This window comes from Leptosomus discolor, chromosome 7, assembly GCF_034619465.1.
Source record: "Leptosomus discolor isolate bLepDis1 chromosome 7, bLepDis1.hap2, whole genome shotgun sequence".
Lineage (NCBI taxonomy): Eukaryota > Metazoa > Chordata > Aves > Leptosomiformes > Leptosomidae > Leptosomus > Leptosomus discolor.
This window is the reverse complement of record NC_141397.1, coordinates 13978937-14123115: the sequence shown is the minus strand read 5'-3', so window position 1 is coordinate 14123115 and position 144179 is coordinate 13978937. Positions and strand designations below refer to the sequence as shown.

Below are 144179 nucleotides of genomic sequence, written 5' to 3'. Positions count from 1 at the left end.
GTGAAATCCATAGTTGTGGTTTCTGCAACAAAACTACAGCAAGATGTGTCATAAAAAACCCCTACATATCCGATGTTCAATACATACTGTATGCTGTTTCAGTACACACATTCAAATAACAATGAAATAAAATTACTGAAGAGTTTTATGTCCACTTTTAACCCTGTTCACATGTGCGTTTGCTGTGCAAAGCTAGGTGACACACCTTTTATGAAAACTTGAGGTAAATTGACTATACGCTATTCTACTTATATACTCACCACACAAACACTCAGATGTGGACATACAATCACTCCCACCTACATCAGTGACCAAAGCTGAAAATAAAATCAGTTTTCATGATATCTGTGCCTATATCACAGTGATGTTGCAAAGCTGGGACTTGAAAACACCTTCCCAGTTTGCAGATGTCATATATAAAGATTCCTGAGCTCAGCATGGGATTTCTACTTTTCAACGTTTTGTTCCAACAAAAACACGAAAACAAACCAACCATGCATGACTCAAAATTATTTGACCTAACTTTTACTTCTTTTATACCTTTACTCTTTTCCTATTTGAAGACTTCTTGTCATATTTTCCTAGTTCTTTTCCTGCTATCTTCTTTACCGAGCTCCTCACATCTGTCCTCTCCCAAATGTTTCCCATGTTTTTAATCAGATCATCCATGCAGAGACATAGATGTGATCACATACTGCATTCCTCATCAGAGGATCTTGAAGACATCAACATCACCCACACAACAGCATCTCCCTTTCCCAGAACATCTCTCAGATCACTCCAGATGGTCGCAGTCTCAGGCTTCCTTCGAAGACCTCTCTCCTTGCACACTACTCATCCTTGTTTTCAAAAAAATGCTCTCTTCCCTCTGTGGATAGGGGATGCATTCCTATTCACGGTAATCCATGTATATTTGGTGGCTAAAATTCACAAATACCATTCAAGTATCCAGGCTTGAAACAGCTAATCTCAAGAAAGTTGATTTAGATCAGAGCAGCCTCTCTGCTGGAAAGATGTCATACCATCACTTCATTTCCTCCAATGGTTTCCTGCTGAAGACAAGGTCATATCCAAGACTTTAGCCTATGTTTTCAAATCCGCATCTATGACTAGTCTGAATTATGTGTGGGATTGCTTTGTCCTCATGACACTTTGCATCAGCTACTCTCCAGATGTGAACAAAATGTCTCTCAGTGCAGAAACATGTTAGTGCAGGAGACAGAACTTGTCCAGCAGCTGGTGTGCATAGCTAGAAAGGAATTCACGTCCGGTATGCAGTAGGACCACAGACTCATCCCCTCAAACACAACATATATCCCACCACATATCCCACAACATACATCCCACTACATATCCCTAAAGCAACACTCCACAACCAGCGAGCCAGAAGACAGATGGACAAATAGGTATCTTTGCAAGTGTAAGGGGCAGACTAAAAACATGAGTTGCTTTATTCACAAAGGATAAAGTTTTAGCAAAGATAGCCAATTGTTAGATTGCTTAAACCCCTGGCCCAATATATTTGTCATGTGTACACTTTGTCATGCAGACAGTGTCCACGCTGCCCACACATGGGCACATACCTATAGGCCAACCACAGGTCAAACACATCAGTGTCACACTGAATGAATCCCCATCCCACTGTGTTCATTGAAAGTGCTTATTTATACATTGACTACTTCTGTGACTGAAAGCAGGTGTGATCTGGACATACATTTGCACAGTTTGCACAGTTTGCTTAAAACATCTTATGCAGGTTTTAACTTGTGTCTTAATTCCTCGTTTCATATTCATTTTTCACTAGCTTGAACATAAGAGCAAAAAAATTATGAGTCAGTCAGTAAGAGTATGTTCCTTCGTAACTAGGAGCTCAGATTTCAGACACAGGATCTGTTTTGGCTTTTGTATAGCTTGAACAAATTTACATTAAGTGACAAGTGATGTCATACAGCTGAAGGACATAAATGTCAATATGTGATGCATGGTTTATGTAGTCACAGACTCAAAAAAGAACTGCAGTAGGAAAACCGGAGTGATTATTTTTTCTATACCCTGGAGAATCTCCAGCCTCCGTTTATCTTGGCAGGTGCTGCATGTGCTCTGCACTTTTCAGAATCGGGCCCCCATAGCTCTATTGCTGTAAGGACAGAAACACAACCTGAGTGGTGTTCTTCTTCGGATATGGGAGGATTTATTTGAAATGTTTGTGAAAAAACTGTCTCATATATTTTCTGCCTTCAAGAATTGTACAAAGCAATCTGTAAGGATGTGTAAGTGACTCACTTCTTATCAGCTGTGGGACTCTCTAGCATCCTTCATGCATTTAGAGGCTGGAAGCTGTGTTACCAATTAAGCCCACCACAACCAAATCTGTATGAGGTCAGAAAGCATCAGGAAAATGGAGGTTTGCTGTTCATGGTGGTCTGCGTTACCTTTATGGTATGATTTCCACCAATGTATGTGAGGTGAGGTCTCCGTCAGCTCTTTGTAGCCTTTTCCACTCCAGCCCCCAGTTCCAGCCTCACAGAGAGTAGTTTGTGAGGCCCACAAAAGAAGAAAACAGTGTGATGATCATGAGTCCCTCCACCTCCACAGGAAGGGGTGAACCTAAGTGGAAAGTCTGTCTTTGCTGTCAATATGGTGTGTACAGTTTGTTCTTGCGATAAGACTTTAAATTATGACTGAGGGCTCCCACTCGCACAAGTGCCTCCAGCTGCAGCCTTCCACCCTCACAGTTGCCCAGCAGGCTATTGCCCTTTGAGATCACCTCAGACAAAATATACCAATGCAAAACTGGTTTCTGCCCTGAACCACGTTACCACTATTTCTCCAAACAATGATTTTGCCAAAATCAATCTAAAAAATAAATGATCTTTTAAGTGCACCCAGTACCTTCCTTAATGTTACACCCAAAGCAGGGATGTGTTACAAAGTGGGTTTTGAAGACCGTTTTCTGACTTTTAAGTTAAATTAGCACTTTCAATACAACCAAAGTAGCAACGTGGCAGTGGAAATCCTGTATTTGTGCAGGGAAGGTAAGACTTCTAAGAGAAAGTCCAAAAAATCCCCTAAATATCACCAGTATGCAAAATGGTATGAAACTATAATAAAAATAGAGCTATTTAAGGGAATAGGACATTAGTATGACTGGATGCATAAAAAAAACCCTGACACACATGCATATCAGTATGATGTTTAACCTCTTGGAAATCAGTTAAATCAACAGAGTGGCTGAAACCATTAGCCTAAAACAAAGTGTTACTACTTCAAATGCACAAATAGTCAGACTCTGATAATGGAGCTGCTTCTCTGGTCCACAGCTTCTTGCCATACTTACTCTATACTTCAGGGTTGCTTGAGCAAAGTGAACTGATACAGTGGGAATAGGAATGCTTAATCTCAAAGGCAGCTGTATTTTTAAATATATTTTTTTAGCACTTCGTGATGTATTTGCCTGTGTCAGGAGACTTAAATATTTAAACAGGGTGACAAAGTTCATTTCAACCTCAATGACAGTCAAACCCCCTGACATCCCCCTTTTGTAATGTGAGCAGAATTTTCTTCATAGCAATAGCCTACCTCAAAGGAGCAAGGGGGAAAAAAAAATCCATTCCAACTTTTAAAGCCCTGAAAGTCTTTGCAATGTCTCTCACCTTTACCTACTTGGTCACCCCGCCCGCTTCCCACCGACAGCCATTTATTTTTCAAACCGGGCTGCCAGCACACTCCCCGCGGAAAACCAGGTGCCCGCTTCAGCGCCCGAGGCACGGCCGAGGGGAGGCCCGCGGCCCCGCTGACCGCCCGGCACCAGGCGCCGCTCGCTCCGATCCCAGGCCTCCATCTTCCCAGGGCAGCTCGGGCCGCCTGTTTCTTTCCCGAGCCCAGCCTTCAGGCCTGCCGGAGGGGTGTGCCTGTCCTCCGGCAGACCCGGCGGTGAGCAAGCGCCTTTAAAATGTGACAGAACAAGAAACACGGATTCGTTTCCTCACCCGGCGCGGCCCCCGGGCCTTCCGCGGGCGCCGGGTCGCCCCTCACGGAGCCATCTCGTGGTCCGCCACCGGAACGGCAAGCGGCGGGGCCCGGCGGGCGCCGCGGGCCCCGGCGCGCTCCCGCAGCCCCTGCTCTCCGCCTGCCCCCCCCCCCGCCCCGCGCCTCGCCGTCCCGAGGAGACGTGATAATCCACCCACGGTTTGGCTTTCCTGCGCCCACACGTACCCGCGTACCCGCTCGGTGCTCCCCCGGCCATCCCCCCGGCGCACGCCGCCCTCAGATGTGAACCGTGATTTTGGCAAGAGCCAGAGGCGACAGCAGTGTTGGTGCAAGTTGGCGTGAGCTTTTCTAGCTGAAACACCGAAGGGAAGGCAGAGCGGTGCAGCAGCAAAAGCTTTTACTTGGGTGGGAAAAGATAATAGTTGTCCTCAGGTAAAGTGCTTGGCTCCTGTTAGGGCACTGTCACTCCCAGCCGGAGAGGACAGAGCTCTCGCTAGCCCCATCCTTGCACCATCCCTTCCTCTGAGCTGCCCACGGCAGGCCCCCCGCTGCAGGGCTGAGCATCTGTGGCCGTCCCAGCTGCGGGCTGCGGGAGCAAGGGCAACACTCCCCTTTGCCTTTGTGTTGGGGGGCAAGGGAAGGGTTGGCCTTGGCTTAGAAAAGACAATTCAGAGGAAAGGAAAAGGTATTTGTTAAGTGAAATATGCTTCATGCTGAATAATACAAGGGTATGAAAAAGGTAGTGTATTTTGCATGGAAAGTTAGTAGCAATTATGCTGACAAATATTAACTGTAAGGGGAAATAACACCTCAAGAAGGGCTCAGTCAAAAAGAGTTTAATCTGCCGAAAGGGCTTGACTTTGGGGTTTTTTGTTGTTGGGTTTTTTTTGGTTTTTTGTTTTGTTTTTACCAGTAACAAGTAGTGAGTGCATGGAGGGGCTGAGAGGAACGTCGCAGGAAGAGAAGCACTTGGAGCCTCCCCCCTTGCTGTTTGTCTCTGCTTGCAGTGGGGGCCAGCGTGCAAACCCCAGAGCAGCGTGTGAAAGGAAACAGAAACCAACCCGCTCCCAAGTGCACCTGAGTGCTTGCAGCCACGTTCTTCACGTAGTGAATCGAAAAGCATAAGGAAAATGGGAAAATCATGAGCCGTGCTTTTCCAGAGCATTGCAGTCCGGTACCCCGCCAGACCTGTTTTTCCAGCATCAGGGTGTAAAAGATGGCTCCCTACACACTGCACAGCTAACACAGGAGTCCCCCAGACCCCATGTCTTCAAACAGGACCATGACTGAAGCAGCAGATTACCCACTATTTTGACATTTATGTCCACCTTGGCCTCTTCTTCCTCCTTCCTCCTTAGATCCTTCCTTCCATAATCAGCCAAAATGGACATGGTCTTCCACACAGTGGACAAGATTTTAATTATGTCTAGTGGGAAATGAAACAGTCCCTGCCTCCCTGGTGTACATCCATGCCACTAGACATGGGAGCAAGGGGGGAGCAGAAGCTGCCTGCCAGGAACTTTGGTTTCCCATGCAAGCAGGGAGAAGGCAAAGAAATTAAGTTTTGCCTTCACCCTCCACTTCCAACTTGCCCTATGCAACAGCCATTGTGGCTACGCAAGAACAAGAGGATCTTGTTATTCCAACATAAAAGCAAGTCTAACATGTTCCTACCTCCTCCATGCTGCAGATGGTTTAAAGACCCTATCAGTCTCTGCCCTTCCATTGTGCTTGTGCAAGTGTTTGTGGAGCTGCTTAGTAAAGCAGCAACTGAAGCAGCCCAGCCCAGCCTGAAGAAATGCTTTGAAAGCAAAAAGAAGTGATTGTCCACAAAACATTTGTATCCATCGCATTGCCTCATGGAGCTCTTGGAATAAGCAGAAATACAGCAGTCTTCAGCCAGCTTTCCAGAGACAAAATGTCTACTAGTCTCCACCATTGTTAACTGTCAGAGTCACAGTAAATAGGAAAAGTATTGCTGTCATTCCTGTGTGTGATGCAGAGACGTGGGCTTCAAGTCCTTGCTTGGTGACTCTCAGGGAAACCTGCAAGCCCTGCAGAGCCTCAGCCTACCACCTGCAAAAAGCAGCTTCCTTGCCTGAGAGAGCAAGTAACCAAAAGACTGTGACACAAGAATGTGACACATTCTGACATAGTTAAAATGGAGGCCATAAAAGCACTGGAGCTAGGAATTCTCCTGCCACCCTCAGGCAAGAGGTTCTGGGGAGGATTTCTGGCTCTGAGGGATGACGACCACCCAGGCCGGCACAGCAAGCTGGCACAGGGCAGCTACGTCAGCATGGCACTGTGCCCAGCTCATCAGCTCTTCCAAGTGAGTTTCCTCACTGCCCTGGGTCACGTCTTTCTCACGAAGATTTTAGAGGGATGTCATAACTATACATCCTCCCATATGCACAGTTAAGAATTAGAGCTTTCCTAACCCTGCATAATTATTAACATGAGAGCAATTAGATAGAAAGATCAAATAGCTTGTTATTAAAAGACCAATGAAGAACATAAAAAGCTACCAATTGGCATAAGAAATCTTGATTCCAGAATACTAAACCCCATAACCTATGGAGTGTTTACTTTATATCATGTGATTTATACGCTGTGGGATGTATTTTTCAAACTCCACCTGTCCTGTGCTATGTGGGAACAGTATATTTCATCGTGTAGGTTTCCAGGTAAAGGAGAAGTGACACCCAGTGTGGCTGGCTTTTGCCTAATCTCACACTTTTATGATCAGACCTTACAATATTATTTTGAATTCAGCTAAAACATTAATTGGAGATTCTGATTTATAGCTGATTTTTTTTTTCATCGTTGAACTGATAAAGTAAGCTATAATGAGAACTTTCTGGATGATAGATGTCATTCTACTGAGTGGTGCTATTAGCACTTGTCCAGTTTCAGGAATACATACTAAAGAAAAAAAAGACACACATATGGCTTGGTTTAATTATGTAGCCCTTTTAGAGTAAAAGAACTATTTAAGAGAATGAAGTTTCATAAAGCTATGTTTATCTCCTTTTAATTTCTATTACTTTTTCCAAGTCTGACAGCTTTACATATAATTTTACATTTTGTCAAATGAAGCTGGTAACACTAATTTCACAGAAATAAAGGCCAACATTCACAAACTACAGTAACAAGACAACACATGCCTGCGTCTGTGAATGGGAAGGGGGATAAGAAAAAGGCCTTGTTTTGGTAGGCAAACAAATTTCGGTTTGCATTTCACAAGGGATTATCATTAGTCTTGAGCAAACTCCATGTCTGTGGATGTCTTACGTTACTCGTATGGTCCACAGGTTTTGCAGAGCTAGCTTGACTTTGCAGACATTTATTTGATGTAATTTTTTTTTTTTTTTCCGAGTAAGAATTAGGACTTTACTGTAACTTAGCAGGTAGGAAAATACACACAGCTACCTAACATGCCAGATATTTTTTTTGAACCATGGGTTGAAGGTATTACTAGTATTCCTTTCAGATCCTCTGTCTGTATTATCTAATCCATTCTCCACACTGTGTTCATATTTGTTTTCCCATGCTGCTTTCTTTCCCTTATTTTATCATTAAATATTATTCTATGTGATCATCTTCTGAAAAGAACAAGAAGCTAATATTTCATGATTAGAAATGGTCTTTGAATGGGCTTGTAACGAGGTAAAATGCGTTCACCTATTTCTAGTTGTTTCGTATACAATATTCTCCTGATAGTGAGAAATACCTTAACAGAATCCCCTTAATTAAAACATTCAACAAACTGGGAGCCTGTCGTAGCTGGCTTTATGGATTTACACAGTACTGTACCTTAAACAGTGGTTGGGTTGAATTCTGGGGTAAGTTGGTGTGATTTATTCTTTCTTTAGCCCAAAAGTATTTTACACTGGTTCTTGGTGTTCTTTTAGTGTACTTAAACACCTTCAGACTCACTTAATTACACAGAACAATTTTGATTCACAATCATTGACTAATATGTGAGTTAGTTACATCCTTGTCCCTTTACATGACTCCTCCACCCTTAGTCTATTTTACTATAAGAAGCTTTGGCAGCATTGTGGTGTGATTCATGGGATGTGCTGTTGTTACACTAGAACTCCTAATGAGTAGTACAAATATTGAAGAATTGTTATGCTATTGTAGGAATCAATTACAGTTTCTTTCCTTTGCAAGCAGTGATGGGGTTTTCAGCTCTTTCCATAACACTTTTTTTTAAAAGTGAAGGCATACAAAAAACTACTGACAGAAAGTTATTTTCCTATTGAAATTTACTACAACTTGTCTGTGAGCAGAGAGATTGTCATTTAATAAAAAAAGTCCAAAAGAAAAAGAGCTGTTGTAAATAAACAAGCCCAAACTACTACTATTCCATTGTAATATCCATACCCCTTAACCATAGGTGATCTAAAATCAAGACAGAAGCACTGCCTGCCAAAGCATATACCCACCACTGTTTGTAAAAGTGAAAAGAAAATTAGCACATTAAGAAAGGGAAAACACATCTTTGGTGTCAACCTTTCTGTGGACTTCTCTGTAGCTGCAACAGTTACTCTCCCCATTTTCCAGAGAGGTGTGATGGACAACAAGGAACAGGAGAGTGACTGGAATAAGTGGTGCATCTGTTTGAAGCTGCAGGCAGCAGCTGGGCTGGGTTCAAATGAGTTCATTGACGGTAATTCTTGAAATGACTTATTCTTGGTGATGTACTTTGAGTATGTCTTTGAAAAAAGTTACATTTAGATTTTATGAGACAGGAACTGACAGTCATTCTGCAATAGCGTGGAAGTTCATAGCTTACTCAGAAAAGCTTGCATGCTGGTGTATTTTAGAAATGTTGGTCACCTCAGTACTTGAGAATCCATTCGAGCTGGATTCTCTTAGTTCTCTGGAACAGAAATTTACTGCATAGTTTCAGAGTTTGAATTTCACTTATTATTTGTTGTATTCGTAGAGCCATGATCTGAGCAAGGTCTCCACTGTGCAGTTAAGAACAGTTACGAACTTGCAATAGGCTGTCCCTGACCCAGTAAACTCACCTTGTTTACTGAGCGCTACCGATGTGAACCACACACTGATAAATTCAAAGGATCATCTTGAGGAACTGGCCCTACTGATCAAAAGCCTTCTGATGCCAAAGGAAGACCCTTACTGACCTCAGTAAACTGTGGATCAAACTGTAGTTTTAGACATATCAGAATAAAAGAGGCCAATGAAAAACAGGAATGGTCGTTAGTACTGTAACCTTAATATAGCAAATTAAACTTTTATAGATACATGCTGTAAAATCCTTAAAACCACATTTCTATACATATGTGTTCAGGATAAAATTTCAGTTATAGTTGCTGAAGAACTAGAACCACTAGAAAAGACACATGGTATAATCTTAGTCTGCAAGGAATCAAAATGCTGCGTGCGACAGCATGCATCAGAGGAGAGCTTGTTAATTTTATGAGGAAGAGAAGTGATGCACTCTCGGGAACAGCTCAGTCACAGTCTGGTCGTACCTTCACCAGGCTGAATCTACGGCCTCATCTCTACCTCTCTCCTGTAGTACTTGGGCTGGTGTTGGTGGTGTTAAGCTCACATTACCAAAGGCCTTTGCTATGCATTGAGGAACTAAGGTTCATTGCATTTCTTTTCCACTGTCTTTTGGGAATGTAGGAAGTGAATATTCTTTCCATGATATGCCACATGCCCACATCCCTGTGCTGTCAGTTGGCAGTGAATGCAGATCATTTAGTGCGATGTACTTCACTTGCCACAGAACATGAATCCGGTTGAGCCACTTATATTACACTATGCTGGAAATATCAGACAGTGTATCTGTATGTATCATATGCGTATACTATAGCAATAGCAACCAGAACAGATCTAGCTGGTTTTGTTGCTGTTGTGATAATGCTGCTAGCTTGTGAAAGTTATTATGGGAAAACTCTCTTTGAATAATTTTCGTGGTGAATCACAACCATTAGGTTTGGAAGATGATTAGGTGATGTAGACCAGCATTTCTCAGCATTGCAGTGGCCAGTAATACCGTTGCAACATTTAATGATCAACATTCATTTCCACTTACATAAGGAAGGAATCAAACAAAATGGAGGTAATACAAACAGTAAAGAAATATAGTTGAGCCTAATTGTTGTTTGGTTTAAAATGAAAAGTGTGGTAGTGGTACAACACAAGGAAGTCCTTGGTTTTTCCAAAAAATATATGTTAGGCTCTCTGTTGATTTAAAGAAGCTGAAAAACTATAGACTCAGAAATACTTGCTGAAAGCTAAGTAAATGTCTGAATGCTTGCATATTTGTGAGGAGCTATTTAGTTGTCAACATTAACATAGTCTGTCTTTTAAAAGTAATGAACTATGCATATTTGCACGTTCTTTTCACAGAGAAGCACAGACAGCATCATCTTCCTGTGAATCCTTATTTGCTGCAAGAATTTTCAAGTGTCATCAGCAATTGATAAAGTTTCTCCAGTGTTTTGCAGCTTAATTTACAGCCATCCTACAGGATCTTTAAACTTGCCAACAAGTTTATTATTTCTTCTACAAGGAATAAATTTTGTGCTCTTCCTTTCTGAAAATTCCTTTCTGTCCCGTGCTTCCCATAAACAGTAAAAGTACTTCAGGTACCTAAAGTCATGTCATTTAAAAGACAACCTGCCAGGAAAAACAAGCAGTGTAACAGCCAGCTGTTTGTGCCATTGTGCAAAAAACAGGATCCATAAGCAGATATTTTCTACTGTTGGACAGGTGGCTTGTTCTGTGATGCTCATCACTGTTGCCGTACATGTTGTTGGTTAAGCCATTCTTACGAGTTTTACTGTAAAATTTCTCCTCCAAATGTCTGTGAAGGGCAAATAGTGATTAAATCAGTACCTTTGAGAGGTGGAAACCCTGAGGCCACATCAAAATTAGTCTTGGTGACCAATACCTGACAACTCAGATTAAACTATGCTTTTGCGAGAACCACATTGCAAAGCAACAGAAAAGCGAAGGCTTTTCTTTCCTTCTCATTCTTATGGCTAAAAGTTATAGAGAAAAATTGAGTTACAGCGTGATGAACTGGCTACTTGTGATTCATTCCCAGTAACCAGAGAAAAACTTTATCTGACCTTGGGGATGTGTGGGGAGAGCTGTGAAAAGCACGTATCACTTGTGGTAGAGATAGCATCCTGACTGCAAAAAGGTTAAAGAAAGTAGAGCCCAGTCTGTAATATGCCCTCCCTGGTTAATCCAACTGGTCACTTTATGAAAAGGGACCCTTGGTTTAGAATAGAAGGAGTTTGGTGTAAAAATATTAAGGAGGGGTGCAAGTTGACATTAAAAGATACGAGGAGTTGACAGTGAAGAAACTTTCTATTTCCTCCTTCCCACTCCGCACTTCACAGTTTGCCTCCCCCTGGTCGTGCCGACACAACTAGATGTTGGGCTGTGAAATAAACCAAAGCCCTGAAATAATCTAAGCAAAAATAACCTTTCTGACTGTCATACGACTGAAGTATTACTCTTGCAGAGCTCTTGGAGACCAATTTTAACTCTTATTTTATTTAAAATAAATAAGGCAAAAATGATTAATTGTCTTATCAGAAAAACAATCCCGTTAAGCATTATGAAGTGGTGCCTCATGCCTTTTTCAATTCATAGATTTTTTTTTACAGCCAGAAGGGTCTAAACATTATGAAGATGATTTCAAGTTCATGGAGAATAAATGAATTTAATTTTGAGTGAGAAGTAAAAATTGACACCCTTAAACTTACAACTGTGTCAGCAGGATACCTAAAAATGCAAGACTGCTTATCTGAAAAAAGAGAGAGTGAGAGTTAACTTTAATAGCAAGAAAACATGCAAGACCAAGTGTAAGTTTTTGAAAGATGAATTTATCCCACTTATATATTATTGCTGCTTCTCTACCCAGTTTAAGTAGATTCTTGAAAAAAACTGCTTGGTAATAGTAATGAAAAAGTGTGCATTTCATACAAGTGAAGCAGGGAACAAGAGAATAATCAGATTACCTAATAATCAATGTCTGTCTAAATGCTTTGCAGGGATAACTTTAAAAGCCAGTGCTCAATGACATGCAAAAGAGAAGAGATGGAAGGTCATGGGATGGCTCCTTCAGTAAAAAGGCGGTGGCATTTTTGTTTCTAAATTATTTGTATAACGTGTGCTGTATTGTAATTCTGCTACTTTTACAAAATGCGTATTAGGCTGTTTATGCTAAAAACACTTTCTTGAAGAGTTGTCTGTGAAAGACAAGGCACTCAGATGTTGGCAGAAAAAATCATTAAGAGTTTGCCTTTATCAGTGCCCTGATAGAAAGTGTAGTCTCAGAGGGGGTTTTGGCCCTTAACCCAAATATTGCAACTTTCTGCTTTCAGTCTAGCGTAGTTTCCTGCATTAGAGAGCACAGTTAGAAAACACTTATTCAAGGAAATTTCATTTTGATTCCTGCAGCTGAGGAAGCTTCAGCATCATTTTCTCATCTGCTTCTCCATTTCACTTACTTACTTGGACAACTTTCTCTCCTGTGCTTGCGTTGAAGCAGCCTTTCACCGGCACAGTTCCAACCATCTTTCTTTCGGCTTCATCACTATCAGATGGCATGGTGTTGTACTAGCCTGTTTACATTTAGAGCCTCTCCTCCCACACGGTAGGTAGCTGGGCTTCTTTGGCTACAGAAAATTAGTGGTGGGAGCAGCTCCACAATTTTCTAGAGAGATTTTAGAAGAAGAGTAAAAAGATGATCTATATCTTTCAAGATAGAAAATAAACCCAAATTTACAGAATGCTTCTAGATTGCAGGAAATTTTATAAGTCTACCAGAGCTTAAAGCAAAAGAGGAGCAGAGAAGAGCTTATCTACAATGCAATGTAGTAACTAAGATGCTTCAGTGTTTATGACTGTTCATCCTTGTCTGGAACAGAAATAAAACTCTTGAAAATGTCTGTGCCATTTGAAAATCGTTTATTGCTGAGCTTTAATACTAACTTTTTCTTTGGAGCATAATTTTACTCTTCACATATTCATTAAGGTCTTGTTCTCAGCCTTAACTTCTAAGACCTAATCTAGCACGAACAAAATAATATTTAAACCAAATAAAATTTTGAACTGAGATTAGAGCACTTGTATCTTCTGCAAACTCTTTGCCTTGGTGCCAGATAGTATATTTCTCCTTCTGACATGAATACGCACGTGCTTTCACTAAGCTCCATGTGGCAGATACCTTGGCAGTATTTCTTTCCCACATTCATATCAAAAATCTTTACAAAACGCTGATATAATCTGAAATGTTGAGAAGAAAACATGAAATAAAAGGACAGTTTACATGGGCTCAATTTTCATTTCAGTTTACTGTTGGACTTAATTTTTTTTTAACTGTTGAATTTTAACACCTGTTATTTTAATCGGGGTTGCAGACCTCTTGTGGTTGTTATTAGAGTTTGGAGAAGGACAAGAGGACAGTGAAAGACTGGATGAAAAAGAAGATTTACAACACCTTTTCCCTCGTTAGTTACATCCATATAATTATAGCAAAGCACTGAGTGGGTACCACTTTGCAATGCACCTGAAACATTTTTTTGCTTGACAGTGTACTGATAGTTTGGTAACACAGCCCCTACTGTGACTGACAGTTGGTTTTGGAATAAATCACATAAAATTGAACAGGGGACAGTGGCTATTGGCTAGTTCAGCCAAAGTCTATTTGGCAGAGCATATTAACCTCCATGAAGATCTGCGTTATTGCAATGCTGCTGTCTGCAGCACAGTTTTGCCCTTAGCTTGGCTGCTAAGATTCACCAAAGGCAATGCTATAGAAAAGCAGAGAATCACCAAAAAAGTTTTCTTTAGCTGCAACAGGGATTACATGTGTGTCTCTCCTGGTTTGGCTGGGACAGAACCCCAGCCCAGCCATGCCAGGCAGGCCATTAGCGGTTTTGAGTCCGCCAGGGCAGCTGACCTGAGTGAGCTACAGGGGTAGCCCACACCATCATGTCATGGTCATTGTAAAGGGGGAAGGTTTGCTGAGGAAGGTGAGTTCTGGCTGGGGTTGCTGGCTGGGGGTTCTGCTTGAGTTTCTCCTGCTCCTGAGGACTGTGAGGGCCAGATGTTCTAGACTGGGTATAACTTTGTGTACTTTATTTGTTTCTCTGTTTCATTAAATGTGTCCTTGCTTCAACTTTTGGATTGCCTCTCCTTTTCCTGATTCCCCTTCTCAACTGGGGAGGGGTCATCAGGTGATAAAATATTTGCTACAGTTTAGCCCTTGGTACAGGATAAATGGAGGCAGTGCCAAACACATCAGTGTGGCAGATGACCTGACAGAACTTGTAGTTAAAACAATTCAGCCTTCTTAGGAAAGTTGTTCCTGGGGTAAAAGCTCAAACCTCAGCTTACTCAAAAGAAAATTATTCTAGAGCATTGTTTCTATATTTAACAGCTCGGAAAGGCAAAATGAGTAAATTAATACTGTTATTTCAATACCTTTTATCTGCTTTATTTAGTATTTTCCAAAAGCCAGTTCAATGCCATCTGAATCTGCAAATTATTGAAATGGAAAGCATTTAAGTCTGTTGATTGGAAAAGAAGCAAAAATTGTATTTCTATTGAAGGAGCCAAATCTGAAGGTGATCCAAGAAATTGTGTTAATGTAAGCTTCGGCCCAGAATCACAGATGAGGCTAGTCATCAATCACCAGGGAGAGATGATAAAATAAAACAGGAAAGTGAGAAGAGATTAGATGGAAACATGGTATAAGTCCTGCCATCTGACCTCTGCCAGCAGAGCCCAGCGTTGATGTAAGCTCCTGCAGGAGCTTTCCAAACCAAAGTTGTGCTCTTCCCAAGGGTGCCAGGACTGCAAGGTTAGGGCTCCCAGCTGATCTGCTCAGATCCTGGGGAGAGAGGAGATTGTCATGCCACCTGTATAGGCATGCTTTACTCCAGGCATCTAGACCAGTTGCAATTCAAGGTAATGAAAAATTGGAGGCCAGGATTCAATTATTTTGTTCAGAATTAAGCATCAGGTGTTTGGAATAATTTAGGGTAGCCAAGATATCAGCCCAAGGCTGACAGCTATAACACAGGCACTATAGCAGATCTGTGCCTTTCTGCTGCAGAAGCTGCAGGCCAGGCAGGTGAAACTAGGGTATCTCAAAGGGTACTAGACTCCTACATTCGGGCAACTGATCTGAGAGCCTGATTTCTCTGTATAGCCCACAGGAAGTCGTAGGCACCTGTATCGATTAGTTCAGGGTGTTGAAGTTAGACAACAGGATTTCAGCCCTCGAAGTATTTATAGAGGCAGGTGGCCTGGCCCATTCACCTCTGCAAATACACATCATCCCCTCAGTGTCAATGACCTGTCACCCCTGCCATCAAAACTAAGATGGGATTGAGTCTACTGTTGGGGAATGGTGTGGTACTTTTCCCTCTGCTATCACCTGTCCTTCCCTAGAAGGGAACTTTATTAAAGTGAGGCAATGACAAAACTTTGCCTAATGCTGAAGCCTGCAGCTTCAGGCTTCTTAATCCAGGCTGGTATCTCTCGCCTCTTCTGCTTGGCCCCTCTCTGATTGCCTAAACAATTCACACAGGGTGGAGGAAAGATTTGTGCAGAGAGGTGGGGAAAATCCCACCATTGAAAAACTGCTAGGAAAAGGGGACATCTGTCGTACATGGCCTCTAGCGGGTTCAAATGTCTGATTTGAATGAAGCAAAATCAAGGCTTGCAGCATGAGTCTTCCATGTGAGTGTCCTAATAACCTCTAGGTTACTGGCTTCTCTAGAGTCGCCTTAGAACACTTGTTTCATCCTGATACAAAGAGGGAAATTTCTGAATTTTTGGCAGGATAGTAAAACCACCCAGCTACAGGCTCAAGGCATGCACCTTCTCTCCATGGGAGGTGAGCAATCATGCTCCATGTTGTTCCCTCAGGTACTGGCCCTGCTCCACAGGCTGATAAGGAGGGATAATAGGTCTATGGCCCCACCTCCTTCCTTTGCCTTTTTGACATCCTGCTCCCCAAATCTGAGTGACAACAAAGGCTAGTGCCGTAGTTCTCGGGATGCCTGGGACACCCACAAGGCAGCCTGTCAGGTCCTGCATGGATGCCAGGGCTCGGCTGGGAGCAGATCCTCCACAACACTAGTAGCTTTGGAGACTCAAAAGCACTTACTTTCCAGCCACTGGCAGCATCACCGTGGGTTACCTGAATTATCCTGGGGTCCAAAGTTTCCTTCCTACCCTGCCATCCCTTTCCTGTGTGACATATCCCCTGCGGGTACCGGCCAAACCTCACCTGTTGGAGGGGTAGGAAGGAGAGGAAAATTAAACAGACGTTGAGAAGGCTTACGCAAAGCGGAAAGATAATGACTGCTCCAGCCAGTCCTGGCAGTCACTGCACAAACTTCCCCGCACAGCACTGCCAATGTAGCTTGCTCCTGACTGCGACACACCTGCTTGCTGAGAGCTGTGCTTCTCCGTGCCAGGGCTGCCCACCGCACCGACTGCCTGTGACTGCACTCTGGAACAATACGTGTAGCAGAGGGGAATCAAACAACACCATTCACTCCAGTTTTACATGCAAAGAGCCAAATTTAGACCTATAGCTCGCAGCCCTGCTGTAGTAACCCATCCTTTCGCATCCTTACTGTGTGTATATGCGCTATATACAAAACCAGGAAGTCACACTCTTCTGTCTGTAGAATCCTCTGCGTGATTTGCAGAACATCACTGAGCTCATTTTAGAAGAATTCATTGCTGGTAAATGATTTTCAGCAAATGTTTTATTAATCAACACATGCCAAATCATATCGGCAGGAAAAAGAATAAAAATACTAAAAGAAACCCAAACAAAAATAATAGAACAATTATTGCTTGGAGATTCTGATTGCCTATAAATTATAACTCTATTCAGCTCCGTGACAATTTATGTTTTCATTTATGAAACCATTCTTGTTATTAACTTTCAGTCTTGTTTACTGGAGGAAGTAGGAATACACCAAGCAGACAAATCATTTTAAACCACGTCTTGAAAACCTAGGGTTATGGCACACGGGACACGTTTATTACCACTGTTTTAGAACACATGATAAGTTTAAAATGGGGCCCTATTTCAAAAGGCAGGGGTTGGTTAGGACAAGGCAACTTACCATGACCGCAGTTTCTAATGTAAAAGTGTCAGCGTGCTTGGTATATTCATACTGTGTTTATTCTCATTACAGTTTTCAATTTGTCAGTGTTTTACTGGCATGCAACCACAGAGCATAGACTGCTATTGCTGGTTAACCTTGTTATTGCAGACAAGTTACAAGTCCTGACAAGAGTTTGATAACTGTGCCTACTTATTTTAAGCCATACATGAGGAAAGGGTAGGAGGTTCAAAGTAAGTTATGCTTTCCTGTGTGAGTCCCCATATGATCACTCAAAGTTACTGTAAATATAAAAGCAGAAGCGCCTGATTGCCATTTTGTCACTATGACACTAGACAAGAAGGTAATCAAAAAACAGAATCAAACATGATGCTGAAGTTACAAACGTGTAAAACCCTGGACCCTCAATCCTCTAAAGCAAATGTGTGGATTTAGTCACCTGTACAGGTATTTGCAGGATGGAGGACTCATTCACTCGCAAATAATCTTTCCTGGAATCTTTATCCCAGAAGAAACAGTGACCAAACAGGTAATGAGTGGAAATTATTATTTCTTATGGAAAAAATATGCTTTCCTCCTCCTCGTCCTCCTCCTCCTCCTCCTCTTCCTTTTGACATGTTTACTGCCTATTCATCTGCCTCAGCCCCTTGTTGTATCCTGTTGTAGACTTCGATTATAAACTTGCTGGGTCAGAATAATCTTTTTGCTGTTAATTTAACAAAAATTAAACAGAATTAAAACCCAAAACAAACAAACAAAACAAAAGCACAAATAAAAAACATCATCCAGCCCTGATCCTTGACGGAGGCCACATATCACTGCTGGAATGTAAACACAATCTTACTATTTGACCAAATGCTCCACAGCAGTTAAATAATAAATATACAGTAGTGGAGAAAGAAAGAAATTAAAAGTTTAGGCAGTTCCTGGGTACAATTCCACAGATCATGATAAATCAGATAACGCTCTTGCAGCTTCCCAAAAAGAGACACCTAAAGAAGATTGTTTAGATATTTGGAGACGTTGGCCATGTGCTGTTCTTTAAAAGTAAGGATCGTGGACGTGTAGCCCTACAATTAAAAGATTCATTTCCTATGTACATTTTGTCATCTAAATTTGAAAGCCACCAAAGACTGACAAAAAAAAAAATATAAAGGAATAAAAAACATGAAAAAAGGTAAAAAAAAAAAAAAAAAAAAGGAAAAGTCATCAATCTTTAACAAGCATCTGCCAGTGACCATTTGCACATCAATTCTGATTATTGTCCTGCTGTGGAGAGAAGTGGTGCTGCCCTGTGTATACCTTTGGTTTGAGCAGAACTTCCCTATCATTAAGGTCCATTAGTGTTCATTAGTGTCCTACAACATGAGCAGCCGACATATGGGAGGCAGAGCAGAGAGAGACAGGATTTTGTTTCCAAATAGTGTCTGATGCAGATTGGAAATCCTGCTTCTTTGGTCTAGGAGCACACTGCCTCCGAAAAAGCAGTATCTTACACATTGCTTTATATCAATGGAGGTCCACTTCACCAGAAATTTAAAAAAAAAAAAAAAAAAAAAAAGGAGCTACACTCAGAGAGCCGTGGAGCTGCTGTTGAAATTATGAAAATCCTTTTCTCATTCATCTTTTAATGCTCCCTCAAATTAGATGGAGAGGAAAGATAGTTACTGGCTTTACCCTCACCCTTCTCCACCCTATCATTTAATCACAGAAGAGACTGATTTATAACAACGGTAACTTCTGTACTATCAGACATCTACAAGTTTTTCAGTCTGCAATTTTACCTCACATGAATAGATCCTGCAGACTTAACACGCTTCAAAAAGTTAGAACCATTCTGATGAACTACTTCTAATGTGACTACACTTCTGAGAATGTGCAGGTCTTTCAAGTGTGTTTCCAAGTGAAATACTGTTTATGAGATTTATTGTAACACACATATTTTTTCCTGAAAAGACAGTAGAATTATTCTTTAATTATTTCTAAGTATTTGAAAGCTGGTTATTTTCTTTGAAATCTCTTTGACTCAAGTTTAGTTTAAAAAAAAAAAAAAATAAATGCAAAACTGTCCATTTCTGCATTTGTTGTTTGCAGTCTTATGGATGTTCTGCATTAGGATTCTCCACCTCAGAGTAGAAATTTCCTACATCATTTCACAAAACTTCGAGATGGAACACCTATTCTGATAAAATGTTTACTCAGAAAAAACTCCACTTTTAAGTACAAGGTCCCTGGTGCCAGTTTTGCCACCTTGGTAAATATTGAGAGATGAGTCACAAGCCTCTGAACAAAAGTTTTGGACTGGGAGCCTGACTGAAGCACCGATAGTAATATGCATATTCATGTTTCACTTGCTGACCTTGTATCTGCTACTTTTATGGGAAAATCAAAAGCTTTTCATTATTACATTCCATTTCTGGCCTATATTTCAAGCCGTGTCTAAACTCTACTTCTTGGGGCTCATGCTGATGTGTAAACAGAACGTTTCTTTATGAATCATACAGAGATGTCAGCACCATAGGTCTTGGGTAAAGTTCACACACTTGATAAACCTAAACCTTAAGGGACTTTTTGTTTGGTCTGTGAGAGCAAAATGACACATTTAAATCGATTCTGTTTATATCCAGTGCACAGAAGAAACTTATTTTTATACTCTGATACACCTTGGTATCAGGAGGTGAAACATCAAGGGGGTCATGGACATTCCACCAAAACAAATATACTTTATTGTACACGAGATGCCATGCCAGGGTTAATCCCATTTTTAGCACTGTGGCTGACAGTCCATGATGACTGTGGTGTCTCCACAGAACTATATTACATAGGCAGCCTGTGTAACTGTCATTGGGCCAGTAGATTTACATGGCCACACACTGTTTTGGAAAAACATTGGAATTTAATTAAGGTTGTTTTTTGTGGGTTTTTTTTTTAATGAAGTGACAAGGAGAACTTAAGAAATGACATGAACAGCATGAGGCCAATCACCATGGGATTCCTGCCCACCTATTTCACTCCAGTCTTTTCCCACTTTAAAAATGAAGGCAGACTTCTCTTAACCTGTCTCATCTCAGATCAAAACAGGATACACCAACAAGGTTCTCTGAAAGAAAAAAACCAAACAACTGATGTCATCTCAGTCTCATATACTGCTCTTCAGGAGGCCAAGATCATTCCATATACACCAACCCAAATCCCCTCAATGCAACTGGAGAGCCAGAGATGTCAGGCTGATTGCTTTGCACATCTCTGCGAATGAATGTTGGGGACATGAACTCCAACAGAAGTTGTATTCACAAAATGAGCCCCCTACAGAAATGCAGGGAATATGCTGGCAGGAAAAGACCTTTCCCTCAGTCATGCAAGGTAAAACTACAGCAGGTCTGGGCACTACCCAGACTTTTCAGGTGTCAAAATTTTATACTTCCCTTACCTATATCAGAACAAAAAGAAACAATATTTAAAGCCAAGAAAAGAATTTATTTTTTTCCCCCCCCAGGTTTTAGATTTGGGAAGATATGGCAGAGAAACCCTAAAGTTAAGGGAAGACAAGGCAAGGGAAATCATGGCTAAATAATTAACATTCTTACTATTACAGTCACAACAGCTGATGGACTGAGGGCAGGCTCCTCACAATAAGGCGAGGTATATAGGACACGACAGAGAGGGGTTGGAGTGGACAGTAATACAAGTGTTACAGAGTAAAAAAGGTGAGTTATATTCCCATGAGCGTGCAACCTGCTGACATGGTTTTAAACAGCACTAGTCTTACTTAAAATGTGTTAAACCACGTAATTAGCCTGAATAGTACCATAGCTCATTTTCCTAGTGTTAACGATCAGGATTGCAGTGAGAAAAACTATGAAAAACACAAACTAAGTGCAAGGCAATATAGGAATACCTCCATGGTTTGTGGACAGACTGCCCCATTTATGCAAAGGCATAAACTCTGACATCCTCTCATGGTGTTTGAAAGGGTAACAAGATTATCCTTAGCAACATGGCAGTTAAGAAAGTGTGCAAGAACAGGCTGATTATCAGAATCAGCACAAATATTTTATTTTCCTGACTGAAAATAGTTGAAAGCAACAGGAACAAGCATCTGGTGCCAAAAAAATAGGAATAATATCACTCCAGCATGGGATTCATCAGCCAGCTCTCAAATTTGAGCCCAAACATTACTGACAATTCTTAAAAAAAAAATCAGTAACATGTTTTTAAAAAATTCAAATGTTTCTGCAATTACTGTTTGCATCCAGATCACAAAGAAGAAGTATCAGAACATGAAGGGAAAGGTCTGGCAGTCCTGCTGAGCAAGTTGAAAACACAAGAGCTAGAAGACTCATGAAAACAAACAACCCCTCCCAACCCTGTTTTTTGGTGTGGTTTTTTTTTTCCCCATATTTCCTCAGACAAGAAATTAGGAAGAGTGTTCATATATTGAGGAAATTATCCCTACAGGATTTGAGAGACTCTTCTCAATACTGGTTCTTAGAATATTATTTTTTCCTACTCGCTGTGGGTGTCCTCTCAAACTCACTGAAATCAAAGGCACATTAAGGCAAAATTCCCCCCTCGCGCCCTGTTTTCTGGGGCAGCTGTGGAGAGCTGTAAGAGCCTGTGGTGGCAGGAGACAAGCCAGTCCCCGGTGGTGCCTACACCCGCTGTGTGGCTGCAGGGGTGAGCAAGGGTCCCAGGAGGCTGCACAGACATCTCTGTTGTCCTGGTACAGGGACCATGGAGATCCACATCCTGACTGTGCATGTTGCTGAGCCCTGGACTAGCTGGGGTGGACAGAGAGTGTCTCGTCACCGTTGTCCGCAAAGAGGAGAGATGGAGGAAGGTGCCTGAGTGGTTCCCAGCACAAGACCTGAGAAGGAGCAGGGGCTGGGGCTCTGGAGGCAGACAGAGGCACAGGTGTCCCCAGCCGGAGCGCCAGAGGGAGGGTCACCTCGCCAGCGTGAGCCCAGATGGCACTGCACATGGCTCTCCCCTTGCCGGAGCCGTGTCCACTGAGGCAGCACCTAAGGTCACGGCAAGGCTTGGCAGAGACCTTACAGAGCTCCCTCTCCCCCCGCAGTTGCTCGGATTTGGAAGGCTGGTGGGTTTGCAAACAACAAGCTGCTCTGCTGTGATCTGAGGAGGGCTACTTGGTGACCTTCCAGAAGACACTGCCCAACAGCCTTTGCTCTGGGATGGGTGACCTGCCTGCTCCAAGCAAAAAAAGCAAAAGCAAAACAAAACATAGTGGTGCTCCTCCATCGATCCCAAAATTACAGGCACAGTGTCAGTCATTCCTTGCCTGGGAAGTCGCTGCAGCATCGTTTGGCTTGTGATACATACCCCGAGCAGCTGAGAAACATTGGATCTGGGCTTGGAGGTGGCAGCTCTCACCAGCCAGCCGCTGCACATCAGGCGTGGAGTTAACAGCGGTGCTTGTCAAGGGGCCTTGTCTGGTAGGTACAGTGCCTGGTCAGTCTGTTTTGATGCTCCCAACAGAACTAGCAGTTTCTACCTCATTCTTGAACATTTTGTTCCTCCTCCCTGCCTTCTCCAGCCACGCGAGTGGCTGCATACTGCAACACGTATGCATATTGGTGAGACCCACACGTGGGACCAAGCATTAGAAGGGCTTTGCCAGGGATACCACAGTGACTGTGGGAGTGGGAACAATTCCAACGCCATGTCACACAGTATGCCCCAGGGATGAGGTTGGGACACTCCAGGGATACCGTAAGGCTACCGCTCTCACAAGGATATGACAGACAGGAGTCAGAGGAGATGATCCTGTCAGGGTTGACCATAGTTGAGGAAGCCTTGAGAGTGACATAAAGTGCCAAGATAGTCAAACTCCTGCCCAGGACCACAAACTCCAGGAGCCTTGCGACTTACACATTGTTTTTGTGGGATTTTTTTACAACTTCCAAGAGCATGAAAATATGACTTAAATATAATGAATACAGTTACAGCTATACATCACTCAGCCTGAAGCAAGAGAGAGGGTGGACTGCACGATGCATCTCAGCGAAGTATTAATATAATAGCAGGTGTACCAGCTCAGCTAATAAAATATTCCTCATTCTTACCCTTGAGTTTAATTTGTTGATGAGGCACGTGCCAAAGGTTGAGTATTTCAGCTCATTTAAGGAGTTATGACCCAGCAGTGTACCAGGGCTACTGTATTCCAAAAGACAGAATATGGCTATTAATCACAGCTTCCCAGCAGATCCAGAGAGGGAATACCAAAAAATTGTTTAGTAAACAGTGTATCTGCATTGAATAAAGACAAAAGCTCAATTTGAAATATTTGAAAGTAACATTTAAATTAGAAGAAAAAGCATGAATTCTTGTTACACGTTTCCAAAAAAGCCTTTTCTGCTGCTAATACAGTGTACTTTCCTGGGATAAATGTGTGGTTTACAGCATCTACATTACAATGTATAACTTTTAGCACTCACACTTTATGCTGTAACACATGCACAGACACTTTTTTTTTTCTTCTTCATCTTCTTTTGGATATGTTTCTTAAGGCTTGTCTACATGGGGGAAGTTAAGCAGCATAGCAATTCTGGGATAACTACTCTGTGATAGCTCCCTGTGGACACTTCATTGCAATAAAAAAAAAGACTTTATTTGGTAATAATTACTCTGCATTGTGAGTGGAATAATTATTCTAGAATAAAAATCATCCTAATTCCAAGATAAAGTGTATACACCCATGCAGGAGTTTTTGTCTGTTTGTTTGGGGTTTGGGATTTTTACCCCAGAAAATGAATACTGTATGAGAATAGCTGGAACATTTCTTGTCACCTGGATTCTTGTTAGTTTGAAGTGCAGTTTTTCTCAGTCCAAAATATTTTGATGGCAGCCAGTAACAGGCTGATGGGCCTTTCCTTGACATGGCTTTTCTGTTCCTTGGTAACAGGAGACTTGTCCTTCTCAGCATATTCTTCAGATGGGAAATCTGTAGCTGGAAGCCAAGGTGCTATGGATTTTACTTTGTGTGATCGTGCTGGAAAGTATCTCCTTTTCTATACATCTCTAGCAAAAGAGAGCAGTTGTCTCTGCCCCATAAATACAGAAGAGTCAAATCGTGACTGGCAAATTCTTATCTAATAGTATTTTGTCTCTCTTTTCTCCCTAAATGCAAGTGGCTATTTATTTTAAGCAGTTAGGTAATAGACAAAGATCAGAGAAGGCCATGATGGTTTGCCTGTTAAGAAAAGCTGAAATAGCTCTCCACCTGGCCAAGACGCAGGCCAACCACAGGCATCATTCCTGGTCTTTTATCACTGATCTTTCTCCAAGTTCATTCAAGCATCCCTTACCTCCTGTATTTATGACCTCTCCTGCCTTTGTATTTTAAGTGGCTCTTCTCTCAGGCTGTGGGTGGAGTGAAATGTGTAAAACCACCTGCCCATGATGCTGTTTCCATTCAGCTTCAGGAAAAAAGGTTTATTCAGTAATTAAAAACTCTTTTTTGCCTTTAGATGTATCTAAGCGTTTCTAGCAGAAACATCACGCAAACAAATCCATTCCTCATTCATCTTGCTGACCCGCCTTCCCCTTTTAAAGACATGTAATTCTGTTTGAAGGTGATCTTCAGGGTCCTTAGTCCTTTCATAATATGGTCTTTCATTTCCCTCCTTGCCCTTTAGCATTTTTAAGGAGATCTGGCAGCAGAGCCTGTTTCAGATACAGAATGTTTTCGTGATACTAATAGTGTTTAATGCATAGTCCAGTGGAGATATTTAAAGCACCACATGAACCATAAGGAGTTAAATTCAACTGGCTTCAATATGAATCAGCTTTATGTGCAGATAAATTGCCAGGCAAAGAGCAAACTGCAAATGTTGCTCCTGATTCTGTGTACACCAGCATTTTTGGTAATTTTTAAACATTCTATATTATCTTTTAAACAACAGATGGTGTTAATAAAATTATAAACCACACCCCATAAAATGCCAAACAGCAATAGCATTTTCCACAGAAATAATACAAGGTGTAATATTTCCGCATTTATGAAAAGCTGAGCATGAAAAACATTCACATTGCAAAAGATAAGACCCAAAATACTCCTTTTCATTTCTTGTTAATGCAACTTCAGCATTTTAATTAGTATCAATTACTGCGAATAGACTTCTGGATGTGTTTTAACTTGTTCAAAAGTTTCCAAAAAGAAAGCTTTTATTTGTTTTGTATTAGTCTCTCTTACTGCAAGTTCGGATGTGCAATGTGAAAAAAAAAAGGAACTACTTTTAGAAATGGAGTTTGCTTTAAATCAGTTAAAATGAAAGAGATGGATGACATGTTAAGTTTTCTGTGAGCTCTGAGTATTAAATTACTTAATAAAGAAAAGTTAAATTTGGCAATGATGCGTAAGTAATCAGTTAATAATGAAAACACTCTTAAATAGGTGACAAGTCAAAGCTCTATCAAGGGCCAATTCTTATTCCAAGAAAATTCACATTATCTTCGATCAAAGTGAAAGAGATTTAGGTACTTCCACAGATGGAAAAGAATACAGACTAGTTAAGATAGAGATCTTTATTCTACTGATATTTTTCAAAAGTTTATAAACTAGATGGAAACAGGCTGGTGGCTTTCCCCTTCAGACTAAACCCACGATCTGAATATCACTCCAGGAGAACACTACAATAGTTTCTCAGCTACAGTATGGAGACATATGGACAAAACAAGTGTCTTCTATACATGCAGGAGAATGCCACCGAACCTGTCATCACTTGGGTCATTCAGCACTTCCTCTGCCTATTTTGAGCCCAGCCAGCTGCCTTATCGCATTATGCCATAGGGAGAATCTGTTTCTTCTCTCTTTCATCTATCTTTTTGATATTCACAAGGCAGTCCTCTTCCCCCCAAGAAGCCCAACATTCATGGCAGCTCAGCTACTTATCTTAAAGAAATTAAAGCAAAGTGTGTTTGTTAGAGAGCTGGGCAAGAGGCCTGGTATTGAGGATCTGAGCATAGCTAGACTACAGCACAATGAAGTGTGAACCCAGTCAGACTCTGCACTTAATTATGGAAAGTAGTGATTATGCAGGATGAAAGTCCTGTCTCAGCCAACTGCTGCCAGGTCTACCTGTCTTAAGGTATTCCACTAAGGTGTGGCTAATCCTTCATAGCTCCACCCTCCTTTCGCAGTCTCCTGTGGCATGTGTGCATCTTCATTTTATAGTCTTCAGGGCTAGTCCTCTGAGTGCAGTTCATATGAGTCAAGAGACTCACGCTGGTGTTACCGAGATCAGAATCTAGCCATTTGTATGTCTGAGCACATATTCTCCTTGAAACAAGTTTGTGGTGGTATATTCAGGAATGTTTCGCACTCGGGTTCAGATCTGGTTCCAGCTGGAGTTCCCTTGTAATGTTCCAAATCTCATTAAGTTAATGAGAGGTTTTTTTCCAGCAATTTCAATGGGATTCCCTGTTTCTGTGCCCACATCCTCAGCTCAGCCTTGCACACAGGGAGCCAGGGCAAGTGTTGGGAACAAGAGGTCATGCTCCATCCCAGCTGCTCCCTTTGCAGCAGGACACTGAGTGCGGGTGTCAGGGCAGACTCTTCCTCCCTCATGCCTCACCTTTCCCTGTTGCCCAGTTTTCTCTCTTTACTGGTATGGTCAGAGATTTGAATTTAGGAATTGGAGCTAGTAAAGTTGCACAAGTAAAGAAAGGAATGTGACACTAGAATTGTGTGTGTTACCAAGCTTGGGGAGTGCACGCTGACATTATAGTGGTGGGCAATGGTGTGACACCTACCTACAGGTCAAGTTCAACCACTTAACATGTGCTCTTTTCCTTTCCAAGTATAGTACCAATTGACCTGTCACATCTGGCTGCCTTGCTGACCATCCCAAAAAAAAAGAGATTCCAGACAGAAGAGATTGCCCTCAGATGAACTGAGGGATGGCTGGAAACCTTGCACAGCTGGTGACAAAGCTGACTTATTTTCATGGAAAGAAGACTGCAGCAATCAGGACAGTCAAACCAGTACCTTTAATGAGAACCAGATTCACCCACACAAACAAGTTGTATGGACTCAGAGATATGTATCTTCTCATATCCAAATCATATACTTCCTATTAGCACTACAATTATTATACAGACTCACTAAGAGAAGACAATCTTCCTAAATATTTATTTAGGGTTGATAGAATTGCTTACAAAACCTCTCTCGCATTCTGAGAATCTCTTACAAGACTCCCTTGTTCCCAAGTTCATTATAGCTACTTATATTATTACTGTAAATCTTTCTAATGCCTCAAATGTTTGGCTCTGAAGAACATTTTTATAATGAGGGTGGGGCAATGCAAAACTTTTCCTCTCCTAATTCATTGCTAAATTGTATTTGCAAGTTCGAATGCCAGAGTGATGAAATCACAATATTATTCGCTGGATTTTGTTTGATTATTTGCTAGTGTTGTAGGGAACATATCTATAAAACAACATGAAAAGCAAAGCAACAGAGCTTTAGGGGTTTTCCGGAACTTCTCTTCCGCACACATCAATTTGACTGTATGACTGTCCTGAAAGATTTATGCCTTGTGTTTTGAGGGCCAGGTTTTAAATGGCTTCACAGAATAAAAATATTAAAATTTAAATGCAACTTTAAAAATGTGTGTTGGACCTTTGGGCCTTCTGAAGAGGTCAAGTTCAAGACACTTATAAAAAGACCATTCCCAGAGAGACTGCATGGGAAAGCCTATTAACATTACTGCTTTCCCTTTATTTCCCCTTTGATCATAAAATAAGGTTATGGGTGGCAAAAGCTGTAATGGTGGGAAGATCCCAAATAGGATAGTATGATTTAATCTACTGAATATAAAAAAAAACCCAAATCACCAACAACAATCTGGTGGGGTACCAAGCAAGAGTATGACTACAAAGTGCCTCACTAAGGAGAAACAAAAACAAAAACAAAAACAAACACACATTAAGAAAAGCCCTGTAGAAGAACACAATAAGAATGAAGTTTTTAAAAGAAGGTAGAAGAAAGAGCATTTTCATTCTACTTCTCCTTCTTTAATTAAATCTAATTTTGTCCATATGATAAAAAAACATAACTATTATTTAAAGAGTTCCTGAATCCTGAGTAAAAATAAACAAGCTCTGCATCTGGCTTGAGAAATAACAATTATCTGTTTATGCTAGGGACATGACTCAAAATCTCCATATTCCATACAGAGAATATCGAAGCCCTCCCTTTCCTACTTCTGCAGGCCTAATAGTGACTGACTTAGGGGAAGAGAGGGAGAACATGTGAGTCTGCATAAGCACTTCTGGGCTCATTTTCATTCAAACAAACTGGCTTTTGACTTGTTATATATATTTTATTCTAAAAGCTGGGGGCTTTTTTCTCAATTTTACTGTATGAGGTAAAATTCAGAAAATATACTGTATGAACTGTCTTACGTTCCTGCTAAGGCCGTTTTTTACTATGTGGTTATCAAAAGGTTCCTAGTGCAAAATAGACTCAAGCTCATTGATTTTAAATAGTCCCATATAAAGAAAAGCAACATTTGGCTCTGAACCTCTAGCAGAAAACTCTGTTATTGTCATGAATATCTTAAGTGTAATCGTTTTTCTTTTAATTAACATTCTAAAGAGAAGAGGAAGTTGGAAATCCAGATAAATCTGTTATGAGTCAATTAAGAAGCCAGGATTAACATATGCAATCAGATGGGTGCAGCAAGATTTCATGGAAGAGTTCATGAGGAAGCAACCAGGATGTATCATTTGCATGGGCAACCTCCTTGGTTTGTGTTCTTCTCAACCTCAGTATTGTTGACTTGACTCACTGCATGAATATTGCCAAGCAGTAGCAAACCACGATTTCGTTTTCCTGCTTGCACAGATACAATTTACTTCAACATGTGGTTTTAAAAAGACCAATAGTATGAACTATGACAAACAGTAGTGGTCCTCTTCTTCTTTCTGCGGATATCCTTTTTCATAAAATCTCTTTCTAAATCCCAGTTGTATAAACATCATCAGTAGATACTGCAGACTGTCTTGCTCTTCCTTGATCAGATAGAGGATATTTAATACCCCTCAGGGACTAATAGGTCACCTGAGCAAGTGAAGCCTTTATCAGGGGGTAACCGATTAGTGGAAGATATAAAAGGAGTTGGTGAACTCACACCAGTTACTAACAGATGACCATTTATATTCTAAAGCCAATGTCAAATTTACAAGAGAATGCAGCTTGTTTGTTTGTTTGTTTTGTAGTAAAACAAAAAAATACATGAGCTTTATGGGTACACAGCTTGAAACCTTTGACATTTTTGAGCTAATTATTCTAGAGTCAGGTCATCATGGAGAATCTTACAAGTCCACTATCCATGGTGTATCTTTTCTATAAATAAACGAAAGGCTTGAGTCTCCTGGAATGAAAAGTTAATGTTTTCCTAACTTCACATTTCACAGAAAGAAGAATTCAAGGCTTTTAAAATAAAAATGTCGATGGAAATCAAAATAATTTAACATATATCTGTGACTCAAATGTCCTGAAGAAAGCTGTCCATGGCGCTGCAGAACAATACAAATTTAGCAGAGCTGCTGAAGGACAGTCACTGCTGAACTCGTTTCCAACATATGGCATGATTTTGCTTAGATGTACAGACTGAGGGAGGTTGATGAAAACTAAACAATTGTTCATAAATCTCAAGCCTCAGTTACCATGGTTCATAGGAAGCCATACAACTAATGCCAGTTAAGAAGACCATTTGTGTTGTAAGGACTAGGACAAGAGTATAGAACATGAAGAAATAAGAAAAACTGAATTTCAGACACCAAATATAAAGCTGTGTTAGGAGAAGCTCACATCTGTTTTTGCTGAATGTCATATTCAGTAATTACAATAGGCTTTGCACACCAGTTTTCCTCATATTGACCAAGATTTATATTTATATTAGTATAATACAGGATACTTGGGTTCAGCAAAGAAAATTATGCTACTTCACAAATGTACTTACCTAATTTGAAGTTTCCTGAAATGAAATACAATACTGGTTTTTGTTGTGGGTTGTTTTTTTTTTTAAAAAAAAAACAAAACGTGTTGCACACTGCAACTATTTCATAGAATCATAGAATAGTTTGGGTTGGAAGGAGCCTTTAAAGCTCATCTAGTCCAACCCCCCTGCAGGGAGCAGGGACATCTTTAGCTGGATCAGGTTGCTCAGAGCCCCGTCCAACCTGGCCTTGAATGTTTCCAGGGATGGGGCTTCTACCATCTCTCTGGGCAGCCCGTTGCAGTGTTTCACCACCCTCATTGTAAAACATTTCTTCCTTATATCTAGTCTAAATCTGCCTTCTTTTAGTTTAAACCCATTACGCCTTGTCCTATAGCGGCAGGCCCTGCTAAAAAGACTGCTCCCATCTTTCCCGTAGGCCCCCTGTAAGTACTGGCAGAAGTCTGGTCTCCCCAGAGCCTTCTCTTCTCCAGGCTGAACAACCCCAACTCTCAGCCTGTCCTCAGAGGAAAGGTGCTCCAGCCCCCTGATCATTTTTGTGACCCTCCTCTACACCTGCTCCAACAGGTCCGTGTCTTTCCTGTGCTGAGGCCTCCAGAGCTGGACACAGAACTGCACGTATTTCAATGAAAGATGGCATGGCCCTGACATTGCAGTAAAGACTGACTACTATAATCATTACAATAATAAGCCCTTATTTTAAGACAGAAACTTCAAAGTATCAAAATAAACACATCTACTGGACCTTTTTTCCCTTACTGAATCTTGCTCCATTATATTTCTCTACATTATAGTCAATCTAGAAGGAAAAATAGAGTAAGGAAACCTACACATCAGAAATGCTCTACGTGGACTACATTTATAGAGGGTGTAAATACATTAGAATATATCAATGTATATGAACAAATTAGGGTAGAAGGGTGTGTTTCAGAGGCTTTTCAATGTGTGCACACTATTAAAATCTGTCTGAGATCTGTTTGGAGAAAGCAACAATTATATTTCTTATTAAAGAATCTGCAATTACAGCCCTCTTTACACTTCCTGCTTCCTTGAACAATGAAGACCTGTCTGCATTGGAGATTATAAAGTCCAGCACTGTTTCACTAGGTCACCAGACTAAACAGGCCAATCCACTTTCATGGCAATTTATTCCAGATTTTCTCTCTTGGACCAACTTCTTTTATAATAAAATTGGTCCTAGCTGGAGATTTACAGCACTGTCACTGCAGGAGAGTTAACCCCTGTAAAATTAAATAGAATACTGTTTAAACTTCAACACCAAAAACTTTTGTGAGGCCCCTAATGTATTATTCTCATGTCTGTTATTGTTAAAATCTTCATCAGACACTGAAAAATATGATCTTCAGAATTCCCAGGTTTCCAAAAATTACCACAGCCATAGCTGGTGTAAATGTTTTATGTACCAAACCATTATTTTAGTTCCTTTTTGTTTATGGTATTTTTCTGTCATCCGAAAAACCAGAAAGTCTACAGTTCAGATTTCTCAGGATCATAAATGGTTTGATTAAACTACAGATGTTAATTAAGACCCAAATCTGTATCTTCATGCATAGCCAGAATAACCAGCTTGTTAGCTAGGGAAAGCCCGTGATACTTAGAATATTCCATATTGTAGGATGCAGATCACAAGTGGAAGGGTTCCAGGGCAGCTTTGTAACCTCCTCTTCAGTTGCATCAAGCAGGTTTGGGGAAGGAAACATGCATGGGACAGACTGTCTGGACTGTGCCCATACATCCTATAAGTGGCAAAAGCAGTCAGTTACACAGTGGCAGGGGAAATCTGTGCACTGGACTGCTGTCACGTTGTTACCTTTTTTTTTGCAGGAATATATTGTCTCCTAATTTTGGAAGCTTGCAGGTAGGTAAAACAAAATTATTTTAAAAGGAAAAATAAGAATCTTTGAATATCATTACACTTTTCCTCAAAAAGGTCAAAATTTTTGTATGTATTTTCATTTTAATTTATTTAAATTCCATAAAAATATAATTCTAACCTTGTATCCCACAGGACGCAAACCAATATGAGTGTCTAGCCATGCTAGCCATTACAGCTTCTAATGGGAAACATTTACAGTGAGAATTTTCTTTATAAATAGTATGCAATCCAACAGTTTCCTGTGCTGTCCTTTGTGATACAAAATAAAAATGGACCAGAAACTCTACTGAGAGAAAAGTTACCAGTAGATACTAAGTATTGGTGTTAATATGAAAACAACTGTTATGAATAAGCAGATACTGATCTATATGGCTTATGGCCTAATTCTATAAAGGATTGTGGCACTCCGAAACCTTTGGTGCTCCAACATCAAATTTTTCGGCCCGTGGTCCCCTACCATGTATCCAGAATCACATTTTAAAAGCATGACTTTCCTGTGGTGTACGTGGAAAGACACCAGGGCAGCCTGGAAAACAGCCAGCACAACGTGCCTTGACCTCAACATAAGCTGACTGGAATTAACCAGGGAAAAAATGAGGTTTGTCCCAAATCTAAAAGCCAGCCTCCCTCTAAAGCCAGGGCTCTACCTGAGGGTTACCTCTAAAGACAGGGCTCTACTCAAGGCTGTCTGAGAGATGCTTCCATCCACTCAATATCTACACCCTGATTCTTTTTATGAAAATAGGTTCCTGTGATCTTTCCTTCAAAACTTATGTTTTATTAAAACATAGCTGGAGGAGAAGCTGGCTTCCCATCTCCCTCTGTATAACAACTCTGTGATTAGAGCACACACACAATCATGGGATTCATCTCTCCTGCCCTGAAAGGCCCCAACTCACAACTCCTCTCACCCCAGGGAGGACTCTGACCATCAGGCTGATGGTTATTTTAGAAAAGGCAGTCTCGACCCTTCTGCTGAAACAGTGCCCTTGAGCACAAACAAATTCAAGATTCCTTAGATCATAATCTAATGTTTAGGTTATTCTCAGGGCTGGGGCACACACTGAGTTTTCTTGGGATTATTTCTGTCTTTGCTATGTTAATTTGTTGTGGAATACACACAACACCCCCCTCAAAAAAAAAAACAAAACCAAAAAAAACCCACCACAAACAAAACAAACACAAACAAAAAAACCCCAGTAAGTACCATCATTACTACTGCAACCCTGCTGCATTTTGTCAAGAAGCCAGCTGTATCAGGGAGTCTGGGGGCATGCTCCAGGAGCGGCCAGGAGGTTGAGCCGACCAGGATACTTGAGTGGAGGAATGTTGGGGTCCTGGGGTCCAGAGGACTTGGGCATGAGCACTCCTGAAAGGCCGCTCAGCAGTCCCAGGTGGAAAAGGAACTAACTCCAAGGCATGAATCATGAGAGGCAAACGTGGTGCTTTGAGGTGGAGGCAACTGCTTAGCAGAGGTTTCCTGAATCACACCTGTTTGTTCACATGCTTCACATAAATTCCACCCAAGTCCCACATTTCACACCATCCAGATGCTCTTATTGACCGAAACGCAAGTATTGACACAGACATCTTTGTGCTCACCAAAATATCTTTTTATTTATGAAAAAAACCATCAGCAGTTGCAGAGGACAGTTAACATTGAAAGCATTGAGTTGTTATCTTCACAGCATAATCCTTGTCATAGCTCAGCTGACAGATTGATTATTCCAAGTATGGTGCACCTATGGCTGGGAATCATATTGCAAGGCTTAGGGCTTTACACTAAAACTGCCGTGTCGATAACCCCCAAAGGAAGAATTGTGCTAAATCCTATTTTCACTTCACAATATTCCTGAGGTGAAAATATAATTTTGCAAAAGTAAAATGTTTATTTTGACGTTGTGACTAATGTCTTCCACTCCACGACAGAAACATTAGCAGAAGGCCTTACTAAGTAGACGCAGTAAACTCCAGAGCAAAGACACATTGCTCTAAAACTTCCTTATTCTGGGCAGGTTTCGTTTAGGACTTTACAAAATCTCTACATTTATAATAACAAGATGTACTTGTGTCTCTAAACAGCTCAGTGGTGAGGTGTTTATATTATCACCTATAGCAGCAAAAGCCTTTTCACCGGACTTACCAGGAATACAAGAAAAAAAAGGTGATTTTTCTCTTATTTCTTCTGTTTTCATAAGCCTATTTACTAAGATCTAGTGGCACACCTTGTAACTCCTACCTAGGTATTCAGGATAGCAATGTGTCTATAAGTTAAATATAATTTGTGAAATATATGCCATATTTGATAAAAAATGCATGTAGTCAGAATCATATGATGATTTAATTTGCATAGATGTAAAACCTGAATTTATTATACACAACCTATATTCGTAAAAGTAGACAGTCACCTGGTTTCCCTTCACCGGTTTAATCTGGCAGTCCCTTACTAGAGGCAACAGAATTTTTAAAACCAGCCAAGACGAACCAGACACCAAGGGGAAGGAGAAAGGAACAGACAATGTGCAGGAAAAGTGGTTCACACAAACATTAATGCAACTCCTCCAATCCTTTCAAAAATTATAGTTTTAGACTGACAGAAGATGGAGAGGGCAGTCAGGCAAAACAGAAGTGAGTTTGATGTCACTCATGCACCTGCAACAAGTTGATCTTCTCTTCTGTAAAGCAGAAGTTTTATGAGGAAATCTACAGGATGCAGTTTACTTTTTTTAGGTAATCAAAAGATCTCCTGTATCAGAAATGTGGAGCAGAAACTAGTTACCATCTTGGAGAGAAGCTGAATGGACTGAGGTACTGTGTAGCATCAGGGCCTGGAAACATGAAGCTTCAGTGAATGACTGGAGGAAAGTTAAGCCAGTCTGGACACGGACAGATTAATTTGTTAGTACTGACATGATACTCACTTCAGTGAACAAATTTTCAGGAGAGACATTCAGGTAGTGAGGTAGCATAGGCCTAAGCTCAGGAGATTGGTGTCTAACCAACAAAGAGTAGAATAATCAAAAGACTGCAGATACACACTGAAAGCAGCAGCCCCATTCAGAAAAAGTCATGAGTGTCTTCCACTGAGCCACCAGTGAGATGAAACATCAGACAAGGTTATGGTACAGCTGATAATGGCCACTTGCACTTAAAATATGCACAGAAGGCCACTCCAGCATGTATTTGTTCACTGCCATTTTCATTTACGACAGGTAACGCTAATACTGGTTGGAACATAGTTACTTAAACCAAGTCTTAATGTTTCCTCAAGCTGCTGGGACAGCTATGTGTAGACCATGCTAGTAAGCAGCTTTTTTTCCTATGTTTCACAAGTACTAACATATAAATAGATGACAAAACTTAGGCTGCTGTTTTTGTATGTTAACAGGGAAAAAAAGACTCAAATGTTATTTTCGGTTTCCGATATGCTTAGCTTAAAGCAAACCATCAAGAAAGCAAGCACTCACAACAAGTACTAGGTGGCAGGTAGTGTCTTTCACTGCTATAGCATTAGCCATATACTAGAAGCTGGAAATAAACCATATTTGATAAGGTACATACCACTTGGGAATGACGTGAGTATCTGAGCATTACTGAGAGTTCTGTTCATCATCTGTAATTTCAGGCACAAGATGGCCTTCTCTATCAACCATAGATCAACATAACGCTCATGTATGCACACATTCATGCAGGGTTTCTTCTTAATAATGAACATTTCATTTCAAGCCCCAGCTAACAGCAGATACAGGAAAAAAAAAAAAACAACAAAAACCAAACAAACAAGAAAACACACATATTTATTTGGTTCCTGGATCTATGTGGATGCTTTTAACTCCACTCCACTCCTCACTCCACTTCCCACCCCTCTCTACTCATGTCTAAACATAAAGATATTTACATGTCTGCAAGGAACTGGAAAGCATCTGGGATATTTCCCAAAGGATCCGATAGCTCTTCTCACACAAAAGCGTATTTCCACATCATTATGTCACAGTAGCTCTTCAATAAAGGGGCACCTCAGGAAGCGCCTCTGACATACTTTAAATTAGCAGATTCACCACTTGCACTACCTCACTTGAAAGATATGAACAAAAATATTTTCAGTTAATATTGTCCATCACTTGCATTGTTTATGTCTGTAGTCCTTATAAGATGGGTCATCAATAAGATGGTCTTTGGATAAATGTACTTTTACACATTGCTCAAAGTCCCTAAAACTCATAGGACTTTGAAATCATGTGGACTTCTGGTGTTCCTTGGCAGGCTCTAAATCCACAAATTCATGACTGGCTTATTGTGATTCATATGCCACTTTCATTTTTGGCAGGTAATGCTAATGGTATTGGAGAATGATTATTTGAATGAGATTTGCACCCACTTCCCTCAAATTAGGACTCTAAAAATGCTCAGAATGGAGCTGTCAGCATAAATACATAAAAATGTATGTGAACGCTTCTTCTGTATAGAGTTTTACTGCACAATTCCAGACATCAGGGATCAGCAGGATGAGCAGGACTTTCTATAGTTCCTGTAGAAGGTTGGGCAAGCAAACATCTGGGGGTGGACATGGAGGAAGAGGAAATATCTACGTGTCAGTAACAGGAAAGTTGTATTGTACACCTGCTTTTTAGGCATGCCATCTGCACTCAGTCATACCATAATATAGCTTTGATGACATGCCGCAGCTGAAGGGCAGGCAATATACGTCTTGCTTCATTGACATGAATGACACAACTTGGTAAAACTCACTGCTTAATGAGATAAATCATAACTCTCAAACACAGTGTCTGGTTGTCCCGTATGTTTTTCAGTGTTTAGACCCATGCTAAGTATTTTGTTACTGAAAGCACTGAAGGAACATTATGGTGAAAACTGATGCACGTTAGGTAAGCAACAGCACCTTACCTATACTAATGCTGGACTTCTCATTATATTTTGTTGGCCTGTAACTACACCGTAACATCCGGCGAACAGTAACCTAACAACAAGCAATTCCGTTCCCATTACTGCTCACAGTCTCACATTTAATGCTTCTTGCTTCCAAAGTAAACTGCCCTATGTAGTTGAGAGGTATCACCACACTGTTTAAAAAGCTGGATAAATCTTATCTTTAGAAAAGGAAATGTGATCTAAAAACCAGTGTGTGTATTTTGACTAATATACAAAATTGATTAAAAATAATGTTTACATTACGTTTTTGTTTTTTTTTTTTTAAAGAAGCATTTTCCACAGTGCACTTGAGGATCTTTAAGAGGGATCTCGGTCTAAATTCAGTTCCAGTCCTGGATCTACTCTTAAATCCATGTGTGGCCTCAGGCAAATATGTTAATTTTCCTGTTTCGGTTTCCCTGCCTTTAAAGTGGGGATAACATGACTAACCCAAATAGCTTAGCTGCCATTTATAAGAATGAGTAACTTGATTATTAGATTTCTGAGACATGAAACATTACTATTATTATTATTAGGACTTACTGACCAGCCAGTCAGAAGAGTGTGATACAAATAAAGGAGATGGGTCTTTGACAATAGCAGGATGCTGGTTAGTCAGCCAGTCAGTCTGAGTAGCTGTGTGAGGAGGCAGCTAGAACTGCGGGTAGTTGGATCTATAAAAGTGAGAACGGCCCCTTTGTACTGACTTTCTATTTATTACCCCATGGTACCTAAACACCATAAAAAGCGAAGTCCTCTCCGAGAAATGAATAGGTCCAAAACACTACAACAAAGCAGCTGCAGGCAAATAAATTTTTATCTGCGTAAGAGAGCTCAATGTTATTTTCTAGTGGAAATGTCAGAATTGATTAAAGACTTAGTATTTCTATTTAAAATGAGAGAGTAGTGGATGATACATTTTAAAGGGAAAAAAAGTCAGAGGCCTGATGACATGGAGATAATGGAGTAAATTAATTTCTCGTGTTGCTGCAGTAATTTGGTACTCAACATATTGGGTCCAAATTTACACCACTGTACATAGTATAAATAGGAGTGCCTTTTAATAACTATGACAGAAATACTCTCCCCACTGGCAAGGTCAAGATTATTAATTGTTATTCCTATTATTAACCTTTGGGCTTGTGTATCCTCCACAGATTAATGATTATTCAATAACTGTGCTACAAGGCTGCACTTTCTAATACCAATTAATAGAAGGGCGTACCACCGGTTAACTAGAAAAAACAGTGACGTTTCAACTTCATGGTCTCGGTCTTGTTTCTGAGACATGCAAAGGTGCCTACAGGGACTGTACCTGTCAATTCCCAGAGCTGAAAGAGGAAAACTGCCTCAAAGTCAAGACAAATAAAAAACGGAGACTGGGCTGCCATCCAGGGTCCCCTCTCTTCTCAGTCTCCTAGGGAATAAGAAACAGCCTCAGCTTTCAGGGAAACCTGCACTCATTGCCAGGTTCACTCTCCAGGAACTCCACTTCCAAATCCTGCATCAGCGAGGATGGGAAAGAAGGTCTTAAAAACAAAAGAAGAGAGAACAAATCCCTCCCCACGGAGAACTTACGCGAATAAAGGCAATTCTCAAACAGCACTGCCGAGGAGCACGTGGTGTCAGGTGAAACACCCGGCCGGAGAACCGGGGGTGATGCGCGGCGGGACCCGGCCCCGACCCCCGGGGGCCGCCTGCCCTCACCTCGGGCATCGCCGTCCCGCGGAGGCCGCCAGCGCGGCCGCGGAGCTTCTGCCTCAGCTGCCTTGGATGGCTGGTGGCCGCGGGGCGCTGCCTGCCCGAAAGGGGCCGCCGCGGGGGCGCAGGGAGTAGCGGCGGGGGGCGGGCAGGGGCCGCGGGGGCAGGTGTGGAAATAAAGGAGCGAGGGAAGGATGGAGGGAAGGGGGAAAGCGGGGGAGCGGGGAGGGAGCCAGGGGGGCGCGGTGCCCGGGGAATGCGCTGCGGGGGCGTTGGAGGGTTCCGGCCCCTCTCTCAGGGCAGGGGGGCGGCAGGCATGGACACACCCCCCCACCCCCCCCCCCCCGGCTATTCCACCAAGTCAGCCCCACCGCGACGCGGGGCCGGGAGCGGGCGGAGAGGAGAAGACGCCGCGCACACACACACAAACACACACACACACGCGCAGCCGCCGCGCTCCAGCCGCTGCTCGGTCGCCCGTCCCCCCCCCCCCACCGCAGTCCCCCGCCGCCGCGCAGGCAGGAGGCAGCGGGCGCGGAGCGGGCGGCGGAGCAGGGCTCGGAGCGCCCCCCCCCCCCCGCCGCCGCAGCCGCGCTGCCCCGACGGCACCGCCGCCCCCTCCCCGGGGGGGGCAGCGCGCACCTCCCCGCCCGAAGGGGCCGTACGAGGCAGCGGGCGGGAGGGGGGAGGGGGGGGGGCGCGCGCAGCCACACGCACAGACAGACGGACAGACAGACAGCGGCAGGGCTGCCCCACGCCGGTACCTTGCTGCCCTGGTGTTTTCCGTCCGGGCTCCTCCTTGCTGAGGCAGCTCGGGAGCGGAGCCGAGCGGGCGGGTGTGTGCGTGTGCGTGTGTGTGTGCGTGTGTGTGTGTGTGTGTGTGTGTGTGCGAGAGCGAGCGAGAGCGAGAGAGACTCTCCCCCTTCCCCCTCCCCCTCCTCCTCCTCGCTCTCCTTCCTTTAAACGCCCACTCCTGATGGGTGAAAAGACAACTTGAACTTCAGTGCAATTAACTTCGCCGGCGCCTCGGAAGCCGGAGGTGTCGCCGGCCTCGCCCGCCGCGCTCCCATGAGTGAGTCGGTCCCGCTCCTTCGGCGTCGCTCCTCGGGGACGGGGGGGACGGGGCCGTGCCGGGGGGGCACCCGCCCTGGTGATTTACCGAGGCCGGCGGTGCCGACCCGGGAGGGCGGGCGGGGGGAGGCGCAGGGCGGGGGGCTCTGCCGGGCGCTGCCGGAGCCTCCTGGTCGCTGCGGGCTCGCACCTGCCGCCGTCGGCTCCGCTCCCCTGCCCGCCGCCGCCTCGCCCGCCGCCGACACGGGGGGTGCGGGGAGGGGGGGGGGGGGGGGGGGGGGGAGCGAGCAGAGGGAAAAAAAGAAACAAAACCCTAAAAGTTTGGCAAACTTCTTCCCCGGCCCCGCGCGCCTCCCGGCAGCGGCGGGCACTGGGCGGCGGGGCGGCGGCAGCCCCGACGGCGGGGGGCGAAGCGGCGGGCGGGAGCGGGCGTGGGGGGCGCGGGAAGGGGTGTGGGGGTCGTGGGGTGGTGCTTCCGCGGGGCGCGGGGCTTGCGCGGGCCACGGAGCGGCGGCGGCGGCGGATCGCCCCGCCGGGGGCGCGCCCGTGGCGGTGGGTGGCACGTCCCCCCCGCCCGCCCGCGGCACGACCCGGCGCTGCCGCTGTCATGGGGAGCAGTGCCAGGAACTCGCCTCTGTGCTCCAGGATTTTATTTTTGATTTTTCCGCTCCGTCTCCAAACCCGCCACCCGAGGTTTTGCTCAAACCGTCGTCCTTTTGTCGCTGTCTCCGCTCGCTGCCCGGGGGAGCGCTCCCGACAGGCACCTGCCCGCTCTGGAGTTTCCCTCTGCCAGTCTCCGGGCTTCTCTGACTGCGACAGAAACTTCGCTAAAATGCAAGTTTGATGAAATACTTTGCACCAGCTCCTAAGCTGAAATTGAGTTTAAACTGACGAAAGCTCTCCGCTGGTTTTAGTCAGTCCAGCTGAGCGCAGCGCTTCTGTGAAAATAACTCACAAATTCAGACACAGAGATTCCAGGGCGTGCGGTCTGGTACTGCCCTTTCATTCTGGTCCATGCTACTTGGGTGGGAGTTAGCAGCAGTCCCTTATTTCTACTTTATATTATTTTGATACAGTGCGTTCGTATATTTGCCTGCTGTAGTCTGCTGGCAAACATTAGCATTCAAGCTTACATTTTTGACAAATGTGCAGACAGGAATAGCATGAATAGGCATCTTAAATATTAACAACCTAAGCATCTGTTGTGAAACAAATTTAATATATTTACTCTGTTTTTCTCACATTGTTAGAAAAGGTTACAATAAGTGTAAAATTTCAGCTGCAGTTAGCACAAGGAATGCTTGGGTATTTCACTATCTCTTCAAGCATTTAACACAATCACCAGATAGAAATGTGTCAAATCAGGCGCACTATTCAAAACCAACTTGAAGCAGTAAGCGTAGAGTGTCAAGACAAGAATGTAGGATATTCTCTGCAATTTGTATCTTCTAATTACTCTGCAGCACTATTTGTAGAATTTGAGAGTGCTCTTTTCAGTCCCGTATCCCTACATGCTCTTTAATACATTTATACCTACACTCATTTTCTAATTCATTTTCTATTTGAGATTGTTACTGGTATTGCTTTGCTTTTCAAGACGAAGCAATGGTTTGCACAGAAACGTGTAATAAAGTAGAGTAGGTAACAAAGCGAGCAGGCAGAAAATGCAACGTGTTCACGTATAAGCATGAGTCTAAACAGATAGCACACACACATAATAAGGCAATAGAAGAGAAATTAAAATCACTGGCTAGTATGCTATGTATGCCCACTCTTGAATACAAACAGCTAGTGGAAGAGAAACGACTGACTCCGAGGAATTCCTCTATCCCTGGAATAAAGCTGTTCCGAGTAGCACAAGAGCACAGAAGAGTGAAGTCTCCAAAAAGACTGTAGAGTTATTTCAGGAATCAGTGCATTCCTTCCCTTTTTCCCACAAGTTCAAATATGTAATAAATAAGTCCTTTGTATGCAAAAGAGTTTACTAGAACAAAAAAATATTTAAATGGAATGCTTTTTGTGTATACACTTTGAAAAACTGGCCGTTTCCTTTTTATATTCTTTGTTCTTAAGACTTTAAATAGGAAAGTAACTCTCGCAGTTTCTCCTCTCCTGTTATCGTAGTGATACGCATGAATCCTAACCTGCTGCTGCACACTCCCGAGAAACCACTGCGAAGCAGACGGAGTCGATCTGTAACTCGCTAATGGGACATGGTGCTTAGGCAGAAGGAGAAGCAGAGAGGGTCTGCCACCATAGCCTGAGTTTGTATGCGAGCAGGGCACCTTTTTGGTTTGCAGCGTAGGCCCAGCGGGTCAGCTGATGAGCACCTGCCCTCTGTTGCTGTGTTTCCCAAGCAGCAGCCCTGCCAGCATCCCACGGGCACCGCCACGCTCAGTCCTGCTGGAAACGCGGGCACTTCCACGCCTTCAGCACAAAAAGCTCTTTAGAGTAGGGAAGTCCTGAATAAGCACTAACTCATCCCACATGCCAGGTTTGGGATAGAGAGGGGTTTAAATGTGTGAGACTGCCGTTTAGAAGATCATCAGCTGAAGTCCGGTGTTCTTGGAAAAAAAAACCCAGATCTTTTAATTGTATCAACTACTCAGTTTTTGGAAGTATTGTCACCTTTTTATTGTCACCTATTTTTTAATCTAAGCATTGTTAAGATAAATTTGAAGTCTTTCTTAAGGTTTCCAGCTGTATTTAGAAAAAAAAATTCAAGATTATTTTATTAATAGAATAGTTTGCAGTATATAGAAAAAATATATTAAAAGTAGATTTCTGAATTAAAACTGGAGGAAATATGACTTCTGAAATGTTTTAGTCATATTTCTAGGAACTTTGCTATTTTGACATAGAGACTACTGAAGCATTTTTTTACCTTCTTGTACATAACTGCCATTGCTCTCTCTAGATATATTTAATATATATCCAATGAAGCCACAAACTTTCCTTCTACAACAGTTTAAATACATCTGGAACATTTTACTTTCTTATAATTTATGTTAATAGATGTAGAGTGTATATACAATCTTCTCAGAAATCATTGCTTTTTCCAGAGGGGAATTTTTTTACTTTCAGTCAGGGAATATATTTATAAGAACAAAATAACTCAAAGTATAGGCAATTCTATATATCATTTTATTTTCTGTTATATTAGGTTGATTATATAAAGCTTTCATTTAGAGCGATGGGATGATGAAATTACAGAGGAGTGATTGGCTTTTGTTTTTTCAAATGGTTCAAGTTGAAGGCTGCAAAAATGAATGGTTTTGGTAAAATTCTTTGAGTATGTAATATTTTTCATAGAATTCTGACAAATTAATTTAATAGAAAAGCCACAAGTCTCTTAGCATAGGAGGCTATATTTTCAGGTAAAATGGAAGTTCTGCTTTTGCCATTATAGGCATCAGGCTTCAGTAATCTGCTTCTCTTGTGGAATGAACACTTTCTACTTAAAGCTATCATGTACCTACTGTTTATTTACGCTGCATTAAACTGACAGCACGGCAATCAGAGGAAAAATATGACTTACTTTCCTGAAGTAAACACCAGTTTATAGGTTAGTGCATGTATTTATATTCCTGTCGCCACTAAATAATGGCTGTCTCCATTTTAATATCTACCTGTGGTGTTAGCCAGGGCAGCTGGCTCTTCCTTGTTTAAAACAAGGGAAAAAGGAAGGGGGGGATAAGAAAGAAGAGAAAGTTTTGTTATCATTCCACTGCAAGAGGAACTTAATAGAAAAGTGATTCGGTGTTCCTTTCTGTGGCATGCAGAAGCCAGTTTTAAAGACATAGTATTCAGTTTTACTTGGTGTATTTGAATTGCATCTCAAACAGGGAAAACAGAATTCCTTAACAGTATTTGTCTATCCAAGTCACTGAAATTGTATATTCAGGCAATGGCAGATTAAGGGCAGAAGCATTTTATTAATAACTGAAAGCACATATGTGTGTGTGATGAAAAATGTTCTGCAAATCTGTCACTATGCAATCAAGTGCATTTTTTAAACTTTAGTTGTCACAAAGTTGCTACTGATTCTAAAAAAAATAAAAAAGTAAAACAGTTTGACGGTTAAAGAGTAACTTACAGTTCTTATTGCTTGTTATACTGAAATTTTGCAACTTTTATAAAGTCCGTGTCAGAAAACCCTATTGATTTAACTTTTAATCTTGGACTAAGGCATCCAAGTAGCTGGTGTTTGAACTGAAGATAACCGTAATCAGAATAACACACAGTTTGCGGAAAGCTTCCCTAAATTCTCCGTCAGAGGATTCCATTAATAGCCCCTACCTGAGAGGTCCATTTTTTCTTCAGATTCTGAAATTGTTATATAACATTAAGTTAGCTTGTGTGTCAGTTCCCATGTGAGCAGTATCATGAACTCTTAACAGCCCCGACCACAACTTGTAACTGTTGCTTCAAAAAGGATATACTATGATGTTCCCTTCGAAAATGTAGGTGTTTTCGAGCATTTGCTATCCTGTGGTGTCAGAGTTTACCACAGTTATCACCAACACTTCATTACTTAATTGATATCCGTTTTGTTGCTTTGCAAATGTCGACTTTGAATGGTTTCTGCACTGCATTGCTCTCAGTAGATATGAATCTTGATAGAGATTAATTTTAGAGAGACTTGCCAGTACTGATCTTGTTCATATGTTCTGATCTGGTCCTTGTTCCCTGTACCAGCTGTAATCTACTCTTAATCTGTATAATCTGGTGCAGTGTATTAGGAATGGCATAGTAATAGTAGAGTACCGTAGTAGAGCGTAGTAACATACCTCAGGCACCGTCTGAATTGTAAATATCTGCTTTTAAACTTGCTGGGCCTGACTTTCCTCCCATGCACAGTGGTGTATCACTGAAGAAGCTGGAGACCTTCATTTTTACAGTTCTTGTAGAGGATCAGTGTTAGGTGTTCAGACAGGCTGAGGGACACACCAACACTTAGTATATGCCAAGGTCACCTTTCAGATATTTATTTGGAATACCTATACACAGCAATCTCTTTGGAGATCAATTTCCCTGTGAGACTGTGTGTTTGTATATGCTGGGATTAGGATAGGCTGTAACAAGGCTTCCTTTCACCGTAGTGTATGCTAGCTCCTCTCTGATCTGTTGTAAAGTTTCGTTGGAAACATGTCTCCGCAGCTGTGGGTTCACAAGAGTTAGCTCTCGCCACCTCGTGCTTCTCTGTTGTGAACTGCAGGTTAGGTAGGCAGAATAGTCCGCTCGCCTGCAGATGGACCTCAGTCACCCCAGCTGCACCTGCGTGTGGAACATCAGGATGGGCCACGTCTGTCAGCCGTGTTGGCCTTGCATAACTCTCAGTGACTGTCTGCTCTGGATCTTTCTCTTGGCACATTAGGACATGATATGACCTGAGGAGATGAGGGAGGTGCTTTAAACCTCGAGTGCACCTCATCTTCCCAGGATCCTGCTCTGGCAGGATTTATTTGGCCAGCAGCAATCATTTGTGTGCTGTTCCACTTGCTGCTCGCTAGAAGTGGTGATGCACTGGGATCATGTATACCTGGAGGATTATCTCGTAATCTTTTCTCGTGTCTGGAGTCTCGGTTCTGGTTTCAGCCCTGACAAAAACGTGTGATCTTGGATAAATAACTAACCATGCCATGTTTGCAATCCTTAATGCCATAACCCTGATTTTGAAAATGCTTGTCACTGACAACTTTGTACGAAAAGAAAAGGAAGCTGCATCACACAATCCCTCTATAAATGTGGCCTTAATATGACCCTGGTTTATTTATCCAGCTATAAAATTAGTAATATATATGTTTCATAGAATACTGAAGGATTAATTAATTCTTTATATTTGTAAATCAGACCTAGAGTGGAAAACGTTGTACAGCACAAGTGCAAAGAACTGCTGCTCTGAACTCAAACCCACATGCAAAGGTACAACAAAAGTATTTCTTTTCAGTAACTGCACTTAGAATATATGTCTACTTGTAACAGCCAGGTAATTAAAAACATTTTCAATGAACAGAAGAAAAAGTCTAAAAATCATACATGCCCTGTATTCCCAATTCTAATACATTAAATCAAAGACAGAAAGAGAGGAGGGGAGAGAGTGTGAGAGACTGTATGTGCACGCAAACTCACGAAAGGACCAAAGGCAAAAAAATGAAGTGGAGAGAAATTGCAGAGTGAGTTGATATGTTTATAATCAAAGATTATATTTGATTAAAGATTAAATTAATATTTTTGTGGAGAGCCATATTAGGAAGATTTTAAATCATTAACGCTTTTTATCATAGGTGGGCTTCCTTGATAAATGTAAGTCTCAAGAATAATTAAAGGCATCTTAAAACTTAAAAAATGACAGTTTTAGCTTCTAAGGATTCATTGTAATATAATAATACTGTATGCTTTTTAGTGTTACTTCTGCACTAGACATTTAATTACAGTCTTTGTGAGACATGTTATCTGTATAGTAACCGGTACATAAAAAGAATGATATATACTTTTACATACAAGCTCTTGCTTGCCAGCTTTCTTTTTAAGATTGTAGATTAAGAGCTCCACTCCAGAACATTGATGTCTTCAATGAAAACAACTTAATTTTACACAATTTTCGGGAGGAATGGGGCATTTATTGTAATAGTATTTCTTTTGTGGTTACACTTCTTTTTGCAATACTTGAACTGTTGTTTAGCAGGGTTGTGTTTTTTTCTATGCAAGAGCCCAAACTCTGCGTTTCTTTGCCTGTTCAAAGGACAGATTTTAGAATACCAAATGAAGAAGCTTGTTTAAGTTGTATATTGAAAAGTAAGATTTAAAAAAATCAAAAAGTAGTTTGGTAGGTTTTTCACATGTGCAGCTTAATGTTTAGAGGAAATTTGGAGCTTGTCTTTCCCCTGTCAGATATTGAATATTGTCTGAAATATGTTCTGGATAACGGAAATTTATGGGATCCATAACTTGGTCCACACATTGCTGTGGAAAAGTGAGTACATTTGCAAGAAAGATCAGGTGCATAGAGTTTTTCTTCTGATACATTTGCGGGTACCTGTAATTGTGCAGCTTGTGAAAAGTGCTCTTCCACATACTGAACTTCGCACAGTTCCCCGTGTTTTGCACTGCAGTCATTGCAGGACGAGGCACAAAGGGAACCGTATCCAACCATTTTAGAGCAGAGCTTTTCAGTCGATCACCTGTATGACCTCTTTTGGGTTTTGTTTTTTGCTTCTTAACTACCAGTACTGTGCAGGAACGGTACAATATTGGTGTTGAGTCCCTTGTTTTGGTATGCTTTGTAAGAAAATCTCACACTAGAAACAATCAATCAAAATCAATCTCTGTCCCATTGACTGCATTTTATTGACTTTCTTTTTCTTTCTTTTTTTCTTCACTTGACTCGCTGAATACCATAATCCTGTTGTCCTGAAGAATTTTGTTATAGTCTTTTTAAGATAAGGATGTAATAATTCTATAATAACATTTTTATATTTGAAATTTGCGATTCCACTACTTTCTGTATTTGGACTGCATGTCCTATGAGAAACTGACTTCTGCATTGCCACTTAAAACGGCAATTAGGATACTCATAGGTGTAGTTATTATTTTCTAAGCATTCCAGATGAATTTTATAGATACCATGCAAGAAAATTGAACCAGTAGAATTTTTTTATATGTGTGGTGTGATGACAGATATGCCTTAAGAAGCATTATACTGTCTGATGAATTGCGCTTCCAAGCAGTATTTCATATAGGTTCTGTCTCTTTAAAAATGCAGTCTCCTCTATTTGCCCTATTAATTGTTGATATGTTGCCATCCACGAGACAAAAATTAGAGCTGTAATTAAATAATCATGTGATGCTCCTTAGTGCCAGTGAGAGCAAACTCATTTTTCCAGGCCCTGATGGTCACTGATTATTGTATTACTACTGGCTCGCTTTATTTTTTTTTAATGGCTCTATATTGCTGGGTTACCTAACCACTGCCCTTCTTTTCAAAATTAAAGGAATTGAAGAACATTAAGTCACTTAATTGGCCAGTGGTCTACAGGGACACAAAGTAGTCATACCTTCTCTGCTTTTTGGTCACTCAATTGGTTCTACTGGGAGAACTACATCAGTGGTGTGGTTGCGTGCCATTTAATTTACACTGGTGTTTTGGCTGGGATGGATGCATATAGGGAATGCCAGGAGAATTACAAAAGGAGCAGGGTATTAAAATTCAGAAATGATTAAAATTGAAATAAAAGGATGCTGCTTCTTTGCCAGTACTCTGGCAGTCATAATGACACAGAGAGATTAGTTTCCACCTTCATCTTTTCCTTCTTTCTCATTTCCTCTTGTTTATTGTTGACACATTTTCCTTATGTCTCTGCTTCTCAGCGCTTTTTTTCACTGTTACATATTCCTACTTTCTCTCTTTCCTTAAGCATGGAGAAGCTTACTTAACCTTATTATAACAATAACAGAATAGGTTATTAATATTTAATATGCACATGATTAAAATTTCTCTCTTAAACATAGGTCAGCTCTATTATTAACTGACATGTTATTTTTCATTAAAAAATTTTTATTCTGCCCTTACGGTTTCTCAAACACCCTTTACTTTGGTGGTGATTTAACACATAATGTTTAGAAAACTGTGTTAGGCTAGTGAAAAAAAAAGAACTTACCAGTCATGGATAATCAATTATGCATGAATTCAGATATAACAGATGGAAACTGGTGAGTTAAAGTTTCTCTTTAGCTTCGTGATTTTTTTGTTTTGTTTTTGTGACACCTGTCTCTTATGTATAGATAAACATCTAACATAGCATACTGCTTTTCATGCATCTTTGTGTTTTTTGCTTTTTGGGTTTGGGTTTTTTTGTTTCTTCTTGGTTTTGTCAATGTAGCATAAACTTATTTTCCCCTGTTTATAACTTACTATTTTTAATTTGCTTGTCTGCTAGCATTTCTATACTGCCCTCCTTTTCTAGGGCTAAATTGTCCTGTGATGAAGCCAGCGTTTAATCTTCTAATAAATTGCACAATGTCATTTAACCTTAAAATTGTGTCAGCACGGTATTTTAAATTGTATGAGTTCACTTCTGCCTTCAGCAGCTCATGGCCTATAGTGCTATGACATTAAAGCAACAGGGTAGACTGTGGCTGTGCATATGTATTCATATATGCACATATGCACATTCTTGTGATTGTGATACTTATATAGGCGTTCCCTCCAAAGGAATGAATTAAATTTCTTTCAATCATTTGACAATGAAGCAGATTGCTTTACTGCTTTTTATTAAAAAGTTCAGTATGGACTGGGCATAGTATTTCTTTTGGCCATGGAAAGATTTTCACAGACCTAAATCAAGGAAAAAGACAATAACCTTTGTGATATGCTCACAGCAACATCCAGTTGGTATTAAGTAAAAGAAGAGCTAAATATGTTTTCTTTCTCTTTTTACACAAATATCTAAAAGAGCTTTAAGCATGGGCTTAGATGTGAGATGACAGGTTTTTTGTGTAGTTCATGGCAGTGTGTTGAGGGGTTCTTGCATTTGAAGGTATCCCGTGCTTCAGCAACACAGGGGTAAGTTGGACATTACTTTTCTACGACTGCAATAATTTGGAGCATTTCTTGACCTGGCACCACCCACCTTTGAAGTAGCACATTTTCAGGTGTGGTGCAGAGAGATTTTCCATCTGTATACCTATAAAAGAAAAATCAATTGAGAGAATGCACCTCGTGAGCAGAATATTTCAAAATTTCTTGCGAGTGTCTTACCAACATTTGTGAAGAAAAAAATCTAATACAGGAAGGAGTTTGTAATATAACCTGCCAGAAACAAATTATATAGCAGAGATCCTAAGGAAATGAACATGGACGCTGTGAAAATAATTACTTTCAAATGATATTTCTTTTATCACAGCTAAAGTTCTGCTAGGAAATTTCACATGCATACCTCATTTTCTTCTTACTCAGCTATTCTTATGTTAAGATAAAATACAAACTTTTCCCCCAAATTTTTGTATTTAATGCTGGCACAAATTTTTACACACTTATTCAGGCATTTCCTTCTGGTGCTTGCATGAGTATAAATGAACCATCATAAATATTAACCTCATTTTGCCCTAAAAACACTGTTCTAGTGGGTTCCCAACTGCTGCTCTCCATCTCTGTTTCCATTGTAGTTTAGCAGGAAATCTAGAAATGTAGTTATTTTCACAAATAAATATATTAAATACTTGAATATGTTTTATTTAATTTCTCTTTTTTTTTTTGCTGTTTTTCTAAACCAGGGCAAGTATTTTGAATATTTACTGGGTACTTCGAGTAACATTTTGAAGTGACTTGGTTTTGCCTTATGTTGTTTGCTTTTAAACTACGCATACTTTGACACATGTATAAATGACCTTTATCTTAGTGACACTGCATATGCTAAACTTTTTCTGTTAGGCCTGAATATTAACAGGTACCTTGTTCCTTAACTGTGAATATTGACAGCTAATTGTTCCTGAAAAGAACAGTGAAAAACCCATTCATTTAGTCTTTGCTATTGTGGAATGGTCTGGGTTTGAGATTGGAATGAACCCTAGAAGAAAAAACGAATTGGGCCAAAACCACCAACTTTCAATTTGTTTTACACCAAAACCACACATTTTGCATGTATTTTATGTACAGTGAAAATTGACTGCTGTCACGTTTGGCCGTAATTAGATGCACAGTTTTACTTAAAAGGTTTTGAACTTTAGAAAAAGTGTAGCAGAACCTGGGCAGAGTTCTGAGTTAACAATGAAACTGGAAACAGGACATTTCATGTGGTTTTGGGTTTCATAATGAAAGTTTGACATAGTTCAAGTCATCAATCAGTTCTAACCATTTCCTTAGACTTAAACTCTTCCATGTTTTCAATTTTTATCAGTAGATGTTATTCATACTATCAGGTCAAAGAAAAAGATGATTGTCCCATCGATGAAGTATTCCTATGTAACAAGTCACTGCGGTTTGAGCTCAACAGCATGAGCATCTGAACTGTAGCTAATAATGCTTGAATAGTCCTCAGTAGTGATAACCGCAATGGTTCAGACTGTTTTCTGCCATAATGTGCAGCTTTGCTTGGGCTATGTGAAATTCATCCTCACCCAGAATTGTTGAATCAAACTTCTGTATTCCTAGAAGCATCCTTTTTTTTTTTTTTTTTTGCCTGGGAAAGAAATGCAGTGGTCAGAGGTGACGGAAAAGGAGTCAGGAAAAGAAAGAGAAGTGGAATCAGTCCACAACATTGCAAACCACTTTGGAGATAACTTGGTGTAACTTTGCTTTTAACCAGTAAAAATAACTGAAACTATGGATTTATATGTCTGGGGATCATGGTTTGCATACGATTAAATTAATAGAGCTTCTATTCAGACACATCCCTAAAATAACCACTTATCAACCAACTCTTAAGTAACAAATATATGCTAGCCTCATGCCTAGGAGTTATCTAGTGCTGTTGATGATCAGGGTTTTAAGAGGAACCACTCCCTTTTCATCTCCCTCTGGGGAGAAAGCTGTGAAATTAGCGACCTGCTGAACATACACTTAGGACATAGGTAAGTTGGCTGATCCTAAGATGCCAGCTTTCCTCCTTTCTTCCAGCTGCCTAATTGCATTAAATATTATTATATAATGTTCTATTGCATTTTTTGTTTCTTCTTTTTTTGTGGAAGTAGTTGGCTGTAGCTGCCACATGGAAACTACGAGCATGACTCATCAAAGATCTAGTCTACTGTTGTGGATGGAAGTGGATATGGTCCGCAAAACACTTTTAAGTTGAAGCTTCTTTATTTAAAGTACTTCTGAAATCCATAGTCACAACAAATACTGGCTTATATTAAATAACATATAGATAGTGTTTGTGGAAATTGCAATGCTGATACACTTAGGAAGTCAACTCAGCTTGTCCGTGTAGCAGGCAGAGACTGTGCAACTAAAGAATAAGATTTATGGGATTAATCCATTAATATTAATTTCTGTGATCTTTTATGGGAAAGTGGACACCTGTCTATTACAATTTCAACCAGCTAGGGTTTCTCATGGCAACCAGAGGTGAAAGACTCTCTATTCCCCTTAGCAGTAATGTTCACCCTTCATCATGTCAAACAGTTTCACTGGATTTTACTCCATAATTTTATTCCAGCATTTTGCCTCTCTGTGGCTCATTTGGCACCAAGGGGTGAACTGAAAGGACTGTTGGGCCCACATCAGCAAATGTATGGACTTCAGTTGTACAAGCATCTTAGTCATAATAGACATACAGCTATGAAAGGGACTTAGGCAAAAGGGTGCAGTAGTTTGACTAGAAGTAACTTGTTTTATCCAAAACCACATTTTCCATATTCTTATTCAACTCTATTTTTAAAGAAAGATTCCATGATTGAAAGACACTGCAGAAAATGTTTGCAGGAGTAAACGAGCCTCGTCACAGAGGCAATCAATAGGGAGATGTCTGTTTGTATATGATTTTACATATCTGCAAGCTAGCTGAGACATCCAACTACAAAATGCTGCACCATGGGACACTGTGTAGATATCTGATACTTTCCAAGGGATTTGGGGTCCATAGACTAATGAATGCACTACATGTAGCCATATATGTAGGTTTTTCACCTCCGATGAATACGGTAAGGATAATTTACTTCACTTAATAAGCAATTAAGTGCAGTTCAATACAGCTGACTATCGTAAGTTAAATATTCATTTTACGTAACTGTTTCAGGACATCGTGTGTGAGAGAACACAAACGAGCAGAAATTGCTCATGCAAAATGTGAGAGGGGACGACAGCTTGTGTGCGATGCCTTTCAGTGCTATGAATTTCATTTCATAGCACTTTTGCTTTTTGACAGGCATCCTATCCAGGCTGGGGCAGGTTGCAATCAAAAAAATCTAGGTTGGCATGTAACTTTTGAGTTCAGCGTGGGGGATGTCGCAGAATGCTGTGATTCACATCGGTGCGCATTGGATTCTTGGGTCGTATGTAAATTGTGACTGCAGCAGTCAGGTTGGTTAACGTGTTTGAGCAGTGTCAGGCAACTATGGTTATTCAGGGCAAAACGGAGGGGAAGTCAATCTGAGGAAACCAAAAAGCACCTTCAGTCCGGGGTGCAAAACTTGTAGGGCCATGGGACTGCGCCCGCACCGCAGCGGTGGCTGTGCTGAGGCTTGCACAGATAGAGGTGGGAAAGCACAGTAGGGCGCATCCTTCCCCTTAACCCACCCTTCTGTCTAACCCATGTGCCAGTTTGGCACAAGCCCACTGGGGAGCCATCCACCTTTTGGCCATGGATGTTTACCATCAGGCCACGGATTGGTATTTTCATTTCCTTGCTGTCCAGCAGTTACCGATAGCTGTAGATGTGCACGCATCATCCCTTGCAGTGGGGAAAATGCATTCAAATCCCCACCAAAGTGTTTCCTGGCAGTCCCGCTGCCGCTGCACAGCTCTGCATCACCTCCAGCACAGGCTGGTGCTTACGTGTTACCCAAATGGCCGCAGAGTTGTCAGAAGTACGTATGTATAAAACCCAATCAGCCTGATCTCCCCAGAGAAATCTGATAAAAGAGAATACACAGCCATGCTGGTTTTGCTCTGTTGCCAGGTCATTTCTGTTTGTGTTGCACAAGAGCCAAGCCTCAAGATTTGGACCCATATTTCCTAATTTATTTTGAACAAGAAAAGATTGGAATAGAGACCTTAGGAGGCACCGAGGCAGCATGCCACACCAGAGAATTTATTTTGTTTTGCAGCTACTGAGACTGTTGCTCAAGAGTTAATTCACAGTAGGGTTGAAAAAACACTGTCCAACTTTTAAAATATTTGTCTTGTTTCAACACATCCTAGTGCAAAATGCATTTATATATCATAAACACAGTGCAACAGCTTTATTAAGAATTAATAAGCTTTATTAAGCATATATTTGTCTGCTGTATGTTGACTAGAAGCTATGAAAAATGTGATGTTACTATTGTCGCATGTTTAAATGATTGCCTGCATATGTATCCATGACAATATCTATTCATCTTGCGTTTTTTATATATGTTTTTATTATAAATATCTTTATTCTAGTGGAACATTTTAATATCAAAGTTGACACAGTGAAGTGCAAATTGGAATAGGTCAAATGAAAATCAGATATCTGTATCTTGAATTTATTCCAAGCAGTTTGTTATTGATAAGAGATACCTGATTGTTGTCTATATGTCAAGACGTAGCAGCCTTCAGTATTTCGTGCTTTCTAGTCAAAGCAAGGGTTCCGTGCTCAGCCTTCGAAGTCTGTAGTAAATACTTTACCAGGCATAAGTGATATACGGGAATTAGATTAATCCATGTTGTAGGGAGTTTGTAAGATTTAGTACATACATGCCGTTTTGAGAAGAGAGTTGTTTTCCATAATCATTTATCTCAAGCATAGGAAGCATATGCATGATTATATAATTAACAGAATATTTGTTTGTCAGTGTTTGGTTAGTGTGCATAATAATATCATTATTAGGCCTTCTGTGCTCCTGTATTATCAGATTGTTATCTCCCTGCTCCTTTAATTCACTGTCTCTGCTTTTTAGATTAATCACTTTGTTTTAATCTGAGCAAAATAAGGTTTTTCTGACCTTGAAGGGAAGGGTTTGTGAACACCAAAGCAAAAGTTATTTTGGAACAGATTTTAATTTTTTTGTTTGGTTGTTTTTTTGTTACTGTCATATCTGGTAATCATTTTTATAAGGTGGTGTTTTAGTCCCAAATCTTATTCCAAATCATATTTGTAAATATCTGCTCTATTCTAATCAGCTCTGCATCTCTCAAATTATCTTCAGTGTCCTTTTCCTCCCTCATACTGCAGGCAGCATACTGCCAGCTGAAACTCTCTCATCCTTCATGATTTTCTTCTTCAGTGGTCAGTCTTGCTCACTGCTGAAGTTTTCTGTATCAGACTCTCCTGGAAAGGATGAAAAATGATACAATGTTGATATTTTTCATTGTTCCCACAAAGTTTGGATTCAACTTGTTAATGCCATTTTTCCTCCAAGTATTCAAATATACTGAGAAATACTAATTTTCTCCTTTTTTCCCCCCTCTTTTCTCTTTTTCCGAGGGACTGAATAATATTCAGTCTATTTGTGGGAAAAAAAGAGTGGTTTTTAAATAAACAACCTGCTAGATCACCCCTTGATCATGTGTTATGGAAGATGTCATCTACATTTTCCCTTGTTTTTCGCTGTGAAACGTGTTTCTCGTTTTTTGGCTTTTTTGGTTTGTTTGGGGTTTTTTGGTGTGGGTTTGTTTTTGTTTTGTTTTTTTCTTTTTCAGCACTCTCAGTAACAATCTTAGTAACATTTTTCAGGACATGCAACATAGGTACAACTTTTCATGTTTCCTAGGTATGCCGCCTCCACTTGCTCCGCTTTGAATAACAGCATTACGTAACAGTGTGTTCATTTTCCAGCATTGCATTTCTTTGCTTCTGAGATTATAATCTGTTTTGTGCATTGCTGAAAATGGTAAATATTTCATGTATTTCACCCTATTACCATTTTCTTTTTCCTGCATGCCCAGTGTGCTGTTTGTGCTTATTTCGGTAAACAACAGCTTGTTTCTTTAGCTAGTTTCAATGCATTCCTCTTCTTCTATAGTTAGTAATATACATGTAGTGATAATTTTGCTCTTCAAGGATTTATTGATTAGCCTTTTCTTTGTTCAGAGGCCCTGCTATATTGTGTATTATAGAATTGGCATTAGCCTCCCCACTTGCCTACTTTTGCTCTTCCTTCCAAGTTTGTATGTGCAGTTCGGTATGGGGGGTTTGGGGTTTTGTTTGTTTGTTTGTTTTTAAAGTTACTACCCCAAACATTTTGGCTATCTATCTGCCTGTTGGATAATTTGTTTCCTTTGGCTGATGATGCAACGTTCCTTTTAGACAGAGTATACTCAAACACTATGCATTTTATCAATAAAGAAGTTTAATTTTTCTCTTATCTTGTAGCTTGTACAAACTTGTTGCATTCAAGTTTGTCTAGTTGGGTTACTTTTTTTCCAAGTGCATGACGGGAAAAAGTTATGTCTATCTCGCAGTTGTGTATTTTGTCAATACATTGCCACCTTTTAGTTTTCGCCTGCGGCAGGGGGGGGGCTGTCGGGGCCGGCCTGCAGGCGCGACGCGGGGACAGCCCTGCAGGGTCCCGCAGCGCGGCGGGGCTGCAGCGTTTCAGCGCCACGACCGCGGGGCGGTGGGTGGCCCCTGCCCGGAGTGCGGTGGGACGCTCCGCCTGGCCCCGGAGCCCACCGCCTCACCCCTGCGGGGGCTGGCGGCGGGGTGCCGCGGGGCGATGCCCTCCGCTGAGCGGGGACGGCTTCACCCAACCTCTGCCGCCCTTAGCAGCCTCCCTGGCGCTGTTCTTTCACCTCTGCCGATGCCAAGGCGCAAGGGGGGGGGGGGGGGGGGGCGGAAGGAAAAACTTATTTCTCCCCACGTGGCCCGCTGGCTCCCGGGGCTGCCCCCACCTGCGCGGACGCGGGGCTCAGCACCCCGGCCGCCCCCCTCCCCTCCCCGGCGCGGACGCCCTGCCCCTCAGCGCGCTACTGCTGCTGCTGCCGCCGCCATGCACCTGCCCGCCGCGGCCCGGCCCGCGCAGCCTCCGCGCAGAGGGGCGGGGGCTGCGCTGGCGCGGCGCTCCCGGCAGCGCCGGCAGGATATTGTTCAGCCTTCACCCTCGCCCCTCCTCCTCCTCCTCTTCTGCCCCCTCCCGCCCGGCCCCCCCCCCCGCCCAGCTCCGCGCTCCCGCCGCCTCGCCCCCTCCGCCGCAGGCCCCCATCTGCCACGTGCGTGCGTGCGTGCGCGCAGGGGGCGCGCGGCCGGCGCTGCCTGCGCGGGGCGGCGCGGCGCGGCGCGGCGGGCATTGTGCGCGGCGCAGGCAGGGCCGCCTCACCCGCACCCAGCTGCCTGCAAATTCGTGCGCGCCCGGAAGCCGCACGCCCTCTTCCCCCAGACCCCCCCGCTCACCTACCGGCGGCCACCCCCCCCACACCGCCCCCCCCTCCAGCCCGGCCCGGCCCGGCCCGGCGCCCCCTCCCCGCTCCGCGCTGCGGTCCCCCTTCGCCACCTCTCTTCTGCCGACCCGCCCCCCCACCGGCCTCCCCTCCCCCACGCCTCTCTCCTTCACCACCACCTCCTCCTCCTCCTCCTCCTCCTCCTCCTCCTCTGCCACTTTCTCTCTCTCTCTCCCAGGACGCGTCGGATGATCCGGGGCCGCCGGGGAAGGGCTCTGGGCAGCAGCGGGGAGGCTGCGTCCTCCTCCCGTCTCGGGCTGTAAAAAAAAAAAAAAAAAAAAAAAAAAAAAAAAAAAAGCCGGTGGCCTCGGTGTTATTTTGTATTAAAATGAGGAGGAGGAAGAAGAAGCAGCGGCAGCGGCAGCAGCGGCAGCGAGCGGTAGCGGAGAGGAGGAGAGGAGGCTCTGAGCAGGGGACGGCGGCGGCAGCAGCAGGAGGAGGAGGAGTAGTGATGAGTCAACTAATAATTTAATGGGGACAGAAACAGAGAGAGGGAGAGAGGAGGGGGGAGAGCAGAGCAAGGCAGCTCCGTCCGGGGACACACACACACACACACACACATATATCCATGTAACATCCAGCAACAACCACCAAACCGGCCTAAATAACAACCGTACTCAGCCAGCCAGGGGAAACGAGAATTTAAAAAAAAAAAAAAAAAAAAAAAAAAAAAAAAGACAAAAAACCCAGAGCCTACCATTATTATTCTTTTTCAATTATTATTGGGGTTTTTTTGCTGGCTTGGTTTTTGTTGTTGTTGGCTTTTTGCAACCTTTCTATTTTATATTTTTTTATCCCTGCTTGCGAGTAACTCTTCTCGGAGTTCCCAGATTTTCTTTTTTTTTTTTTTTTTTTCTCTTTGCAGAAGCAGAACCAGTGTTTTGTTCTTTTTTTTCTTTTTCTTTTTTTTTTTTTTTTTTTTTTTTTTAATAGAGAAGGTTGGGGTTTTTTTTAAATTATAATTTCTCCCGGTTTTGGACTCGGAGGGAGTGAAACCTCGTCACTTTTTGTAGTGGTGGTGGTGTGCCTTGTTGTGTGTGTTTCCTTCCTCCCCTCTGTTCTTTTTCTCTCTCCCCTCCTCTCTTCCCCCCCACCCCCCCCCCCCCCGCTCGCACAACAGCCCCCGGTAAATGAGAGGAGACAGGTCCTCTCTGCCTTTCTCTTTTTTTTTTTTTTTTTTTTTTTTTTTTTTTCCCCTCCCCTTCCCCTCCCCGGACCGCAAAGGCGAGATTAAAAGTGGCATTTTAGTGCCTTTTCCTGCAATTTTCTCTACACTTTTTTTTTTTTTTTTTTTTTATCTCCAGTAGCGATCTCTGGGGCTGAGGTTTCCGCAGAAAGTTTGGGGGCTGTTACGGTGTGTATTTTTGCGGAGGGGGAGGGGAGCGGGCTCCTTCTGTGTGTGCTGCTCCTCTGGGTGCCTATTGGAGAATAATAGTGTAAGTGACAACCTAGAAGTAGACTTTCTGCTCTTCACACTGGATAGAAAAGCTGCTGCCTTTTTTTTTTCTTTGCCTTTTTTTTTTTTTTTTTTTAATAACCCCCTTTCTCACTTGCTCCTGTACGCATTGGTTTTATTTTTGAAAGGATAGCTAGACTTAAGTCACCCTCCACCTCAATTTAAACCTGCTGCTTTATTTTTTTATTATCATTATTATGAATTCCTCGTTTTGAGCGTTACACTTGTCTGATCAATTTGAGCTTCAGCTCCTTCTTCCGTTGCTAAACCTCGAAAACCGGCTCTTTCAAAAGATATTTAATCTGTATTTTTTGTCCATTGCCATTTTTGCTCATGGCTACTCTGTTTCTCGCTATCTATTTTTGCCCCTCCCCACCTAGAGGAAAATAGCAACAAGAAAAAAAGAAAAAAAAAAAAGAGAATATTAGGGGAAGTAGTCCTCAGGTCTGCTGCCCCCCCTCTCCCCCCCCCTCCAAAAAGGGGGGGACCTAGAAAACATCAGTCTTGAACTTCTTCCTCTTCAAGAGCTCGGGCTGCAAAGGAAACCTCCTTTGTTTTTGTTATTTATATGCTGTCAAGTTTTGAAGTGGTGAGTTTCGGGTCGGTTTTGCTAATTTCACTCAGAAAACTGCAGTGTTTCTGTTTCTAGATAAGTACTTTGCTTCTTTGTCTCTTTAAAAGGTCACAGGGAAAGCTTGGCCTGGATTGTGAGAGCCATATGGAACGGATAAGTGCGGAGCCTCTCTCAAATGTGATTATGGGTTTTTATGGGGGAGGGAGGGAAGAGGAGGGGAAAGGCATGGGGAGGGGGCTGATTCAGGAGGAGAGGAAGAAATAATATGATACCGGCAGCGTTACATCGCGACAAAAGGAGATACCGCACCGACTCTCATTCAGAAATTGCGCGGTGTGCCCGTACGTGTACGCTGTCTCTGGGAAACTGTGCCTTGAAATTGTGCTCTTCTCTCAATGCCTATGATGAAAACTTGTAGTTGTGAAAGGTGCATAAATGTGAAACCCAGGGAAACTCTTGGCCTGGAACCGGTGGAGATGATAGTTCTTCCCTGCAACCCTCTCCCTGGGCAGGCCACGCTGGTTGTTGCTCATCACTATTCCAAACTGAGGTTTCAGTGAACTTTAGCCTTGGGCATGGAGTTTAAATGAGTAAATTAGGTGTTTTATGTGCATGTAATTTTGCTTTGTAACATAAAGCTTTTTACAAGATGACTAAGCGGTGAAAGGGTGCCGATGGGTGGGTATTCTCAGGCCAAGCGAAAATGACCCATTTGGTGTTTTGGTTGTAGTCAGTGTATTAACTAAACTGCGATCTATCACTTTTATTCACTGTACATGATGTAGTGCGATTCTGACTCATGATGACTAGATACTTTTTGTAGCAAAGAGCCTCGGTGCCTTAGAGTACTTCTGAAGTTGCCAAAAGTGACAAGGTTTTTCTTGTTCAAGACTTTTTTTTGTCCCCCGCCCCCTTTTTTTTTTCCCCTTTTTTGTTAATCCTCTTATTCTTGAGAGAGACCAGTCTCAAAAAAGCAGCCCTATAGTATGTCAGCATCGTCGGGAACATCGGAAGATGTTAACGGTTTGAGTCTGTAATTCTCTGCTTAGGCTGCAGTTAACACAGTAAAAAAAAAAAAAAAATCTTTTTGAAAAGTGGCTAAGACAGGCACATTTACTGTTAGTGAGACATGCGACCTAAACCAGATGGGATCAAGATGAATGGTAAATCTTAGCCTGTCACCTTACAGCATAAGGAAAAATAATGATTTTCTGAACTTCAGCTATTCAGTGACATTCTTGAGGTTGCTTGCAAACGTTCGGATTAATATATTACCTCTTTCTTCACCATACCGGGAAAAGCAGCATGATGTTCAAAGAAGAAAAAAATAGTTTACAGAATTGTCATAGGCATATATACCAATGACATAGAAGTATATAAAAAAATCCCAAGATGTTTAGGCTTTAATAGCTTTGCTATGAAATGTGCAGAAAATTTATTGAATTACTAGGCAACTAAAAGAAAGTAGCAATTATCAGATTCACACCAGTCTTTCTAAATATGACTTCCCCAGTATTAGTATTTGTACTTGCTAATGTAAATACTAGTTCGTAAATTAATGTCTAGTAACCTGTCCTTAGTGATTATATTATATACATAACATAATTGTCGGTGTAGTCACACCTTTCTCGGTCAGAGAAAGGTAGGGTGAAATACCTAACAGTCACAACAGTATTGATGAATGAAATCATAACCAGAAAGATGTCTCTGTTCTCAGGAACTGATTTTCTTTCTTTCAATATAGTTGGCAAAACAGATTTTGATGAGTGACAAAAATCCTCAAAACTTACTCCGTTACGTTCTAGGCTTGGGAGATTTTTAGTGATTTAACCGGAATTGTTAGTCATGGACAGAGGTTTCAAAAGTTTATAAAAAGAGAAATACAAGCATGCTAACATACACCTTTTCTTAATTTGCTATTGAAATTACTTCTGGTTTTTGGTTTCAAATAGCTGTGCTAGCACATAACTTAGCATCACCCAAGTTTTTGGCGTTTTTTATGTTTAAGGGCTTCAAAAGTACTGCAGAAATTGTGGGGGGGGTTCCAGCATTGTTTTGCGAGATGTTACCTTCTCAGTTATTTTTCTTAATTCAATAAACTACTCCATTTAACACTTAAAGCTTAACATCTGAAAAATTTCATATGCATTTTCAAAACTTTGCAAAAGTTGATAAACTCTTTGTGTAATCTTGGTTAGGAAACTCAAAAGCAATCATCTCCCGCCACTGCTTGCGAAGTTAAATTTAAATTATCTTCTAACTTTTATTTTTAAGGGGGAGGCAGGGAATTGTAAATGGACAATATTCTATATCTCTAATAAATCTGTTGCTCCCTCAACTAAAGTTTTAACAATCTCTCTATTGTTGTACATCCATTTTTTTAATCAAGTAGATTGAGAAATGTTTTCACTAGAATGTTTTTCTGTCTCTGTCTCTCTTAACACAATAAAAACACCCGGTATTAATAACAAACCTTTCTGTGAGATTTGTGACAATAGCTGTGTTGGAGCACATACCTTGACAGTCATCATCATTCATATGAGTCTTAGTCTCTATCAGATTTAGTACAATATCTCTGAAGATTTTTTTTTTTTAAAGGGTACTCTAGCTGGCTTTTAAAAAATAATTCCACCAGATTATAATGCGATCTCTCTGTGAACTGGGGTATGAGGTAATTTTTGGAGAATAGTTTGGTTCTTTTAAAAAAAGCATCTTCTTTCCAGTTAAAATACTTATTTATTCTTCTTTATGAGCTTATGATACATATATATCTCTCTCCGTACATGTGCAGGCTGTGTACGTATACATATGCGCACACGTGTACAACATATATATATTTTTTTTTTGAATCATGGCAGGTGATCTTTAGAGGCGGGACTGAGTATGGATCATTTGAACGAGGCAACTCAGGGGAAAGAACATTCAGAAATGTCTAACAATGTAAGCGATCCGAAGGGTCCACCAGCCAAAATTGCGCGCTTGGAACAGAATGGGAGCCCATTAGGAAGAGGAAGACTTGGAAGTACAGGAACTAAAATGCAAGGAGTGCCTTTAAAACACTCTGGACACCTGATGAAAACTAATATTAGAAAAGGTAACACTTTTGATAATTCTGCATTAGAGAAATATGATTTATAATATTTGGGGGGAAAGCATACTTTTGCAGACTCTATCTTCATTTATATTTCAGGATTAAATCTCCATTTTAAAATACTATATATTCCCAACTCTGATATAAATCACGTTTGGGAAATGTAAGCTTCATGCTTGGGTGGAGCATCTTGCTTTACAGGGTGGAGTCTGATTTTTGTTAAGGTAAAGGCTAGCTGCCCTGATTAAAGTAAATTCGTACATTGAAATAGAAGTAATATAATGCATTAATTCTTTGGGTAAGTGTTGGGCTAAGAAATGCAAAAATACGTGAGTAAACACCGAACCCCCAAAACAAATTCCTGCCTTTCCTCTTAATGATGGTCCAAGCTTGGGAGGGCAGCAGTATTTCCATAACAGTTGCAAGTTGGTTTAAAGGCGAGAGTGTAAATCTTTAGGTATCACATTGGAAAAGTCATTTATGATGTCAATCTTCGCAGTTTATTTTCTTAAGTACAATTCATTATTGAACAATGAACAACTTGGGTGTCATATTTTTCAGTGGCTGGTTTGCTGTAATTAGACATTTACACAAGGAAAAGGCACATTTAGAATCATTGATGTTTGTATATGGATGGCTTTTGTTTGCATTGAAAATACTTTCAATGGACAATAATCTATGAATTTTGCTTATCAAAATGTGTAAGTCTCTTTGACCATGTCCTACAGGCTTGCTAATTTAAATCATAATATGCTGCATGTAATTTGGCATTTGTTTTAAAACAGCCTCTACTTTTCTTAGTGTAATCGGTGTACATTTATAATCCAGATTTTTCTTGCATTTGCTAAGCAAAGTGCAAAATGCAACCAAGACTATTAAATGCACCAAGTTAGAAGGCAGAGGAATTTCATTGTGTCTGATGCATAACATTTATCGTACAATCATTTATTTTTTCCTCGGTTTGGCGAAAACAAAGAATATATTGATCCTGAAATGAACAGACACAGCAGTCCGTATTGTTAGATCTTTATCTATTAAAAATGGAAAACCAGCACTTCAGCAAATTCTTTGGCCTCTGCTCATGATTACCCTATTTATTGATTGTTTGCCAAGAATGTATGCATCTTAAGAAAGCCAGGGTAAGAGCATTAAAAATATAATTTATTACGGCTTTTCAAGCAGAGTGCATTAATATTGTACAGTGAAGCAGTGGGGCTATATAAAAAGGACTTTCTGACGCCTGCAAACATATAAGTTCCATAAATTCCTAAATAGGAGATTTCAGCTGTGTCTGGTATTATGTGATATTTGCACAGCAAACTTTAATGCCAGGACAGTTTTAGACAAGGATTCTACAGACTTCACTGCTCCTTATGGCAGACGTGCTGTTTACACAGACTCGTAAACCTTCAGCAAAAGCTCTAACACTGCCTTCAGGTTTAAATCATGCTGTATTTTTAGCAGCGAGCACTGACCAACGCTCTCCCCTTTAATACTAGAAGGTTATGAAGTTGCTGCACTTGGCGGTCTTGCCAAGTACTAGCAGGAGCGATCAGCCAGCTGAGATTGTGCTCTCCTGTATAACATTTTTCACATTAACAGAAGGACACTAGTGACAGTTTGCTAAAAGATTTAGTGGCTCGATTTGTAGTCAGATGATACCTGTGTCACACTACCAGGATCCACCTCTGATAATCTACGCTGTACATCAAAATTTGGCCAGGAGGTTCTCCCGTGTTGTTTAAAGTACCACATTTTCCAGAATGCTGCAACTCAGGAGACCGTGTACCTGGCAAAAAGTGAGCTGATATGCAGTGAAGTACCTGTGCATTGCTAGTTTTGTGTCTGATCATAGCTTAATTTGTAGGAACTGATAAGGGGAAAAAGAAATGCGCCTTAGCTGGTTTTGAGTGTATCTGCGCTGTTTGTCAAGATGAATCTTTGTTTACGTTTTATCTTCAGGTATTAATGGTGAAACTAGTTACAAATTTTGAACCCTTATTCTGAGTCAGATGATAGTAAGTCAAACATCAATTGTGAGAGCCTGGAAGGGGGAAAAAAAAACAACCCACCTTTTTGCAGATGAAGCATTTGTGGGTTTTAGAAAGCTCTCTGCAGCTTAATTAAAATGAATGAAAAAATCACCAATTTGCATGTACTGTTTTTGCTTTGGTCTTCTCTCCCTTCCTGACCAATCTCACTTAAATTTAAAAAAAAAAAAAAAAAAGACAAAAAAAAAAAGAAAGCTCCTTCCTGCACTACATAAATATTGGCAAGCCTTTAGTCTTGTCTTTCATGCTGAGCCTATTGGGCAAACTGGAGTGAGTTTGTGAGCTTTTCCAAGCGAGCCTGAAGGGGTTTGTTTGCCAGAGATTGACTCTCTGGTGAACAGATGTAGTTTGAATATACGTGCTTAAGAGGTATAGGTTTTATCGTGATTTCTTGCTATACATTAGAGCACAGATAAACAGATGTGGTCTTGAAGTGTTTATCTATTGTCCAGAGTAAATCTTCTTTTTAGACTACAGCATGTCTGGCGCACCTTAGCAGGTTAGAGGTAAGTCTAGAGGGCAGTGGTTATAGAGGCATTAACATTGTAGGACTAATTGGAGTTCCTGGGTGCCCTGTTAAAATAACCCTTGTCATCATTTATGCTAAAGATGATACCCCTCTGGCAGGCTGCCATAAGACAGTTCTGTACATCTGCTTTTAACCCTTTTGCTTTCTGTCATTAAGAGATCCTAACCTGCGCTGCTGGAGACAGCGGGTCAGGACTGGGACCTAAAACCACAGGTCCGAGGTCACAGTGTCATCTGTGTCTGTCTGGGAGTCTGGGAGGGATTTGCACAAAGTCTAGGACTCTGATTGCTGGAAGAGACTTTGTCCCTAAAACAGCTTGGGTCATTTGTTACTTCTCTCTCTGTTGTCAAAAGGGAGGAAAAAAATAATTAAAAAAAAAAAAAAGGCAAAAAGGAAAAGGTTAGTTGCTTAATATTCTATGCAGCGTAGGGAAGGGTTTGTTGTATGATGCTACAAAACTGGAAATTAGTAATTACTTTCAGGCATACCAAAATAGCAATGAATACCAGAAATGTGCAATGTAAAGTGCAGGAGGCAACAACAACAAAAAAAAAGCCCAAACTGCAGGTACACTTCTTAAAACAGCATTGAAATCATGATTTGTTTCTTAAAGATGCGACTGAAAGTAGTGCTCAAGTGCACTCAGTGAATGAAGCATGAATTAGTGTTAACTTTTGCCTTGTTTCCTTGTGTACTCTTTTCAGAGCGAATGTATAACATACAAGGTGATTTGTTGTTGATGTTGAAGACAATTAAATATTTTTGGCAGGACTAAGAAAGTTTTAATGTTAACGAACAAAATTATGTAGCTGGTACTAAAATGGCTTACAGTGAAGACATCTGCAGTATGTATTTAGGTTCTCATGCTGCCTGCTACTCACAACAAATCAGGCAGGACAGAGAGAATCAACTTCTCTTCAGTCAACCTTGTTATTTCTATAGAAGGTAATTCTTTAATCTGTATCCGATGAAGCGAGATAAATTTGCATTTCTGCTTTTCAGAGAGATGTATGTTTTGTATAACTTTCTCTTTTTTGGGGGAGGGTGAGGGGAAAGGACTCAGGGAATATGTTTATCAAATATTTGTGATGATTCTTGATGCCTCCTCTGCCTGTTCGTACAGGTTTTATTTACATAACGCTGTATAGACCCACCTACTCTGCTATAACTCAAGTTTAATACGTTAAATTTATTTTTTTTTTAATAGGAAGTATGCTTCCAGTTTTCTGTGTAGTGGAACATTATGAAAATGCCATTGAGTATGATTCTAAGGAGGAGCATGCAGAATTTGTGTTGGTGAGGAAGGATATGCTTTTCAACCAACTGATTGAAATGGCATTGCTATCACTTGGATATTCTCACAGCTCTGCTGCCCAGGCAAAAGGTAAAAAAGATTACAAAATTGTAGGATGAATTGTGTTTGTGGGGTCTTGGGGGAGGGGCAGGATTTCTTTCAGGAATGCGATGCAGGTTTTACTTCTTAAACTTCTTCCAGATTCTGTTTCTGAATTTTTTTTTTTTTCCCTCTTAATGTATTTTTGTTTAGTTAGTGCATGTTTTGTTCTTGGGGAATGTGGAGGTAGTTTTTTGGGTTTTGTTTTTGTTTTGTTCTTTTTTTTTTGTTTAAAGGAAAAAAAAAAAAAAGACTTCAACTGAATCATTAGTATGCTTATTGACCTTAATAATCTGCTCCACTGAGGATCCACAAGGAAGTGTAAAGCATATTTGAGCAGATGGACTGTTGAGAGTCAACTTGCATTTATGACTGAATATCCAGCTCGGTTTCTTTTATTTTGTTCCTGATGGTTTTATAGACTGCAAAGTATCTTTTTTTTTTTTTCCCCACTTGGTCCTTGCATTGCAAAATCCTTTCTAATTTATTAAGAGGAATGCTAACTATTATATCAAGTCCTATTGAATTCATGGGAACTTAGGAAAATACACTTCTATGCATATTAAAAAATATCTACTGTAATGCATTTGTATAATTTCATAATATAGATAAAGCATATCCTTGGTGGTGTGTGGGTGGGGGTTTTTGTATGTGGGGTGTTCTTTTGTTTTGCCAGATTTAAGAGGCTAGAAACAAAGGTGGTGATCTTGTTAAAATCAGATATTTCTTTTGCCCCTAGGAATTAACAGGTAAATTACTTCTTTTCATTTTTTTTTTCCTGCCTTTCTTGCCCACTCCCCTCCCCTCAAAAAATAAAAATCCCGCAGGGCTTATCCAGGTTGGGAAGTGGAATCCAGTTCCACTCTCCTATGTGACAGATGCCCCTGATGCTACAGTAGCAGACATGCTGCAAGACGTGTATCATGTGGTCACACTGAAAATCCAGTTACACAGGTAAGTTGCCTACCAGTTCTGGGACATGAACTGTTACTCGTCTGCTCTTTCTGTTAATAATGCTTGTATTTAATTCCCACTGTGCTGTGTACTCAAAGTACAAAAGCTTATCTAAATTCCTCTTTAGTTACTCTAATTCTTCTTTAACTTACAGTATACTATGGCAGAAAACTTTTATAGCTCTGATACATAGATTTTCTTTGGATATCTCATTAAAACTATACTGCATTTTAGTCAATTAAATGATGCATTACAAGAAGGCATTTTACATAAAGTTTACTTAAGAGAAAAATATTTTTGCATATCATGAACAATACCATCTGTGTGCATTTTGTGAAAGAATGACTTGCTCACACTTATTGTTGCTGTCTAGGTTCTTAAATTTCATGATAACAAAAAAGAAAAAAAAACATTAATATATTAATGCTTTTCATGATCAGTCGTGAGAAAGCATTACACCTTAAATTGTTTTACCAAGCGCATCAGAGCAGGAAGGTAGAAGTAACATGAAAAAATAGTCGCCACATGCAGCTGATGTATAATTCATGCATCAATACAGCAGATGTGTTGTATAAAGTAATTAACTAATCGGAACAATCAGGAGACCGAGAGCAATCTCCAGATGCATCTGCTTGATGCGCGAAATGAAATCTGTCTGTCTTAAAGGAATGTTCTGCAGCAGGATGCAATCTTGTAATAATCCCTTTTCTAATCTGTGTTTCAAATAGTTGCCCTAAACTAGAAGACTTGCCTCCTGAACAATGGTCTCACACAACAGTAAGAAATGCTCTGAAGGACTTACTGAAGGATATGAACCAGAGTTCATTGGCCAAGGAATGTCCCCTTTCACAGGTACTTAGCATAACATGTAATAAATAATAAAGCACTATAGGCAACGCTGATGTGAGATTTGAGATTTCTACAGACTGTAGCAAGTAGTACCCGTGGAGTGAATCTGCCAAAAATGCAAATTCATTTGACCACTTCATGATCTTTATAAATATGCCTGATTCATTTTGAACGTAGTCTTACAACATTTCCCATGGGGAGTCGTGAAAGGTTGTTTACACCACACTAAAATTGTCTCACAGCAAACTGGATTTTAACTGGTTTTTGTCTTCAGTCTTTGAACTGCTTTGATGCAACTACTTTTTTCAAGCACATGTGTTCAAGATGTTAAAAGGCTCTTTACTTACTGCTGTCAAAAGTACTATTGAATCTGAATGCTTGTTAGATAACCTACAGTAGTTTTAAATGCTAATTCATAAAATGAGACAGTCTTTGGCATGCTATATGAGAAGGAAATAAAGAATAAAGCTCCTTGGATGATGTGTTGTTGTTGCAAACAACCAAAGGAAAATCAGTTATTTATTAATTCTAATCAAAATATACCTAAGCAAAAACGAAGCCTCCAGTTATGCATTGCTAAATATTGAACTGATGCTTTCCTCAAGCCTTAGTTGTATTGTTCTTTTATTTGCCATTCTTTTGTCAAATTATGAAGGCGCAACTTCTTTTTCTACACAGTGCAGTGTCCAATAATGCTGTGACGGGAACATCATATTTCTTTTTACCTTTTAAATTTTAAAATGTATTTTGTTGTGATGCAGTGGAGAGAAATTCAGTATACAAATAAATGATGCTAGTTGTGGTACGGAGGAGAAAAAGGAAATTAAGGAAGTCAAGGTATTTTTATGGGGATTTTATTTCTCTCGCTCAGAATGCTGGAGTCTTTGTTTCCGAAAGACTTCAGTTAATCTATAGAGGACTACTCTCTTCCTCTGTCTGTCTTTCCAGCGGATATATTAGCAGGCTGTTTTCCCATCACTTTTTTTCCCCTATGGTTAGATTGTTTTCAGTGATGTGGCTCCAATATAGGAAGTTTTGAAGTGGAAATAATCAAAATTATCTTCACTGGTTGCAAACCATTTCAGTAATACGTCTGCAAAGTTATCTTGTTCGTACCTACTATAAAAGCATGTGAGCTTTTGCACTGCTGGTTTATGGAGGATGTAGATAATTTGGGATTTTTCTCCATTTTAATCGAACAGTGCTACGTTTTACTTCATACTGATGGAGAGCAAGTAAATTCTATTGAGATGGAATATTTAATTTCTATTTGGACATGGTGTTTCACATAGCTTCTGTATACATGTAGATGATGCAATGACCAAGCAGAAAAAAAGTTTTTAAAAGGAATACTTCACTAGGGACAGTATCACGGTACTGTAGACAATTCAATAATTACACTCTTTTTAAAAGTTGTTTTTGAACTATACTGAATTTTTATATAATAATTTTAATGGACAAAAACCATCTTGCCTAATAACAGCTCTTGAAGTTAGTGCTTGAGATGACCAAACCCCCAGATTACAGAACTCTGATTTGCGGCTCTTTGTTTATTTTTTGCACGTCTTTATTTGTAAAAGAATATACTTAAAGCCGTGAGATTCATTCTGTTGTTAAAAGCATGTGTATTACTTTTGTCATCTCTGTCTTCACCAGCACTGCGGTAGTTGGGTTGCAAGAATTTAAATAGCTTTTCTCTTTTCTTTAAAGACCAAATCACGTTAAGCTTAAAATACATGGATTTATTCTTAACTTTTGGAAAAATAAGCTGTTACAGGGTGGACTGAGAGCCCATCAGTCAGTCTAAATCTTCCCATTTCCCTCCAGGAGCTTGAGGGAGGACGCGTCGATCTAACAGTGTCCTTTTCACATAACTAAATTGATCTGAATGCTTCCTGCATTTGCCTAACTAATAACTCATTGTATATTGCTTCTATGGAAGGGACACTGATTTAAGAGTGTCTGTGTTTTATTAAACGTATTAAAGTTTGTGAATTGCCCCGCAGTGGCGTGCTGCTGCAACAGAGGTGAGAAGTAAGAGCAAGGCAGAGGTCAGGAGGCAATGTTTCCTTAGGGGGTCCCTCAAAATGCCGGCATGGGAGATTCTTCTGAGAGCAGAGAAGTGGTCTGTCCTGTTATGTACTTCCACGGGCATAGGTAATGCTATATGAAGTACTTCATCACAAATGCAAACTAATGCAGTGACACCGTACCATAACTTATTAACACTGTTATGGATATAATTTATTAACCACAGAAAAATGACTCAAAGTGGAAACGAGAGTAGGTACCGTTTTCTGTCACTGTCATTGGCAGTATTCTATTTTGTGTAGGTATGGAAGGATTTGTTGTAAAGACTTTGGGTTGCTGTGCTCAATATGTGGTAATCCGAAGCCCCATCTAAGTATGGAATCTTATCTATGTTATTCGTTATCCTCACTTAGAATTTACTGGATTTTCTTAATTAATCTTGCATTTTGTGTATTTAAAAATTGCTCATATATGTTCAGAATATTGATATTCTGTGTACTGCAAAAAAAAAAACCCAAGCAAACTATTTTTATAGTGCAGATATATTTGATAGCTTGAAAATATGTGAGCAAACTTTGAGATCCAGTTTGTCTTAATTGTAGAGTCTTGAAAACAGCATCATCTACTTGAGCAGGGTTTTTTTTCTTATAATTTTTTTTTGCCATTTGCTTTCTTGTCCAAGTAAAACCTTGGGAGGTATGAACTCTTCATGCCTTTCTTGGTACAATACCAGTGACTCTTACTCTCATTAGGAGACATAAATACATGGTCTCTTTTGAAGCTATTGTAATTATCTCTCTCTGTGACTGCTGTGGCCACCCCTGAAAGCCAGGTTTATTACTCAGTGTATGAGCCCCCATCACAGGGAATCCCCATTGACATGACTTGGAGTGCTCGGGACAGGCCAGAGCAAATGCATGGCTCTGAATTGCTGTGAAATTGCAAGCATCCATCCAGAGGTTTAGTCTCAAATTTTTGGTATCAAGCAGGTAGGGTAAAATGATGCCGCAAATTTCACATGGAAAAGCCAAGCCTGTTCTGAATTATGTGTTGCAGTGTGTATTTTCATGCTTTACCTCGCGTTTGCAGATTTTATTGCTAGAGACTAGTAGCATACGCAGATGTGAGGTGAAAGCCTTTTCGCGTTTGGTATGCACGGCTTGGTTAATTTCTGCTTTCTCTCCAGAACTCTTTTGATGGGGAAGGCAACTTGGAATTTAATCTAGGGCTCAATTTTGGGCCATCATGTGCATTCCATTGAATTGGTACATCTCATGAGTGGCCTAGATCTCATCTCGCTCCTGTTTTGGCTCTTCAGTCTCCAAAGGGTTGTAAAGAAATTGTTCTACCATCAATTCTTATTTCCAACTCCTTGCACAGAAGCTGTATTCTGCCTCAGTCTGTTGGGAGTTGCTCTAAAGTGATCAGGCAGAGAGGCAGGCCTGTTGCATTTATTTATTTAATGTTGGTCTTTCCATCTCTCTACTTAGCCTTAGTCCTTGCATTTTCATAGTTCACTTTTGCAGTTTTGCTCTGTTGTGGCTTTTAGTGCAGAAGTCTCTTATTACTACCACAGTTAAAGTAACAAATACTGCAGACCATATTTATACTGATATTAATAAGGGTGTTTTTTCTTGTTTTGTCCCTGTTGAATTATTGTCTCTCTCTGTGTATATAGATAGTTAGATAAGCTTTTATGGGGGAGAGGAGAGCAACATGGGCTATTGGCCTGAGAAAAGACTGGAAATTCTTTCGATAATTCTGGAACAAACTCACTGTGTGCTTTTGAACATTCAGATGTACCCCTTATCTTGAGTCCCTGTAACCTTTTCCATGAAAGGAAGATAACAAGTCACCTACCAAATGAAGAGATTGTAGAGATTAATTAGTATCTGGGCACTGCCTTGAAAATATGGCAGTGATCAAATGACATTGACTTTTCTACTGGTATTATCTCACCTGATTTTTTTTTTTTTTCTACAGAAAGATTTTCTAAATGATTGTTGTTAGTATTCACAAACAGGAACTTTATCAAACCACTGCAAAAGCACTTGAAGCAAGGTATTCTTTCTGTTCCCCTATAGCATCCTGAAATGCAAAGGTCTTCCCCACCTCCCCCCGCCCTTTGCTCATCCTTTGAAGCTGCTTGTATCTAGCCTGACTCAGGACAACCAATAGTCAGTGCATTATAAATGAGAAATTCCAGGCCTGATGTATATTAGAATCTCACACCTCTTTGGTTTTTTTTTTTTTTAACATATTTTGTAGGGGACATGCGATTTTTCGATGGAATATATCTAGAGGCTGTGATAGTTACAGGCATAGTAATTTACAGAGATTGCATTACTATTTTAATTCTCTTTTACAATATTTGTGTGTGTCGCATTCCCTGCCTGCCCCCTCGCCCCATGCCTGTAATGTCTTTTACGTAATTTTGCTCTTGATGGTGAGGGAATGGCATTTTTTCAGTTAGAAGGATATACACTTGCATTCTGTGAAATGTATGCACACACAGAACAAGTGCTGATATGATACTGAAGTCTGAATAGTTTTGCACTTGTGATAAGTATAGCTATTCTGACTGCATTTTTATGAAACTTCCATGCTGTAGGGAATGATCAGATGCCCTGCGTCTGATGTGGGCACGATATAGATCGTATACTTTCCTTTTTGTTCAGATATCCTGCCCTGAATTTGCATGCTATTTTATGGAGACATCGTGCAGACTTTATGTGATCTGGCAGAGATTCCACACAGAAAGCTTGCTCGGAACATCAGTGTTTCTCAGTTCACCTGATCTGAAGGCACCTGGCCATCATAGCAAATAAGCAGCATAATAGAAATTCTCTTCCATTTCCTTGCTGCTGTTCTGTCCCTCCCTACCCATCCAAAATCCCAACCAAAAAAAATTGCATTTGCTAAAATCAGAATTCCCAATAACCAAGGAATGAGCTGTTAAGTGTTGCCAAAATACATACTTTCTATGGGCAATTTTTAATTCATGCTTTACAAAACTGAGAGGTGTTTTTTGCCCTCCCCTTTCAATTTTACCTGCCTAGACCTGAGATCAAGTCCTTGGATTTCTTTGTTGCTTGTGATTCTCTTCTCTCTTTCTTGCCTCCTCCTCCCCGCCCCCCTCCCCCAATAATTAATAACCTGAGTAAGGAATGCAGCTCCTTTTCTACTTTAGAAAAAGTACTTTAGATTTTAAAGATGTCATTAATTATTTCAGGGAACTAAGTCCTTGAGGGCCTGGGCTCAGGTTTTGGCAGGCAGGGGCTTCAACCCACCCCCCAGTTGCTCAAGAGCATTCACTCTGATGTCTCTTCAAGCTGACGAGTTACCTGGATTTTTAAAACATTTTCGATTAACTCTTAAAATTTGTGCCCATGATTTTTAGTCATCCAGAGAGAATGGGCAGTACAGAGCCTATTGCTAATGGGGTGGGGAAGATAAAATCCACACGTTGGTAGAGCTGCATGAGGACATTCTCAGGATACTCAACCTTTCGATTGCTTGATCTTTTGGTCACTGGTTTATGTTCTTTAGATGCACCTAAACACTCTTGGTGTTAAAGCTGTGTCAGTCTCTCTAAAACTGTTTTCTCTGGGCAGTGCCTTATTAAAGGAGAAGAAAAAAAAAATAAAAATGACTATGTCAAAGTCCCTTTCCAAAGTCCCTTTCCAAAACAGTTATGAGGCCTGGACTTACTGTAGGGAGGAGGGGAACATACCTTGTTTCTCAAATAAATGCTGGTTTCTGACTTCAGAGAACTCTGTAAGTGTCTACGTGTCCCTTGGTATCTGTGGTGTCATGAGGTCTTGTGTTTCTGCTTCTGAAAAAGTAGAGAAGGGTCCAACAGAGGGATGGTGCTAGTGTTGATTTTTCGTTTTATTTTTTTTTAACTTTCCTAAAGTCAGCTGTATGGAGATACAGTCAACTGTCTTGTGCCAGGCTCTCCGGTGAACAAAATACAAAATTCGTGCTTTTTAAGGGAATAACATTTTTGGGACTGTGCTCTCCACTTTGTGTGCTAACCACTTGGGATTGTATCTCAGCAGTTTTGAGAACTGTCTCATGTGAGCTATTATCTGCATCATATGGACTTCAGGTTTTAGGGAAGTGACAGAATAAAAAAGGAACACAGCATGTTTTCTTCTGATACGTTTTCCTTCTAAAATGTGCACATGTTGTAGAAGTGAGCCCTACTCGACTTCTGTTTTCACTCATTGGCCCTGAGAATGGTATATAGAATAACTTGTATGTTAAATATTTGTGGTGATGTTCTTCGTTTTTTTAATATATATATAAAACGTGCTTTTTTTTTTCTTTTTACATTTGGTGGGTTAAGAGGCAGTCAAGTAATGCATGTGCAACAAAATCCTGTATTCATTCATTCATGTTTCTCGCATACTTCTTAATGCAGTCATGGCCGAGTGCGAACCCTGATTTATTTATTTTTTTCCATAACTTTATTAGAGGGTTAACAAGCCACTCCTCCAGTGTTCTTTAAAGCAAGATTGCAAATAAGTCTTTTTTTTTTCTTCTTATTGGCAAATTGTTGGCTGTAGAGTACTGCACAAGTATAAACAACATGAGAGATCCTTTAACATAACATGAGAGAGCCTTTAGTCGCTTTGCTCCCTAGCTTTGGAACTCATTGCCAATTGAAGTAAGGAAAGCTCTGGCTGTTGGGACTTTTAAATCTAGACTTAAAAGTTATTTGTTCTGTTTAGCATTTTTAAAATGATTCTATTAGGAATTGTATGTGCTTCAGTTTTAATTTTAACTCATAATGATTGTAAAGCACCCTGGGATGCTTGCATGAAGGGCGCTACAGAAACCCAAGATTGTATTGTACTATGTTGTAATGTATTGTATTATTACATGGTGCTGGAGTTGGACCACGGACAATTCATATAGAAAGCATTTGAATACTTAGCTAAAGATAAGGAGTGCGTGTGGGGGGGTGCTGTCTCTTCTTGCTTCTTTTCCCCCTTTTCTGTCAGTTATTTTATTAAACTAAATTAACATGGCAGTTATTCCCTAAGAAATGCCAGCATAATTTACTGCTGCAAAGGGGCTCAAAATGTAAACCAGATGATAAACTAAAAATAAAAAAGTCCACATTAAGATTTAATTGCACTTCCCTTTCTATATTACGTTCTTATGTAAAATACATTACAAAACAGTACTTTCTTTATCACTTCCTTCACTTTTAACTGAATTTCATTAACAATAAAGAAATATATTGTCTCTGTTTCAGTAATGTCACTTGACAGTTAATCCCTTAACTTGATGTACATGTCTTTAAGATTTTTTTTTTTTTTTTTTCCCTAAAGAACATGATAGCACTGACTGGAGCCAAGTATTGCACAATCATGTGATTTGCAAGTTTCCCAGCTCGCAGCTTTGCCAGTGCAGGTCAATTCACACCTGCCACACTTATGCCATTCTGGTCCTCATGTTGCTTTTCCTCAGTGATTGTCAGAGGTAGAGAGAGTTGTGCGTGCGGCTCCTTCCTTCCCCCACTCCCTCCCCACTCCAAATGTGTGGTAAACCTTGTGCATTGGAACTGTCTGCTCAGGAATTAAATGGAGTTTAATTTCTGTCCATTAGGAAGCTGCTATCCACATCGCCAATTAAGCCTTCTATTTAAAGGGTGAGGAGATACGTATGTCTACATCTTAATCACTGCTGCGACTGGTTTGCAGAGACCTTCCCTGACTAGTTCAGTTATTACTAGCAGTGGTGGGAGGCACAGAGATCAGCGTGGTTATAAAACCTACCCAAAAGCTGAGCAAATACCGTAGGTGCTGTAGCGTCACTGTCAGCAGATTTAAAGCTGAGGTATGTCTGTGTTAGGGGACGCAGGGGTGTAGGCATAAAGATGCGTCGGGAGAAAATTACTTGAATCAGTAATAATTTTTTACCTGACAGGAATGAAAGCAAAGCAGGGCCCGCTGATTGAGAGGCATTGCTAAGAGACTCTCACCGTGTCAGACCAGGCTCGTTGCATGTCATCACTCTAATCGTAACTTTGAAGAAGAGAGATGCGTTCCTCAAACAGACTCTGAGCAAAACTCTCAAAGCCTGCTTCCTCCCCCCCACTTTTATTCTTTTTTTAATTAATAATTAGGTTCTTCCTTTTTATTTCCAAGAAAAGTGGTAGGAAAACCTAAGGTGAGGGTGAGCTTTGTTTCTCTTTCCTTGGACACTTCTTTAAGAGCAGCACAAATAGTATCAGATTCCCCCTGTGCCTTGCAGCAGTGATCAGAGGACAGGTTTTTCAGGACAGCAGCAACCTCAGACCTGCCTCACTCCAAGCCATGGAATAAACTACTCAGAAAAGAGAAGTTCTGTTCCCCAGGAGTGGGAACAGATGAAAAGTTCTCCTCATACACCTGTGTCTCTAGTAATTTTTTTTTAATTTTTCAAGTACCAAGATTTCCTACACTGAGAGTTGCAGTTCTTTCGTAAGCTTGCAGTGGAAGAGGGGGTAAACTGTGCTAAAGCATAACCTGTGCCTGGCTGTGTTGCCTTTCCAAAAGATTTGATACTTTTTTTTAGTAAACTGTCGTGGAGAAGGATGGATTTCATGATGGTGAAAAACTGAGGCACATGGCAAAGGACACTAGGGTCAGTGGCCTTTCTAGAGATGGAGAGGAGATTTCAGCTCCCTGAGTTTACCTATTGTGTTTGTATTTGAATTAGTATATCTAGTCTCTCACAGAATTGTGGGGCATTGTGTGTATGTATATAAATACACATATATACACACACACATGCATATATATATGTATCACAATAAAATCCCACCAAAATATACTGCCAGCTAGTATGTTCCCAAGCTCTTAAAGCTGTGTTCCTTATTCTGCACTTGTTGTAAGGAGGAGCTTTATGTACTAAACCTAATCTAGCTATGTTTTTTAAATTTACATATTTTAATATAAGGGGTAGCTAATTTTTTTTTAATAAATAGATGCTCAAAGTGCACGTGCATATTCCACATGGAAAGCTATCTGGAACATTTCTCTTTGAGGTACTTTCATTGAATCTTGCCTCTTTTATGAATTCTGCAGAGCATCTATACTTTTTACAAACTCTTGTTAATGAAAGACAGCAACACAGAGGTGAAACTAGTATCTTGGCTAACGTAGCTGCTTAGAATGTCACCTTTGTATGATTTTACTTAGCAGAATTAAAGAATCTGTAGCAAACTTCATACTATAACTCATTTTTCTCCTAAGAAATTTTTTATATTTTTCTCAGGACAGAACATAGTTTGTTCATGTGCTTTTAGAAGTATAAATATCCTTATAGAATTTGTGTCTATATGATTAAGAATAATCAGATGTACAGGTGGCTCATAAAGAGGCACATAGCCTGAAACAATAAATCTGACACTTAAACAAAGGATAGGCAAGGGATATTACATTTGGCACTAGAGGGGTATTTAAGCAAGCAATCAGAGGCATGAGGGATGCACTGACTAGGAGTGGAAATCAATGAGGTTCAAACTAAAAGCTAGTTGTAATTTTTTTTTTTTAAAAAAGTACGTATCTAGTGAAAGAGATTACCATGGGAAGTGGTGAAAGATCCAGCAGAGAAGTCTTTAGATCAGTATCAGATGTTTGCTCTAGCTGAGCCATAGGTAACTTGGCTGAATTCATAAATTGCTAGATGAACTTCTAGGGTCTCTTTTTGTGTCGAGTCCAAATAGATGCTCTAAATGGTCCCTTTTGGCTTTAAAAATCTGCAAAAACTTGTGTAGAAAAAGGAAAAGAGATCAAAGAAAAGGCTTATCCTAAACACCAAAAGAAATTCAGCAAGACAACTGTTAGTGCTACTGAGTCTGATGACTTCTTGTCTGGACATTGTGCCTTAGGGCTCAACTTCATGCCAGACATCTGATGCTTTGCCTAGCAGAACAGTGGAATCCGAGAAGAGACTTGCTGAAAATCATGTCCTATTTCCCAGCAAGGAAATCTTTCTTAACATGGTGGATAACGCTAAGCAAATTTGAAGAGTCTTTTACAAAAACTGTAGTGAAAACGACCTTTTTGGCTGGTTGAAGATAGAACAATTACCAACATCTCAATCAGGAGAATGTATGTACTTCATTTTTGTGGAAAAATTTTGTGCCCAAAGCTGAATTTTTAATGCATTAATAGTTCTAAAATATCCCCTATCAGAGAAAGCATTTGCATTAGGATAGCATTTGGAAGCATGTGCATTTAGGATTAGCATTTCTAGACAGGAAACAAGTCAGAAGCACTCTAACCTGGCTGGAACAGAGTGGTTGGAAATAAAAGCAATCCATCTGAGAGGAAAGCTGAAGATGTCTCTTACTCCAGATTTTCACCAGATCAGTCTGTGAGATCTCCAAAGCCCCACCTACCCCAACCTTCATTCCTGTACAAGAAATGCTGGTTTGCCCTGTCCGCATTCATGGCGCATGATCTGGATTGACTTCCTGGGCTCCAGCTTCCTCTAGTCTTGTTCTTTGTGTCCCAAGGAGAAGAGGTGAGCGTAGGTGTGCAGGCTTCATGTAGTGCATTGCCTAGCATAGGAACAGCAGCAGCCTGGAGAGGGGCTGAGGACCCTGTCTCCATGTTATGAGACTGGGAAGGAGGGTTGGAACTTACCCTGCAGTGGCTCAGCCCTGGTCCTGTAGACTTGAAGTCGAGCTACAGTTGGAGCGTGACTTCTGGGTTTGGCTTCATCCTGCAGAAATTCTTCCCGTGTGCCCTGAGATGGCTTTGTGGTGGGCACCAAAGTAGGAGCCCTTGAAAATGTGCATTCCTAATTCAAGCTAAAAGAGCAGTTTAAAACAATCTAGTTACTTCATAACAGCTTTTTAAGGAAGATTCCTGGCTAAAATGAATAGTGCTTTCCTTACCTGTGGAGCTGTCAGGTCTCAGAGCTCTTCTGGCAAAGGCACTTGCAGAATCAAAATCTTACAGTGTAAGAATTCACCCCTCAAAATACAGGACCATTTACATTTCATGAAGTAAAGCAAGAATTAACTTATTAAATACTGATTATTTTGCATTTTATGTTTTATCCAGGTTGATTTTAAGAAGGTTTTAGCCAAGGCTTTTACTAATAAGTACCTGGCATTTCAAATTGTGTGCAATAAAAATCAGAATTCTTAAAAAGATTCACATTGGGCATCTGACAATGAAGACAAAAGATGTGTTATGTCTCATTTTTTTTTATAGCTTGAGGTTGTGACTTCTTTTTTTTTTTTTTTTTTTAAGTCTAAGGTACTATACCATAAAGCTTGTAAAGCAGTTATAAAGTTCTTCAAATCTGAATTAACATTTCCCACCTACCTATCTTTCTCTCTTTTAAGCTTTTAACCTTTGTAGATATAAGACTAGTATCTTGGGAAGCAGCTTTTTATTTCAGCTTTATTTATATCCGTCAGTGGGAGATGCTTGGAAAACATTGGGAGAATGCTTCTCTGTCATGCAGCAACTGGGAATTTACATTACGAAATGGTAAAAATAGTGCAAGGATCGGTTCCTTCAGATGCTGAATCTTCATTTCTGATCTTCAAAATCTTCTTGTGTGTGGGTATATTTCTATACATATATAAATGTATGTGTATATATATAAGATTGGGGTTCTTTTTGTTTTAAATCTTCCCTAGTTACATTCAATGTAGCTTTATGTTTACGTTAATATATACATTTGTAATGCTTAAAGACAACATAAGGCAGGAAAGGAGGAGGAGATAATTTAGGCTTTACAAGGACAGGAGAAAGGAGGAAAGATATGCTCATGTGTTGGAAGAAAAGCTTGTGCCGTCATTTTAAATCTGCCTTTAGGCAGTTGTAACTTATATGACCAGCATTTGCCATGCAGATCCTTACTTCTCTTGACCCTGGCAACAGTATGGAGGTCAGATAGCCATCCAAGTGCAATGCCAAAGGCACAAACAAAAGTTTTTTTCTTCTCTGTCCATCTGTGGGTTTTTCCCTTCTCCTACGTGTTTATAGGGCATATGATAACAAATTCCGTCGCTTACTTGCTATGGTTTAAGGTAATGGACCAAGGAATTTAACATAATTCTTCATATGTAACTAAACTGTCCATTTCATGGTTACTTGTCCAAAAAACAGCTAGTGGCTGGATATTTGGTCTGCTTTTATTCAGAGTGGCAGAACAACCTTTTACTCTGGTTGAGTTTTTGCAGTACGTGGGCTGGCGTAGGCTCAGGCAGGCTAAGACCTTTTGATTTGGGGATAATCTTGTGTTATCCGTTTGGGGCTTGAGTGTTCCCTTCTCATTTGAAAAATTTTAGCGTAGAGCCTCCTGAGAAATAAGCACTCCTAAGAGTTCGGCTTGTATTAAAACTGATGCTTGTGATTTTCATGCAAACAAAAGCCACTGATAGTGGCCAGGATTGGGGAAACAAAGTTCTTCTGTCCTTTATGAAAAGATCCATCTCCTAAATCTCTTCAGTTCTTTTCTGTTCTGCTATCTGTTCTGTTATCACTATTCAAACTAGGTCTAGGGACAAAGGCTTGTAGCATTTTTTTTTTTTTTTTTTTTTTTAGAAGGCATCTTAGGGTTGCAGCATTGGAACATGCTACCCTGCTGGTGTCTCAGGGTGTAAAGCGGAGGATTTATGGAAGAGAAAATAGAATAGAGCCTTAAAAGTTTGGCTTTAAAAAATGGAGCCAGTAGTTTGACAGATTGTTCAGTAAATGTTCGTTTTATTGAGAATTATAAAAAAGGTGCTTAACGCCTCTGTGCCATTAATATAATACATTAAAAGGTTACTGTCAAGATTAGTGTTTCAGCTCTGAAAATTGACTGTAGGGTTTATGGGCAGCACTGTTCATATTCTGCTTGGAAGATGAGGTATCTCCTACTTACCACTTGACAAAACCATTATGTTATTACAAGGCTTTATACTGAAAAACTTGATAAATAGTAAAACATAAATAAAATCGTATTTGAAAAACAGGAGAATGGTTGCTGTCTGACTTAAAGCCAGATTTAGCAGATGCGGGTTTGAATGCAAAACAGTTGTGAAAATAGCCAGTGTCAAAGTAGTGCAAAATTAAACTTGTGGGGTGTTCTGTTTTCAGTGTCTGTTATTGTCGAAGTGCTCCATTTCAAAAGCGTGCATTCCTTCCTACAGAAAAAAAATCAGATTCCTTAGTTGAAATTAATTAGCATTCAGAAACCAGATAGCATGTTTTTGGGTATTCATGAGATCTCTGTTTGAAAAAATGTTTTTAACTTGTAGAAATGTGTTGCAACACACAGATGGGAAGAAAAAGAAAAAAAAAAATCTCTTTAGCAAGCACTGTGTGTAAAAGGAATATTACATTTTGCACGCTCCTGATTACCCTGTGTAAACAGTTTTTGACATCTGTCTTTATAGTTTTCGAGGAGAGGAAGACTTTGTTAAAAGAACCATTTTTATACAGCAGTCACCATTTCAGTCTTGCTTTACCTGTATTATGAAAGCAGATGGTCTGCATGTCTTTTGAATATTTATAACTATCAAAAACAATCTCTTGCTATTCACCCTTAGGCTTATGAGATGTCAGGACTGTTCTGGTTGAAAAAAAAAATCATCTTGGGTGTTTACAGAAAGAGGATTACATTAAGCTGAAATGACTATACATTTTCCAGTTTAATATTTGTCCATCAGCTGTTTAATCGTATTTAGATAATTGTGTAAATAAGTTGTTGCAGCCCTTGCCCCTTCCACTGAGCAGGCTTGAAGCTTTAAACACCGATGAATGAGTTGCAAAAAAGCTCAGATTTTTTTTTCCTAGTTAAACAACCTGGAAGGCCTAAATAAGTTTTGGTTACAATGCTCCCTTTTGAGGGAAATGTTTCATTTGCAAAGGAATCCCTGATATCTAATTCAGCCAAGTTGTTTTAGGAAGGTGCTGTTTCTATTACTCTCTGCTAAGTCTGTTAGCATGTATTTGTTCTGTGTAAATACTGCAGCCCAACTATCCCTTCATGAGGCATGAAAACAACCTCATTCTGCCCATATAAAAATAATTTTAAGGTTATTTAAGGGAAGTTTTGGGACTGTGGGGGTTAAAAGCTTTTTTGACTGGAAGCTGAGCAATCACTGATAACAGATTTTGCTGTGGTTGGTTGATTTGGCAGAAAAGCATGAACAGTTTTGGTTTAGATGATTGAATTAACCTGATTAACATTGTTTTTGTTATTTTGCAAAAAGGACAACAGTATACTTTTAGCGATGCTCGAACAATACTTCACCTGGTTAGAGAGCAGTGTTATGGGCAATGACTCAGAAATGCCTCCCTTGTAGCACCTGCAGTGGTGGCTGCGGCGACCAGCTGGCACAAAAGGCTCGGGTCCTTCCCATGTCTTGCGGGATGCACCTTGCATTAGATCCTGGCACAATATGAAAGGTGTCCGATGCCACCATTTTACTGGGGTTTATTTGATGGGCGTATAAAAAGAGTTCTGGTTGAGATTTACAGTATTTACCCAGGGAGTTCCTCAACTTCTCTGAGAATGGATGGTGTCTGATTTTCAAATCTCTGGTATTTAATCTTCCTGAGAGAATGGGACTTGGTTCAAACTATGCTGGGTGAACCCCAGCTGAACTTCAGAACAAATTCTACCCCCACCTCCACACAGTTGTTGGATGCCTAATTCTAATTAACTTATTTGGCTAAAAAAAGAGCATTTGGGCTGCAGCAGATGGTATCATTCCAGAATAGTGGGATTTCTGTGAAGGTGGCACCATTTCAGGTGAGATCTCCTGATTCTTAGGACAGGACTGCAAGTGATGTGGTTGGCAGGCGGGAGGGATGGAGAGAGGAGAAAAAGGGAAATTTGGGATCTTGAAGTCTTACAACTTGCTTTCAAGGGTAAGCTTCTAGGAGATATGTTAAGACTGCAGATCTGTGACCAGTTTTTGCATTCTATCAATTTTCTTTGCAACGTGTGAAAAAGAAATCAGATTATGAGTGATGAATGTGATGCATTTTAGTATTCGTATGATATATTTCTATTCGTCATCCTTGGACATGGAAAGCATCTGCCTCTGTGCCTCACAGATAAGGAATGCCTATGTACAGTAGTACCTGAATATGACGTGCTTCAAATACAATAATTTTCATTTTGATTATTGATAAGTATAAGCCAAGACATGGGGAGCTCCTCACATGTGATGACCTAGGAAATAAGAAAAACTTCAATATGCCTCCTCCAGTCTAGTTCATGGATCTCTGAAGACCACTAATTCATGGGGTTAATCTTTAGTTTTAGGCCCTAAGCATAGTGGGAATTTGTATATGTAGATTACCATTAAAGCATATAGGAATTCTGCAGCAATAGGTGTTATATAGGAATTTCTATAGCAAAGTGCATCTCTGCACTGACATGACTACAGGTTTGATGACAATAAATAAAGCATAGAAACAATGAAATTCAATGTTGTCAAGTTATTTTCTGAGTTAACAAGGTAGTTATATTTTATCTGGCTTGTAAAATTTTGCCTTCAGTGAATTAGTAAATAAATCATTGATTCCTCCTGATGAGGATTCTTAGCGTAGGTAATATCACTTGAATGTTTGCATGAAGTGTTCTCGAAGAAAAAGTAGGATAATTTTCATTTTAAAATGTGTTGATAATGTCTGTGGGGTTTTTTTTTTAATCTTCTTTGAAGAGCTGGAGTAAAATCCCAATATTAGCCATCAGAGCCTGAAATTCACATTGTGTCAAAGAAGCTACATTTCTTAGCAGTGTTATTTAAACAGACCAGTCCCCTATTTGGTTGTAAAATAAAGTAACCACGTTGAATTTATTCCTGAAGAAGCAGGGGATATCACAAACTACCATGTCAATGGCATATCTTCTTTGTAAAATGACATGGAAGGGAGGACTAGGCAATCCTAGACAAACATCTTCTTAATTAATAGGTAATTTACTAAAATTATTATTAATGTACATGTTTTCATACTTTTTAAAGTTATTTGTGCAGGAGAAGACATCTGAAAGGGACGAAGTAAGATGAGAGAAACCTACCATGAAGTCTAAATAGCATCCACAAAATATGCACAAGTTAATATGGGGTGATGGTGCATTATACGTGCAGTTCCCCATTTTGCACATGGAGATCTGCAGGTTTTGCATGTACGGTAACTGTGCATTCAAACAATTTACCAGTTCAGATCCAAAGGACTTTTAAAATCACGTCTTCTGTATCATGTGCCCATGTTTAAAATGGTTTAATCTGTAAAACAGCTTAAACAATAATTTTGTAAGTATTAGACGTTAATGATACTGCTGTTATATTGGGAGTTGAAACTGGGTTCAGCTGAGCTTGGTTCAGGTCGTTCAGGCTACAGTTGCCATAGTCCATTAAGATTTCATTCTTTTTTTTGTACCACTGACAAAAGGCTTCTAGCTAATTTCAGAAATGCCAGATTAATATCAAGGAATGGTAAGAATTCTGGTGATTCAGAGAAACATTAAAATAGCTGCCTGGTGAGTAGAGGGCATCCACATTTCGCATAAATAATACTGCCTCACTCTAGCAGTTCTGAGCCTCCACAAATAGCTTGTTACTGAGTAATACGTTAGAAAATGCTTATAATGAACTTCACTAAGATCAATAATCAAGGTACTTTTGCTCAGAAGCTGAACTAGCCTTATAAAAGAAGACTTACAGTAATATTTATTGCTTTTTTACTCCAAACTCTTTCTTCTAGTGGTTACTGCAGTTTGCGTAACAAAGGGTTGGTGCTGTACATTGATTTTACAACAGCACAAATATAGCTAAATTCTACATGCTGAATAGTGAAGAAACATAATAATCAAGGCTTTGTCTTCTTGGCTGTCATTGTTTTCTCAATACGCTGGACAATTCCTGTAGTTAAGCTAAAAGGAACTACTTTCTGCATAGAAATCTAAAGGGTGGCAAAGTTCAGTCTATTGAAATTACATTTGGTAATTTTGTTGTTCATACATCATATACTGAGTATAATTTTCAAGTTGAAGCATTATCTCATTTTGCAAGGCTTGGTCCTAATTGGTTTTCTAAAAGAATGTACTGGAACTGGAAGTTTTGTGCATTGTAAATTCCACTATTTTAAAACTGGTCAAAACTGAGCAGAAGGTAAATTTCTCACTGTAGCTATCTGATATCTCGAGAACCTTTGAGAAAAAATCGCCTGTATCATCCTTTGGTCTATTTTACAGCTAATATTCAGTTACAGAATTAGACATGACAATAAGAGCTTTTCATAAGCCTGTTTCTGCGAATAACTTAAAATAGCATGTTTAGGAAAAGCAAGTCTGGACTCGTTTTGGGTTGTTACATACATATTTTATTCTACTATAAACCCTATCCTACTAATAGGTCATTCAGGTAAACTTTCATCCTATGATTTTCTGGGGTCTGCCCTGTGATAAGTGGCACAAAGGGAATGGGCACGGGTAATTTGGGGCGTTGCTTGCATTTTTGGAGTCAGTGTAGGATTTGTATGCCTGTAAACTTGTGTGGGTACGTGAAGGGTAGATTAAATTTAAAAGCACAAATAGCATGAACAAAATGCACTTTCAAGATTAGCATCTTCTGTCCAGAGCTCGTCCCATTGCCTGGTGTTTCTTAGTCGATAACTTTGTTCTTCCCTTAGTACATCTGCTTTATTTTGCTCCCATTTACAATATACCTTGGTTTGTTTTTATGCTCAATTAATGAATTTTTTTAAAAGGCTTTGGATGATAGGATTAAAAATGCAATGTGTTTCTCAAACTCAAAATATAATGGTTTCAACAATTGAAATAATTTGTGCTTTGACTTGTACTGCTCTGTATTACAGATATTTCTTTTTCTTCTCCCCTTTTCACACAGAGTATGATTTCTTCCATTGTGAACAGCACTTACTATGCAAATGTCTCAGCAGCAAAATGTCAGGAATTTGGAAGGTGGTATAAACATTTCAAGAAGGCAAAAGATATGATGGGTAAGCAAAAAAAAATATAAAAAGTTGCTGTGATGGTGGATACATACCATTATGTGTCACGTTGAGGTCTGTCACAGTCATATAAGAAGCCAGATCCCTTCACGATAAGTTTAGGATGCTTTTGATGAGTAGAAGTAGAAGTACATATATAGTGAAAGAATTAATTTAAATAAATATTTGCTATTGAAACAGCCAAACTGACTTAGGTTGCCAGAGATGTAAAGCTGTCATTCTGTAAGTCTAGAGATCTTCTGCTGCCCAGAATAATTGTTTAAAAAACCTGTTCGTGGAACAGTGATGGACTGATTATTTTTTTTTTAATGTATGTATTTTTTTCTTGCTCTGGCTAATATATATTTAAAGAAACAGGCTTCTATAACTATCACTGCCTTCCAACAAGAATGCTGTAATTTTATGAATTCATATTTTTCTGACTTTGGGACCCTGATTTCAATTCATTTTAACCAATAGTTGTGCTAATTGTTTGCCTGTTGTAGTAAGCACAAGTAAATTACTAGAGAAAAAAAATCTGTCAGTGGGACATATTAATTCTGTAATACCTTTTATCTTTCAGTATTGTCCATTTTTAAAATCATTTTTTAAACCTGTTAACATAATTTTGAACACTGTCAGAAAATTTCCATGTAGTTTTCAACAGAATGAAGAAATAGGACCTCAATTTGTATTGAATTTTGAGCTTGACTTAGCTTTCAGTATTTGAAGCAAAATCATTCATCTACCAAAACGGGTTCCTTGCCTTTTATAGCTTAAGGCTGTAATGAAGACAATGCATCACTTTTGTGATAATTGCTTGAATTACTATACTAGGTGAATGGCCCACTTGGATTGATCTCTACTTTCTGCTAGTGAAAAAAGGCATCTTCTTTCCTTTACCTACTTTGTGCCTTCTGTGCAACACCAAACCTTTCTTCCAAGACCACCGAAGTCAGTGGTAAGACTTCACTTGGTTTCAGGTGGTCCATGTGCGAGACAGCAGAGCGCCTGCATGGGAGGATGGTCCCATCCCCTCCCACCTCCATTGCAGCAGTGCTCCTGCATAGGGCAAGCCCTGCAAAATTTTCCTTACATGACCTGCCAAGACAGGTTCACCTTGCACTCATTCAGGGACAATGAAGCCAGCGCATAGGAAATGTGTATGTGTGTGTGTATTCCTGTGTCACCTAATGCCGGGGGAGAGGCAGCACCGCCCCCAAAGCCACGTGGATGAGGAGCTGCTGGTGCTGTGCTGCTGGACTGATCCAGGCTATGGACACCAGACCTCTCTGCAGAACCAAACGGCTTGCTTTGTATTTTTTAAATTTCTGCCCATGATAGGGCAGAGAGGAAAGGCAAGGCTGCTGGTGGGAATCCAGCTGCTGATTTCTTCTTCCAGCTCTCATCCCTGTGGAGGAAAGGGTGGTCTTGCACTGGATGACTGTTAGTGAAGATCATAATTACTATGAAAAGCTCAGATGCTGACAATCTTTTTTTCTAAAAAATGCATCACTAGTGTAAGGCAAAAATTGATACAACACTTTTGTGAAGATACTGGAGTTCTGGTTTTTAAATAAAGCGTATTTTCTTAAGGAATTTCCAGACCAGTATTGCTAAAGCTCTAGAACTGAGATTGTTTAAAATGGAAAAGTGACATACATTGATGAACAAGAGACTCCTTTACATCAGCCTAGAGTTATTTTATATTGTCTTATCATGCACAAGAGGGGAGCTGGAAGAACTCTTCTAAAAAAACTGTGTTGTAATTAAAAAGGAGGGTGTGTAAGGCAGATGAGTTAATATAATAAAAAATTCGACCATGTTGCAAGTCACTGAAAAACACCATGCATACATGGTTGCAAGATAAAGCAGCCCATCTGTGTAATTTACATAAATTATACCAGTTCCTAGCAGCCCCATACGATTGATGCAGCATCTAGAAATTAGCAAAGCATGGGGAGGTCCACACCCCGCCTTGCTTGTTACGGATTTCCGGTGCCTCGGAACTGCAGATGTCATGGCGGGGACACCATGGGAGGAGCAAAACCACTCACCAGGGGCTTCTCTCTCTCTGGTCAGGGTGCGCTTTCCCTCCTGACCCTTTGTGCAGATGCACTTACTGTTTCACTTGCATCTTCTGCAGCACACAGCGTGGTTTTGTCTCTCATCTTTGCCCCCCTCTCTAGTTGCTTGCTGCCTTGTCTGAAGTCCGCTGCATCCATTGCTGTGGGGATGCACTCTGCAGCCGCGTGCTCATGGTTCGGTTGTGTTGCGCCTGTGCAAAAACCTCATGAAGTTACTCCCTTGCCATATGTGGTTTCCAGCATGTGGTTTTACCTCTGATGTTCTTCTAGTTCCTCCAAGGGCCCAGTAATGGTGATGGGCAGTTTGTTGGATGTTTTTTTTTTAAAAATATTCACTCTACCATTATTAGGTAAATTTTGAAAGCAAATAGCTGCAACAGTGATGTCATGGGCCTGCTGATCTAGGCTGAGAGTACAGTAGGCTTGAACCTGAATGCACCATTTTCTATTTCCTTATTTTTATTAGCACATCTTGCGAGGAGCATGAAGTTTGTGATTTGCAGTCTTATCTTGGCTTTTTCAATGTTTCTTTTTCACCGTAGTTGAGATGGATAGCCTTTCTGAACTATCCCAGCAAGGTGCCAACCATGTCAACTTCGGTCAGCAGCCGGTCCCAGGGAACACAGCCGAACAGCCTCCATCCCCTGTTCAGCTTTCTCATGGTAGTCAACCATCAGTTCGGACCCCGCTTCCAAACCTGCACCCTGGACTTGTATCTACTCCCATTAGCCCTCAGCTGGTAAATCAGCAGCTGGTAATGGCCCAGTTGCTGAACCAGCAGTATGCAGTGAACAGACTTCTAGCCCAGCAGTCCTTAAACCAACAGTACTTGAACCACCCTCCTCCTGTCAGTAGATCCATGAACAAGCCGTTGGAGCAGCAGGTCTCAACAAACACAGAGGTGTCTTCCGAAATCTACCAGTGGGTCCGTGACGAACTGAAACGAGCAGGAATTTCACAGGCAGTATTTGCACGTGTGGCTTTTAACCGAACTCAGGTCAGTTGTCTTTTTTTCTTTTTTTTTTTTTTCTTCTTTTATTTTTAAATTTAAGAGTCCCTTCATTTTTCTGTTTAGAAATTATCACCTTTTAGGTCTCTCTCCTCATTTCTGCCTTGTCACTTAGCTCCTGTGAAGGAACCATGCTTCCTTGCATGACCGGTGTCCGTGTTGACGCAGCACAGAAGTCTTCAGTGATTGGTTTGTGGAGATACCCACTGTTCTTACAGACCCCTTGGTTTCTTTCCGGTTCTGGTGGTTTATGAATAGTTGAATCTTCTGTAGCAAGGAAGTGAACAGCTCTATGCAGAACCATTCACAGTCACCCAACAGATTGCCTTTTGTATTGCAAAGGTACCTGTACTGACCACATGCATGCACTGAACAACCTGTCTTCTTTCACAGGTGTATTGGAGATGGTATTTTATTCTTGTTTGCATTTATTTTTATTATTTTTCCAGTGAAAATCTTATTAATGTCTTTCCAGACTTCTGAAAAAATTTAAAAATAGAAGCTTTATTTTTAGATCATCTACTCTTTTTTGTGTATTTTTGTAGTTTGTTGCAAAAAACAGTAGTTGCTGAGATTGACGATGTCCACGTCAGAACATATACTTCAGCTCTTCAATGCAGAAAAAGCTAGCCCTAGCAAAGCTGATAAGTAACACTAAAATGTGTTATTTTTTACACCTGTTTGAGAAGCTAACCCTGTTATAATTTATTCTGCTCTATGAATTTAACTTAATGCCATGTTGCATGGAATTTAATCAAGCAGAAATTATGGAAGAAATGTCAGTATATCCAATGCAAATAATAAGATCTTGAAATTTTAGAAGTCTGTTTTAACAGAAAATAAAATAGGATTTTTTTAAAATAGGAAATATTTTGAAAAGATGAAGGTAAATTTGCTTTGGATTCCATATTTTTAAACATAAGGAACAAGTATTTTCCATTGTAGAATATAGTGAAAAAATCATAATTTGGACTTCTCTTGAAATGTTGATATTTCTCCCTGCATAGTGTAGAGAATAAAAACTGTTTCAAATGCACTTGTACCAGGTTTGAATCATCATGTCATTTGTGATTATTCTGAATTATTATTGCCTTAAAAATTTTTACATCCTCCTTTAGCTAAAAGAAAGTAGAGTCAAGGTGTGAATTCTCTGTAGAGTTGTGTGTGTGTCTTTCCTCTTAACAGCAGAGGAGGTTTTGAAGATCAGGTTCTTTCATACCAAATTTCATGGGATACATGAGCTCATACAAGGATTAGTTGCATAAGTTAGGTCCAGGCAGTGTCAGTTGTTATATCTACAAATAAGTGACATAGAGTTTTGTTGAATACAATGTAAAATACAATATATTTTAACTACTGATACTATAACATATTGAAGTAGTAATAGTAGCTCCATGTTACAATGGTTTTCAGCTGCCATCCTACCTGGACAAAAAGCCAAGCAAATAATTCAGAAAATAAATAGTTTATTATGTATTTACTTCTTTCTCAGACTTGCCTAAAAGCAGCTTGTTTCCCCTCAACTTTTTCTTTGTTCAACTTCTGTCAGCTAGTTTTGCATATGGCTTTTTGTCTATCATTTATGTGTGAGCAGTGTTTGTTACCTGAAATACAAGGAAGACGGATTCTGACTGGACATTTGTATGACACAGTATGAGAAGATGCTCTCGAGATGTGATGTATGCAACTGTAGAACCAGATTTCTAGTGCAAATACTGATTCCTGATTACTATGTATTTCTCTTACTACAAATGTTATTAAATATTTGTTTAAAGTTTAATTTTTCCACAGACATTGTGGTTAACCAGCTTGGTAAAATGTGTTCAAAAAGTGCCCCAAAACTGGGAGAAAACCGCAAAATTAATGATGAAAACAAATCCCATTAAGAGATATGAAATATATATGTAATATATTTTGGCAATTTTCAACCAAATCTACTTGAAAGAGCACTGGGTAGTATCCTTAGATCCTACAAATTGTGTTAGCTAGTCAAATTAGTATTTGTGGGTAGCTACGTAAGACTCTGCAGTATTTGTTATGTATTGTGACAAATGTAGGTAACAGTAAGGAAAAATACTAGGAGCCTAGATGGTATAAGCCTCAGTGTTGCCAAGAAATATCTCAGCATACTCTTCATATGAAGCTAAGCCCCACCGAAATCCAGGAGCAGTTTGTTCTAGCCACGTGTCACCTTTGCAAAACTGAAAATTGTTAATTTTACCCGCAGTAACAGCTAATGTCCAAGTATAAACATAGGTAGAGATACCTGTGATTCTTAAATGAAAATATTTAAATTTGTTCTGCTTGCTGCACTTTGGAATTTATCACAACTTATTCAAGGATACATCACATTTAACTAAAATTAGGGCAGCACTTTAATAACTGATAGTATTTAGAAGTTATTTTCTAATATTGATGTAATATCTTTTGTCTTTTTTTTGTTTTGGCTAGAGCAAGTGAAAATGCTTGTTTAAATTCATCTACTGTTTTCTGAGATGAAAAGCTAACTCAGGCTTACCACTGACATTTTTGAAACTGTCATAAGCATATTTGAGCTGTGTCCAGGGACCATATCATGCCATCAGCTTCTAAAAGCAGAAGATCTCACTGAAATCAGTCAGGAGTTCTGCGCAAAAACCCCCTGATGTCGAGATACCATCTCAGATGAGGGCAGAGATTTGCTTTCAGCGTAAAAGTTAAGGAAGGAAGTGAACTATAAACTAAGAGTAATTTGGCTTAATGTTTTGGCAATAAAAATGGACTTTGGTAGAAGTGGCTGAAGGTGTTGGCACCTCCTGTTTTACACCCTTGTGCCCTACAATATGAACACAGAATTTGGTGGCGTTTTGGGGTGGGAAGGGTGAGTTCTACCAGCTTAGTGTGATAGTTCAACACTTGGCCCTAATTTTCAAGGATTTTTCATTTGATGGCAAAAATGTTGACTAGAAATGTTTTTGCGTCTTCCCAGCTCAAAGAAAAGAATTCGGTAAAATTACTTCTGAAAACTAGGGTGTCTTTTTTTAATTATTCTCTATTTATAAGGCAGAAAAAAAAGCTCAGCCACACCTCAGAAAATTGCAAGCATGTCCTTAATATCTTCTTGGATAACTTCAACCCTACCCTTAACTTCAAAATGGTAGTTTCAAAAATGTGTAGTTCTCAGGAGCGTGCCTTGCAAAGTTTAATGAAAGAGGAGTCCAGATAGCTGTAACTTGAATGAAAATTAACATCTATACAGGCACAATAAAACAATTGTAGGGAGCAGAAGCAGTTTCAGAGGGTAGAGCACCTCTCCCCACAAGAAATTTCACAGTGGTCCTTCTAGGAAGGCTTCAGAGTATAGTGTGGTCTGAAGTGTTATTTGTCCTTCAGCAATTGTGATTCCAGCTCACTGGCTGCAAAGAAACAGATTGAATCCTGTTAGCACCTCTTTGTAGTGCACCATGGAAAAGTTTGTTGAGTCTGGATTTGTGCTAGCAGATCACAGTTTCACCTCAAGCATGGCTACCAAATGTGTCTGCCAGTCTGTCTGTTGGCTAGGGTAATTTTCATAAATTGAGCTGCTTATGTTTTGGTTGCCGTTTGACCAAATTAATAAAAGTTATATTTTCCCCAGCTGATGTCAGTGCACCATGCAGACACCTCTGCTCTCTTGAAAGAGTGCATTTTTTTCCCTGTGCTTTGCTGGCCAGAAAATGGCATTTGTGATCAGCTCGCGGGCCTAGGTGGCACCGAGCAGCTGCGGGGTGACGGCACTGGTGCGTCAGGGCAGCCCCCGAAAGCACAGTGCCGCCATGCCAGCCTCTGTTGCAGCCTCCCACCAGCAGAGATGCTCAGCCTGCCCCTGCAAATTTGCAGTTAAACTGGGAGGTTCTCTGTTCTTCTTGAGAGAGCTGGAGCGGAGCATCGATGTTTGTTCGGCTGAACCACCTTCGGAGCCCTAAACAAATAAACAAACTCCTCTACCATTTCTGTCATGTGTTTGTCAGTGTAAACATGAGTCAGGAAATGGAAAGCTTGGGTTCCCACAAGCAAGTTTGACGTTTGACTTGAAGGCGTAGCTGGTGCATGGCAGGGTGACATGTATGTACTGCGTGAGCAAGGAATTGTGTTAGTCATGGTTGTGGTTGGAACTGTGACTCGGGGCTGGCTGTCTCTGTTTGTGTACACTTTCAACCATAACATTTGCTGCATGAACTCGGGTGCTGCTGTATGGAGGTGACCTCTCGGCTCCATCTTCGTGAAAGGAGGGGGAGTGCTTTCTGGTGCTTTTGCCATGTCTGACTATTGTAATTTTTCTTCTTCCCACCAGTGACAGTTTTTCATCTCAAGGTTTTTGAGTACTTCTCAGTGTTTCTGCCAGATACCTTTTCTCTCACCCTCCTTTCTACTTCACCCCCATGCTTGTTTAAAGTATTAGCTGCCAGGGTACATTGCCTTTCGTTCATGTATAATGCCTTTTCTCATATGTGAAAACTTCTGTGTATTTAGGACTTTGCTCATGCTAATTCTGGGCAATTGCTATTTTGAGGGAGAACACTTGGATGCAGTAAACGGCTCTGTGTAATTTTAAAACAAAATCTAAGTTTACACAAACCACCTTCTCAGGCACTTTTTTTTTCTTCCACTTTGTCTTTGGCACACTTTATTTTCCAGTAAAATGAAAAATGAAGATGGATTATTCAAAATTGATAACAGTAATGGACCATCATGTAATGTTTTATTGAATTTGAGTTCTGTAAATTATGTGGTAGAGAGAAATTTGCCTGCTTAAGTATAACAGAAATTGCCACTGTATTCATATAATTCTTCGTAGTGTAATTTAAGAAAAAGCACACTATCCATATCACTATTGAATAAAAGGTAAAAAGGTGCTATTACACTATCATGACAGCTCTCCTCTTGCTACTAAGCGACATAGATAAATGTGTCTGCTTATAACTTGTCAGGGATCCAGCTTGTGGGTGGTGCTTGCAAGTAATCTTCCGCCTGGACATGGGATGGGAGCAGCCTGCAACAGCAAGGGATAGCATTCAGGGATGTTCTGCATGCTTTGGGGAGGTTTGGGCAAATTGCATTTTTCTTCTGTGAGCTTTGAAGTTCTATCAGGCTGATAAAATCTATTTGAATCAGTGATTATGTTCAAAGAGGAGACAAACTGAGGGCCAGACAGGCAGTGTTTTTGTTCATATTGGCAGAAGCTTTAGTTTATCTCCATTTTTAAAGAATTCATAATTAGCTTTTGAAAGCCCTGATAATATTTATTGAACATTTTTGTGCAATTAGTAATGAATTATACTTGTGGTGACATGTAAATTTTTTTTTTTCAGTGTGCCCTGGTAAGATTTTAAGAAAATACATTTCCAGTGTAAAAAGAATAAAGGGAGGAACAGTGAGGAGGACTCTGAGCCTAACAGTGTCTATAATCTCTATGCAAAACAGCATTTAGCTTTTATGCAACCCGAGGTACAATATCAGGAGATTACACCAAGACTTGTGTCTTGGCAAACAAGTTCAAGCCTGGTAAAATGAATAGTGAATCTCTGCACATCAGGATGGGGCAGCATGTGAGAGCCGATGTGTTCTTTCTATGATTTTCCCTTGTCTAACAATCTTTAGCTGAAGTTTAGTGCTCACAAAATTGAAGCGTAGCAATGAAGTAATAGTTGAAGCAGTCAAACTGTATTGTAAGGCCTTTCCTTCACCTGGTACTACACCTTATTTTTTTGGTGTTATTTCCTTACATATTCTGACCTTTGGGTTCAAAGCTCCCAGAAGCAAACACCTCCTTCTTCCCTTTTCCCTGCTCTTTCATCTCCCCTTCTTGCTCTGCATCTGTGTCTTCTGCTCTGCTCCCAGCTCATGCAAAGAGTCATGGCAATGATGGGGGAATGAATACTTAATGGCATTTCTAATCACTAAGAGGTGTCCTGTAGCAATGGTTATACTGAAAAATGCAGGGAAAATATAAAAAACAGTTTTCTTTGTTTACTTATTTCACTGAGGGGGGAGAAGTTATACAAGAAAAAGAGTTTTTTCTGCTTTTTTTCGCTGCCCACTATGTGGCAAAGGCTTATACAAGCAAATATTTTCTCTTATGGGCTAAAATATTTTTCAAGGACACTTCCTGTGGCTGACAGTAGGCTGGCTATTAGTAAGGAGTCTCCTCTCCTGCCAATGATCAGTCCACTTGAGTTTAGTTTTTCTGTCTTCTTTTTAATCCTGGTGTGGTTGTTTTCAGTGCAGTAGCAGTCAGAAATCGTATGTGTTTACACCTCCATCCTATACCCTGTGCTCTGCAGACAGCTTTGCCTTGTCTTGAGTGGCACAAAATCATGTTTTGCCTCCCTTGGACAAACTGACAAACAATATTAACTGTGGGTTTGAGTATTTAAAGGTACAAAAAAATGGTAAACAAGAATTTAATTTCCATATTTGCTCATAACTAGGTTTATTATTAGACTAATCATTAAGAAAAAATTTAAAACTTATACTCCACCCAAATGACACTTTTGTCTGTAACTCATTTGTTTACCTTCTAAGTATTTACCTTCTGCCTGGATGCCAGAAAAGAGGAGGGATGAAGAATAGTGCTAAGAAAGTGTCTTCCAGGATTTTTTTTTTTTTTTTTTTAATCCTCCTTCAAATTACTTTTCATGCTTGCTGCTGGAATGACTGTTTTTTCCATCCTGTTTCCCCGTTATGTGTGCACGCACAGACAGGGCCACAAGGACCACACTGGCCCCAATGTAGTGGTTAGCACCTCCATCCTCATCACCCCTGAGAGGTGGAGGGGTGACAGGGCAAATACAGAGCTTGGAATCGCACTGGGTGGGCTCTGATCCTGCCCAAGCTTTGCAGCAGCACCTTCATAAGGGGCTTTTGCCTGATAGGATAGGTCCTTTGAGAGAGGTGACCACTTCCATAAGTGCTGTGAGCATCAAACTTCCCTACGGAGGAGGCTGATGCTTGGACTGTAGCTTTCTGTTGCACGCCCTTAGGAATGGATATGTTCAGTCAGGATTGCCTCTCTTAGTTTTAGCGTTTTTATTGCCTCCCTCCCTCCCTCCCTCTCTCCCTCTATTCACCACTCCATTATCCCAAATAACTTACAACCGTTCTTTAGGAGAAGAAACACTGGGTTGTGTTACTTCTTTAAAATCACATCCGTGTTCCCTTGTTACACTAGCAGTAAAAGCCTCTCGTACTAACCCTCTCCTTGTCCCAGCATGGCAACAGCAGTTATTCTAAAAAGAAGTTCATATTTGCTTTTGCAAAAGTTAGTTTTCTTATCACCACCTTGTTACTTCAAGACAGTAGAGTGTTTTGTATGCCTGACATATTTAAAAGGAGAATTTGGCAAGGGGGAGATTTCAAGAATCTGTTGACATTACAGTTGTAGTTGCACTCACAGGTTCATAAATATTTCATCTTTTAGAGTAATTAGGTGTCCCAGACAGCCAGGCCTGCTCCATTGCAGAGAACCAAAATAAAAGTATTACGTAGGAAACCTGGTGTGGTCTGTACAAGCCACTGGCAGCATGCTATCGTCAGCACCCTGCCCATCTGTGGCTCACTGCTATGGATGCCCTGTATGCTTTTTTCCCTCATTCCCCAGCGCTCACTTTTGTATATCGTTGCTGGGCTCCCAAAGTGGTCAAAGGGCAACAGTGGTAAATGGACTTAGGAAATGGGACCTGCACGGCAGGGGCTCAAATAAATAACCAGGCGATGGACTGGGTGAGGATTAGGGTTGTCCTGGTGAGGAGAGGGGGACGGTGGGAGGAGCAGCAAAGTGAAGGAGGAGGATCATCCGACAGTGAGTTTCCTCACTTGTTGTTAAGCTCCAATATACAACTCAAAACAAAATACTGACTTATAAAAAGTATGGACCTGAGTCAGTTAAGCAGTACTTTAGGAACGTTGCGAGTTTATTGTATCAGATTAGTCGTGAAATATCACTTCCTTTTGAAGTGCTGTTTAAGTTGCTAGAAATGTGGAAAGCTATTTTTTTTTTTAGGTTGGCCGTGTGTTTAGGAAGTCTGAGAGCACCGCGGTGTCATGCCTCTGGACTATCTGTATTTTGCTTATTCTTAACACCTTGACTGTTGACTGTGAAATATTTCATGGCAAGTGAAGCCAGTAAAAGGAAGGAGACCTATTAGGCAGATTGAGTTTATGTTGTATGTAAAACAGGTGCTTGATAAAATTAAGGGTACAATTGAGGCTCTCTTCTCTGCTACCTAGAATGTCATTAATATATTCTTATGTGGAGTGAATAGTGCATTTGCTGCTCTTGTTCTCAGCCCAGTGGAAACAAGAAAGAGGACTGATAATCAGTGGCTTTGCAGAGTACAGTTTTACAGGCACTCACCTAGGCTAACTCTCCAGCATATTTTTTTCTTGCCTCCCTACAGGGCTTGCTCTCAGAAATCCTCCGAAAGGAAGAGGATCCCAAGACTGCCTCGCAGTCCTTACTGGTAAACCTTCGGGCTATGCAGAACTTCTTGCAGCTGCCAGAAGCTGAACGAGACCGAATTTACCAGGACGAAAGGGAAAGGAGCTTGAACGCAGCCTCTGCAATGGGCCCCGCACCTCTCATAAGCACACCGCCTAGCCGGCCTCCACAAGTAAACCACTGTCTCTGTCTTTGAGATTTGCTCATTGTGTTTTCTCACTGTCCTGCTGGGTGATACCTTTCTTAAAGAGAAGAAAGCTTTTACTGTTGTATTTTTTTAAACACTCGTAGAATCACTACTTGCAGTGCATACCACAAATTTAATTTAAGAAATATAATGGATGATAGTAGCAGTTTGTTACTACCTATTTTCTAGTTTTAAGGTAAACTCTATCCATTATGGCCCCTACAGGGGTTTTTTTCTCTCTCTATTGAGATACGGGCTTTACTGGGCCCGGAAGATGCGGGCTTTTTACTTTTTTCCCTAGAATTCTCAGGTGTCATTTTTAGTATTAGAAGTTCAAACAGGGATTTTGAAGGATTTGGACCACTAAACTGAATGGGCATGAAAGCAGAAGCACAAAGTACATCATATTGCCTTAAAAATTATCTTCCAGAAAACAAACAGGTAAAACTAAAGGGATGGGGGAAAGAAGACTCCATCCCAAAAATGCTGGGCACACTTTCACCAGGTAGATCTACTGACCACTCGATAAAGTAACAGACTTCCTACATCCATTGCTGCAAAAATTTGGATATGTTTATTGCAGCTTCGTTTAGTATTTGTTCAAATGAAACTCCTACTGATTTCGGTAAAATCTAGTGGAACTATTGGTTTAATTCTCCCCAAAAGGATAAAGTTCGATAGAGTGGGATCCAGAAATTCAGTGGCATAGTCCTTGTATCTATCAAGGAAACTGATGCTGATTTTAGGGTACATGCAAAATACGGGTGTGAGCCATAGGAATACATAAGATTTCCACAAAGAAGAAACATAGTTGTTTTCTGAAATACTCTGCATTGCTGTGGCTCAAGGTTCTACCTATGCAAGGACAAACCAAACTAATCTGCAGATATGTGGGAATCATGCTGTATACACAGTCCAGATTTGCTATGCAAAGCAAGGCTTTGGGATTGCGGGAATTTTGTGATGGTTGAGTATAGAAACAGAGAGCAGTTTTTTGCTAACCAGGCTTAGACTTGTGTCTGTGACTATATTGCATACCCATTCTGAATGCTATAAATGCCTCAAGATTATTTTTCTAATTTTCCTGCGGCTAGTGGATACCATACTAAAGTAACAAATAACAAAATTGCAGGAAAAGGGACGACAGAAGATCACTTTGATCTGCTGCAGTTCTTTTCGCAAGAAGAGAAACAGTTTTTAGCAGAAAGAACAGACTGTGCTAATGGTCTACTTTTGTTATCATTAACTGAGTTTAGTCTGTGAAATCCACTACAGATACTCTTCAAGATAAAGGATGAGATTCTGTTTACATAGTAATGCTTTAGTGGGAAATAGTTAAATGTAGATAACTGTGTTTAAAATAACATTGAGTTTGTTTTAATATCTGTACCTGCTCCCGCAGCCCAGGTAATTCAGAGCAAAGGCTAACCCTCCTTCTTAACTTATCTCTTTCTGCCAAGGTAATGTCTCACTCTGTCTCAAGTGGTCTTGGGCAATTTCACAGCTAAAGAACAGAGTTAATTACAGGACCTTCCAGAAGGATGTCAAGTCAGAGGTAGTCCTTGTATTGGTTTTAATTCACACTTTAAACTGTATAAATCCCTTGCAGACAGTAAGAAAGTGAGACTTGGGGGTTTTCTTAACTGACAAAACATACTATAAGTCCAAATTTAGGGGTCGGAGGCGGGGGATCTATCTGTCTCTGCTGTGCTCTTGTTCATAATTACATTTCATTTTTTTAGTGGGAGTCAGGAGTATAGTTAACCTAATTGCAACAGTTCAAAGTGGAAACAGCATACAGTTTTGTTTTCATCCTTTTCAAAAGGAAAGCAGATTAACAAGGAAACCTCATAGACTAATACTTGAAGTCTACAGAACAAAACAGTTATTTTTCTAGTTGTTGTATTGTCCTCTGTTATTCGGCAAAACATATGCACTTTACCTAGTGGACCGAGGATGTAGAAACTTGTGAGTTGGGATTCTTTTGGACCTTTTTGCATATTGCCAGAACTACCCACCTATAAACACATGTAGCACTTGCCACCTGATACTAAGTGTTCAGAACCCAAAGTTTGAAAATTGAAATATCTGTCTTGATAACGTAAATACAAAACTTAATGCTAGAAATAATAATGAAATTATTCTGGTTGTTGCACTGGCAAGTATAACTTTTTACAAATTGTAGCAGAAATAAAGTATAGTCAAGATACTGAAAAATTATTTATGCAAACTATTACTCTGATACTCCCCAAAACATCCAGAGTTTATTGGATATTTGATACTAAGGAAATAAAACTACTAGTGTCCTTACTGGTAAATTTATTATAAGCAATTATTTAAAGTTCACTATACAGGAATACAGCATAATATTTTTCTAGCTTAGCTGTGAGCTTCTTGGATAACTATTGAAAGGTAAAACAGACCGTTTATCCTGACAACAGAATTTACTCAAGAGCCAACATTTTTATTATTAAATCTTCAGACCAGTGTAACATTTGAAACAATTAAACTATGAAACCATGAAAAATGAGAGCTAATATGCCACACATGAAGGTTTATTTTGCAATTGCAAGTTATCAGTTTCGGAAGGATGTGAAAATAAACATCCTGAAAAGGATCTATTTTGCATTTTTGTGTTGCCAACTGGTGGCCAGACAGTAGAGCAGACTTAACCATTTAGCAGCTAAGCTTGTTCTGTGTGAATGTTGCATACTGTTGCATGCAAAAATGGAAAGCATGACCTTGGAGGTCTGATAGGATAGTAGGACCTCACCAAGCATAAACCCTTGTGCCTGAGTTAGAAGGAACTGTGTAGAATTTATCTCATTTTTACAGCATTCTTACTAGTTGCTACTTGAGCTAATGTATCTGGATTGTTTCCAATTCTTTTTTGAAATCCTTTAAGCTCTTTGTCCCCCTTACTTTTCCCTTTCTCTCTGACTTAAACAAAAAAGCAAATTCTTCCTTTTTTCTTTTTTTTTTTCTTTTTTAATTGAAATCATTAGCCTCTAATGCATGAGCTTTTGGGATACATGTATAGCCCTCTAAGCTGGTCAAGTTGTAAAAGTCTGCTACTGTCTTCCACACTGTTGGACTGAGCGTGAGGAGATGGCATACACCAGAATTTTTCCATTGGACATTGTTCATCTTGCCACCTCCTGGGACAGAAACTTGTCTGTTAGGCTCTTTCCTAGGGCAGTGGAGTTTATAAATACTAGCATCTCCATCAGGTAGGTACTGCATGGAGACATAGTTTAACCTCTCCAAGTTAGAGGGAAGGAAAAAAATTCCTTTCTTCTTCTATTTCTTTTATGTATCTTTTTTTTTTCCTCTCTTCAATGCCTTCATCTTGCAGATCACCCCACAGAGGTCTTTTCTGGGTATCCCTAAGTCAAGTTCAGAGGATGAGTCTACTACATGTTGTGTGGGAATGAGAGGATGCGGGGATACTTCAGATGATGCTGAGTGTGGAGCTATGTTCAGAACGGATGGAGTTCCCCAGGGAGGTGCTAGGGATGGCCTCCTCCTCTCATCGGGGCAGTTTTGGGGGGATTGGGGGGGGAAGAGGACTCCCTCCTCGTTCGTGAAGCTTGACGGGGGGATGGAGACAGGTGATCAAGTCACGTATTTTGTTTTACGAAATATTCTGATTAAAGCTTGTTGGCCGTCCTGCAGTTATGAACACTTTCTTCTCAGGATAAGTAATCTCCATTTCAACAAAGTTGGGAAAGAAATCCTTCTCGCCACTCATATTCCCCAAAGAAATTTTGTGCTAACTTTTGGGGGCCTATCATCATCCTGTGTAAAAACAGAGTATATGTAATGTCAAGAGCAAAATATTATTTTAATAAGGCAATGTTTTAAGAAGTATCCCCAAATCTTGTATGAGTCATGGTTCTAGGTACTCAATTGACAAAAGGATTAATTTTTATAAATATAATCAGGGCCTCCCTCTGACTACAGATAAATCACAGTTCCTTCATGCTAAAGTGATTTCAGCTTGGGTCCCAGAGGTAGGATGTCACTCTTGAGGACCAGTGAAACTCTGTTGCAAGGAACTCTGGATAACACCAGCTCCCATGAAACTTGACAGTGAAGCCCTGAAGTTCAACTAAATACATGCACATGTCATATGTCACCACCAGCAAAATTTTTATTTTTAAGTCTGCAAAAGTTGAGGTTTAGGTTGATAGTCTTTATGCCAAGTTGTGTTTGAATGGAAGTAAAAATGAACAAAATAATAAGTGCAACCCTCTCACACACTCCCCTACAAAAACCACCATAGAGGAGAGTTAATGGAAACCCTGACACTTAACTATAACTGCACTTCCAGGCACCACTAATAATGGAGTAGTAAACCTTGTCCTGATAAAAGCTGTTCTGAAAGCAACAGCATTTATTGTACCTTCTGTGCTATTTGCAGAGCAGAACTGAAAAGTAGTTTGTTTTGCCTGGAATGAACTACTTTATGAATTTTAATGTACGATGTAATATTAAAAGCTAAACCAGGATTAAAGAAGATTTTTGTTCCCAAGCTGAAACAGTACTTACGAGAATGTGTTATAAAAGATTTTTTTGTTTCAGTTTTGGTGGGGAAGAAATGAGCTTCTATGTTTGTGAAAACCTCTTCAGATTGGTTATTCCTTCTATAACAACCTATCCTTTGTTTAGGAAAATTGAATTAACCCAGAACTTCTTGTTATTTGTTGTTAGTCAGTCTTATTTGACGAGAAGATATAACTGGGCAGGCCAGGAGGGGATGGATGTGATTTTATTATTTTTTTTTCAAGTATTTTTGAAAGACTACATTGATTGGTGATAGGAAGATGGCCGAACAAATTTCTGATTCTCAGTGTGTTGTGTTTGTAAAATAATGCTGCCCTGTTCAGTTACTGTTTGCAAAATTTGGTTACTGTCAAAAAAAAAAAAAAAAATTGCTGATCTGTGGTTTCTTTCCTAAACAGAAAATGTGGCTGTAAGTGTGGGTGAGGTGGGAGATTGTGCTTAAGTGTGGATGAGATGAGAGATTATGTTTTGTTTTGTTTTTTTTCTCCAAAATGAATACTTTTTCCACCTCCTCTCCCAAGTCTTGAAGTTGCACCATTGAGGGCTTTTTTGTTTTCTGTTGGGTTTTTTTGAGGAGGAGGGTGTTTTTTCAACCCAGCTTCAAACAGCCTCTGTCTTGAACTCAATTCTAAATTCAACACAACAGCCTAGATGCTTGCTATGTATGAATTATGAAACAGTTTTATGTATGGATATTCTCCAAGAGGTTAATTAGCATTATTGCACGGAATTCATCAGACCAGAGCAGACCAATGGTCCATCTAGTCCAGCCACAGTCTATACCTGATCTTCTAAGAGAAATTATTAAGAGGTGGTGGAAGAATTTTTATACTTGACCAATGATGTAAACTGGCGAGTGTGTGCCTGTGAGTAACAACTCTTGATAATCCCCTAACCCATCACTTTATAACTTTAAGCCTTTTATTTTCCTGAAGCTCTTTGGGCTAATATGGCATTTTGATGCAGATATTAGTGTTTTCTGTTGTTCACTTCCTAATTCAATAACACAAGGCAATAGGAGTTTTGTTTGTTTGTTTTAACTTCAGTGACATATTAGATGCTGTTGAATTTTTTGTACCCGTATAAAGATAGATGTCATTTGCCAACCAGAATGAGGATTTTCAGTAATTCCCCTGGGTTAAATACATAGCCATATTAAACTGGGCATTGAAAAGTGTTGACCAAGACACACAGTTTAAATTATATCTCCAGCATGGTGTGTGAGTCTTGGGTTTTGGTGATGTGAGTGTTCACAGCTCAGTTAAGTGATCTGTGAAGTACTGCTACAACGTAAAGCTGTCTTTTGAAGCTGAGTAGCAATCAAAAAGACAGTATGCTTACAGAAGAGGGACATTTCGATCAGGATCATGAGAGCAAAGTGTTTCCTTCCCAAAAGATGCTGCAGACTTGCCTATGCTTGCTGAATACCTTCGTTTTCTCGTCTTCCCCTCAGCACCCTCAAAGATTAGTTACAAGTTAGAAATTTTTCTTTGGGAAGGATCAAAATAACTTTGCCAAAATTTAAACCTGAGTTCTAAGAAGGTCTGTTGACAAAGCCATCACTTTTTCATTTTCTAATTTAGCTTAGCTGGTTTTTTACCTGCAAGCAGAGAAGGCTGTCTCCAGTTGTATATTTAACATCCCCATTGGTTGTCAGTTATCTTTTAGCGAGTCTTTTTCATTTAAAGGTTATAAAATTGTCACTGATTTTGTCATTTTCGAATTATTTCACTGTATGGTGTTCAGGAGATGCACCTGCTCTTTCGGCCGCCATACTGATTTGGCCATTGTGAGGCATGCGTTTTCCTGCTCTGCAGTGGGAAGAAGGGAGATCCGTGGTACTGCTCCTCAGGCTGCCCACTGCGAGGTGCATCAAATGTTTATGAGCCGCTGTTGGCCCAGGCTTGGCCATCCTCTACTGCAGTGTCACCTGTAAAATGTCACACTGCAGAAAAGGAAACACCTCACATTCCAGGTTATGGCTGTAAAGTACGAGTTGTTTTCAGATGATAGCACATCATGTGATAAACTGCATGCTATATTCTGGAATTTTTCTTCATTTCCCTTTTCGTTTAGGACTCCATTTTTCAGACACCAGAAAGTGCTAATGCCTGCCAGAAGGAGGCAGGTGGAAGTATGTGTGGACACCTTGTTCTTGCTGGGGTTTTGTCCCTTGTGGCTAATGGGCATGTGTCAGCGCAGCTCCTGAAATGCCTGATAGACGAATCAGGCTCAGCAGAAGTGGCATGCCCTCCCAGTTTCTGAGCTAGATTATTTTATCTTAACTATCCTCCATAGTGCTTTTAACACAAATTAAGTGTGACTTTTCTAGGAAAAAATGGGCTGATGATTTCCCTAAGTACATCTCTCGCCCAAATCCTTTGACTCTCGTATCGTGAGACCTGTGACATATGAAAGCTCATAGAGAGTGAGATCAGAAGATGAATTATCATGTTGTCATGATTTCCCTTTGAACCTCAAGGGACTTTAGAGCACAGGAAGATGCTGACTTGTGTTGGATTAAACTGATAGTGAAAGTGTGGCTTTAGACACATACTTAAGAGTAGGTTGACTCACTCTCTGGAAGCGCCAAGCTCTGTCCATTAGATTTAGTGGTAGCCTGAATGACTAACTTGGACTAGATGTGTAACTTCTGAATGGCTAAATTAAATCCTATCTCAACAACCTTAGTATGAACCAGTAGGTTTGAATCAAAATCTAAAGGTTTGATTTTGCATCATCACCTTGTGAGTTCTTTGCAGAAATCCAGTCTTTCCTCTGGTCCACTTTAGGATTAGTGATCCATTAGGTCCTCTAATCTTGGGCAAGTATTGTAAGAGTAGCTGCTAAAGAAAGACATTATCCTTAACTATTGAGAATATTGTAGGATAAGCTGAGTACCTCATGATTTTTTGTACCTGTCAACTGATATTGTAGATTGTAGAAACTGCACTGTAACATTGGTGGGATGATTCTTGGTGTTGGAACATCACTTCCATCATCTTGAGAAGACAAAGGAAAGGGTAGTCTTCTGCATATCATGTCACTACTGATGTATTTTTTGTTGTTTTCCTTACTGCTGCGGATGCAGCATAGAGGTGGTAGTATAGTCATTCTCTCGTTTTCTTTTTTTTTTTTTTTAACCTGGACTGCAAGAAGAACAAATATTTAATATATGTAAGTGACATACAACTAGAATTAATAGTTTTAAGAAAGCCTTATCTTGATTTAAAAATTGGTTGAAATGTGCGGTATTCTAAATTACTGCTTTCTTAAAAACAGCTAAAGAATTAAACTAATATTTTAAAAAGTTAAGTCTAAAGCCACAACTTTTCCACGTTATCGTGCATTTGAGAGTACTGGACATAAGACGTGTATCAAGATATATCTGACAGTTTTTTATTTCATTAGAGATTCTTTTATGCTGCACTTACAATTTTCACTTAATTTGCATGGGCCAAGAAATCATGTAAGGATTTAGAAGTCTCTACAAGACTATTTGACAGATTTCCACCTAATTTGTTTTATGACATTGAAATTCACAATGGTCAGCTAATGATAACTAGTATTTCAGATGCACTCACCTGTTACAGTATACTGAATTTTCTTGTTTCCCAGTTGCCTGAACCACAGATAACTTATAATGTTACGTCTCTGAAAAGGTGAAAGAATATCAGAGCGAGATTGAATAAAAGGAATAAAATGGAAAGGGGAACTACTTGGGGAGGGAAAGAGAGGAAAATAACTTTTTCATAATGAAAAATGTCTCATAAAATATATTTTCAGGTCAAAACTGCTACTATTGCTACAGAGAGGAATGGAAAAACAGAAAATAATTCCATGAACATTAATGCTTCCATTTACGATGAGATTCAGCAGGAAATGAAGAGAGCTAAGGTGTCTCAAGCACTGTTCGCAAAGGTTGCGGCAACCAAAAGCCAGGTAAAGTTCCCGGGGCGCAATGGCCTCCCTGTCCCATGTGATTATTTCCCCCCTCCCCATTTTTGATCTGTTTCTGCGTGAGTTACAAGGAGCAGACGGGTTAGCACATCAGCCCTGTAACACAACTCGGAGCTCCTTGCTGAATCCAAAGGTAACCTCTGGTTACCCTTGACCAGGCAGGGTTGAGAAGTGGCTTCCCGAGATGCGTCCCTGCCTCTTCCTGCTAGTGAGATGCCTTTGCTGCATGGCCGTGGGTCTTGCGTGGCTCAAAAGCATCAGGTTCATCAGTTCTTAGCTGGCGTGGACGTGGCGAAAGCTGCGTGTGAGCTCTATGTATTGCTGCCAAATTAATTTTAAGGCTTTGGTGGTTTGCAGTTACAAAATGAGGAACGCTGGGGTTCTGGGTTTGGAGAAAATATTTAGTCAGATCCACTGGTGAGGCTGTGCACAGGAGGTGCCACATCAAAAACAAAAACCAAAAAAACCCAATAAATTACAGTTATACAAGTTGCATCTGAGAAAACATGTACGATCTTTGTAGAATAATATGGCTGCTTGGTTACCTGCATGTGTGCATACATATATATTGCATATTCAGTTTTAAGCGTTTGTTGTGTGGTTTCGTATTCTGTTTTCTTCAACTTCAGAATTTCTGTCAAGTCTAGTGGCAAGAGAGGGAAATGAGCAAGCACTTGTTTGGTGCGATTATCATAAGTGACATGTCTTCTGAGAAAGATCACCAGAGTATGCAAACGCGTTGATTTAAGTGAGAATGTACTCAAGAAGTAAGTAAAGGAAAAACATATAGAAAAATGGGAAAGACTAGGACCACGGTTATACCAACACTTAAAAGAAATGGTAAAGGCACCAATGCTTGCAATGTTGTATTTTTGCATTAGATTAAATGTTAAGTCCACTTAGTCACTATTCCTTTACTTTTCTAAAATTGCTTCACAGAAAAATACAGCATCTTCCAGGGAAAGCTGATAATGATCAGTTAAACCGATGTTTCTTGGGCCGTCAGCATTTTAGTGCTGGTTTTCTTTTTAACAGTCTCTAACTTTTGACTTCTGCATTGTTCGTGTTTTGGAGTTCCGTACATTTCATTGTACAGAAAGGATGTTGTCTCTTAAGTTATATGCTGTAAGGAGCATTTAAAGGGATATTTTGGAAATGTTATATCAAAATGATTAAACTCAAGCTGTGGACTGTAAAAATTATAGCTTTATAGGCCACATGCCTGCCTACCCTTCAATCACTGTCAAAGTGATAATTTCTACAATAATATGTTTCTTTTATTGTGGGATTCTAAACACCAAGTGCTGTTTAAACATTAAACTGAATTGTTTATGTTAGTGCTGTACTCAGTGTGTCATACATCAGGCCACTATAATCTCCCATGGAATGTAAAAATTCTGTCATGAATCATGGCTTGTATATCAGAAATTACTGTAATTTTGATTGGAAATTACAGGGCTCTTGAAATGTTTCTAATTATGATAGAATGTTACAGCAGCTACCAACCTGTGTGCTCCTCAGATGTCTTTATTTACATGTCAAGACTTGAGGTTAGAGAACTGTCCGTTTTCTACACCTTCCCCTTTCCATTGCAGTTCTCTGCAAAACTAAGGTATGAAGCCAATCTGTCAGTCCACATAATTTTGATCTGATCTGATTTGTGTGATTGATCTGATCTAATTTGTGTGATTGTATACTTATTTAAGTCTGTAGTCTTAAAATTTCTAGGTGGGACAGCTCTTCCAATGCTGACTTTAAAAGGGACAGGTAATCAAAGCTTCCAGAGGATGTGGTGCAGGTTTTTTTGGAGTATTGGTATAAAATTCAGATTCTGGTACAAACTTTGCTACCAAATATAGAAAACAAGCAAGACTAATCACATAGTTCTTTTCCCTTTTATTGTGGAGATTATGCTATATTCTCAGAGGTTATTTTTCTCCCCAATTCATGCAATGTAATGTTATTTATATGTTAAGCAAGCTCTCAGGTCTATAGTTAGCCAAAGTGCGATTTGGAGTAGAAAGTTGCTTCGTAGAAGTAACCTCTTAGGTAAACTGGATGTGTTGGATCCTCTCTAACCAGTTGACTACTAGTCAGCCAAATAATAAGCTTTAAATGTGGAGCAAAACCATGTGTATTAAAGGAGATACCTGTATTGCAAAAAACTCTGCACTGGAGCTTGTCAGTGGTACAAGGAAGTATTTCTTGGGGCATAGAAGTCTCCCTTGCACTTGTTCAAACATATTCTTTAAGGGAGCCTCTCTTGAGAGAGGTACATTGTTTGGTTTTGGTTTTGGTTTTTTTTTTAATTTGGGGATATTGGTTTCCTGCTCAGAATTGGAAATCCTGGGATAATCACTTCCAGTTACAGTGAAAAGTCTGGAGGACACGAATCAGAAAGTGATGCGTTGGTTAACAGTTGTGGGTTTTTTTAAATCACTAAAATTGAACATTACTGCTTTTATCTTATTTTGGATATAAAATCTTGATTAACTTCTGAATGTAGTCTGGAGTTATGGTGTAAAACAGTATGTGACCTAAACCAGCTCTGCCAGTGGAAAAAGATAGTAGCTGGAGTAATTTTTATTACTTTTTTCAAGGAACCGATTTGGGTCAACGTTAGATTGGGTATCTAAGCAGCCAGCATCTGCAAGGTGGCTGGGCTTGCCTGAGCCAGGAGACAGAAGATAATGTTCTGCTGACTAGAGCACTTTGTACAGAAGAGCTATTAAATGATGCACTATGGAAGTTTCTATTTAGGTAGCGCCAAGGTAAAAAATGAGCATCTTCCCTTGTGTTGTATTAGTGCCTTTGGCAAGAGTTACCTGGCTGACAGAGGACCTGGTGCTCAACAAACCAGCTGGCTGCAGGGGCTTGGTGCAGCAGAGGTCATAGTACAGGGCAAGGAAGGAGTTTGCAGTGGTAGTGAGATCATGCTCTGGCTTAGGTGAGTGATGATTTGCTTACTTGTAGTTTCGTGGTGCACTTTTTTGGTGACTTGTTGGCTTTCCTGAAGAAGAGGAACAATCTGCCACATTGGTTTGAATGAATTTGGGGACTTTGCTAGATGATTCCTTCAAATGTTGAATTCTTTTCCCATATAGGAATGTTTGCAATCTGTATATGTTTTAGTTTCTATGTTTTTAATGATTGATATATTATCCGCAGAATAAATTCAAATTCTGTTGAATTCAAAAATATATACTTTTAAAGTTATAGTGGCTACACTGAGGAGCTAAGGAAGATATTCTAATTCAAATTGTTTGAATTCATCATATCTTTGAGGAGTTTTAGAACAGTAATTGGCAAAACACCTAATGTCAGTATTTAAAATCTTATGTTTTTATTGCAAGTTGTCTGCCTATTAGCCCTGCATATTTCTTTTGTTAGATTATGATGAAAAGAGAGCTTTAGAAAAATGCATGCAAAAGACAGAAAGGTTTACCAAATACTTTGTGTTTGCACCCAGGTTGTTGGGTTTTAGTGGTAGAATGGCAATACTGACAATATTGTTTACTAAAATTTGGTCAGCACACCTGAATAAGTCAAAATGAAAAGAATCCACACATATAAATGTGTGGTATATGTTACTTTTACAATTTAATCATACTGGGTTTTTATTAAATTTATAACCTGACAGTCTGATTGAAGTAATTATGAAAGCACATTCTTACTTTCGTTATTTCAAACAAAAAAAAAGTTGATTTGTGTAATGATCGTTAAGGCATCATGGTTCAGTAACTGTGCATTGGTTACAATGTTTTCATGTGGGAGCCAGGGATGATTTTTTTCCTGATAGTGACAGATGCTGAAATCTAATTTTATTCCATAAAAACAGACAAACAAGCAAACAAAAAAAACCCAAACCTAAGAGCCCTGAGAGATAAGACAAGTAGAGACTTGTAGCATTTCTGTATGTTTGCTGTGTTTTGAGAAGTTACATTTGTGTTAATGGCTTATCCTGAAAAGCAGTGGCCTGCACATGCCAGTGTGAAGGGAAGAAAGCAAAACTTTCCTGAAAATCAGCTTATGTTGCTAAAGCTTTCTTACGTTTAGAAAATAACAATTTGCAAAAACTGAAGTAATATCGACTTCTGTATCTTTGAGGGTCCCATGCACTACAGTGTAAGGCTGTTAGCCTGCATTATTGTACTTAAATAAGTTTATAGTAGAATGAATAGGTAAAATCGATACTTTTCTGCAGCGTCAGTCTTGCTGATTGCTGTGTATGGCCAGGTAGGTGCCAAATGCCGTCCCTTCTCACCAAATAAACATGCCTGTATGTTGAAGGCGAGGTGCTTGACTCATAGAATCATGCTCTGATTTTAATTTTAGAATAAAACTAATGGAGTACTACTTACCTCCAGAAACCTCTTCTAATTACAGACAGCTTTGACCCGTTACTTCTGAGCTGTTGCATTGTGTTGCCCAATTTCCCGTCCTTCTGTCCCTGTCTTTCACGTTGGTTAGGCAGTTAGCCCCTTAGAAATGAGTTTCTCATGCAGAGCATGGAAGTAAAATCAGTGGTTCAGACTATGCTAGAGACTCCATCCGCTTTATTAGAAGTGTTCTACTTTTGCCTTGGTATGCACCTGGAGCGTCCTCCTCTGAAAGACTGCATGGAGAGGCGCCCTGGGTAGGCATTAGGCAGAGCATCTAACACTCGTCAGTAGATGGGAAGGAGTTAAATGGGAAGGGAATGCTACACATTGGCACTAAAATTGCTTTTGGCATGCAAATACCATGCTTTTCCTGACATAAATATTTTCAGAATAGGCCATTAGAGTTCAGGTATATAAAACCCTGCTTTTACTGGAAATTTTAATGTTGTAGTAAACCCACAGATTTATAGTGAAAAATTGATGTCTGTTATCTCACTTTTATCTTTTTAACCAGCAGTTTTATAAATGCTGTATCTTTGATCTGTCTTTTTCCATCTAGAGACTAAGCTATATACTCTTAAGAGGAAAGTCGTTTTTAAACAGCTTCCCACACTGAACAAGCACGGTATTGTGGATCTGGCACGAAGATGTAACATGCCATTACCACAGATATAGAACAATCTATTCAACTATTTTCAAGCAGGGGGGAAAAGAAACCTTTTTATCACCAAGAGTAACCCTCTGGTAACAATGTGGCTTTAAGAGAGAGATCTTGAAATTTATTTCCAAAGCTGTTTCCTCATTTCCTCAGGGCACTGCACCTCAGGCTGCCCAGGCTGGGTCCAGCCTGGGGGGCAGGAGGGGGCTCAGTCCTTCGTCCATCACCCTGTGTCTCCATCTCTTGCCTTTGTCTCCCTCAAAGCAGCTGAGTCACTTCCTGGGTTTAAATCTTGGCTTAAAGACCTTTTTTCCCTCCCTTCGGTGTACAATGAATTCTCTGTGGAGCGAGGAGGGATACTGCACAGGGAGACGCGAGGTGAAAACAAAACGTGCTCTGAGGTCTGCCGTTGAGTCACAGGTCCACCTAGAAATAAACCCCTCACCCTTGTGGGAAGGTGAGATACAGTAGTTAGAAAGCATCAGCTGCGGAAATACACCACACAAGAGCCTCTTTTTTTTTAATTATTATTTTTATTTTATTTTACTCCCCTCTCTGCTACCTGGAGGTGATTGCTCTGACAGTTAAAGAGGTGCCATGAGCACCAGGAGTTGGGACAGGATCAGGTGTCGGCAGGGATGGGAGAGGAAGAGCGTGAACTGAGAAAGCAAGATGGGCTTCTGCATGCAATCAAGGATTGCCCCATAAAGCGGCGTGCCGTTCAGTGAAACTGTGAAACTTGGCAGATAGAGCTGATTTGTTTCTTTCACAAAATATCGTGTTGCAGAGTCATAGTGTTTTCTGTCTCGCCTGGGTTGGAGAGAAGATTTTACGGTTTCTGTTGCGGGAACAAAATGAATGCTTAGAGAGCTCCAGGTCCTTCCTCTGCCCCATGTCTTTAACTTTTTTTACATCACTTCTCCGAAATAAAGGTTAAAACCTCAGAAAATTTCCTTAGGAATTTTTTTTAAATGAATTCTCAGAAAGGGGTTAGAAAAACTGAGTTGTTAACTTGCTTATTGCTTGATCTGGGTAGACCTAGAGAAGGGCCGGCGTTGATCCTGGCCGTATCCCACATCATTGGTATGACCTTGGTGGAATGGGTTGACTTCAGTGAATCTTGGGTTTCCACTAGTTAAAAGCAGACATCAACTTCTTGAGTCAACAAAGATGCACTGAAGAGAAACCGCTTTAAAATCTCCGAGGTGGTTCATATCAGTGTGCAATTGCCCACGGAAATCTGCGTAGAGGGGAAAAAAAACACATTAAAACCTGAAACAGTTCAAGCCAAAGAAGAAGGTACAGAATGGCAAATACTTAACTGGTAGAAGGGATTATATTGACTTCTTCAAACAGCTCCTTGGGGCTAGGCAGCCCTTTCAACACATGAGGCAAAGGCTGGATTTGTTGACACACTGATGAAAAAGTGTGCTTTCTGAGCGTGCTTTACACGTGGGGTCTAATGGGCTCCAGCTAGAGGTTCCCAGCCAGGCGGGCGGCAGCGTGAGCTGTTCAGTCACTGCTTACATTCCTCACAGAGGCTGTTTAAAGAACTGGTAGCAGCTTCAGGAAACACTGTATATTTGAGCCCTAAGGAGGGCTTCCCTGGAGGGATGTGGTGCACACCTGCCCTATGTTGGTCGAGAGTTAATGCTTAATGCTCCCACGGCCTCAGCCTGCAGCATGTCCCTCAGAGGCGTTGTTGGGGCTGGGACTGCTGAGCGCCTGGCAGGATGTGGCCCCACAGGTGGCCAGCAACAGCAAAGGGGGGTTCTTGGTTGGATGATTTTTGTCTGGTGGAAGGAGCACAAATGTGTGGGAGAAACTAGGATAAGTACAAGTTTAAATCATTAAACGTACAAATGAAAAAAGAGAGCCAAGTAGAGAAAGCTCTTTACAAAATATAAAATTCTGTTAAAGGAGCAAGACGGCACAACATAAGGAATGTTTGGTACATGTTATTGAAACTGAAAAATCAGAGTATGGAATGAATTATAATTTAGCATAATCCATAATTTTACAGTTTTCATTTTGAATTATTTATCTTATATGGTTTGATTAAAGATAAAACTGGCTGACAAGATCTTGAACATCTCTGCATGTCTTAATGATGAATTTTAAAAGTCCTCATTATAACTTCACCATCTTAAAATTTTTATTTCTATTGTCTCTATATAGCTCCTTTTATTTTTAAAGCATATTTCAGATCCGCATTGTGTATACGCGAATCCATAACCCATCAGGCTTCAGTGTTGCCTCAGTACCTCTGATTCAGTAAATCAGATCATAGGCAGCATGCTGTCATATAATAAGGTGTCTGATCCTTATTACCAGTTTGTTGATGCACAGACTCCTTCAAATTGACCATTGCAACACATGGTTTCCCCTGAAACTAGCTGTGATAATTAGCGTGGCTCTAATGAGACAGAATGTCACTGATCTTGTGCTGAACTGTCGAGTATCGACGCTACGGATGGGAACTGTCAAAGCTTGCCATCTGTGACAGAGCTTGGCATATTCCATTTGCAAGGTAGAGCATGCTCAATAGACTGTTTTTAAACAAATGGTCCATTTCTTGATTAGGGCTCTGTGTTCTGTTACCGTGGAAGACTTTATATCATAGTTAAACTTTTTTCTTTTTTTCCTTTTTTTTTTTTTTGCTGGGGTAAGCTTGTTAGGAAATGAAAACGTTACTAATTCTCAAACTGGTGCTTTCAATCTTCTGTTAGCTTTTTGGGGAGAGGTGGAGGGTTGCTGATTACATATTTATTCTTCTTCCTTTCCCCAGCTACCTTAATGCAGTTCTTCTAAGGCTAGCACTTCCACGAGGCTTTTATCTGATTATTTTTTTTTAAGCAGCGAGGGATAAGGATGGCATAGTTTTGAAGGATAGAGGAACAAAAATTAAAAAGTCTTAGATGATGTGCAGTGAGAGCACGTGTGCCTGAGATGAAAGATTGAATTGGTCAGGAGAGCTGGGCACCCAGGCTCCCGAGACCGGCCCTGCAAAATGCCGTGCAAAAAGTCCAGCACTGCTTATCATTCCAAAATATGCTTTGTTGCTTTTTATTTCCTCCTTCTCTGGCAGACCACACAGGGCTTGTTCTGAAGAACATTTTCACTAATCTGATCAGGCAGCCAAATACGCCGGGAAAACTGCTTTAATGATCCCACTAATTACCTCAAGTCAATATGAACTGTATTATTAGACTGAGGGAAAATATTCCATTAGGTCTCCCCCTTGGGAGTTTCTCCGCTTTGTGATGTCACCGAAGCCTTCGCCCTCTCGCTTGTAATTAATTTTATTTACACACGCAGGCACGCACAAGGTCACACCTGCACAACCGGAGCTGGCCAGGGAGCTAGTGGCACTCAGGCTTAATCAGATCTGTCATAATTACCATTCTGCATGTTTCTGACACACGCTGTGAAATATTTCAATTTAACTGCCGCTACCAGCACAACCAGATGTAGTGTGAGTGTGGCTGCATTGGAAATATTATTCCTCAGGATAAACTCTCTCCTCCTCCTTTTTCCTCCCACCCCCTCTCCCTTTTACAGCTAATGTGGCACAGAAGCTGATGTATCCTGTAAATCTTGAATGCAGCGCTAGATTGATAACAGCAGATTAGACAGTTTAACCACAAACAGCTTGTTCATTTTTCACAAATGAAAACCACATGTGGTGTAACTAAAATTTCAGGCCCTTTTTTTTTTTTTCCCCTCCTCTTTGGTTGTTGTTTCCTTTTGTGTTTGCATGTGTGTGTGCGCGTGTTAAGGTCTGCCTTTCACTGTAAAGGAGTGAAATAAAAGAGTAAACATATAGGGGGAAAGAGATACCGCTGCTTTGGAGATTATTTCTCCGTGACCTTTATTAAAAACCTTCCTTGCTTTGGCAAAGAAATCAGGTATGGCACGGGGGTTTTGTCTCTCACTCTGAGACTTTCTAATCTCTGGATTTTGTGCCCACTTATTAAAGAAGTCATCCTACTGTGCTGTTTTTCAAAATAACATGCCAGCAAATGCTTTGCTTTAAGAAGAGCTTCTAACCAAAAATGTAGTCTTCACTGCTACCTAAATTCAGCAGAAATAAAATTTTCTGCCAAAGATTTTCCGCCACGAATTTTGTCTCCTTGCTAGCTCTTCCCTCTACCTCTTCCTTTGGGGGAAAGATTGTTTTTAAAAAAAGAATCCTCAAAGTGTCTAGAATTTTGGCAAATGGAAAATTGACTTTTTTGTTTTTACTAAAACATTCCAGTATTTCTTATGAAAACAGATTATGCTTAGTTTTTGGGAAACTAAATGTTGTCTGTAAATTGTTTTACCTTTTTTATAAATCCATTTTTCAGCTAAATTGTTCAGCTTGTCCTGATTAAACAGCCTTCAATGCTTAGTAAGGTGGGTTTTCTGAAACCATCTACTCTTTAGTAGATCACTGTTGGCTGCTTTTCCTACACAGAGGAAAAAAAATCAACGCCATTTTGATAGAAAGTTTTAATTATAAGGTACTAAAACAATTCTTACAGCAAGGATAAAAATGTAAGTGTGCAGAATGCAATTGAGCAGATTCCCCAAAAGCTGTTGCAGGTATTGTCAGGTGAGAGGAGTAGTGCAGTGTATCCGATAGAAATTCATCAAATCTAATCAGTAATAAGACTTTCAGGGGAGGTTTTTTTAAAAAAGTAGCTTCAGTAGGACGTTGCTTTATCTATTGCCAATGATTTGTGATGCAGTGGCAATATTGAAAGTTCAGGAGACAGGGAGCTAAGACTCTGTGTTCAAAGTCAGCCAGAAGGTAAACAGGATAGTTTTTGAAAGCCACTGAAGGCACAGTTTGTAGCAGAAAATTTGGCTACATAGATGGCCCCCCAGACTGCTGCGGAGGGGGTTAAAGACCCGTGCTCGTACCACTTGGCCAGCAGTTGCTGACTGCATTACTAGTCCCCCCGAGCCAAGCTGGAGCAGGTCAGCGTAGGTGTGCCATCAGCGTCCCTTGCTGCATGGCAGTGCCACCTCCATTACTGACTCCTCGGGTCCATGCAGACTCTGAACAAAGGGGAAATTTGTCCTGGCGGTGCAGCCAAAACCCTGGACGTGTTATGGCTGCAGATGTCTCAAAAATGGGTCTGGAGTAAGGCAAAGAGGAGGGTAGGAGGGCTCATGTTGGAAGAGAGAATGCTGAAACGAACCATCAGGATTCTTGCAAGGGTCTGGAAATCAAGCTCTTGTTTCTTCGCAATACTATTTGAAAAATGTCACGCAGTTGGGAAGCACTGGATTGCCAAAAGAAAAAATGCGTGGCACCCTCTCCCACCTCCTTTGAGTCTTTTATTTTTAGTTTTTCTTTCCTAGGTAGAGGTGTTTCGGTTCCTACACTCCAGATGCATGAATCAGCTCTTCCCCAGGCATCACCTGCTGTCTGCCTGACAAGAGGTGCTGTTTCTGGCAGGATGGATTTTCTTAATCTCTCTTCCCGCTTCCTGTATCCCCACCTTCTGTTTTGTTTTCCTCTCGCCACCTTCATTAATTTCTGTTGTTATAGCTCTCCTCTTAGCCCTCCTTTGATTTTTTTTTCCCACCTCATTCCTCTTCTGTATGTACCCTCGCTAGCCATTCTTGCTCCATCTACCCCTTTCTCCTATCCTACTGCTGTCCCTTATGTGCCAGAGCTTCACCTAGGACATCCCACAACACCCAGCTGCTTTGCACAAGAACCAGCCTGTGCATGGGCACAACGTGGGCATCACGTGCCCTTGGGCATTGCAAGGTGGTGGGGAGCCAAGGGCTGGTCGCCAGCACTGCCGGCTTCGTGGGTGAAACATCGTTCCTTTCCCTGCATGGCGACACAGATTTAGCTGGGAAAAGAACTGTGTTCTTGATTTCTCAGATTTCTCATGCCTTTTGTGGGCAGATCACTGATTCAGGAGGCTTTTGAAGATTCAGTGTATCAGTGTTTTAATGCAAAGAAACTAAAACACTATTAAAAAAAAAAAAAGGGGGGGAAGTCTGAGCGAGCTGTACGAGAGTTAATGACGTACGGAAATGAAAACAAAGCTGTAGTGCCAGAGCCGAGGAGGAGGCTGAGGAGTCAGTGAGCAGCCCGTGGTTCCCAGCACTGGGGGAAGCAGGGTACCAAGTAAACAGTGCAGAAAACAAAAGCGAGCTCAACCCGTAACTAAACAGGAAATGACAGGGTAAAATTCCTCCCGAAAAAACGAGAGCTGCTAAACACGTTACTGCAAAGAATAAAAGCGTCTTATGCTAACACAAACGTACAGTAGCAGTCCGAGAAGTGGTATGTGACCAGTTACAGTTCGGGTGAAGGATTGTTGGGAAAAGGAAGGAGTAAAAAATAATAGATGTGTGTTTTCTCCTTGAATGTTAAACTGGATAATTCAAAACACATGAGACCTGAAAGAATGTTACAGGATTTCTAGGTGCAAGATAAGAAAGGAGACAATGTTTTTTTCCAGATAATTTTAAATTTCACTGTTCCTTATAATTTTTCATTGTGTCCATTTTTTTATTTTCTTCAAATTTAACCTCTAACTCAAACTTCAGATTTTTGGTTACGAATTACCCCAAACTGTTGACATATAATGAATAGGCTAGGGAAAGCATTCAGCAAGCTAAGTGGGGAAGAATTCTGATTTGCAAATATTTATCTAATTCCAAATCTGCCAGATTTTATCTGAAAACACATTGTTATTCAGTGGCCATCTCATTTTTATTCCTGTGCAGTGTCGTGTTGCCTTACTTCAGGATGGCATTTTAGAAGCATATGAAAATAGTTTTCAGGATCTTTGTAAAAATGTTTGGACTGAGTGGTCCTTAGCAGAATTCCCTGAAGTTTTGGACCCCAACTGAGTGAGATTTGCACACATATCAGGTATGTCTGTGGGTTTACTTAGGTGACTAGGTATTTTGCTGAGCCTGCTGCTTAACATCTCTAGTACACATAACATGCAAGAGAAAGCTCTACAGATATAGGAACTTTCCACTGTTTATATAAAAACGGTTATTTTAAAAAAAAAAAAAGCCATGAAGGGCTTAAATGAGATTCTTTTTATTTTTGCTCTTGGGCAGCCAATTTATTTCACCTCTGAGAAATCATTTGCTACTCTTACTTAATATGAGGAGAGAGTCTAGTTAAAGGGATTGATCCTTTTCACCTGGTGAATGGGACGGAGGGATCAGGGCAGGAAGAAGTGTGACTGCTCCATGTAGTGCCTGATTTAAGGGCAAAAGCTGCTGCCTGGGAATACAGCTGGGGCTGGGGCTCAGCTTGGCTGACACTTCTCTTGGCCACTGAGGGAACATCTAACACCGAGCCCTGCTCTCTCTAGGAGCTTTTCCCTTGTGACTGTTCTTGTCCCCATCCTGACGGCAAATGACCTGAAAACACTCTTGTGTTGGTTCCCACCCAGGAGGGAGAAACCTGATCTCTCCAGCTTCCCTTTTGATCCACTTTCCTATTCTTTTAAGGCTATGGCCCAAGCAACCATGCTTCAAGTAGGAGTATTTTAGCTTTCTAAGGGCTTCACTGCCTTTATTTTCCCATGTGTGAGACATATGCTTCTGGCTGCTCCCTTCTCATTTGCTCGGAGGCATCTGTCTTTCACAGGTATGGATTTTGAAATTTTTTTTAAACTCCATTGAGATAATGGGTCTTACTAATTTTCTGACTGTTTCTGTGGTTAACAAAATCTGGAGGAAAATTTCTTTTCAATTTACTTAAGACTCCCCTCACCTTTATCAGAGCATTAAGCATTCTTCGTTACAAAACTTGAAAGCCACAGAGCCAGCTGAACTGCAAAAGACAAGTTAAAAGAAATTTTCTCGGAATATTTTAAATGTCTAATTCAAATCTATATGAAAACATTTAGTTAGGCCGTAAAAATGTGAAGGGGTGTCTGAGAATGGATTTGAGCTGTGTATGTTTTGGAACGATGTCACTTGTTGGAACATCTTGTCAGCTGAACTGAATTTACAGTGAAGTCCAAATATCAATGAGCCCGTGATTCCTAAGTGTGTGGTAGATCTTCCCCTGATCCAGAATGAATTCTGGAAAGAAAAAGCGTGTGACAAGAAGCGAAAGATTTAAATTATTCCTTCTGGTAAATTATTATCTTTTTTAAAAAAATAAGTCTAACAATGTGGTATACACGCGTATAAGTAATTACGGAAGTGACACTTCGGCCCTCTGGCCTTTTTACTGGAGGTCTTTCCCCCAAAGCAACTATTAAATCTCTGTAAACAACATAATAGTAAACATTTGCTGTTCACTTGTACATTGATAGTAGTAAAAAAGATTTTTAAGATTGCGAGACTATTAAAGACTCTTTAACTAAACTGCAGATATAGCTGCCATACAAAACTTGATTGCATGTTTAAGAAAAAAATAAATATGGGCTATTAAGGGTCGTGGTTGGATTTAGGGTTGTATTTGCTTTCAAGGGAAGCATCGGTATTGCAGTGAAATCAGTACTTCTCTCTACTTAAATAAAAGATAAAGGGCCATATATTACCAGTCATCCTCTGTGAAACCCACTGACCCACTTTATGTGCCTGTACTATAAAAGGTAATGTACCAGACTAAGACTGACTTATTTAATAATTAGCAGTTGGTTTTTCTCATTTAGATTTTTTTTATTATCGTTAAGTCCATTTTTGTCACGCGTATCTCATGGTTACAATGCCAATTGAGTTGTGTGTGTGAAAGAGGAAGGATCTGGAGTAGAGGAAGGCAGAATAAAGGTTCACCCACTTTTTTTTTTCATCTATTACTTTTTCCCCTTCTTTTTACATATGGATGTAGTTGCATTTTATGTAAGATTTTCAAAGGCATGCATATTATGTTTTTGATTAGGGCTTGTGCCTATCTATCATTGCTAGGCAATTGAAGGCAATACTGTAAAAAACACACATTTGAACAGGGAAAAGAAAGGTAGAGGAGGCTGAGAGTAGAGAAACCAAGCTTGGGAGAAGGCCTTCATTTAGATTATTCGATTCCCTCTGTACTCAACTAAAAGGTAATGATACTTAGGTTTTCAGTCAGCTTTAGAGTTACAGGTTAGGTTTTTCCTTTCCTATGGAGCTGGTGGTACATCTCAAGTGCTCATACACAGGGAATGTACCTAGCAGTATTGTTACAGCATCAGACCTTAATCCAACAAGTTTTTCGGTAGCTCTGGCTCTTAGCCACTCACCGTAGCTCCTGGTAGAGGGAGAGGCCTTAAACGACAGACAAGACTGTGGGAGCAGGACCACAGCTGTCCAGGTCATTTTGTTCCTGTACTTGTTTGCTGCTTGTTGTTGAATTTTAGAGGTTGCTTTAGCAAGTTTCGTTTTCTTACTTATTTTTTTTGGATGTTTAAAAGAATAGAAATATGTATTTAATTTTTAAGTGCTGCAGCTAGAGAGAAGAAAGGGCAGGGAGAAGAAGAGACATTAGGAATCCTTTTTCCCTAATATATCACCAAAAATTGTGGTGAAATGCTATCAGTACCTCTGCTGCCTGTTTGGCCATTTGTTTTTCACAACCCGGAGAAAAGGTGGAGATAATATCCAGACAGGTGGATGGTTGGATAAGAAATTTAAGGAAATGGCATAATCTGTTCCAGTATTCTTCAAAGGAAGTTTTTCCTGCTAGTGAAGTTTACTTTTCTTCTGAAAAGCCCTATGAGGTTGTGGGGGTTTCAGTTTGTTTGTTTTGCTAAAGCTCATCTATTATGATAGCAGATACAGATTTGCTTAAAATTCACATCTGGCTTCCCCTTTCAATGTTCTAGTAATGAAAGCCAGTAAAATAGATAAACCAGAAATATCTGAAGATAAAGGACAGCTTCAGGTTTCAAACTTCCTCTGATTTAGGGGAATGCTCAAAGGCAAAGCCTGAAACTTAAGGCTGATTAGTGTAAATTAAATACTAAGGCAACCATCTTTCTGGAAACATTTATTATCACTTTAGGCCACATCTCAAGAAGTGACATTTGTATTCTGGTATCTCTACTCATCTTCTGGAACAGGCTGAAAACCAGCTTTTACTTCGTGCATTAAAGAGACTCAATTTTGTGAGAAAAACAGGAAAATCCCAAATTATTGGAACATTCATAGCAGTTTTTAAAATGACTGAAAATTATGTTCTTCACAGAAGTCAGTGCTTAAAATTACTTGAAAATATAAGCCTAACTGAAAAGATTTTCACTAACAAATGTGTTGGTCAGTATAAAAAACCTACCAAGTCTGGTAGATCATTAATTTTCCTAAAATTTTATAAAAACATGCAGTGACCTTTCTTTTCATAGACTTCAGTTCTTCTGTGAAGCATTTAGGTCTATTCAGCTTTGCATAGGAGATAACCAGGACACTTTATGTATTTTAGGAAAGATAAACCTACAGTCAGAATAAATTTTCCTGCAGTCAGGAAATTCCAGAAGAACATTTAAGGCTAAACCAGACCATTCTTGTCATCTAGGCTTGTTCCCATATCTGAACCCACAGGTATTTCACCCAGAAAGAAGTCAGATTAAAGTAATCTCAGCCTGAAAATAAATTGTGAATTAAATGCCCTGTTCTTACCCTGTGGTATTTTTCTGGATAATACAAATGTAACACAAATGGCATTTCCCAGATAAATTAAAGCAGCATCCGCTGTTACTTATTTGTTGTATTCGTTTGTGCTGAGGTGACATTTGTTTATTTTGCTTCTCAATGCCACATGTATGAGCTTACTGATTCAGAACTCCTTGAATTTTTGATCCTGTTGAATACTGTGAGAAATCTTAGTTGAAGGGTTTAATGTGTTTTCCAATCAATGTGTAGGGGAAATTTGGCCTTATCAATTTAAATGCTGGAGATGCTTTCATTGCATTATGGAAAAATCTTCTCTAAGCAGAGATTATTCTTAAGAACTTCATAACATTTAAAGGTTAATATGTTAGGTAAAGAACAATATCTTAAGACAAACATTTTTATTACAGGACATGAAGGGATAGTTCTGATTAAATTACATGATTATTTGAATGGGAAAGAAGACAAAGTGCATCATTTCTTGCCCTCAACTTTAATGCCTTTAATCAAATAATGACCTTCTGGAAATAGTTAATTTTAAGCATTTGGAAAGATCAATACCACTTTGCCACCAAAAAATGGCCCAGATGATGAAATTTGATGTATTTAAAGTACCATTTCACCCTTTTAACCTAGTAAATAATTTAAAATGCTTTCAGTACTCCTTTGCTACCATTATGTATCTCGTTCAAAGTATTATGACTTTTTCAAAAGCAACCTTTCTGTGCAATGAGCAGCTTACAAGTTTAATACCGAAGACTAAGACTATATGCACATACTGTAGTGGTGATGTTGGTCTTTTTTCTTCTCTTTTATACGTGGATTCTGTTTTGAAAAGAAATGGAAATACTTTGATGAACGCAGCCATTTGGAACAAAAATGAGATTTGTAAAGCAAGTTGGATGTCTTTTGAAGGGAAAAAGTCAATATTTAAAGTTTAGTCCATGAGTTCTTTTCCTTTGTTTTGTCTATAAGCTTTTGTGTTAAAGGTGAAGGATTTGGGTTGCTCAGACAATTAAGAGCCCACTTTACCAAGTGTAATTTCATATCTGTGTTCTATAAACTGGAGTGCCTTCAGCATCGTAAATACAAAAAAATTGCCCTCTATTAGCATGTTTGTGGGCAGATTAAAAACAGTCTTCATTAGCATAAGTAACACTTACGGATTCTTTTAAAAGTAGAAAATTATTTGCTGAATGATAAATTGCTAGCTTTATACTTAGTTGCTGAAAATGTGCTCATTCAAAATGCCTACTTTAGTTTACTCTACAATGCTCTTTTTTTTTTGAGTTGGAAGTACTGTTTAATGGATTATGTACTTAGTCTTTGTTCACAGGAGATGCTGAAATGCAATTCACACTTTCTGCTAAAATGTTTGTATCAAATACCTCCCTATTTAGACTGATTTCTTTTAACGCCATATACTTTTATTATGCTATATGCCCCAGAGAATGATACAAAATAATCTTAGGTATACTATACCAAAGAAAAACTGTTCATATCTTAGCACTGATACTCTAAAATGTTTTGCCTTCTAGATTCAAATTACAGCTCTCCTAAAAAATGTTGGAGTCTTTGTTAGTTAATCTGTAAGAAATACTCATCCTTTCGTAAATTATGATCACTATAACAAATTCACCAAACAAAAGAGTTCAGTTGCTCCACCTTGGAGCCCTTTTTTCCCAGACTAGATGTGTTTGTTGCTGATTTGGAAAGCTTTGCCCAGAGAGCATCTTTCATGATTGTAATACTACCCTCTTTGATCTAGTTAGAGTTGGTATTTACACTTTAAGTGTAAATTTCAATTATCTTTTTTTTTTTTCTTTTAACAAGAAAGATACCAGAATACAAAAATAGTTTATTAGAAACTCTATGTGAAAGAGCAGAAGATTTTATTTAAGCACAGCACAGGTCAGACTGGAGAGAATAGCATTTGGATACATAGATAAAATGCATAGATGCTGTCTTTAAAATAAGCATGCTCATGGATCTTGCAGAGTCTAATGTTTGGCAGTTATCCTCTTTGCGCTTTTCCTGCAATAGTTTGGCAGTTAGGCTTTCACAGGTTTTTTCCCTTTAATGTCTAATGTTTCTTTACTAAATCCCTATCAGAAAACCAGACAGAAGACTCTTATTTATTTTAAATATCTTAGGTTTAGCATAGTTTTTTTTTTTTTCACCATTTTCTTGCTTACTGTAGCAAGACCTTTGCAGATGGTACTTGGTTACTTGAAAGTGCATAACAGTATTTTCTTTGTAGCAGATGGATTTAAGACTTTTAGTTCCCAATAAATGTAGGTTTACAATACATAACTTTACAGGATTTGTGTTGTATATAACAGGTTTGAACATATTATCTCAGAATTCATCTGCATGGCATTTTCAGCTTATCCAGGGCCCATGCCAGTATTTTAAGTAATAGGAAGAGCATAGTGATTGATAGCAGCTAAAGGCGTGATTTTGAATAGAAACAAAGGTTTTAGAACAGAAGGTGTCAAATTAAACTTTGTCAGTTTGAAAAGTAGTAACATCCTGAAAGTTCTCCAAACATATTTACATGTGGCTAATGTTTATATTTTGCTTTGTACTCTCTTTATATTCAGTGTAATGTTGCCTGGCAAATTTACTCTGTTTTAAAATCAAGATTGTTCCCAATGTCATTGCAGAGTTTTGGGGGGTTTGCCTTGCTGCATAGATGTATCAGCTTAATTATTTTAAGGCTTTTTTTTTTTTTTGACAGTGTACTATATATGCTCTATAAACTGGTTGTGATCTAATCTGAGTTATAAATATTTCCTTATTATTTTGTGGTCCTTTCCACTTCCTGTAAGACTATAAAGAAAAAAAAAAAAAAGCCAGCAGTGGCCCAAGCCCTCTTTCAGAATAAATTGTTTTAACTAGACAGAAATTGCTCTAGACTTAAATAAGTATAAGGAGAAAAATCAGTCTTATTACATTCACTTGTAGATTCAAGTGCATTTACACCAGTTCATAGTTCTTTAGCTCAAATGGAAACAAAACTTACAAATTTTACAGAACTTAAAATTTGCCATTAGGAAAGTCTATATGATTGGTTTTCCTAAAATTTTACAAAAACATTTCGTACATTCACACTTAGCTGACTTTTATGAATGAGCTTTGTGTCATATGCAGAATTCTGAACCTGAAGCTAAACATAATACTTATGGTTTTGTTTGTTTGTTTTGAACAAAAAGCATATTGGTAGAAATTCTTTCACCTCTTAACAAAATAACCCCCCACAGCTTCTGTTACTGCCCATTCACTGTCTCTTCTGAGAATATTTGTGAGATTAACTTTCATAAATATTTTCAGAAATAAACCATGAAGACCAAAAAGTTGTTTCTATCCTTTAGAAGAATTCAGCTGGTTGTTTCCATGTTGCCCATCATATGTTTCATCAGAGTATTTCTACTTCTCTAAAAACATGACAAACTCAGTGGAAAAGAGACATTTTGGTAGAATAGCAGTCTAGTTTGTGTACTGTCTCAGAAGCATCTGATTTCAGTATCTCAAAATCACTGCTTCCCTGCAAGGCTAGCAGAGACATGCTTCAGGTTACAATTCATCAAATCATTTTTAGATAAGGAATTAGAAGCATTATTTCAGTGCAAAAGTTGATAGAAAAATACTGGAAATACAATGTTAGGCATCAGTAATTAATACAAATAAGTTCTGATCTAGTAAATATAGAACCATAAAAGACAGTAAGAGTAGAAGGAATTTCTTAGTTAACAAAAGCTGTTGTTGTGAAATACGTTTAATCAGCATAAAATGTGATTACTTGGGAATTATTTTTACTACTGGACATTTGAAAAGTTTCTACTGTCTTTTTTCAAAAAACCCCCCTGATTCACATGTTCATCAGACAAAATATGCACAGCTTCCAAATGCATGGTGTAATTTCTTTTCCAGTCTGTCTTTATACCTTAGAGATTTGTCATGGGAGGGGACAGGTTGTCTTGTCTTTTTTTTTTGCTCTCACCAAACTGCTGTGATAGTCAGCTCTGCTCTCTCTTTCACCACCCTTAGAAAGAGGACCAACAGTTTCAATGTGAAGCAGTGCAGACTCCAGACAACCAAAGGATAATTTTTATGCCTCAGGGCAGGCTGGGTTTTTTTTTGGTTTTGTTTTGGTTTTGGCTTTTTAAATTAAAAATTTTATAACTGCATTTCAATTAAAAGAATTAGATTTGTTTCTCTTCATCTTCTTCTCTCCTCTATCCCCAACAAACTACTTATGCTTTCTGGTTTCACTTCTTCTAACTCACTGCAGAAAACTAATACTGCTGTTAAGCATAATCCAGCACATGTTGCCATGGCGGGGGGGGGCAGAGAACCATGAGCAACGTGTCAGTTTTGTTAGGGGCAGGGAGAGTCCGTACATTAACCTGCTAACACATCCCAGGGTGCCTTCTGACGGGGAGGGAGAGTCCACAGACCCTTGCTACTGTTTTAAAAACATGCCATACGAATTCAGCTATGTAAATATATGTGCTCTATATGAAGGTGTTTGGCCACATTTCCCAGTCAGCTTACTAAACCCTAGGGCAATACCTGGCACCCACCCTTAGCACGTGGTCAAGGACTGGGGTGTGCTTCATCCCCAGAGCGCAGGGGGGCCCTTCTGCTGCCGCTACTCCTCTCCCCTACCTCCCTAGCACACCTAGTGAGCACCCAGTGGATTTTGGTCCCATTTTAATTTTTGCTTTCTTAGCTCTGATACCACCATCTCTCTACATTTGTCATTTTGATTATTTCTGTTTCCTGGGGGCATTTTCTCCCATTTGTTCAGTTTTCCACTTCTATCCAAGAGAATATACTTCAAATTTTTATACACACCTCACTAAATATTTTCGCATACAATATGAATGCATTAGGATTATTTGTTTACTTTCACCTCTTCCTATTGTGGCAATATTTTTACACTGCATTTATTAACTGTTAGCTGAAGATATGAATGTTTTCAAGAAAATACATATCTATATTGTATCTATGTATATATTGTATCTAATAGTAAACTGGTCTAGATAAACCGTTTTTCAACTACCAGTACATAAAAAAGGATCTAAAAGCTTCTGTACATTTATATTATTTGTTGATTCAATAAAATGTCACATTATCTTTCCTACAGCATTAAGAAATAAAATTGCATGGACCTAGTTTTGAAAACAGATCCTTGAAGCTAAAAGAGAGGAAGTATGCATGTTTTATACATGTAATGTTTTGTTTCTAAATTTTAATATATCAAAAAATTGCTGCTGGTGCACACTATGCTAGATAGAGTGTTTGTACTTCTTCTAAAACTACCTGTGCCCAATTAAGAAAAAAAATCCTCAATTCAATTTTAAGAAGACCTAAGAAAGCAATTGTTAAATTTTCAAGATGAACTTATATGCCTCTCTTAGAAGCAAATTCACAACCACTGCCGTTCTTGCAGGGGATTCTGTAGCCAGCTTCGTAGTATGTATACCAAAACCACATTTGAATTAGAGTAGGTAAGCTCTTAGGCAACTTGCTGTCCTGTGATGTGGAAACGGTATAAAGGGTATGTCAGGACCTTGAGCATATCTTGCTCCACCCCAAGCCCTAATAGTGTACATAAAGCTGAGTGACTGTTTTTTTCTGGGTCTATGAGAAAACCCCTGAATATTCACCTGCAGAGGCACCTCTACTTGTAGCAGATAGGAAGAAGATGTTATTACTTGACCGCATCTAGTCAAAGGATTCCTGTCTTTTGAAAGGATGTTAGGGAGCTCCTCTACTGCTATGACTTACATTAGGCAGCCCTACAGTCGAGGCAGATATCTGAAGTACTTTCTTGTTTTGAGTAGTAGTACCAAGATTTTAAAAATTGCTCAGCAGACAACCTGCTGGCTCCTGAAACACGAGGTCAATGCTCTTGGATGGGTGTAGCCTTGCATGAAAGGAAATAGACAGCAGAGAGAATATACTGGTGTCTGTGAAACGCCTGTCCTGCAAAGGGGAGTGTGTAAGGGATTCTACCTCCATCAACCGGTTTGTTTCTAAGCAAACAAACAGCAGTGCTGTGGTGTGGGACCAAGGGGAAGGTGCTTTCCAAAAGGCTGGTGGTTGGCAAGGGTCTGTGAAATAGCGCAGCAGCCTCTCAGTGTATCGGTATTTGCTTTGCACCCAGCCTGTACAGTGAAAGTCCTTTCCTACCAGGGGAGAGCGTGAGAGAATGCAGCACCTCTAAAGTACATTTTGCCCTTGTTTTGCCCCTCGTGAAGTGAGGAAAAAAACTAATGTTTTGCTGGTGTTATCTTCAAGGGGTGGCTCTGTGAGCTGTTACGTTGGAAAGAAGATCCCTCACCAGAAAACAGGACCCTCTGGGAGAATCTCTCCATGATCCGAAGGTTCCTCAGTCTTCCTCAGCCTGAACGCGATGCCATTTATGAACAAGAAAGCAATGCAGTTCATCACCATGGTGACAGGCCTTCCCACATTATCCATGTGCCAGCAGAACAGATTCAGGTTAGTTTACCTTGGCCAATCCCGTAGAGCGCTAAGTAAATAAAAGCTTTAAAAGGAGCAAAGGAAATTAGTGTTTCTTTCCTCCCAGCCAGGCTAAATGCAGGTCTCGTGGTACGAGATAAGAGCGCGCTGCTGTCCGCCACCAGAGTTGAAAGGAGAGCGTGCAGCCACCCATGGGTTTTGTTTCGGTTCAGCAGTTTCTCGCATGGACGTGGTGGCGCAGGGGCACCTGCATGCTGGGCAGGATGAGCCTCCGTGCTGGCTGTCCCTGGCTAGGCAGGCGTCAGGACCGAAAGGCAGCCCAGTTTTGCACCAGTTGTCAAACACCTTACCGGCAAAGCGGGAGGACCTTGTTGCTCTGCTGTTGAAAAGCTAAGCTTGAACCCTCAACAGCAGTGTCTCACCCTGGGTAGGAGTGAAGGGAAGGGGATTCCTCATCCCACTTTAACCCCAGTTGAGGCTGGGGTGAGTGAATGTTTGTTTGTTTTTCCTTCAGAGCCCCTCTCCCACCACCCTTGGGAAAGGAGAGCATAGAGGCGCTTTCTTACCAGGCCTGCTGACCACTGGACCTTGGCTGGGTGCTGCTCCGCAGGTGAGCCGGCACAAGGGCACCGTGTCAAGGAGAGAGAGGAGGGGATGCAGGACCCACGCCATGAGGCTTGGAAACAGCCGCCCTCTGCTCCCGGGCAACCCCGGTGGCGCCCCCTCCTCGGGGGGCTGCGCTCACCCTTTGCTCACATGCTCGCGCTGCGAACCGGGAGCGTGGCTGGCTGTTTTGCTAAATACTGTAGCCCGGGTCGGCAGTGTGGACTGCTGTCTCTCTGAGCTGGGGACTCTTTAACCCCTTCTCATGAAAGACCTGAGGTCAGCCTTTTAACTGCTTGCTCTTAAAGGGTGGATATTACCCCATGCTTTCCCAACCTCAGCTAAGAGCCAGTTCATCATTTGTATTACCTATACAGAAAAATATTTACAAAGCTAAGAAGGATAGAGTTATCTCACAGCCAGAAACAACACGAGTGTATATTAAAGATAAAGCAAACTGAATAAGACAATCCCTTAGGATATCAAGTACAAAAATAATTGTGAAAGCCTGGAAACTTGCTGTTTGATTTAGCAAAAAGAGAGAGAAAGATCTATATTAAGTAATAAAACAGCACTTGTTTGAAAATGTACATTGTTTTTAATAAAATCGCTTCTTAAGGGGATAAAAGGAGAAGCTTATGCACAGTATAAACAGTCAACCACTATGCCACTTACTTAGATTTTCTTGCCTTGTTGATAAAAGTTGTGTGTTTGATCTCACAAATATTATTCACATAAGCAGTTGCATTGTAATCTCTTAATATGACTTGTAAGAGTAAGGATTGGGAGATAGGGCCTGAGTTTTGTCTCTGCTCTTCTACATGGTAATTGTTGTAGATGCATAAATATGTAGCTAAGACATAAGTTTTCAAACTGTATATATAAAGCCTCCAGTCTTGTAAGAATTTAATGTGCTGGGAGTAGTCTTGAATCTCTTTGGGACTGAAGCCTTGAATGGGACTGCTCATAGACCATAAAATATGAAAGGATGTGAATAGGGATGAGGCAAGAGCCCTAATTCCACTACCATCTGTGTCAGATCTTACAATAAGATCACTTAAAGCGGTGGCTTCTAAACCGGCTGTTGAGACCTGTGCGAAGTCTCCACAACCACAAGTGGCACTGCAAAGTGGGCAGAATTAGAATTCCTCCAGTATTTATACTGTTCGTACAGTATTTTGTGCTTCTTAGGGTCTGCAAGTGAGCTGCAACTGGAAGCTTGGAAACCACTACTGACACGCCAAAAATTGTTGAGGGGAGACTCGCAAAGGGAAATGAAATGTAGTGATAGCAACTGCTTGTTTTGCTGCTGTTGTTTTTTAATAATAACTGGTGGTTTGTACCATACGACAAGAAATTTGCTGATCCAAAATATCTTACTAACCAATGCTTCCTGTGCTGTGAAGCAAAAGAATTGTCAACAAAACCAGTAGTGATAAATTTACTTTTGATTTTAAACATGATCTTATAGTGTACTGTACTCTGCTGGTGGATGAGAAAAACATTTCTGTCCCTAGGGCTCAGTGCCTCACCTTTTAAGAATGTTTCTGAATCCATGCTTGCAAAACTTCATTTTAAGCTCTTGTTAATTATTTACATCATGATTTGCTTTATCTTATTCTTCTGATGTGCATACTGGCTCATTTTTATTGCCTGAGTTTTTGGAATGCAGCATGTTCCCTTCTAATAATAATAGTTCAACTTATTTAGAGCTTTGCATCTTAGTGCTTTATAAATATTAACTAAATAATCCCCAGCACAAACACAGAAGCAGGTAAATATATTTGTTCCTTGTTTATACGTTGGGATACTTGAACACAGGTAAGACAGACCCTCTCTGAGACCAAAGGCAAGATAGGTCGGAGCCAGAAGGGGAAATACAGATTTCCTACCTCCAGGTCTCTTTGTCCTTGCCAAGGCTGGGTTTGGCAGCGTGGCGTTAGGCGCTTCCAGCTAACGCATTCTGTCGTAATGTTTGCAAGTTTGACGAGACTTCAGTGCATGCTGAGGTCAGATCAGCAGTGGGATAATTCTGCATTTAGCTAAAATGCTCTCCTTTTCCCTCCTCCCCCCAGTCCCTTAGTCTAGCCGTTGCTAGAGATTTGCAGCCCTTGGTTTTGGGCAGCAGCTGCTGCTGCTGGCAGAGCTCCTGTGCGTTTGCCCTCATCTGGCACTTTTCTCACTTTGCCCTTGCTACAGTTCTGGCTAAGCTGGTCAAGTTAATCCTATACTATATCACCTACTTAGCATTTTGTCTTGTCTGCACTTGACTCATGGAGCATGTTCATTACATTTGTCAGCTAAACTGCACCGATGTCATGTCATCGGCACTTTCAGTCAGACAAAGCCAGAGTGTTCCTTCCACCTCTCTGTCCGTATCCCACCATCCCTTTATCCCTCGTCTCTGCTCACACACATAGACACATGTGAAGCGTGCAGTTACCGACATATTTTAATTCTGGGCCTTTTTTGGGTTTTTTGTGTTTTTTTTTTTTCTTTTTGTTCTTTAAACTTAACTAAGCCTTTGTTTATAGTTTTGCAATTTCCCCCTGCCCCAGATTTTCTTGGTAACATAAAATATAAACAAGAATACATATGCCAAAAAAATGCTGTGCTTTGTCTTGCAGCAGCAGCAGCAGCAACAGCAACAACAACAGCAGCAACAGCAACAGCAACCAGGTCCCAGACTACCCCCAAGGCAACCGACAGTAGCATCACCAGCTGAATCTGAGGATGAAAATCGTCAGAAACCCCGACCGCGAACAAAGATTTCTGTTGAAGCCCTAGGGATCCTACAGAGTTTCATACAAGATGTAGGCCTGTATCCAGATGAAGAAGCAATCCAGACTCTCTCCGCTCAGCTTGACCTGCCCAAGTACACCATTATCAAGTTCTTTCAGAACCAGCGATATTATCTCAAGCACCATGGGAAGCTGAAGGACAATTCTGGTTTGGAGGTGGATGTTGCAGAGTACAAGGAAGAAGAGTTGCTCAAGGATTTAGAAGACAGCATCCAAGACAAAAATGCAAACACGCTTTTCTCAGTTAAACTAGAAGAAGAGTTATCGGTAGAAGGGAACACAGAGATTAATGCTGAATTGAAAGACTGATCTAAAAGTATTATTTTCTTTCAACAGTGCCACTGGTATTTACTAATGAAATGAAAATTCCATCTTGCGTTCTGTCAAAAACCTTTATTATTCATTGTTTGGCCAATGAATCTTCCAAAACTTGCACAAAAGTTGAAAAAAGGATAATGCAGACTGCACTAGATGTTTTACTCTGTTTTACAAACTGCTTCGCAGCAACAGATGAAGCGTTAAGGATTGTTTGATATTAATTTGTGTTCACTGGATACACTGTGAGTGTACCCAATAAGCATGATACCAGTGATTTTGATTCTGGAGCCTTCAGACAAGCATTACAACTTTTGTGATTTACTGTTTTTTGTTTCTGTTTTGTTCTTGTTTTTTAATTATTACTGTAGCACTCCACACTTGATCTTTGGAAACTCACATTTATTTAAAAAAAAAAATAAAATAAAAAGAGTTTGTTACTCTTGTTCTATTGTATGTTACAAAAGAACTATAGACTGTGGAATGCAGTTTAAAGATAACATATGCCAACAAATGCCTTGTATTATATGGCACTGCCGTAATTCAAATTTGTTTTCTTTTGGAAATAAAGGTCACTGTATTTTTTTTTCCATTCTCATTATTACATGGTTTTAAAGAAAATGAAAAAGAAAATGTGAAACACAATTTAGTCCTCATTATTTATTTGTAGATCCTGCAGCATCATGTTGTAATTAATTTTTTTGGAAGTTTCCGTTAAATGTAATATTGCTTCTCTTGTTATCATACTGATTTTTTTTTTCTATTTATAAATGTATTTTGATGGGCAGTAAAACAAAGTGTCTTAAAAGTTTTAAATAGAGAAAATGTGCTTTACACAGTTGCCTATAAAAAGTGCTCTATGTTATCCAAGCAATTCATACTATAAGCTTCACTCTTATTGTTGTATGCAATTTTTACTATCATGCAAATAAGCTTAGGTAAATAAAACTAATAGATCACCTTAGAAACTTATGCAATTAATGTGAAAATAATTGATGTTTGCAATGTGTCTTCCTTTGGTTTACAATCAATTTTAAAGCTACAGCTGTATAAATTTTCTGTATAAAGGTGTATTTCTTTTTTATGAGTTTATTGCTATGAAAACACCAGTTATTTTGTTACAGCTGGCTGTTTTTATAAGTGTATCACAATTTTCTTTATGCAGAAATGTTCTGACTAGGAGTGGTTATTGACTGTAACTACACAATTAAAATTGTTTGTATGGTATGATATGGCAGGGTTTGTCTGCGTATGTATATGTCTGGGAGGAATAACTTGTTCTTAATGCACATTGTACCTTCTTGCCACCACTTTGAAGATGACATTTCAATTGTTCTCCTTTAAAATCACAGGCAGATTTTTTTAATGACCTTCTTAAAATTTGAATTTAGATAACGTACTTCAAAAAGAAACACAGTTTGGTTATGAAAATCATAACCTGTCTTTTCTTGGTTTAAAAACTTGCCTGCCCAACAGAGATAGCAGGATATTATTGAGTCAAAAGGCTATCAGGCATAAACATATTTACAGTTCCTGGCAGTAATGCACTTATAATGGATACAGCTGGTTTTATTTTTCACTAGAATTATGCTAACACTATTCCTTGCACTAATGTATAAACATTAAAAAATCCCATTAATAGTCACAAAGTAAATAGGAAAGATGGGCTTTGCACATAGCAGTCCGCTTCTAAGCAAGAGTATTTTTAATGATCACTAATAAGGTTTTTGAGAAAGCAGTTACAATTGGTGAGCTCTGAATTTATACAAGGCTCACGTCTAGGCTAGAGAGAAGTCTGCAGCTGAAAGTTGTGGAGTACACACCATTGTTCTCTTTTCCTAGGAGAGAACAATTTACACCCTGCGCAATTCAGGATTTGAATTCAGTGCAACTCTTCTAAAATGACTAAAAGTTTGCAAAACTCAGGATGAGTATCAAAGGCACAAATGACTCAGGTTGCAGCAAATTTCTCCTTTTAGCTCCTTTAAGAAGATATTTGGCAGCAAAGCAGGCTTTCATTCCACATATTTAAAACTACTGCAGGTGCTGTGATGCCCTTGGGGTTCCTTGAGCAGCTTCCAGCTGTGGCACCTCTTGGCTGCGCTTGGGAATGCGTTGAGACTGCACCATGATTTGGGCTTGGGATCCAGTCCTGTTAAAAGAAAAGAACCTTAGTACCACTCTGGGAGGGGAGCAAGCCTTAGGAGGGACACAGATGTTGTGTAATTTGGCATTGCATTCCAAGGGAAGGACAGTCAAACTATGCCCTTGCTTACGGGGCTTGTAGTACCTACGATGCTGTTGATAGCCCAGAGCTATGCTGGTTGCAAAAGGGCAAAACCTATGCCTAGCCCAGGGAAGCTACTGTGGTCACCGTTGGATTTCTTAATTTATTTCAAATGGGATCATTGTTTTGCACAGCCACACAGCCGCTTGGAGCTAGGACAGATCCCTGTTCACAGCCACAGGACAGGATGATATGTAGCCCAGGCAACGCAAGCTGATTTGACGTGCAGGACAATACCACTGGCACCCTTGGGCTGGCTGAAGTGCCAAGTGACCAGTATAACAGCACTTCTTAAAAGAAAAAAATAAATGTAATTTTTAACTAATATGCATGGTAGAAAGGAAAGCGAAGGAAAGACTTACCCTGGAATACACCTCTCTTCTTGTTAAAAGCAGCACTCCTAATACCAGAAACAGGGCAACAAGTCCAACACCGTATAAAAGCATAAGAAAAAATGTTTATAAAATTGTCTTTGCTATTTTGAAAGTAATTTCCTTTTCTTGGGTGCTGAAGTCAAGGCCACATGTGCCTGCAGATGGTTATTATAGCTGTTTCTTTTCCATTATCTTTGTTTTTCTTTCTCCTAGCATAGCTGAGGTTATCTTCCAAGTAGTTCAGCCTCTGTAGTCATATATTACCTGCACAGAGGTTTGGATCAGTGTATTTTTGTATCCCAGTGGGTGGGCTGCAAGTACAGTCTTTTGACTTGGCCTAAGTGACCAAAAGCTTTTTTCTTAAATCCTTAGCAACATTTTTCAAAGGTGATATGGATATTAAGGATCCCCACTTTATATGGATGCAAGAGATTTATCCTGTTAGGAGTTAAGGTACTACAGGTGTATGCCACCTTGACTCATGGACTGATTAGACTACCTAGAAAATTACCTTATGCCCTTTTCTGTTCCTTTTTCTCACCAGCTGGCATAATCTTACAAAAAAAATACAAACCTTTCCCTTTCTGCAAAGATTAAGAAATCAGACTGGGCTTCCATAACAAAGAACACAAATTGAGACATCAAAATGCTATTAGTTGAGAAATTGTTAGTAAAACTCACTGGGTAGGACTTCACTGAGACTGTGTGAAATGAGTATTTCATATATACTTCAGGAAGCACAGGGAAAGGATATTGCTTACTAGGAATAAAATTTGAGCTACAAAGAAAGCCAAATGCCTAAAAAAGAGGGACCTGAGTGCTGGGTGGGGACAGCAGGGCTTAGTTTTTGCTATAAAACTGAAGTTAAGTATTTACCATGTTTTATGGTGTTTACCATAAAAAATGGAGTATTTCTGCTCCCTGCTGATTCCCATTAATCTATATTTAACTGAAAAGATTTACGTGTATATGCTCGAGTCCCCAGTGCATTGTTTTCAAGCCTGAAAGCAAACCAGAGAGGCCCCAAATTCCAAGAAGTCCATGGCTTGGTGACAATCTCAAGCCCCAGTCACGCATACAGAGGTCACCTGTCATTAAAAAGACTCCCTACCCTACAATACAGGATTTTAGATTTGTGTTTCGTATAGCTACTTTAAATTGGTCAGATGATGCAAAAAAATAATGTCCAGGTTTTAAACTTATTTTTTTCTTTAAGTTGGGAAGGTGCAGCAAATGGAGAAAGAAGGGAAGGTTGCCCCAAACCAGAGATTTTGTTTCCATGATTTACTGAGTCAGTACTTTGGTTGTGTGCTGGGAAAGCACCAAACGTTGCTAAGTTCATTTGCGAGAGCAAACGCCCTATATGTTAAGAGCAGTATAAATTAGATACTGCAGAAGATCTACTTGTGCATCAGGTACTAGCAATTCTGCTTAAATTATTGAACTTGTGCTTTGGTGTCAGGTACATTGCAGAGACCAAAGGTATTTTGATTTTTACATAATGATTTATATTGTGCTTTGAATAACAGTCCCATAGCAAAGCAGCAATATAAATATACTCCCAGGCCTTTTTTTGCACACAGATGTAATTTTAGTTTGGTCTCCTCACAGTGCCTTGCGTCCACACAGTCTTTTAGTACAACAAATGAGCTAATAATTCAAACTGCAATAAGTGATCCTCCTTGGAGCAGGAGTAGCGCTACTTGGCAGCAAGTTCGTTTGCTTTCGGGTTCATAGGGGAGCCTTCCCGCCTGCTCTGCTGCTGGCAGTCCTCCCACTATCCCACGCCGCATTGTTTCGCATTGGCCTGGCCCGGGCACCCTTCCTGTTCTGGGTCGTCTTGCCCAGATGTCATCTCTCCTGGTTGCGTGCCAGCCCTCGGGTATATGTGTCATAGTTTAATATAAGGCAGCAAAGACTGTATGTGTCTGATGTCACCTACCCTTTATCATCACCATTCACGCTGTGAGCACTGTAGCATTCTAGAATAGGCCACTTGCATTGGAAAGATGGTGACAACTGAAGCAAACCCTTCAGCAGGCAAGTAGTTTCTGAGCTGATGGAGTAGAAGGGGCAAGGGGACATGCATCCCAGAGGGGAGCAGGAAAAGGAAAGAAGAAGGTGCCAGAGAAAGATGGGAGTATCAGTAAAGTCACAGTAGCTACCCTTGCATGGAGGAACAGGCTCTTTTTGCAAGCTGTGCTACAGCGATACGCAGAAATACTTCAAGGTACTGCCAAGACTCCATGGAAAATGTTCCTGACTTGAAATGTACAATGGTCTCCAATCATGGGGTTTGATTTGGCAGGCAGTATCTAGGGTAACACAAAAGCCTCCTCAGCTGTCCATGGTAAAAGAGGTCCCCTAAAAATTTGTCCTCTAGTACTGTCCCTGTGTGTAGGACATGTGGGATTATTTTTGTCAGCTGCAGACTGACAGCTACCATGGCAGATGCAGTTAGGACTCTCTTTCCAGATTACTTGCTTACCGACACAAAGTGCTAAAGCAACATCCAGGCTGTAAACCCTCCCATTTTCCTCCCAGATCATAGCCAGCCACAAGCAGTATGCTTGCAGCCTTGAACCTGCTTTTGTGAGCTGTCTTATATAGCCCCGCTTCTCTTCAGAGCAGATGTGCCACAGGAGCTAAAAAAAAAAAAAAACATCAAATGTGTTGTACGGCCCACATGTTTATGATAGTGCAAGAGAACAGAAAAAACATGACCTCTGTGGGCGCACAGCGTTACATAAGCACAGGCAGTACTGAAGTTTCGGAGCAAGCAAGTTGCCCCAAGAGGCTTCAGAGAGAGATTTCATACTGCTGTAGTCATCTTAAAGCATCAGTTGCAACGATTTGAAACTGTTGGGGACAGAAAAATTCATGCAGAGTCCTACTAAGTTTGCAGGGGGCTTTCTCCCAGAATAGAATTGAAAGCAAAGAGCACTGTTATTCGCATTTCAAAATAAACAGTCTTTGCAGGACCAGCCTTACAGATATTGTTGCTCTTCCATGTCCACATTAAAGCAGGACACTGTCTTGATAACTAGCAGCAACGCCCACAGCTGTGCGTCCCTTCCTGCCCCATTTTGAGGGAGCTCCCCTGCATGTAGCATGCCCCCAAATGGCTTAACTCTTCTTTACTCTCCCATTATCAATCTAAACATGGCCTTTCATCCGCAGTCAACGTTTTTACCTGCAGGAAGCAATTTAGAAAACAACTTACCTTAGAGCAAACCACGGCAGGGGAAAGTAAACAACAATGTCCTTTCAAAAGCATAGGAAAAGTGATCCTTTATCATTATCAGCATGACAGCTTGGACTGGGAAATAAGTACAGGTGTTGTTGTTGGCTTGCCTTCGTAGGTAAAATGCTGTATCCCCAGCCTAATAAGGATTTAATATCAGCTGAGAGACTGAAGGAGACAGAAAAGAAGGAAAGGTGAGAAGAAATGTCTAGATAAAAAATTATCTGGGGCAGTCATGCCTTGAGATGACTGGAGAATTGCAAGACTAGTCTAAATTGAAGGAGCTCTGAGTTAGCCATCAGGAAAAACTAAGTGAGAAGCAGTTTGTGGTTCACATAACTGGATATCCTGCAAAAATGCAGAAAGAGTGAACACAGTAACAGAGTTGTTTCAGAGAAAAGATTAAATAGAGAAGGCTTGCAAAAAGGTAGCAATGGCTTGCTTCTTTAGCAAACACTTGCAAAGTCATGAGTGCTGCATGGAAGGTGAATACAGAAAGAAAATTCAAAATTTCTTGTAACACAACTAGAGGCAATGTCTGAAATTATTAACTAGCAGGATTAAAAAAACAGCAAAAGGGAGGAGCTTTCCGCACATTTAACTGCCGAACTCACTGCTATACACACCCCTTCATACCAAAAGCACAAATGGCTTAAAAGTTCAAAGAATTCAAGAAGGCAAAGTGTTGATCTGACCTTCTTTTAAAGAGGCCAAGGACCACTTTCCACTCTGTAGTGCTGGACAACATATGAAGATTACACTGTACTGTTTTTTATTGTGACCCTGTAGTGGTATCCATGTGGACAGTGTCCAGCATCCAGCCAGGGACATGGTTGCTTTGAGTCCTCCATAGTCACAAGGAAGACAAATTTGAGTGGGCTGAAATTTGCACTGTGTTCTTGGTCAGGTATGCTAAATGCAGTTTATATACTTTATTCTCTATTTTGTTCATAACCAGATTTTTAAACAACTGATCTGAATAATTTCATTGAGGATTAGGTCACCTCATATTTACAAAACATTCCCTCCCACACACACCAGCATCAAAATTTATACCCAAATCATTTTGGTCATTGCCATGGTACCAGTGCAGTCGCTATTCACAACTATGCTCTAACTGCAGCAAGAGTAAAGTAAGTCTCCTTTGACCCTATTCGCCTACAAAACAGGGCCATTTTTTATCATGTGGTACCACCTTTCTTTCAGCCTCCCCTGTACACTTATCACTTTCATTCAGGTTTAGCTGACCTGTTCCTTTCTCTTCAAAAGCCCACTGGAACAGTTCAGACCAAGGAAAGATAAGTGAGGGCTTCCAGGATGATTGGAAAAAAAAAAAAAAAGAACGTATATATTTGCATCATCCCCTCATGAGCCATCGCTCTCAAGCTTTTTAGGATGTATTATGGAATGGCCGGGAGAAGAATCACAGGAATGTACTGGTTTGATCCCCGGTCTCCTCCAGTTGTCACTGAGCTTTCTGGAACACACTCTCGGGAGCCACAAGCAAAGGGACGGTCATTGCAGCCAGGGGTACGTCCCCAGGGCGTCGCATAGCACATGAGCACGACACCTCTTGCAAGCACGCTGTTGGGCAAAAAAATCATCGTGAGAAAGCAGATCAAAGCAATGTGATTGCATTTCACGTTTGATACAGCTCATTCCTGAAGCCAGGGTGAATAGCCTAATCCAATGTATCATTCCTGTGCAGGCAGACCCTCGGGCTGGCATCGTGTCCCGCGGAGCACTGCTCCAGCGTGCGGCATCTGCCACCGTCTGCCCTAGGGCTTGGCTTCGGATTGCCCTCCTCCTTTCCACCTCCTTTTGGGAGATGCTTTGCACAAACTTTGAAGGCCAAAACTCAGGCTGTTTCAGGCCCTTCAGGGCATTGAATCCCCTGCCACTTCCTGCACTACTTGATCTTTGATCCATGCTCATGACCTTTAAAGATTCAAAGGGGCAGATTTACAGTGATTTAGCTTCCATTTTACTTGCTCTTGTTTTTGCAAATATAAGTCTATCTGCTTACCCATTGTCTCCCCTGTTTAATCAATACGTCAGCTGTTGATCACAACCGCTGCCAGACGGCTAGTAGATGGGACAATTATTCTCACAAGGACTTTTAAGTCCAGACTTTTAACCCACTGGGTCCAGCATGGAGCAGCTGCAAGAGCTCCTAGTAGCAGCTGCCCCTTTTCTACTGCAGCTGCTGAGCTGCTTTCCTGATGGTCTCTGGCTACTTGGCTAGGGCAAGGGAAAAAACTACTTTCTTTTCTAGACATGATATTATAAAAGCTTAACTCATTGCTGCTGTAAGAAAGGAGGTGAAACATCACAGCCAGCTCCCACCCGGTGTGGTTGTGATGTAGAGTAGCCTGGGGCAGCCCTACCTTGCACCCAGCCAGCAAATGAGTGAAAAGGAGGCCCAAGACACAACAGGAAAGCTCTTTCTGCCTCTTTTCACACCTCAGCTGGTTGTTAAAAATGCATTGGGGCAGATAGCCCTACAACCTAAAGATACCTGGAGCAGTCTCAGACTTGGGATCCTACAGCTCTTGGCTTCCAACTTAATCTGCTGAGCAAGAGTCTATGGTAGGCTCTTTCAAACCTGCCTCCTGAACTTCGCTGGCTACCTTGGGGCATGGCTTCACCAAACCCATTGGAATAATGTCAAGAAATAAAACAAAGGAGCAAACGAGCCACATGTCATAAATATTCTACTGAGGAGGATCAAACAATTTGATACCGACCTTCACCCTTTCCAAGACACACTCGTGGCAGCTGGACTGTACTTCTTCATCTCACTTCCCAAGGGTGTGTTTGGGAAAAACAAAGTGTGCGGCCAACACATTGGATCAGCCACCTGAACCCTCAGTTCTGCTGTGGCCCCACAGAGGTCATAGGCCACTAAGCAAAACTTGAAAGGTCTTTGTCTTGCCCTGATTTATGGTAGGAATCGGCCTTATATTCTCCCGAAACTGAAATGGTGCTAAAATATTTGATTTAAGGCCATACTACCTTCTTTGGTTTTGCTGCAAGCACTGCTCATCAGTATCGAACCATCTGTACCAGTGTAGTTTTGGGCTATGAAGTTATAGCTGCAAAGTGTTACCGCTGCTAGTAAGTTATATGCAACATGCAAGATGAGCAGCTGTAACTGCTGTTTTCTGCCTGGCCATGTGGTCTTTTATCCATTTCTTCAGCACTGGGTCTGGCAGGTGGGTTGGAGGGCCTTCCCAACATCAAGGAAATTCCCTCCTTCTGCTGTTTTCTTCTTCCTGGGCTTTTCAGAGCCTGGCTTGTGTGATTCATTAAGGGAAAGTGAGACACAAAGGGAATTCATATCCTCACCCCCAGCCCTTTCATAATACCCAAATGTGAGGTATAGGGCTGCCTATAGGGGCAGGAAATAGTTTCAGAGGATTTAAGCTGACTTCTCTCAAATGTTCACATCCAGCTGTGTAATCTACAGTTATATCAAGGCACCTTGCTGCCCTGTGGAGGGATCGCTTCCATGATGACAGGGTCCTTCAGCACAGCGTAATGATCCAATCCACTGGAGTTTGTGCAACAGCATGTTAATGGCCCATCACTGAAAGTGCACTAGGAGGACAGCATCAGAGACAAGTGAGGAACAGCACAGAGGAGAAAACATGTGAATGGGAAGGATTGCTTTGATACCAAAAAAATGGAAGAAATGATAAAGAGAGGAGGGGAAAAAGGAAATAAAAGACAAAGAGATGACTGAAATATACACTAATGGCAGTAAAATGTCCTACCATTCATCTATACACTTTTTATTCCAGCATTTCCTCCTATGTCTCACAAAGATTTGCCCGTTTTTCACTCAGATTGTAGAAATCAAACAGAAGCTATTTCCTCCCCAGTGAAGGGAGTGTTTTAAGCTTTAATGGACTTGGATTTTTCTACGTTGTTTTTTTATTATTATTCTTTCTTCTGGTCTCATAGGCATGATGTTTATCTCATCCAAGCATGGGAAGAGGGGGAGGAATGGGTAGGCTTGACTTGTGCTAACTGTTGGCAACAGTTGTTTAATTTTTTCAACATGCACCCAAGTATCATGAGACTGAGTAAAATATAAATAAATATGCTCTTTGGAAACCCCATACATCTTTATGGCCTACGATACCTTCAAATCATGGAAAAACACATGTTTGTTTGTTTGTTTGTTTAAAAAAGGTTTTGGTGGCAATGCTGCCTCCCATTGCTGTAAACAAGGTCAGGAGGCCAAAATTAGTCTGTCCTATTTTGCACAAAATAGTCAACAACTTAAGATGTTTTTGCAATAATCAGAAAATTATTGACCAGTGTCAACACCCCCTTTCTGATAAACTGTTGAAATGTTAATATTCTTGGCAAAATTGTTTTTGCTCTAATTACTGTATCCATCTGCTCCATAAGATTGATTATACTGTGAGAATGTTTGTTCTCTTGTCTCCTGCAACGATGGGCCTCTCCTTGGCGCAGCAATAGTCCTGCCTCATCTTTACACAGAGACGAATGTGCAACAGAAATCAAACCAACACTGAGCCCCAATGAAGATGAATAAAAATTCCTTGAAGGAGTTAATACAATAGATATTTACTGGCTCTTGGATGGACCATCCCTTGGAAAACTATTGCCCTGGCCCGTATGAAAATAGCTGGCCTTAGTCCAACACAGGACAACATTGACCAGGAAGGCCACCAAAAACCTGGAAACCCACAGATGCTGGCGTATCAGCAGTGTTACTGATTCCTCTGAAGGGAAATTTGGCTAGTTGGCAACACCAGGTCCCCTCTGCACCAGCTCCTTGGCAATGAACAGCTAAGTTGTCCGAGGAGCAGAATGTTTCCTGTCCTACCTTCCATCAGCACCTGCAAAGGCTAATGTTACCTGGATTGGACTGATTATTTTTGGAGCCAGCATATAATGCACATGTTATCTGTGGCATGTGCCAATAAAGACTCTGTATAAAGTGGTCTGGTATTAATCATTATTAAACCTGATTAAAACAAAACAAAACACAACAAAACTCCCATACATTTTCTTACGCAAAAAAAAAAGTCAGTGGAAAAATAATATTTTATTAGAAGAATGTTGTTCTCCCATGGCAAGTCTGGAAGAAATTCAAAATTGCATTTCATTTTGAACTGGTATTTCAAAACACATACACCAAAAGGTCGTGCAAAGTCAAAAAAAAATCATTCTCTTGAAGCATTCTTGCACAGCAGCTAACATTTTTCATTGGAAAATGATGCTTTTCTCACAAACACAAAATCAAATTCAACAAAAGCTTTTATTTCAGAAACACAATTTTCGGTAAAAAAAAAACAACCAACCAAACGCAGCTATTCTTTTCCAGATACTGAACTGTGTAATAGTGTCTAAAGCATTCAAAAGCCACTAAGACTCAGGCTGAGATTGCTTTCAGGTTTTTAATTTTAAAAAAGATTCAGGGTCTTTGTAAATACCTTCTAAGTTCTTGACTCCATAGGGTGCACTCAGTGCATATGCTTATCCTTGCAGAAAGAAGCTTAAAGACTGGAAATTTCCAAAAAGAAGGGACTTTCTAAATGTTGAGGGAGTGGCTTTTTCACAGTTTTAAACTCGTACCATGTAAGTACATACAACTTTTCCTGAACGGTAATGCAGCCTAAAGAGCATCCGCTGGGTGTTCATTTGCACCTTCGTGTCAACCCTGCATTAGTGCCAGCAGGGACTATTAAGTTGTGCTTAGCTAACACAGGCTGCTTCCAGTGTGTCAGCTAACGTACCATGCAAGAACACTTTTAGAAGAGTTTAAGAAAGAAGGGGGAGAAGACTGGTAGAGAATGACATTTTTAAGAGAAATTCCTCCTCAGAAAAAGATTTTGTATGCCTGCTTGCTTAGTGTGCTATTATACTACTTAGCGATTATTTCTTTTTGTTTTACGCTTGAGAATTTTCAGTGGGGAGAGGGTGACTGCAGTCCAGCCTCAGCGTAACACCTTTCACTAGTCTTCTTCTGGGCTTACCTTCTCCTCCCATTTCTCGCAGCAGTTCCCAACCTTAAGAAAAAACAGCATGATGCCGTATCACTGCTACCATTGCCCAGCGTAGGAGAAATGAAGACGTTTCTATGGGAGAAATGTAGTAGAAGTTTCTGCAGACTTCTTGTTTCAAAGAGTTTCTCTGGCCTGGGCATCAAGCACCCAAGGCATCCATTCTGCCAGCACTCCCTCAAGGCCCTCGTGTTCTTGTGTCTGGTGACCAGCATTCAAAGGACTTTCCGTCTGGAAAAGACAGGTTTTGGCTACTGTCAAAGACAGGAAGCGGCAAGATCCCTTTCAAAATGAGCAAAGTTACAGTTAGGTACCTGGGAGATATAAGCCTGGGGTAACTTCTGCTGAAATCAATAAGGATTTCCAATCAGATTTTGAGCTGAAAACTACTTTCAAATTATTTTTCAAAATCTTTTTCATGCTGTTTTTCATCATACATTTT

The 144179-nt window shown here is 40.2% G+C and overlaps 1 protein-coding gene across 5 annotated transcripts; it reads left to right on the top strand.

Moving 5' to 3' along the window:
* The first annotated feature begins 61706 nt into the window (after positions 1 to 61706).
* On the top strand, positions 61707 to 131817 carry SATB1 (SATB homeobox 1). Of its 5 annotated transcripts, XM_086467913.1 has the most exons (12): positions 61707 to 61917; positions 65702 to 65878; positions 66715 to 66841; positions 67570 to 67693; positions 85596 to 85707; positions 88328 to 88782; positions 97212 to 97424; positions 105792 to 105947; positions 127887 to 128090; positions 128587 to 128682; positions 130444 to 130449; positions 131303 to 131817. In XM_086467913.1, exons 1-12 carry the CDS (start codon positions 61707 to 61709, stop codon positions 131783 to 131785), a joined length of 2364 nt encoding a protein of 787 aa, XP_086324039.1. In that variant the 3' UTR covers positions 131786 to 131817. The 5 variants fall into 5 exon arrangements, with proteins under 5 accessions (XP_086324039.1, XP_086324038.1, XP_009949615.2 ...); XM_086467912.1 differs by lacking the exon at positions 130444 to 130449 and having other exon boundaries at positions 131306 to 131817; XM_009951313.2 differs by lacking the exon at positions 130444 to 130449.
* The last annotated feature ends 12362 nt before the right edge of the window (positions 131818 to 144179 follow it).

Coding starts and splice junctions, on each gene's coding strand:
- SATB1 (XM_086467913.1), top strand. CDS start 61,707: ATGGATCATTTGAACGAGGCAACTCAGGGGAAAGAACATTCAGAAATG. Junction 67,694..85,595: donor AGGAATGTCCCCTTTCACAG/GTACTTAGCATA, acceptor CTTTTCACACAG/AGTATGATTTCTTCCATTGT. Junction 97,425..105,791: donor CGCCTAGCCGGCCTCCACAA/GTAAACCACTGT, acceptor ATATATTTTCAG/GTCAAAACTGCTACTATTGC.